A 144,179-nucleotide genomic window follows, 5' to 3' on the forward strand; every position below is an offset into this window, starting at 1 on the left:
AGGGGACATACCAGTACAGGGTGCACAGGCCCAGGGTACATACCAGTACAGGGTGCACAGGGTACATGGTATAAGGGTACAATGTGCACGTCACAGAGTACAGGGTGTATAGGTGTACATGGTTCAAAGATACAGAGTACACAGCAGTACAGGGTGTATAGGTGTACATGGTTCACAGATACAGAGTACACAGCAGTACAGGGTGCATATGTACAGGGTGCTGACACAGTGTATAGTAGGCTATTGTTATATGATCACTTGGTACATGTTTCTTTCTATCTGTATGTTGTTCATTGAGTAACTGTGAGGTACACAGTGCATGTTTCTTTCTTAGTTCACATGTCATAGGGATTTGTTATGTGTTGGTCAATGTAGACCAGCGGTTCCTTTGTATATATTTGCTACCGCTAACACCCCAACTCAGGAAAAGACCTGGTACGAACTCAAACACGTTACACAATTTCTGGTGGCAAGCGGTCGGATTGGGGTTGTTTTTACATCTGTGTTTTATGTTAGATTCAAATTGTTGAACAGGTATTTTGATACCTAGTATACAGATAGCTGTTATTTGTGATATTTGTGTGATATCCAGTTGTTTCTTTTGGTAATTAGTATTTCATTGCTTTAATATGGATATGACTCAGGAAATTAGTAGGCTGGAAGAGGAGGTGGCGCAACTCAGCCATGGATTGTCTACGAATAGGAAGGTTGATGACGAGGTTACGGTAAGGGACTCGGGTGTATCAACCATGAGGACGAACTTAGGCCCTATCAGTAGCAGTACGCCGCATATCGACATACCATTTCGAGGGTCGGTTGACAGGAAGACTTATGGAACACAAAAGGACAATGCGGTGTTATACTCTAGTCCTGGGGGAAGTGTTCATGGCGAGATGCCGAGACTCAGTCGTATGGCGGATATTGGGGATATGTACAAGGATACATCAGTACACAGTGCCTATGCACTTGGACGACCTGGACAACGAGATGGACGTGATGATCATGCCATGGATGCAAACACACGGCATACGCAGGATAATAAAATCGGTCAAACAAGGACTGATGGATTTACACAAAGCAAGTCGAATATCAAACCAGCAATGTTTGATGGTACTGGATCATGGATTGACTATATGACACATTTCGAGGCTTGTGCACAGATTAATTCATGGAACGACATGCAGAAGGGTCTGTATTTGGCTGCGTCCCTTAGAAGCCAGGCACAAACAGTACTGGGGAATCTGCAAAGTGGTGATAAACATAGTTATGCAAAACTCACAGAGGCACTGGAATCACGTTTTGCGCCATATAACCAAACAGAACTGTATCGCTCTATGCTGAGGGAACGGAGGCTAAAGACCTCGGAAACATTACCGGAGTTAGGTGAAGGGATAAAACGCTTAACACATTTAGCATACCCCACAGCAACAAGGGACATAGCGGAAATGATTTCTAGGGACCACTTGGTCGATGCCCTTGTTGACTTTGATATGAGGTTAAGGGTCCAGCAGTCCCGACCAAAGACACTTAACGAAGCTGTGGCACTTGCTGTGGAAATAGAAGCTTTTACAAGAGCTGACAAGGAACGCCGAAGTAGTAGTAAAGGGTATGCACGGCAGGCACAATGTTCTGAGAGCTATACAGAAAAGGATTTACCAGGTGAACTGGAGATATTCATGTCCTCAGTTAAACAGTCAATCTCCAACATGGAGAAGGAGATAAAAGAGCTGCGAGAATCCAAGACAAGGACAGGTGGTAATACAGGTCATAAGAAGAACACCTGGTCAAAACGCGATCCACGTGAGGGATCAAGATGCTACAAATGCGGCAAAACAGGACATTTTAAGAGAGACTGCAAGGAAAATAAAAAGTCTCCTTTACCCGTGACAAAAGGCGAACAGTCTACAACGGGAGAAAGTAACAATGCACATAGTAAGAAGACTCCTACAGTACTTCATGCACAGGGTGTATCTGAAGACAAACCAGTTATCAGCGAAAGTGGTTTATTTGTGGACGTTAGTGTTAATGGATTACGTGCAAAAATGCCGGTGGACACAGGAGCTACAGTAAGTCTCATGTCTGAAGACTTTTACAAGTCTATCTCCAGGGAGCAACAGGCAACATTGGAACCTGTGTATCAGAAGATAGTAGCAGCAAATGGAGAAAGGTTAAAAGTCAAAGGGAAAGGAAGGTTTACTTTCAAAACAGACGAGTATCACGCGGCATGCACAGTTGTAGTCGTAGATATTTCACTACAAGGGATTCTTGGATTGGACTTCCTGAAAGATAGCGGTAGTGTAGTGGATGTAGCCAAACACAAGAGATCCCAGAGGGATCTTGGCGCCCACCAAAGAATGATCAATGTCTGACAATGGAAAGAGGGATCTTTTCCCTGCTTTTCAAACTTTTTCAAACACACTACATATAAAATTTGAGACAGATCGCTATAGTACTTTCTAAGAAATAGTGGTAACAAACTTCAACAATGAAATCTAAGATGGCGGCCGGTTGCCTATCTTGTTTACCGATCAGTCCCGAAAGGCATTACGCATCAGTCCTATGCACAACTAGGGTACAAGGGGAACCTATGCATGGAATTTGAGAAAGATCCCTTCAGTACTTTCTGAGAAATAGCGATAACAAACTTTAACTATCAAAATCCAAGATGGCCGTCAGTCGGCCATCTTGTTTACCGATCGGTCCCAAAATCCAATATGCACAACTAGGATCCTAGGGGAACCTGTATATGGAATTGAGAAAGATCCCTTCAACACTTTTTGAGAAATAGCGGTAACAAACTTTAACTATCAAAATCCAAGATGGCCACCTGTCGGCCATCTTGTTCATCAATCGGTCCCAAAATGCAATATGCACAACTAGGGCCCTAGGAAAACCTATATATGAAATTTGAGAAAGATCCCTTCGGTACTTTTTGAGAAATAGCGGTAACAAACTTTAACTATCAAAATCCAAGATGGCTGCCTGTCGGCCATCTTGTTCACCGATCAGTCCCAAAATGCAATATGCACAACTAGGGTGCTAGGGGAACCTGTATATGAAATTTGAGAAAGATCCCTTCAGCACTTTTTGAGAAATAGCGGTAACAAACTTTAACTATCAAAATCCAAGATGGCCACCTGTCGGCCATCTTGTTTACCGATCGATCCCAAAATGCAATAAGCACAACTAGGGTCCTAGGGAAACCTGTATATGAGAATTGAGAAAGATCCCTTCAGCACTTTTTGAGAAATAGCGGTAACAAACTTTAACTATCAAAATCCAAGATGGCCACCTGTCGGCCATCTTGTTCATCAATCGGTCCCGAAATGCAATGTGCACAACTAGGGCCCTAGGAAAACCTATATATGAAATTTGAGAAAGATCCCTTCGGTACTTTTTGAGAAATAGCGGTAACAAACTTTAACTATCAAAATCCAAGATGGCTGCCTGTCGGCCATCTTGTTCACCGATCAGTCCCAAAATGCAATATGCACAACTAGGGTGCTAGGGGAACCTGTATATGAAATTTGAGAAAGATCCCTTCAGCACTTTTTGAGAAATAGCGGTAACAAACTTTAACTATCAAAATCCAAGATGGCCACCTGTCGGCCATCTTGTTTACCGATCGATCCCAAAATGCAATATGCACAACTAGGGTCCTAGGGGAACCTTTATATGAAATTTGAGAAAGATCCCTTCAGTACTTTTTGAGAAATAGCGGTAACAAACTTTAATTATCAAAATCCAAGATGGCCGCCTGTCGGCCATCTTGTTCACCAATCGGTCCCAAAATGCAATATGCACAACAAGGGTCCTAGGGGATCATGTATATGAAATTTGAGAAAGATCCCTTCAGCACTTTTTGAGTAATAGCGGTAACAAACTTTAACTATCAAAATCCAAGATGGCCGCCTGTCGGCCATCTTGTTCACCGATCGGTCCCAAAATGCCATATGCACAACAAGGGTCTTAGGGGAACCTACATATGAAATTTGAAAAAGATCCCTTTAGCACTTTCTGAGAAATAGCGGTAACAAGAATTGTTAACGGACGGACGGACGGACGGACGGACGGACGGACGGAAGGACGGACGGACGGACGGACGACGGACCACGGACGAAAGGCGATTTGAATAGCCCACCATCTGATGATGGTGGGCTAAAAAGTTGACCATTGTAGGCCAAGAAAAGTCACTACAGCTTGAAGGGTCACTAGGATGCTTTAGTGTGTGTATGAGTGACACAGTAAGTCTACCCCAAGGTCTGAAATATCATGTGAAGGCAAGGTCCATTGTCAAACTGACGAACTGTTACCTGAACAGGAATGCATGATAGAGTCCAGAGACAAGTTCGTAGCTTCAGGACGGGGTATTGTTGCAAAAACTCTGGCCAGGTCCGGTTCTACTGTTTCCATAAGGCTACTTAACCCTACAACGGATGCCCAACGAATATACAAACATTCATTTGTGGCAACACTTAGCCCTGTTGCGAAAGTGTTGGAACTGTTGACAAGGGAACAGGGAAGCAATGCAATGAGTTACCTAAGCACCAGGAAGATTTGTACAAAAGGACCTCGGAGAATCTCAAAGAATCAGAGAAGGAACAAGCTAGAGCTCTTTTACTGAAATATTCCTCTTTATTTGCAAGCTCAGACAAGGACCTTGGTCGGACAAATTTAATCAAACATACCATTGACACGCAGGATAGGAAACCAGTCAAACAACCACCGCGTCGTCTCCCACACCATGCTGCGGAGGAAGTAGACAGGGAGGTTGATAGCATGTTGGAGAGAGGTGTAATTTCACCTTCAACCAGTCCCTGGTCATCAGGAGTTGTCCTGGTGGAGAAAAGTGATGGTACCATGAGGTTCTGCGTGGATTACAGGTTGCTTAACAAGTTAACAGTCAAAGACGCATACCCTTTACCAAGGGTGGATGACACGCTAGATCGGTTGTCTGGCAGTAAATGGTTCTCAACCATTGACCTGTTCTCAGGCTTTTGGCAAGTGGAGATGGAGCAGGCGGACAAACCGAAAACGGCATTTGCAACACGCAAAGGACTTTACGAATTCAACGTTATGCCCTTCGGTTTATGCAACAGTCCAGCTACGTTTGAAAGACTGATGGACATGGTTCTATCTGGATTGGCCTGGGACATTTGCCTGGTGTATATTGATGATGTGGTGATCTGTGGGAGAACATTTGAAAAGGCTTTGGAGAACATGGACAGGGTATTCGCGAGAATACAAAAGGCAGGACTAAAATTAAAGGCAAAGAAGTGTCATCTATTCCAACATAGTGTACATTTCCTTGGATATGTGATATCAGGTGACGGAGTGTCTACTGACCCGGACAAGGTAAGGTCGGTCAAGGAATGGCCTATTCCAGTGGACGTCACCGAGGTCAGGTCATTTTTAGGCCTGTGTAGCTATTACAGGCGGTTCATTGAAAGGTTTTCAGTGATAGCAAGACCTCTGATACATCTCACAGAGAAAGGATTCGACTTCGCGTGGACAGAAGACTGTCAAATGGCATTTGACAGCTTAAAGGAACGACTTGCTACGGCACCAATCCTGGCACACCCAAACTTTGCAATGCCATTTATTTTGGACACAGATGCCAGTCAGTTTGGGATCGGAGCTGTATTGTCACAGACCATAGATGGCAAGGAAAAAGTCATTGCCTACGCAAGCAGGGCGCTTACCAAGGCAGAACGGAAGTACTGCGTGACACGCAAGGAGCTGTTAGCCGTCGTAGTCTTTCTGAAATACTTCAGACATTACCTGTACAAACACAAATGTGTTGTTCGGACAGATCACAGTGCACTCAGGTGGTTATTGAAAACTAAAAACCCTGAAGGACAGGTCGCAAGGTGGATACAGGTTCTAAGTTCACAGGACATAGAAATTCGCCATCGCCCTGGTAAACAACATGCAAATGCTGATGCATTGAGCCGGATTCCCTGCAGACAGTGTGGCTACCAGCCGGAAATATTGGACAAGGTAAACACTGTGAATGCTGATGGGTCAAACCATGTTAAACAGGAAGAGACTCTGGGAGATCTGCAAGACAAAGACCCTGACATCATGTTAATAAAAACATGGATTAAGGAGGGGAAGCGCCCAAGCTTTGTTAAGGTCAAGGGACAAAGCCGGGTACTCAGGTCTTTGTGGGCACAATGGGATATACTAACTATCAAAAACGGTGTTTTGTGCAGAGTCTGGAAAGAGAAAAACAATTCCTCTTATCAAGTGGTGGTACCATTGTCTAGCCAGAGGAATATCTCAGAGGATTGCCACGACAGTAAAACCTCTGGTCATTTGGGAGTAACCAAGACACTAGGTCGGATACGCCAAAACTTTTACTGGACTGGGTTGCAGCAAAATGTTCGCCAGTATGTCTCTGGGTGTCAGAAGTGCGCTTGTCGCAAGGAAAGGACAAAGAGACAGGCTCCTATGCAAACTGAGGAGACCGGATATCCGATGGAGAGGATAGCAACCGACATAATGGGCCCATTGCCAGAAACAGGAAAGGGCAACAGATATATCCTCATTGTAGCTGATTACTTCTCAAAGTGGACCGAGGCATACCCTATGCATAACATGGAATCAGCTACCGTAGCGCAGTTGATAGTGGAAGAGTTTATTGCCAGATTCGGTGTACCTGACATCTTACATTCCGACCAGGGTAGGCAATATGAGAGTACCCTCTTCCAAGAAATGTGCAATTTACTGGGTACTAGGAAAACACGCACCACAGCGTTTCATCCAAAATCAGACGGGATGGTTGAGCGATTTAACCAAACACTGCAGCAGATGTTGAGTGCATATGTCCAAGATCATCAAGAAGATTGGGACAGCCATTTGCCATATGTACTGATGGCATATCGCTCTGCTATATACGAAACCACAGGGTTCTCTCCAAACATGTTTATGTTTGGGAGGGAAGTATCCACACCCTTAAGTCTGATCTACGAGTTGCCAGAGGAAGCCAGGAAAGGTTGGAAGAGGCACAAACGCGTGCTTTCACGAAACAGTCCGTACAGAGGCAAAAGCGGTACCATGACTCAAAACTTCAGTGGGACAAGTTTGAACAGGGTGACATGGTGTATGTGTATTTTCCTATGAGGAAAGTGGGTAAATCTCCAAAGCTGATGAGCTTTTGGAAAGGACCATACACTATTGTTTCAAAGTTGTCCGAGGTCACCTACAAGGTTCGCCGTGGCGATGGAAAGATCCTGGTAGTCCATGTTGATAGGCTCAAGAGATGTAAGTCTCAGTGACTAGGGGAACCAGCTGTTGGACAAGGTTCTGTCCAAGGTAGTCAAGATACAGCTGTTGGACAAGGGTTTTGGGAAGGTGATAATGACAAGTCGGTCATGAGTGACACTGATGAAATCGAGTGTCCAGACAAGGGCCCGGGATTTGAAGTTGTTAAGGAGTGTACTAGGTCAGGGAGAAATACTAGGAAACCTGGGTGGCTTTCTGACTGTTTTCTGTAGATAAGTGGCAGAAGATTGTTAGATACCTGTACATAACCATGTATAATTCTGGAAATCAAATATATGTAACTAATTTCGCTTTCAGCGAGAATGCCAAACACCAAGGTTACAAAGAGGAAACCAGGCATGGCCTGTCCACTGTGCTTCACAAGGTTTGCAACACAGGAGGCTTGGGAAACCCATCTGATAATGTGCGGGAAAGAGACCAGGGAGAAGAAGCAGTTTGAGTGCCCACACTGTGACTTCGCCACCGCAAGACAGATCCTGTTAAACCGACATGTGGCACGGAGGCACGGTCCCTCGCCAAAGGACGACACAGGAGATGACAGTGATTGACTCCGGACGGATCCAGGTTCCTTGCCGCAGTTCACGGGTGCTGTAAGTGGAACTGATCAAAGTCAAGGGATCTTGAGATTGGAAGGTCTTTCTCGAAGCCCACGCGTCCCATGCCTGTGCCGGCTCCTAAACGCTGCAAAACCAATGAAGGGCGCGGTTTCTTGTTGAAGGAAACGTTGATTTCTCTCCTCAGTCCGGCTGTGCTAGGGGAAAAGGATACATTTTGTAGCAGTAGGGGATCGGTAGCATCGGTGTCCGCTCCAGCTGAACCTACACAGGATGGTACCGGGGGTACTGTGGATAAGTGTAAGGAAAGTCAGGGTGATCGACAAAGCATCAGTACTCAGACAACTGCTCAGCCTCGTAGAAGGACCAACAAGGTTACCACCACCAAGTTTGTGGACGGAATGCAGATTGTGTCAGAGGAAATCACCGAGTGGGGCGACTAACTGATCAAATTTAGATTGGATAAAGTGATGGTAATTGCTTTTTGATTGAAAAAAAAAGAGAAAAGAAACTTTATACCTTTGTTTATTTTTATTGTATTGGTGAAGTAACCATATGCATGAGATAAAGCTTGGAAACAGATCTTATTTTGTTGAGTTATATATTTTACCATAAAAAAAATGCGGGACGCATTTGCTTGGAGGCGTGGGTAATGTGACAGAAAAAGGTCGCCCACAGTTAAGTTATTTTGTATATATATCTGAATGGTTTATTTGAAGACCATAACCTACTTATATCAGCACTGGTTCGGTTGATCAACAGTATCAGCTTGGCTTGAGTATAATGCAATGGTGCATTCTGATTGGCAGATATCTGATTGGTTGAACTGACTATAAAGTGGAGAACCCAGCTCTCCAAGATCATTCCTGCTCCAGCTTTGCAAGTGGATACTACTATATATATAACGCTGACGCAATAACGAAGGTAAATCCAGTAATACCCCCAAGGCATACCAGGTGCTAAGAGTACTGAGGATAAGTGTACAGGGTGCACAGGCACAATGTACATGGTGTAAAGAAGTACAGGGTGCATAGGCACAGGGTACATACCAGTACAGGGTGCACAGGTACAGGGTACATGGTGTGTAAGTGTACAGGGTGCACAGACACAGGGGACATACCAGTACAGGGTGCACAGGCACAGGGTACATACCAGTACAGGGTGCACAGGGTACATGGTATAAGGTTACAAGGTGCACGTCACAGAGTACAGGGTGTATAGGTGTACATGGTTCACAGATACAGAGTACACAGCAGTACAGGGTGTATATGTACAAGGTGGTGACACAGTATATAGTAGGCTATTGTTATATGATCACTTGGTACATGTTTCTTTCTATCTGTATGTTGTTCATTGAGTAACTGTGAGGTACACAGTGCATGTTTCTTTCTTAGTTCACATGTCATAGGGATTTGTTATGTGTTGGTCAAGGTAGACCAGCGATTCCTTTGTATATATTTGCTACTGCTAACACCCCAACCCAGGAAAAGACCTGGTACGAACTCAAACACGTTACATTAGAATACACGAACACGGTTAATTCTTCCGTGGGTCAAAATCCCAAAATGCTCATTTTTTAAACTATCAAAAGATACACAATAAACAACAAAATAAAACATTGAAGGAGTTTTAGGTTACATGCTTTCGACGTATTGTAAGAGTATTGTACTGATTGTTAGAGAAGTAACAGCGGGCAGACACTTCCTCGCCGATAACGTGATCACGACTGCACCGTAATTTTGTAATATTGTAGTTTCTGTACGTGTTTTAACATTGTAAGGGTGTAGAACGTGAACGGATTGTCAATTATTGACATTGTTGTTATAATTCAATGAATGATTCCAGCTTTATTTACACAGACTGTTAATTTGTTTAGGAACATTTTTTCCGGGAATCAGTTGTTTAGTCTGTCCTGTCCGACCAGAAGTTCCCGTAAGCAGAAGTTCAAAACAAGTACGTAAATAGAGAATGTTTGTAGTCTTACAACTGGCTAAATTTCTTTATTTATTACCAAATATTACCTCATTTAAGAGGGAAGTTACCGGGGATATTATTATCGATGTATATTTGCTAAAAAAAACGTACAGAAAAAAGCAACCACTTCGGTGATGCATTAATGCATCATTCGGCCCAGGTCTGGTCATGCATTAATGCATCATTCGGCCCAGGCCCGGGTTTTTTTTAATTAAACACCATTTGTTTACTATGAGGAAGTCTAAACATTTCTGTACAACAAAATGAAGAGATTATCTTTGCTGTTCAACAATTTATTATGAAGAGTGAGCGTTTTGGCTAATTATGTAATTACTCCAAGCATATATTTACACTTGCTAGGCTTGTACACTAATGTATACGCAAATACTAGCCGATTTTGTTTACCGTAACTGCAGCAGCATGGTAACATCGAACTTTGAACTTGCGTATGAAAATGTTCAATGCAAAATAAAGGGCTACTATTTAAAACAGAAACACATGGCTTTGTTTACATTTTGCGCAACATTACGTGTATATTGTTGTTTTTCATAGAATTTTGAAAAAAAAATAAACAATACATATATGTTTTATATTTATATATTATACAAACATTTTTTAAGATAACTATTGTATAAAGTAACGGGAATAAATATCCCTACCGGGGCGAAATGCAGTGCTTTCAATTTTGTTAAAAATGATGGATGTCAAATGTAAACATTACCTCTGTGTCTGTGTTCGTCCTACAATAGAGTCTTTGATGTGGACGCGGGCGTGAGACCCTCTGACAGAGGTCAGTTATAAACATATTCTCTTGTTTATGTTCTTTGAGAATTTAACAAAACATGCACCACTAGTAATCCACGTGTTGACAGTTACATGTCACCACAAATACATTGTATCCATCGAACACAAGTGAAGTTGCTCCATCTTTCGATGGCGATGGATCTAAGCGTAGATTATATAAATCACATGGCTCCCAAGGATGTAATATCGTCAAGTCAGACAACAATCTCAAACATACTGAGCTACTTGAACACCGGTGTTTTGGGAACTTCGGCAAACTCCAGTGTGTAAGCGTGCGTCAGCTTCGACTCGCTGCACAATTAACGGTCACTGAGTTCACACATGTGGCCGAGTTATAATACTTTATATTATTACGCTATATATTAACTTTTAGCAAAGTTGAATATATATTTAAAGCATTGATTTGATTAAATAAAATTATCTCTGAAATTTACTTTGTTTGTCATGCTTATTTTAGACTAAAATATTGAACTTTTTTGTCGTCGCGGATGAATAATTCTACCTTAGGTGAAGAGTCATTATTCGCTGTTCAAATGAGTAAGCTCCTCCCACTTTTGACCGACTTTTATTGAATAATTACGTCACTTTCAAATGACGATTTTCTTGCATAAAATATAAATAAAAAGTCGGATGAGTGTAAATAAAGGGATTGGAACGCACCCCATAGAATATATTCTTAGAGGATTTGCTCCATACAAGCATGGTTAACATAACAAGAGGCCCATGGGCCTTAACGGTCATCTGACTATTACTACAATACAACATAGTCGTTTAAAGATTTTAGCCTATTTGACCCCTATGACCTTGAATGAAAATGAAGGTCATTCATTTGAACAAACTTGGTAGCCCTTCATCCCAGCATGCGACAGGCTTAATATCAGGTCTCTAGGCCTCTTAGTTATTCACAAGAAGTTGTTTAAAGGATTTTAGCCTATTTGACCCCTGTGACCTTGAATGAAAGTCAAGGTCATTTATTTGAACAAAATTGGTAGCCCTTCATACCAGCATCCTACAGGCCCAATATCAGTACCCTAGGCCTTCTGGTTCTTGAGAAGAAGTCGTTTAGAAATTTTAGCCTTTTTGACCCTTTTGACCTTGAATGAAGGTCAAGGTCATTCACTTGAACAAACTTGGTAGCCCTTCATCCCAGCATGTCACAGGCCCAATATCAGTACCCTGGGCCTTCTGGTTCTTGAGAAGAAGTTGTTTAAAGATGTTAGCCTTTTTGACCCTTTTGACCTTGAATGAAGGTCAAGGTCATTTATTTGAACAAACTTGGTAGCTCTTCATCCCAGCTACCTACAGGCCTAATATCAGGTCTCTAGGCCTCTTAGTTATTCACAAGGAGTTGTTTAAAGGATTTTAGCCTATTTGACCCCTTTTTTTACCTTGAATGAAGGTCAAGGTCATTCATTTGAACAAACTTGGTAGCCCTTCATCCAAGCATCCTACAGGCCCAATATCAGTACCCTGGTCCTTCTGGTTTTTGAGAAGAAGTTGTTTAAAGATTTTAGCCTATTTGACCCTTTTGACCTTGAATGAAGGTCAAGGTCATTTATTTGAACAAACTTGGTAGCCCTTCATCCCAGCTACCTACAGGCCTAATATCAGGTCTCTAGGCCTCTTAGTTATTCACAAGAAGTTGTTTAAAGGATTTTAGCCTATTTGACCCCTTTGACCTTGAATGAAGGTCAAGGTCATTCATTTGAACAAACTTGGTAGCCCTTTATCCCAGCATGTCTCAGGCCCAATATCAGTACCCTAGGCCTTCTGGTTATTGAGAAGAAGTTGTTTAAAGGATTTTAGCCTATTTGACCCTTGTGACCTTGAATGAAGGTCAAGGTCATTTATTTGAACAAACTTGGTAGTCCTTCATCCCAGCATCCTACAGGCCCAATATCAGTACCCTGGGCCTTCTGGTTTTTGAGAAGAAGTCGTTTAAAGATTTTAGCCTATTTGACCCCTGTGACCTTGAATGAAGGTCAAGGTCATTCATTTGAACAAACTTGGTAGTCCTTCATCCCAGCAACCTACAGGCCAAATATGAGTACCCTTGGCCTTCCAGTTATTGAGAAGAAGTCGTTTGAATGAAAAGTTTACTGACGGCGCATGACGACGGACGGTGCATGATGACAATAGGTCATCCTGACCCTTTGGGTCAGATGACCTAACAAGAGGCCCAGAGGGCCTATATCGCTCACCTGGTTTGTAATGCCAAGTAATGTTCTGAATACAGGTTCATTGTTTCTTTTCTGAAGGAATTTTAATATTAACCTCTAAATCCCCTATTGAGCCCCACCCCTCCCGCCCCAGGGGGTCAGAGCCAAAATTTATACAAGTTCTGTTCCCCTTCTTCCAAGGATGTTTATGGCCAAATTTGGTCACAATCCAAACAAAACTCTAGGACAAGAAGTGATTGATAGGATTTACCTCTATTTCCCCTATTGGGCCCCGCCCCTCCTGCCCCCGGGGGCTCAGAGCCAAAATTTATACAAGTTCTGTTTCCCTTCCCCCAAGGATGTTTGTGGTCAAATTTGGTTACATTCCATTCAGAACTCTATGACTTGTAGCGATTTAAAGGATTTACCTCTATTACACCTATTGGGCCCCGCCCCTCCTGCCCCCGGGGGATCAGAGCCTAAATTTATACAAGTTCTGTTTCTGTTCCCCTTCCCACAAAGGATGTTTGTGACCAAATTTTTGGTTACATTCCATTCAGAGCTCTTATGACAAGTAGTGATTTAAAGGATTAACCTCTATTTCCCCTATTGGGCCCCGCCCCTCCTGCCCCTCGGGGGGACCAGAGCCAAAATTTATACAAGTTCTGTTCCCCTTCCCCCAAGGATGTTTGTGGCCAAATTTGGTTACAATTCATGTAGAGCTCTAGGACAAGTAGAGATTTAAAGGATTTACCTCTATTTCCCCTATTGGGCCCCGCCCCTCCTGCCCCCAGGGGGGTCAGAGCCAAAATTTATACAAGTTCTGTTCCCCTTCCCCCAAGGATGTTTGTGGCCAAATTTGGTTACATTCCATTCAGAACTCTATGACAAGTAGCGATTTAAAGGATTTACCTCTATTACCCCTATTGGGCCCCGCCCCTCCTGCCCCCGGGGGACCAGAGCCAAAATTTATACAAGTTCTGTTCCCCTTCCCCAAAGGATGTTTGTGGCCAAATTTGGTTACATTCAATTCAGAGCTCTATGACAAGTAGCGATTTAAAGGATTTACCTCTATTACCCCTATTGGGCCCCGCCCCTCCTGCCCCCGGGGGGTCAGAGCCAAAATTTATACAAGTTCTGTTCCCCTTCCCCCAAGGATGTTTGTGGCCAAATTTGGTTACATTCCATTCAGAACTCTATGACAAGAAGCGATTTAAAGGATTTACCTCTATTTCCCCTATTGGGCCCCACCCCTCCTGCCCCCGGGGGACCAGAGCCAAAATTTATACAAGTTCTGTTCCCCTTCCCCCAAGGATGTTTGTGGCCAAATTTGGTTACATTCCATTCAGAACTCTATGACAAGTAGCGATTTAAAGGATTTACCTCTATTACCCCTATTGGGCCCCGCCCCTCCTGCCCCCGGGGGATCAGAGCCAAAATTTATACAAGTTCTGTTCCCCTTCCCCCAAGGATGTTTGTGGCCAAATTTGGTTACAATCCATGCAGAACTCTAGGACAAGTAGCGATTTAAAGGATTTACCTCTATTTCCCCTATTGGGCCCCGCCCCTCCTGCCCCCGGGGGATCAGAGCCAAAATTTATACAAGTTCTGTTCCCCTTCCCCCAAGGATGTTTGTGACTAATTTTGGTTACAATCCATGCAGAACTCTAGGACAAGTAGCGATTTAAAGGATTTACCTCTATTACCCCTATTGGGCCCCGCCCCTCCTGCCCCTGGGGGACCAGAGCCAAAATTTATACAAGTTCTGTTCCCCCTCCCCCAAGGATGTTTGTGGTCAAATTTGGTTACAATCCATGCAGAACTCTAGGACAAGTAGCGATTTATAGGATTTACCTCTATTTCCCCTATTGGGCCCCGCCCCTCCTGCCCCAGGGGGGACAGAGCCAAAATTTATACAAGTTCTGTTTCCCCTCCCCCAAGGATGTTTGTGGCCAAATTTGGTTACAATCCATGCAGAACTCTATGACTAGTAGCGATTTAAAGGAAATGTTGACGGACGGACGGACGGACGACGGACGACGGACGCCGCGCCATGACATAAGCTCACCAGCCCTTTGGGCCAGGTGAGCTAAAAACGAAATCCAATCCCTATATGAGCGTGGGTATGTATGTGTGTATATGAGGGAGTGTGTATGTTGTATGTATGTGTGTGTGTATGTATGTATTGAACAAAATAATGACATGAATACAGCATATAAAAGTTTTATAAACCTATATATGGTGAAATGGAAAAAAAACTTCCGAAAGTGCAATCAAATTGTCACAAGAAAGTCAACAACATGTTAACAAAAAGAAAAACCATATTGGAACAGTGATTTAAAGAGACTATGGCAGATAAGGTGTGATAGTGAATGCGAATGGCTCAACAAGAAAACATGTTCAAATCGTCTAAGAAAACAACTTCACGCAACATATATAAACGACAGGAAAACATTTGACCGGGCGAAAAACTATCAGATCTAAGCAAAAATACGCCCAAATATTTCTGGAACAAGAGGCCCAGAGGGCCTGTATCGCTCACCTGGTTTGTAATGCCAAGTAATGTTCTGAATACAGCTTCATTGTTTCTTTTCTGAAGGAATTTTAATATTAACCATTAAGTCCCCTATTGGGCCCCACCCCTCCTGCCCCCAGGGGGTCAGAGCCAAAGTTCTGTTCTCCTTCCCCCAAGGATTTTTATGGCCAAATTTGGTCACAATCCAAGCAAAACTCTAAGACAAGTAGCGATTTATAGGATTTACCTCTATTTCCCCTATTGGGCCCCAACCGTCCTGCCCCCGGGGGGCCAGAGCCAAAATTTATACAAGTTCTGTTCCCCTTCCCCCAAGGATGTTTGTGGCCAAATTTGGTTACATTCCATGCAGAACTCTATGACTAGTAGCGATTTAAAGGATTTACCTTTATTTCCTCTATTGGGCCCCGCCTCTCCTGCCCCCGGAAGATCAGAGCCAAAATTTATACAAGTTCTATTCCCCTTCCCCCAAGGATGTTTTGTGGCCAAATTTAGTTACATTCCATTCAGAACTCTATGACAAGAAGCGATTTAAAGGATTTACCTCTATTTCCCCTATTGGGCCCCCCCCCTCCTGCCCCCTGGGGACCAGAGCCAAAATTTATACAAATTCTGTTCCCCTTCCCCAAAGGATGTTTGTGGCCAAATTTGGTTACATTCCATTCAGAACTCTATGACAAGTAGCGATTTAAAGGATTTACCTCTATTTCCCCTATTGGGCCCCGCCCCTCCTGCCCCCGGGGGACCAGAGCCAAAATTTATACAAGTTCTGTTCCCCTTCCCCCAAGGATGTTTGTGGCCAAATTTGGTTACAATCCATGCAGAACTCTAGGACAAGTAGCGATTTAAAGGATTTACCTCTATTACCCCTATTGGGCCCCGCCCCTCCTGCCCCCGGGGAACCAGAGCCAAAATTTATACAAGTTCTGTTCCCCTTCCCCCAAGGATGTTTGTGGCCAAATTTGGTTACATTCCATTCAGAACTCTATGACTAGTAGCGATTTAAAGGATTTACCTCTATTTCCCCTATTGGGCCCCGCCCCTCCTGCCCCCTGGGGGGGTCAGAGCCAAAATTTATACAAGTTCTGTTCCCCTTCCCCCAAGGATGTTTGTGGCCAAATTTGGTTACAATCCATGCAGAACTCTAGGACAAGTAGCGATTTAAAGAATTTACCTCTTATTTCCCCTATTGGGCCCCGCAACTGTCCTGCCCCCGGGGGGGTCAGAGCCAAAATTTATACAAGTTCTGTTCTCCTACTTCCCCCAAGGATGTTTTGTGGCTAATTTGGTTACAATCCATGCAGAACTCTATGACTAGTAGCGATTTAAAGGAATTTACCTCTATTTCCCCTATTGGGCCCCCGCCCCTCCTGCCCCTGGGGGTCAGAGCCAAAATTTATACAAGTTCTATTCCCCCCTCCCCCAAGGATGTTTGTGGCCAAATTTGGTTACAATCCATGCAGAACTCTAGGAGAAGTAGCGATTTAAAGGATTTACCTCTATTTCCCCTATTGGGCCCCGCAATTGTCCTGCCCCCGGGGGGGTCAGAAAGCCAAAAGTTTATACAAGTGTCAAGTAAAGGGTTCCCCTGAATCCGAATGGCTCAACAAGAAAACATGTTATATTTTGTGGCCAAATCGTCTGGTTACAATTCATGCAGAACTCATATAAACGACAGAAAACAGTAGCGATTTAGATCTAAGGATTTTAACCTCTATTTCCCCTATTGGGCCCCCGCCCCTCCTAGCCAAGTCCCTGGGGGAGCTTCAGAGCTTTTCTGAAATTTTAATATACAAGATCCCCTATTGTCCCCACCCCTCCTTGCCCCCAGGTGGTCAGATGTTTGTTCTCAGCTCCCCCAAGGATTATGGTTTACATTCCATTCAGAACTCTATGACAAGTAGCGATTTAAAGGATTTACCTCTATTTCCCCTATTGGGCCCCGCCCCTCCTACCCCCAGAGGGTCAGAGCCAAAATTTATACAAGTTCTGTTCCCCTTCCCCCAAGGATGTTTGTGGCCAAATTTGGTTACATTCCATTCAGAACTCTATGACAAGAAGCGATTTAAAGGATTTACCTCTATTTCCCCTATTGGGCCCCGCCCCTCCTGCCCCCGGGGGACCAGAGCCAAAATTTATACAAATTCTGTTCCCCTTCCCCAAAGGATGTTTGTGGCCAAATTTGGTTTACATTCCATTCAGAGCTCTATGACAAGTAGCGATTTAAAGGATTTACCCTCTATTACCCCTATTGGGCTCCGCCCCTCCTGCCCCCGGGGGATCAGAGCCAAAATTTATACAAGCTCTGTTCCCCTTCCCCCAAGGATGTTTGTGGCTAATTCTGGTTACAATCCATCAGAACTCTATGACAAGTAGCGATTTAAAGGATTTACCTCTATTTCCCCTATTGGGCCCCGCCCCTCCTGCCCCCGGGGGACCAGAGCCAAAATTTATACAAGTTCTGTTCCCCTTCCCCAAGGATGTTTGTGGCTAATTTTGGTTACAATCCATGCAGAACTCTATGACAAGTAGCGATTTAAAGGATTTACCTCTATTTCCCCTATTGGGCCCCGCCCCTCCTGCCCGGGGGGACCAGAGCCAAAATTTATACAAGTTCTGTTCCCCCTCCCCCAAGGATGTTTGTGGTCAAATTTGGTTACAATCCATGCAGAACTCTAGGACAAGTAGCGATTTATAGGATTTACCTCTATTTCCCCTATTGGGCCCCGCCCCTCCTGCCCCCGGGGGGGACAGAGCCAAAATTTATACAAGTTCTGTTTCCCCTCCCCCAAGGATGTTTGTGGCCAAATTTGGTTACAATCCATGCAGAACTCTATGACTAGTAGCGATTTAAAAGGAAATGTTGACGGACGGACGGATGACGGACGGACGGTAGCGACAGACAGACGACGGACGACGGGACGCCGCGCCATGACATAAGTTCACCCGGCCCTTCGGGCCAGGTGAGCTAAAAAATAGGTCACTAGGAATCTCCAATAATCATCAAACAAGAGGCCCAGAGGGCCTGTATCGCTCACCTGGTTTGTAATGCCAAGTAATATTCTGGATAAAGGTTCATTGTTTATTTCTGAAGAAATTTGAATATTTACCTCTAATTCCCCTATTGGGGCCCACCATTCCTGCCCCCAGGGGGTCAGAGCCAAAATTTATACAAGCTCTGTTCCCCTTCCCCCAAGGATGTTTGTGGGCCAAATTTGGTTATAATCCATGCAGAACTCTATGGACTAGTAGCGATTTATAGGATTTACCTTTATTTCCCCTGTTGGGGCCCCGCCCCTCCTGCCCCCAGGGGTCAGAGCCAAAATTTATACAAAGTCTGTGTTCCCCTTCTCCCAAGGATGTTTGTGGCCAAATTTGGTCACAATCCATGCAGAACTCTAGGACAAGTAGCGATTTATAGGATTTACCTTTATTTTTCCCCTATTGGGCCCCGCCCCCCTCCTGCCCCTGGGGGGTCACAGCAGCCAAAATTTATACAAGTTTCTGTTCCCCTTCCCCAAAGAATGTTTGTGGCTAAATTTGGTTACAATCCATGCAGAATTCTATGACTAGTAGCGATTTATAGGATTTACCTTTATTTCCCCTATTGGGCTCCGCCCCTCCTGCCCCCAGGGGCTCAGAGCCAAAAATTTATACAAGTTCTGTTCACCTTCTCCTAAGGATGTTTTGTGGCCAAACTTGGTCACAATCCATGCAGAACTCTAGGGACAAGTAGTGATTTATAGGGATTTACCTTTATTTCCCCTATTGAGCCACGCCCAACCTACCCCCGGGGGCTCAGAGCCAAAATTTATACAAGTTCTGTTTCCCCTTCACCCAAGGATGCTTGTGGCCAAATTTGGTTTAAATTCCATGCAGGAACTCTATGACTAGTAGCGATTTATAGGATTTTACCTTTATTTCCCCTATTGGGCCCCGCCCCTCCTGCCCCCGGGGGATCAGAGCCAAAATTTATACAAGTTTCTGTTTCCCCTTCCCCCCAAGGATGTTTGTGAGGCCAAATTTGGTTACATCCATGCAGAACTCCATGAAGAAAGCAGGAACGGCGGATGCGGACGACGGACGACGGCCGCCGCGCCCTACAAAAGCTCACCAGCCCTTTGGGCCAGTGAGAGCTGAAAAACCTATATCAAATCCCTATAAGACGTGGGGGTAAAAAAAAAAAAAATAATGTATGTGTGTATAATATGGGAGTGTGTATGGTTGCCATGAATGTGTGTGGGTGTAACATTGTATTGAACAAAAATAATGACATGAATACAGCATATAAAAGTATTTATAAACCTGTAATATGGGTGAAATGGAAAAAAAAACTTCCGAGAAAGTGCAATCAAATTTGTCACCAATAAAGCTCAACAACATGGTTAACATAAAGAAAAACATATTGGAACATTGGATTTTAAGAGAGACTAAGCAGATAAGGTGGTGATAGTTGAATGCGAAAGGCTCAACAAGAAAACATGTTCAAATCGTCTAATAAAACAACTTCACCCATAGTATAAACGACCAGGAAAAACATTTGACCGGGCGAAAAACCATATCCAAAAATACGCCCAAATATTCCTGCCCAAGGGCCTGTATCGCACACCTGGGGGTAATGCTCTGAATACAGTCATTGCCTGAAGGAAATTTTATAACAAGTTCTGTTCCCCTTAGCCCCCCCAATTATAGCTGGATTCTCCTTGAAATTTTTGTGGCCAAATTTGGTTACAATCCATGCAGAACTCTAGACAAGTAGCGATTTATAAGATTTACCTCTATTTCCCCTATTGGGCCCCGCCCCCTCCTGCCCCCGGGGGTCAGAGCCAAAAATTTATACAAGTTCTGTTCCCCTTCCCCCAAGGATGTTTTGTGGCCAAATTTGGTTACAATCCATGCAGAACTCTATGACAAGTAGCGATTTAAAGGATTTACCTCTATTTCCCCTATTGGGCCCCGCCCCTCCTGCCCCCTGGGGGGTCAGAGCCAAAATTTATACAAGTTCTGTATCCCCTTCCCCCAATATGTTTGTGGCCAAATTTGGTTACAATTCCATGCAGAACTCTATGACAAGTAGCGATTTAAAGGATTTACCTCTATTTCCCCTATTGGGCCCCGCCCCTCCTGCCCCCGGGGTATCAGAGCCAAAATTTATACAAGTTTCTGTTCCCCTTCCCCCAAGGATGTTTGTGGCCAAATTTGGTTACAATCCATGCAGAACTCTAGGACAAGTAGCGATTTATAGGATTTACCTCTATTTTCCCCTATTGGGCCCCGCCCCCTCCTGCCCCTGGGGTCAGAGCCAAAATTTATACAAGTTCTGTTCCCCTTCCCCCAAGGATGTTTGTGGCCAAATTTGGTTACAATCCATGCAGAACTCTAGGACAAGTAGCGATTTAAAGGATTTACCTCTATTTTCCCCTATTGGGCCCCGCCCCTCCTGCCCCCGGGGGGTCAGAGCCAAAATTTATACAAGTTCTGTTCCCCTTCCCCCAAGGATGTTTGTGGCCAAATTTTGGTTACAATCCATTCAGAACTCTTACAAGTAGCGATTTAAAGATTTACCTCTATTTCCCCTATTGGGCCCCGCCCCTCCTGCCCCCTGGGGGACCAGAGCCAAAATTTATACAAGTTCTGTTTTCCCCTTCCCCCAAGGATGTTTGTGGCCAAATTTGGTTACAATCCATGCAGAACTCTATGACAAGTCCGATTTAAAGATTTACCTCTATTTCCCCTATTGGGCCCCGCCCCTCCTGCCCTGGGGGTCAGAGCCAAAACTTTATACAAGTTCTGTTCCCCTTCCCCCCCCAAGGATGTTTGTGGTCAAATTTGGTTACAATCCATGCAGAACTCTAGGACAAGTAGCGATTTAAAGATTTTACCTCTATTTCCCCTATTGGGCCCCCTGCCCCTCCTGCCCCCCGGGGGGATCAGAGCCAAAATTTATACAAGTTCTGTTCCCCCTTCCCCCAAGGATGTTTGTGGCCAAATTTGGTTACAATCCATGCAGAACTCTTATGACAAGTAGTGATTTAAAGGATTTTAACCTCTATTTCCCCTATTGGCCCCGCCCCTCCTGCCCCTGGGGGACCAGAGCCAAAAATTTATACAAGTTCTGTTCCCCCTTCCCCCAAGGATGTTTGTGGCCAAATTTGGTTACAATCCATGCATGAACTCTATGACTAGTAGGCGATTTATAAGGATTTACCTCTATTTCCCCTATTGGGCCCCGCCCCTCCTGCCCCCAGGGGGTCAGAGCCAAAATTTATACAAGTTCTGTTCCCCCTCCTCCCAAGGATTGTTTTGGCCAAATTTGGTTACAATCCATGCAGAACTCTAGGGACAAGTCTGATTTACCTTCTATTACCCCTATTGGGCCCCGCCACCTCCTTGCCCCCTAGGGGGTCAGAGCCAAAATTTATACAAGTTCTGTACCCCTTCCCCCAAGGATGTTTTGTGGCCAAATTTGGTTACAATTCCATGCAGAACCTCTATGACACAGTAGCGATTTAAAGGATTTACCCTCTATTTCCCCTACTATGGGCCCCGCCCCTCCTACCCCCATAGTCGGTGTCAGAGCCAAAATTTATACAAGTTCTGTTCCCCCTTCCCCCAAGGATGTTTTGTGGCCAAAATTGGTTACAATCCATGCAGAACTCTAGGACAAGTATAGCGATTTAAAAGGATTTACCTCTATTTCCCCTATTGGGCCCCGCCCCTCCGTGCCCCCGGGGGAACAGAGCCAAAAATTTTATACAAATACTGTTCCCCTTCCCCCAAGGATGTATTGTGGCGCCAAATTTGGTTTACATTTTCCATTCAGTAACTCTAAGACAAGTAGCGATTTAAAAGGATTACCTCTATTACCCCTATTGGGCCCCGCCCCTCCTGCCCCAATTGGGGATCCAGAGCCAAAATTTAATACAAATTCTTGTTACCCCTTACCCCCAAGGATGTTTGTGTGCTAAATTAGGTTACAATCCATGCAGAACATCTAGGACAAGTAAGCGATTTAAAGGATTTACCTCTTTAATTTCCCCTATTGGTGGGCCTCCGCCCCTCCTGCCCCCGGGGGGGGTACCAGAGTCCAAAATTATATACAAGTTCTGTTCGCCAAGCCGCAAGGATGTTTGTGGCTAAATTTGGTTACAATCCAATGCAGAACTCTAGGACAAGTATGCGATTTAAGGACTTTACCTCTATTACCCCTATTGGGCCCCGCCCTCTCCTGTCCCCTGGGGTGTCAGAGCCAAAATTTATACAAGTTCTATTCCCCTCCCCCCAAGGATGTTTGTGTGTCAAATTTGGTTACACATCCATGCAGAAACTCTATGACAAGTAGCGATTTAAAGGATTTACCAACTATTTCCCCTATTGGGCCCCTGCCACCTCCTGCCCATGTGGGGGATCAGAGCCAAAATTTATACAAGTTCTGTTTCCCCTTCCCCCAAGTGATGTTTGTGGCTAAATTTGGTTACATTCCATGCAAACTCTATTGACTAGTTAGCAATTTTAAAGATTTACCTCTATTATTCCCCCTATTGGGTGCCCCATGGGTCCCTCCTGCCCCCCTGTCCCGGGGGGGTCAGAGCCAAAATTTATACAAGTTCTTTTCCCCCTCCCCAAAGGATGTTTAGTGGTCAAAGTTTGGTTACAAATCCATGCAGAACTCAGGGAGGACATAGTAGCGGATTTATAAGAATTTACCTCTATTTCCCCTATTGGGCCCCCGCCCCTCCTAATGCCCCTGAGGTCAGAGCCAAAAATTTATAACAAGTTCGTGTTTCCCCCTCCCCCAAGGATGTTTGTGGCCAAATTTAGTTACAATCCATCGCAGAACTCTAGGACTAGTAGCGATTTAAAGGAAAGTAGCAATTTATACGGAATTAATTACAGAGACGGACGGACGACGGTCCCCTATGGAGCCCATAAGTTCCCCGCCCCTCCTGCCCCCGGAGGAGCCAGAGCCAAAAGTTTATACATCAAACAAGAGTCTTTCCCTTCCCCAGTATCAAGTATGGTTTGTGGCCCAGTAATTTGGATACAATTCATGCAGAACTCTATGACAAGTAGCAATTTAAAGGAAATTACCTCTCTAATCCTCCTATTGTATTGTAAGATACTAACCATGTATTCTCTATGAATACAGCATATAAAAGTTTTATAAACCTATATATGGTGAAATGGAAAAAAAACTTCCGAAAGTGCAATCAAATTGTCACAAGAAAGTCAACAACATGTTAACAAAAAGAAAAACCATATTGGAACAGTGATTTAAAGAGACTATGGCAGATAAGGTGTGATAGTGAATGCGAATGGCTCAACAAGAAAACATGTTCAAATCGTCTAAGAAAACAACTTCACGCAACATATATAAACGACAGGAAAACATTTGACCGGGCGAAAAACTATCAGATCTAAGCAAAAATACGCCCAAATATTTCTGGAACAAGAGGCCCAGAGGGCCTGTATCGCTCACTGGTTTGTAATGCCAAGTAATGCTCTGAATACAGCTTCATTGTTTCTTTTCTGAAGGAATTTTAATATTAACAATTAAGTCCCCTATTGGGCCCCACCCCTCCTGCCCCCAGGGGGTCAGAGCCAAAGTTTTGTTCTCCTTCCCCCAAGGATTTTTTATGGCCAAATTTGGTCACAATCCAAGCAAAACTCTAAGACAAGTAGCGATTTATAGGATTTACCTTTATTTCCCCTATTGGGCCCCAACCGTCCTGCTCCCGGGGGGCCAGAGCCAAAATTTATACAAGTTCTGTTCCCCTTCCCCCAAGGATGTTTGTGGCCAAATTTGGTTACATTCCATGCAGAACTCTATGACTAGTAGCGATTTAAAGGATTTACCTTTATTTCCTCTATTGGGCCCCCCCCTCCTGCCCCCGGAGGGTCAGAGCCAAAATTTATACAAGTTCTGTTCTCCTACCCCCAAGGATGTTTATGGCCAAATTTGGTTACATTCCATGCAGAACTCTATGACTAGTAGCCATTTAAAGGATTTACCTTTATTTCCTCTATTGGGCCCCGCCCTCTCCTGCCCCCGGGGGATCAGAGCCAAAATTTATACAAGTTCTGTTCCCCTTCCCCCAAGGATGTTTGTGGCCAAATTTGGTTACAATCCATGCAGATCTCTAGGACAAGTAGCGATTTATAGGATTTACCTCTATTTCCCCTATTGGGCCCCACCCCTCCTGCCCATGGAGGGTCAGAGCCAAAATTTATACAAGTTCTGTTCCCCTTCTCCCAAGGATGTTTGTGGCCAAATTTGGTTACAATCCATGCAGAACTCTATGACTAGTAGCGATTTAAAGGATTTACCTCTATTTCCCCTATTGGGCCCCGCCCCTCCTGCCCCCGGGGGGTCAGAGCCAAAATTTATACAAGTTCTGTTCCCCTTCCCCCAAGGATGTTTGTGGCCAAATTTGGTTACAATCCATGCAGAACTCTAGGACAAGTAGCGATTTAATAGGATTTACCTCTATTTCCCCTATTGGGCCCCGCCCCTCCTGCCCCCGGGGGCTCAGAGCCAAAATTTATACAAGTTCTGTTCCCCTTCCCCCAAGGATGTTTGTGGCCAAATTTGGTTACATTCCATTCAGAACTCTATGACTAGAAGAGATTTAAAGGATTTACCTCTATTTCCCCTATTCAGCCCTGCCCCCGGGGGGTCAGAGCCAAAATTTATACAAGTTCTGTTTCCCCTTCCCAAAGGATGCTTGTGGCCAAATTTGGTTACAATCCATGCAGAACTCTAGGACAAGTAGCGATTTATAGGATTTACCTCTATTTCCCCTATTGGGCCCCGCCCCTCCTGCCCCCGGGGGGGTCAAAGCCAAAATTTATGCAAGTTCTGTTCCCCCTCCCCCAAGGATGTTTGTGGCCAAATTTGGTTACAATCCATGTAGAACTCTATGACAAGTAGCGATTTAAAGGATTTACCTCTATTTCCCCTATTGGGCCCCGCCCCTCCTGCCCCCAGGGGGTCAGAGCCAAAATTTATACAAGTTCTGTTCCCCCTCCCCCAAGGATGTTTGTGGCTAATTTTGGTTACAATCCATGCAGAACTCTATGACTAGTAGCGATTTAAAGGATTTACCTCTATTTCCCCTATTGGGCCCCGCCCCTCCTGCCCCCGGGGGGTCAGAGCCAAAATTTATACAAGTTCTGTTCCCCCTTCCCTAAGGATGTTTGTGGCTAATTTTGGTTACAATCGATGCAGAACTCTATGACTAGTAGCGATTTAAAGGATTTACCTCTATTTCCCCTATTGGGCCCCGCCCCTCCTGTCCCGGGGGGGACAGAGCCAAAATTTATACAAGTTCTGTTCCCCCTCCCCCAAGGATGTTTGTGGTCAAATTTGGTTACAATCCATGCAGAACTCTAGGACAAGTAGCGATTTATAGGATTTACCTCTATTTCCCCTGTTGGGCCCCGCCCCTCCTGCCCCGGGGGGGACAGAGCCAAAATTTATACAAGTTCTGTTCCCCCTCCCCCAAGGATGTTTGTGGCCAAATTTGGTTACAATCCATGCAGAACTCTATGACTAGTAGCGATTTAAAGGAAATGTTGACGGACGGACGGATGACGGACGGACCGACGGACAGACGGACGGACGACGGACGCCGCGCCATGACATAAGTTCACCGGCCCTTCGGGCCAGGTGAGCTAAAAAAATCGGTCAACTAGGAATCTCCAATAATCATCAAACAAGAGGCCCAGAGGGCCTGTATCGCTCACCTGGTTTGTAATGCCAAGTAATATTCTGGATAAAGGTTCATTGTTAATTTTCTGAAGAAATTTGAATATTTACCTCTAATTCCCCTATTGGGCCCCACCATTCCTGCCCCCTGGGGGTCAGAGCCAAAATTTATACAAGCTCTGTTCCCCTTCCCCCAAGGATGTTTGTGGCCAAATTTGGTTATAATCCATGCAGAACTCTATGACTAGTAGCGATTTATAGGATTTACCTTTATTTCCCCTATTGGGCCCCGCCCCTCCTGCCCCCAGGGGGTCAGAGCCAAAATTTATACAAGTTCTGTTCCCCTTCTCCCAAGGATGTTTGTGGCCAAATTTGGTCACAATCCATGCAGAACTCTAGGACAAGTAGCGATTTATAGGATTTACCTTTATTTCCCCTATTGGGCCCCGCCCCTCCTGCCCCTGGGGGGTCAGAGCCAAAATTTATACAAGTTCTGTTCCCCTTCCCCAAAGAATGTTTGTGGCTAAATTTGGTTACAATCCATGCAGAATTCTATGACTAGTAGCGATTTATAGGATTTACCTTTATTTCCCCTATTGGGCTCCGCCCCTCCTGCCCCCAGGGGCTCAGAGCCAAAATTTATACAAGTTCTGTTCACCTTCTCCTAAGGATGTTTGTGGCCAAATTTGGTCACAATCCATGCAGAACTCTAGGACAAGTAGTGATTTATAGGATTTACCTTTATTTCCCCTATTGGGCCACGCCCAACCTACCCCCGGGGGCTCAGAGCCAAAATTTATACAAGTTCTGTTTCCCTTCCCCAAGCATGCTTGTGGCCAAATTTGGTTACAATCCATGCAGAACTCTATGACTAGTAGCGATTTATAGGATTTACCTTTATTTCCCCTATTGGGCCCCGCCCCTCCTGCCCCCGGGGGGTCAGAGCCAAATTTTATACAAGTTCTGTTCCCCTTCCCCAAAGAATGTTTGTGGCCAAATTTGGTTACAATCCATGAAGAACTCTATGACTAGTAGCGATTTATAGGATTTACCTTTATTTCCCCTATTGGGCCCCGCCCCTCCTGCCCCCAGGGGGTCAGAGCCAAAATTTATACAAGTTCTGTTCCCCTTCCCCCAAGGATGTTTGTGGCCAAATTTGGTTACAATCCATGCAGAACTCTATGACTAGTAGCGATTCATAGGATTTACCTTTATTTCCTATATTGGGCCCCGCCCCTCCTGCCCCCAGGGGGTCAGAGCCAAAATTTATACAAGTTCTGTTCCCCTTCTCCTAAGGATGTTTGTGGCCAAATTTGGTCACAATCCATGCAGAACTCTAGGACAAGTAGCGATTTATAGGATTTACCTTTATTTCCCCTATTGGGCCCCGCCCCTCCTGCCCCCGGGGGCTCAGAGCCAAAATTTATACAAGTTCTGTTCCCCTTCCCCCAAGGATGCTTGTGGCCAAATTTAATTACAATCCATGAAGAACTCTATGACTAGTAGCGATTTATAGGATTTACCTTTATTTCCCCTATTGGGCCCCGCCCCTCCTGCCCCCAGGGGGTCAGAGCCAAAATTTATACAAGTTCTGTTCCCCTTCTCCTAAGGATGTTTGTGGCCAAATTTGGTCACAATCCATGAAGAACTCTAGGACAAGTAGCGATTTATAGGATTTACCTTTATTTCCCCTATTAGGCCCCGCCCCTCCTGCCCCCGGGGGCTCAGAGCCAAAACTTATACAAGTTCTGTTCCCCTTCTCCTAAGGATGTTTGTGGCCAAATTTGGTCACAATCCATGCAGAACTCTAGGACAAGTAGCGATTTTTAGGATTTACCTTTATTTCCCCTATTGGGCCCCGCCCCTCCTGCCCCCGGGGGCTCAGAGCCAAAATTTATACAAGTTCTGTTCCCCTTCCCCCAAGGATGCTTGTGGCCAAATTTGGTTACAATCCATGCAGAACTCTATGACTAGTAGCGATATATAGGATTTACCTTTATTTCCCCTATTGGGCCCCGCCCCTCCTGCCCCCAGGGGCTTAGAGCCAAAATTTATACAAGTTCTGTTCCCCTTCCCCCAAGGATGTTTGTGGCCAAATTTGGTCACAATCCATGCAGAACTCCATGACTAGTAGCGATTTAAAGGAAATGTTGACGGACGGACGGACGGACGACGGACGCCGACGGACGGACGGACGACGGACGCCGCGCCATGGCATAAGCTCACCGGCCCTTCGGGCCAGGTGAGCTAAAAACTGTTTCCCACAAAGTTTTAGACGCGGACGGTAATGTCATCACGGACAATGAACAGATGAAGGATCTGTATTATTCTGTGGATTATCTTCGTCAGTCGCTGGGCCCAGTGCTGGATACAGACACTTCAGCTTTAAACAACCCTATTACTTTTAAGGAAGTTGAGGACTCCGTATACAGAGCTAAACTCAATAAGGCTGCAGAAATGGACGATATTCAAAGCGCTGTACTAAGAAATCCAGCCTGTATAGACATACTTCACAGGATAATATGTAATGCGTTCCGGTCAGGTTTAGTTCCGGACATATGTGGTGAGAGTATCATAGCTCCTATATTAAAAGCCGGGAAAGATCCAATGGACCCACTCAGCTACAGAGGAATTTCGTTCATATCTATTCCATGTAAGATAAACGCGGATAACTAAATCAGCAGTTATATGACTGGCTGGAAGTGAACAATATTCTTGTCGACGAGCAAAACGGTTTTAGGAAACACCGCAGATGTCTCGATCACCAATATGCCCTTTAAAACATACTCAATAATTGTAAAATACGGAAACAATCAACATTCGTCTTTTCGTGGATATGAAAAAGGCTTTCGATAATGTTAATAGAGATCTGTTATGGTTAAAACTAAAACATCTTGGAAAAGATGGAACATTTCTACAAGCAATCCAATCCCTTTATGTAAATAATGTTAGCAGGGTTAAGGTAAACGGAAAGCTTACAGAGCCATTCAAGGTTTTAAATGGACTTTAACAAGGCTGTAAAACCTCTCTGACACTTTTCTCTATCTTCATCAATGACTTGGCAAAGGACATAAATTTGCTTAGTTGTGGTGTTCCTATAGACGACACGGTAGTTTCAATACTTCTATATGCAGACGACATAGCCATTATAGCTTCGAATGAAACTTTAATGCAAAAGATGCTCGACAAACTGTCGGAATGGTTTAGTAAATGGAAATTATATATCAACAAAGACAAAACCAACGTAGTTCATTTTCGTAACCCCTCTTTGCCAGTAACACAATTCAAATTCAGATGCAGTGATGCCAACATTGACATTTGTTCTAAATACAAATATTTAGGTTTATGGTTCCAGGAACATCTAGATCTACATTACGCGGTACGCGAACTGTGTTAGTCTGCAAGTAGGGCCCTTTATGCCCTTTACTCAAAGTTTAGTCACGCGGGAGGTATGACACACTCGATTTATTCAAAACTTTTCAACTCTATAGTGGAACCAATAACTTACTTTGCGAGTGGACTATGGGGCATCAATTCATACAGAGAAGTAACTGTACTTCAAAACAAAGCTTGTCGATATTTCCTTGGAGCATCACAACTCTCTAGTAACTTGGCCACTAGAGGCGACATGGGCTGGACATCCACTACTACTAAACAGTCAGTTGAAGTTATGGATAGTGATAGAATGGTCAGTAAAATTCATGAATGGTCCAGATGTCTTCGTAATTCTTGGGATTCACGTGTACATGATTTAATAGTGAAGAATAACTTAATGGATGTATTTACAACACAGAACTCGGTTCCCTGAAAGATGGGGAAAATTAAAGAAAGATTATATAACACGGATGCCGATAGATGGCAAATTCAATTGTGGAACGACAAAGAAAATGTTAATAGTAATAAACTACGACTTTATAGAACATTTAAATATGAGCCAACAACAAGTGACTATGTAAAATGTGTTAAGTATAGAGAAAGGAGGGGCCTATTAGTATTATGGAATTTAAGATGTGGATCACTTTCTTTGGAAATCGAAAAGGGTCGGCATACCAGGCCGATAGTGCCAGTAAACGATAGGATTTGTAAACTTTGTTTATCAAACGAGGTTGAGGACGAAATCCACTTTTTAACACAATGTGAGTTTTATAATGATTTACGGTGGCCTCTTTTAGCTGATGCTCAGAAATATGTTGATTTTAATATTATGGATAATCTTAACCAATTTAAATACCTCATTGATAATTCTATGACACTTGAAAAATGTGGCTTGTAAGAAAGATTGGGAAACTAGAGAGAGAGTAATTAGAATTAATATAGGCTATAGTTAATCATTAAAGCTGTTTAGATGACCAGGACCACACATAGGGTCATTAGGACTCAAAGGGGTCAGGAGTGTGAGAAAGTGTCTGTTAGGTGTCTATGGACAATAGTGTGAGGATGCAAGGTTCATTTAGAATAATTCAGTGTACATGTAATCTTGGTCCTGAGACAGGACAGTAGGGTCATCAAAAGACTTGTGAAGTGAAATTTAGCCACACCTCCTAAAGATGTAATTAACCAATAGAATTTGAGAGATAGAAGGAGATCAGAGAGAACATGTTGACAGGGGGAGAAGGTGGTCAGTGAGAACAGGTCAGGGAGAAGAGAGCAGAACATCAGGTCAGAATGATAGAGTGACAGAGACAATGGATAGTAAGATATAATTCCCCAGGTAGTGGTGATGATGAAGGAAGTAAACGAATGAGTATGGAGTTGAAGTATGAGATAACACCTGAACTGTAATAATGATATACCAACAAAAAGTAGAATAAAACTACTAGAACTGGATTTACAGACTCAGTGTCTTCCTCCCCAGTACAACAAATATATAATCTCCATACAACCAAGATGACCATGATAATGCCAAGAACCGATCTGGTCATATTTGTTGGAGAATCCGGGTATCGTCAACAAGTACCACAACACACTTTTGACCAGTGTAGGAGAAATTTGAAGATCAAGATGAACACCAGTTAAAAGAAAATGTCACAGAGAAAAAGAAGGGGAAAGAAGAGCATGAGTACCTGAAATTGACCACCAAGGAGGAAGCAAACTTTCCTTAGTTTAAAAACAGCAGAGACAAAAGGTGAAGACCAGAAAAACAATACAACTTAAAAGGACTGCAAAGAAATTAAGGAAGAAACTAACATTCAAAATTGTGATCAATGTCAATGGACTAGACATCATTTTGGTAAAGAAGACCCTAACACAGAAGGATGTTAAGAAAATTATCAGGAAATATGGGACAATGGCCAAAACATGAAGTGCCCAAACTCACGAAAAGGAGGACGCAAGCTGTGACCATCAAAGCTCTACAACAGGAACTGGCAGTTCAAAATGGAGCAGACCGGAAATGTAAAAAAAAAAAAAAAATTGAACAGTATGGATATAAAAAAGGAACATTGTAAAAAAAAAAAAAAAAAAGACAAGACCCAATATAACAATGAGATGGAACCAGGTCGTCTTTGTGGTGTGTACAGGCATTTTGCGAGAAAATGTAGGTCCAGAAACTTTGTGTTATCAGTAATAGAAGGGTCACATTAAAGCCAGTTTAGAAAACCTGTAACATAGAAATCCAAAATCTAGATTGGCAAAGTGATAGAAATCAATGTAATTTACTAAATATTAGGACATCATTGTAAAAATAGTGGAGAAACAATAATTAAAGGATAGAATCAAACAAGGTCAAAACCGTCAGTCATTTCAAAAAGCAAAAGTAATTAGTCCCTAATCATGAATAAGAGTATACCACCAATTACTAAGGAAAAACTCTGCAAGGTCAAAACAAAAAGCTAGGAAAAGCTAAGCAAAAGGAGAAAAGAAAAAAAAAAGTAAAAGAAAACAAAATCCAGTTCTAGAAAAGTTTTTTGATTGTGAACAAGGTAAAAATCAAAAGAAGAAAAAGAAAGACTTATGTAAATGATTGTATTATTACAATTAGAGTGATACACAAATTAAAAGGCAATGCAGTAAGTGAATAGAGAAGGAATGTAGGTTGTACATTTATGTACAGTAAATAATACAGAACTTCTAAAGACTTCAGTCCTTTTCTTTTCTGATTGAGTATTATAAACTTATCTTTTTGGTAGATCATTTATGTTCTCTAGTCTAGTCGATAATAAATCAGGCCGCACTATTAGGAACTTTGGTATTATTATTATTACTTTTTTTTCTAGGAAAATGTAGATATGTGCTAGGAATATAGTTTATGGTCCATAAAGGAAAGATTACGGCAATGAGAGCCCCTAGAATGGTACATTAAGCATTAAAAACTGTACTTGATATGAATCTTTTTCTCAAGGAATACTGTAACCTAGAGGATAGGTTAGGTATTGGTAGTTGTCAGGTAGATAGCTACTTCTCATAAGCATACTGATATGCAATGGAAAGCTTTTTATAAGCAAAGAGAAATTAAGAGTTCATGCATGAACCAAATTGAGAAAAGATAAATTACTACAGTTATTGTCTCATGGGCAAGTTAAGTCTTGAGTATAGGAAGTTTATTCTTTCTAAAAGATACTTGTTATGTAGGAAACTACAAAAGAAGTTCGAGGAAAAACAGACCAATATTTGAAATTGGCTGGCATGTGATACCTTATTCATTAGACGATAAACATGTGCCTCCATGTTAGGAGGAAGTCAAAGAAAAATTTTCTATGACATAGTTTTTGTTTTTATCATTATAAGTCTACTTTGCTTAATTGTGTCATATGGAACCTACATATACTGCATGTGCAATATGCTAGTAGTCACAGAGATAATAAAATGGACAATTGAATAGAAGTGACTCAATAATACAAGTGTTGTGATTGTTTTTGAGAATGAACACAGAAACTGCAATGTGTATCAAGGAAATCCAGGAGTGTGAGAAAGTGTCTGTTATTTAGATGACCAGGACCACACATAGGGTCATTAGGACTCAAAGGGGTCAGGAGTGTGAGAAAGTGTCTGTTATTTAGATGACCAGGACCACACATAGGGTCATTAGGACTAAAGGCAGGGGTCAGGAGTGTGAGAAAGTGTCTGTTATTTAGATGACCAGGACCACACATAGGGTCATTAGGACTCAAGGGGTCAGGAGTGTGAGAAAGTGTCTGTTATTTAGATGACCAGGACCACACATAGGGTCATTAGGACTCAAAGGGGTCAGGAGTGTGAGAAAGTGTCTGTTATTTAGATGACCAGGACCACACATAGGGTCATTAGGACTCAAAGGGGTCAGGAGTGTGAGAAAGTGTCTGTTATTTAGATGACCAGGACCACACATAGGGTCATTAGGACAGGGGTCAGGAGTGTGAGAAAGTGTGTTGTTATTTAGATGACCAGGACCACACATAGGGTCATTAGGACTCAAAGGGGTCAGGAGTGTGAGAAAGTGTCTGTTATTTAGATGACCAGGACCACACATAGGGTCATTAGGACTCAAAGGGGTCAGGAGTGTGAGAAAGTGTCTGTTATTTTAGATGACCAGGACCACACATAGGGTCATTAGGACTCAAAGGGGTCAGGAGTGTGAGAAAGTGTCTGTTATTTAGATGACCAGGACCACACATAGGGTCATTAGGACTCAAAGGGGTCAGGAGTGTGTGAGAAAGTGTCTGTTATTTAGATGACCAGGACCACACATAGGGTCATTAGGACTCAAAGGGGTCAGGAGTGTGAGAAAGTGTCTGTTATTTAGATGACCAGGACCACACATAGGGTCATTAGGACTCAAAGGGGTCAGGAGTGTGAGAAAGTGTCTGTTATTTAGATGACCAGGACCACACATAGGGTCATTAGGACTCAAAGGGGTCAGGAGTGTGAGAAAGTGTCTGTTATTTAGATGACCAGGACCACACATAGGGTCATTAGGACTCAAAGGGGTCAGGAGTGTGAGAAAGTGTCTGTTATTTAGATGACCAGGACCACACATAGGGTCATTAGGACTCAAAGGGGTCAGGAGTGTGAGAAAGTGTCTGTTATTTAGATGACCAGGACCACACATAGGGTCATTAGGACTCAAAGGGGTCAGGAGGTGTGAGAAAGTGTCTGTTATTTAGATGACCAGGACCACACATAGGGTCATTAGGACTCAAAGGGGTCAGGAGTGTGAGAAAGTGTCTGTTATTTAGATGACCAGGACCACACATAGGGTCATTAGGACTCAAAGGGACATAGGGTCATTAGGACTCAAAGGGTCAGGAGTGTGAGAAAGTGTCTGTTATTTAGATGACCAGGACCACACATAGGGTCATTAGGACAGGGGTCAGGAGTGTGAGAAAGTGTCTGTTATTTAGATGACCAGGACCACACATAGGGTCATTAGGACTCAAAGGGGTCAGGAGTGTGAGAAAGTGTCTGTTATTTAGATGACACCAGGACCACACATAGGGTCATTAGGACTCAAAGGGGTCAGGAGTGTGAGAAAGTGTCTGTTATTTAGATGACCAGGACCACACATAGGGTCATTAGGACTCAAAGGGGTCAGGAGTGTGAGAAAGTGTCTGTTATTTAGATGACCAGGACCACACATAGGGTCATTAGGACTCAAAGGGGTCAGGAGTGTGAGAAAGTGTCTGTTATTTAGATGACCAGGACCACACATAGGGTCATTAGGACTCAAAGGGGTCAGGAGTGTGAGAAAGTGTCTGTTATTTAGATGACCAGGACCACACATAGGGTCATTAGGACTCAAAGGGGTCAGGAGTGTGAGAAAGTGTCTGTTATTTAGATGACCAGGACCACACATAGGGTCATTAGGACTCAAAGGGGTCAGGAGTGTGAGAAAGTGTCTGTTATTTAGATGACCAGGACCACACATAGGGTCATTAGGACTCAAAGGGGTCAGGAGTGTGAGAAAGTGTCTGTGAGGTGTCTATGGACAATAGTGTGAGGATGCAAGGTTCATTTAGAATAATTCAGTGTACATGTAATCTTGGTCCCGAGACAGGACAGTAGGGTCATCAAAAGACTTGTGAAGTGAAATGTAGCCACACCTCCTAAAGATGTAATTAACCAATAGAATTTGAGAATTTAGATAGATAAATTAATGACAGATATAATATGAATAGGAGAGAGATAGACAGAGATAGAAGGAGATCAGGAGAACATGTTGACAGGGGAAGAAGGTGGTCAGTGAGAACAGGTCAGGGAGAAGAGAGCAGAACATCAGGTCAGAATGACAGAGTGACAGAGACAATGGATAGTAAGATATAATTCCCCAGGTAGTGGTGATGATGAAGGAAGTAAACAAGCGAGTATGGAGTTGAAATATAAGATAACACCTGAACTGTAATAATGATATACCAACAAAAAGAAGAATAAAACTATTTTATGCCATGTGGAGGAGGAGAAGTAACTTTTTGTAAGTTTTAAATCCTGTAACATAACGTGGCTATATACTAACCATTTTTTATAGCATGGGACAGCCTTACCTTGTTATCTTTTAGCATGTAACATTTTAGACTATTCCGTTTTATGTAATTACATATATATAAATGTCTAAGTAAGCCATCATTGGCTGGACATGTCTTACATTTGATGTAGTATTACTTTTATGAAATGTTTTTACATGTAGGTTGTAAGATGTTTGACACTTTAATAAAACAATTGATTGATTGATTGATTGATTGATTTGTATGAATGTATGTAACTAAGTAAACTATACCAAGCATGTATTAATATACCTTTGTCAATACCTGTATTCATTAAGTCCTGCATGTCATAATAATAATTTATTTAGGCACATGTGAATGCAAATTGTTGGTATTTGTATACCATAAAGTTAAATGCACGAACCTATGACACATTTAAATATACTGGATTACCAGTCTGACGCTCAACCAATCGAGCTAAAGAGAAGTTCTCTCTAGCCGAGCAGTATATTGCGGCTAGTATTGACCAGGGTTACATACTCCTTCTCCAGGAATCAACTCGTCCTCGAGTTTCCAGGGGTCACAACGATGCCTTCGCAGGTATCGTGAAGTATCATTCCCGAGTCCCTACATGGGCGCCAATGTAACAGGGTGCAGGATTTACAATAAATTTATACCTGCCTCTGCCAGGGATCAAACTCGGGACCTCTGGATTACTAGTCTGACGCTCAACCTATCGAGCTAAAGAGAAGTTCTCTCTAGCCCAGCGATATATTGCCGCTAGTATTGACCAGGGTTACATATGCATAGATTAATCTATCTTGGCCAATACTTGTACTTTATAAAGATCTTACATGTCATATTTATTTTTTATTTTTACATACGAATGACAACAATGCTAGATATTTACTGTACATAAAATGTAATTTGTTTACTATAAAGATAAACACATGTACCTATGGTAATTCCAAGCATGGGATAATCTACATTAGTTAAAGTTGTATGGTCTGTGACTTGTTGTATTTTTGGCATTGAAAAAGTATTAAGAGTGTTCTACATATTTTTCTCCGCCTCTCTAAGTTTTAAACTTTTTAAATTTAACGACTTTTGTAAAGTTCGTATTCGCAAAGTTATTAAACAATTAAATTAAAATAATGATTTTTAACGTGTACGGTTAACGCTTAAAAATAGCTTGGAAGTATCCAAACTGTTCCGATCAATTCAGATCTGTACGGGTCTTGCCGATATTGACAACGTGAAAACGGTTCAGGAGGTTCTAATCAATACGGGTATCACTGATGTCGGTCACGTGATGCAACTCGTTTTTCCAATATTACCCGAAAATTTGAAATATGGCATTGACTATACATGGCATTGACTGTGGCGGTTCTTTCAAAACGTGTGATATTTCATGCAACATTTGCCGCTATGTTAATAATATTTTGGTGCTTTCATGGATCTGAACCATCATATATATTCACACATTGTATGTTTTATGAGAGTTTGTGATGGTGAAAATTACAAGAAACACAACTTTAACTGTACTCTTTAAAGGTCCTAAGTTTATTTTAAGTTTATTTTTGTTTATTTGTGATTATAATGAATACAAGTACATAAACTTGTTGTAATTTGTGTATAATAAAGTCAAATACAATGTTCCTATTGCACCTTTACTGGAATTTGTCAATATTTCTTGTATTATGTTTCGTAAGGAATGTAGAACAATACATTTATATCATATTTTTGGTTATGTAACAGAATAGCCTCACTGAATTGTCCATTTAAAAAAAATAAGAACAGCTTGAATTTTTGGTGGGAACATTCTGGTATGTAAGTACATGTTAATGTAGAAACAGTAAGACTACAATTTGCTTTGAATATATTGAAATGCACTTTATTCATCAATGTGTATATTAACAACTTATTCAGAGCTACATATATGCGTTTTGACAATTGTGTTAGTTAAAATACTTATCTAATTTGCGTGATGCAGGTGGCCCGTGAGCCTCAATGGTTATGTGCCTAATGGCACAAAACAACACAATCAGTAAGTGGCTAACAATTAAGATAATACATTAAGGAACTTCTTAGTTAAAGCTTTCCGATATACAGTTACATGATCGTAAAACATACCAAAAACAGCATGCACACACTGCACAGACATTGCGCACACATTGTCCACCCAATTGTGCCACATGGTTCACACACCATACATTGGGTTGATTAGTATCATCAAATCATTAGCTGACGGAATATCTTATCACGTAAATAGAAAATACAGTAAAGTGTCGGTTTCATTTCACATAATATATTGCTTGCTTTAAATAATTGTTGCCTAAATACATACTTGTACGATGATAAATGTTTGGAAGTGGAGAAGTACATTGTATACATAAGATCACAAAAATAAACAGTTTAGCTTCTCCCAAGTGCTGTTACTCATGGCTCTAGCCGTTCTTCAGGGTATTTCCCTGAAGAACGTCAAGAGCCGTGAAAGCGCTTGGGAGAAGCTAAACTGTTTATTGTTGAGATTTAAAAAATATTTGTTAACCATTATAAGGACATGCTACATTTTTACTTATATATATACATATACAAGTACATTATATGCAGGCATAGTATACTGTACGGACAAAAGTTTCACTGTTTGTCTACATGATGTGTTGTAAACTTTTAATAAAACCCAACTAAAACATGCATATACTCAACTAAATAATATATTGATTTCTTATTATAGAGTTGTGTGACCGCACAGTGTACATGAGCACATCGGAGAACAAAAGGCCCATGGGCCTTAACGGTCACATGAGTTCGTATATAAACAATAAAACAAGGACATATAAACACTACATATTCCCAGCAGGCTCTTCAAATCAGTCAATAATTATATCAATTTGACCTTTTGATCTTTAAAGAGTATTTGATTCTATTACATCTACAATGTCTTACATTTCCTATGAAAAGTGAGCAAATAATACTTATAAATGTGTTTTCCTTATATAAACTATAGTAATTTGACCCCCTCCCTAGAAAACCAAGAGATCCCAGAGGGATCTTGTTGCCCAGCTAAGAATGATCTACGTCTGACAATGGAAAGATGATCTTTCCTCTACTTTCCAAACTTTTACTACATATTACTATATATGAAATTTGAGAAATATCCTTTCAGTACTTTCTGAGATATATAACACTAACAAACTTCAATAATCAAAATCCAAGATGGCTACCTGTTGGCCAGAGACATGACAGATCAGTCCCAAAATGTAATATGCACAACTAGGGCCGCCCTAAGGGAACCTACATAGGAAATTTGAGAATGATCCCTTCAGTACCTTCTGAGAAATAGCGATAACAAATTTAACTATCAAAATCTAAGATGGCTGTCTGGCGGCCATCTTGTTGACCGATTTGTCCTAAAATGCAATATGCACAACTAGGGCCCTAGAGGAACCTACATATGTAATTTGAGAATCATTCCTTCAAAACTTTTTGAGAAATGGCGATAACAAACTTTAACTATCAAAATCAAAGATGCCTATCTGGCGTCCATCTTGATGACCGATCAGTCCCAAAATGCAATAACGCACAACTAGGGCCCTTTGGGAACCCACATATGAAATTTGAGAATGAACCCTTTATTACTTTTTGAGAAATAGCGGTAACAAACTTAAACTATCAAAATCCAAAAAGGCTGCCTTGTGGCTGTCTTGTTGACAGATTGGTCCCAAAATAACTATAAGCATAACAAGGGCCCTAGGGAAACCTACACATGAAATTTGAGAATGATTCCTTCAAAACTTTCTGAGAAATAGCGATAACAAGAATTGTTAACGGACGGATGGACAGAAGGACGGACGACGGACTAAAGGCGATCCCAGGGCCACAAGGGCCCTTCATGTCAGATGACTAACAAGAGGCTCATGGGCCTTAACAGTCATTTGACTACCTTAGCAACAGCTGTAAAGGAAATTAATTAAATATGGTGTCAGGTGGCCATTTCCAAATTGTGATCAACCCAAAATGTAATAATTTAAAACAACACTTTGTTGTGACTATGTCAGGATTAATTCAGTCAAGTTTCAGCTAAATTGCACAGGTAGAACTGTTCAAAAGGAGAAGTTCAAAATGAAAAAAGGTTACGGACGGCGGTCGGCCGACAGCGCACAACGAATGACGGCAGAGGTAAAATGATGACCAAACATGTAGGTCATCCTGACCCTTCTGGTTAAATGACCTAATAAATGCTTGTGCAACGTCACGTTTTCTTGAAATGACGTCATAATTTAATGAAGATTTAATGTAGCTTTAATCATCAATTAACTTTTGATAGTCCTTTGAACAACTGGTCCCAGGGCCTTAAGACCTTTCCATCTATGAACAAATTTGATTCTACCAAATCTGTGAATTTTGAACAGACCACTGGGGTGGGGCCATATAATTTACAATTTTGATTAGCCTTATGCTAAACTTAGAAGGTTTGTGCAAAATTCATTGAATTTGCTTTTGCAGGGTTTGAAAATTTACAGACATACAACGGATAACGAGGGAAAATAGGCAATTAGAATAGGTCACCTAAGAGAAAACAACTGTTTTCAAACATTTAGTGAAAACTCTGAACAATATCTGTTTTGTTGTCATCTAGATTCTTTCAATAATACACAAAGGAAAGACCTCTTTAAATCAATAGGAAATTGAAATGCACTTTCTTAATCTATAACAAGAAGCCCAGAGGGCCTGTATTACTCACCTGGTTTTTTTTTTAGTAATTATCACAAGACTCTGACAATTAGAACAAGAGGCCCAGAGGGCCTGTATCGCTCACCTGGTTTGTAATGCCAAGTAATGTTCTTAATAGTTCATTGTTTCTTTTCTGAAGGAATTTGAATATTTACCTCTAAATCCCCTATTGGGCCCTACTTTTTCTGATCCGAATTTATACGAATTCTGTTAACCCAAAGGATGTTTCTGGCCAAATTTGGGTGGTACAATCCATGCAGATCTCTAGGACAAGTAGCGATTTTTAGGATTTACCTCTATTTCCCTTATTGGGCCCCGCCCCTCCTGCCCCCGGGGGTCAGAGCCAAAATTTATAAAGTTCTGTTCCCCTTCCCCTAAGGATGTTTCTGGCCAAATTTGGTTACAATCCATGCAGAACTCTAGGACAAGTAGCGATTTATAGGATTTACCTCTATTTCCCCTTTTGGGCCCCGCCCCTCCTGCCCCCGGGGGGTCAGCCCCTTCATTTGTACAATTTTGAATCTCCTCCCTATAAGGATGCTACCATTGCATTATGGGTGCTATCCCATGCTTGGTTTCAGAGAAGAAGTCGTTTATATGGAAATAGCTAAATTGACCCCTTTTGGCCCCGCCCCTCAGGCCCCTGGGGGGTCAGCCCCATCATTTGTACAATTTTCAGTTAGTAGCCCATAAGGATGCTACCAGTCAAATTTTGTTGAAATCAGACCAGTGGTTATGGAGAAGAAGTCGATTGTTGACGGATGACGGACGCCGGACGCCGAACAATGGATGCCGGACGATGGACGATGGACGCCGGACGCTGCGGTATCCCATAAGCTTACCTCGGTCCTTCGGACCAGGTGAGTTAAAAAAAGATGTAATAAGTCCTTCAATCCAATATTGCACCTATAAAACAAGAGGCCCAGAGGGCCTGTATCGCTCACCTGGTTTTTTGTTAGTAATTATCACAAGACTCGGACAATTAGAAAAATAAGCAAAATTGACTCCCAAAGTTTAATTTTGAATCACAACCATACAATGATGCAATTGATACCATACAAATATGCTATGCAATACATAGGTTCAGAGACAAAGTAATTTATATGAAAGTAGTAGCCTAATTGACCTTTTTGACCTCGCATCTATTGCCGTCTAAGGCCCCGGGGGTCAGCCCTATCATTTGTACAATTTCAAATCCCAACCCTATAAGGATGCTACCATTGCATTATAAGCGCTCTTCCATTCTTAGTTGCAGAGAAGAAGTTGTTTATATGGAAATAGCTACATTAACCCCTTTTGACCCCACCCGTAATCCCATGTTAAGTTGCAGAGAAAAAGTCATTTATATGGAAATTGACCACTTTTCACCCCGCCCCTCAGGCCCCCGGGGGTCAGCCCTATCATTTGCACAATTTGGAATCCCCACCCTATAAGGATGCTACCATTGCATTATGGGTGTTTTACCATGCTTAGTTGTAGAGTCATTCTTATGGAAATAGCAAAATTGACCCCTTTTGACCCCGCCCCTCAGGCCCTCAAGGGGTCAGCCCCATCATTTGCACAATTTGGAATCCCACCCTATAAGGATGCTACCATTGCATTATGGGTGCTATACAACGCTTAGTTGCAGAGAAGAAGTCATTTATATGGAAAAAGCCAAATTGACCCCTTTTGACCCCGCCCCTCAAGCCCCCGGGGGGGTCAGCCCTATCATTTGCACAATTTTGAATCCCCACCCTCTAAGGATGCTATCATTGCATTATGGGTGCTATACCATGCTTAGTTGCAGAGAAGAAGTCATTCTTATGGAAATAGCCAAATTGGCCCCTTTTGACCCCGCCCCTCAGGTCCCCGGGAGGTCAGCCCCCATCATTTGTACAATTTTGAATCCCACCCTATAAGGATGCTACCATTGCATTATGGGTGCTATTCCATGCTTGTTGTTTGCAGAGAAGAAGTCGTTTATATGGAAATAGCCAAATTGACCCCTTTTGACCCCGCCCCTCAGGCCCCCCGGGGTCAGCCCCATCATTTGTACAATTTTGAATCCCCACCCTAAAACGATACTACCATTGCATTATGAGTGCTATCCCATGCTTGGTTTCAGAGAAGAAGTCGTTTATATGGAAATAGCCAAATTGACCCCTTTTGGCCCCGCCCCTCAGGTCCCCGGGGGATCAGCCCCATCATTTGTACAATTTTCAGTTAGTAGCCCATAAGGATGCTACCAGTCAAATTTTGTTGAAATCCGACCAGCGGTTATGGAGAAGAAGTCGATTGTTGACGGACGCCGGACGCCGGACGCTGCGGTATCCCATAAGCTCACCTCGGTCCTTCGGACCAGGTGAGCTAAAAAGATCTGATTACCTTTACTGAACCTGTTAAGCACAATGTTTGATCATATCATTAATGGATGGATTCATCCAATCCTTTGTCAAATCATCAAAATGATTATCAAAGTCTGTGAGCTGTGTGTAAGCACCTGATGTCAACAATGTAGCTGCAGTTTGCAGAGTATCGTCATCAACCGTTGAACTGAAGATTAAAAAAAACGAAACTTAGAATTAGTCCGATCATAGAATTATCAGTGCATTTTCAGACAACAAGAGGCCCATGGGCCTTAACAGTAATCTGACTAATATTATATGGCATAAATAAGTACATTCACTTCAACAAACTAGGTAGCTATTTATCCTAGTATGCTACAGGCCCAATATCAGTACTCAAGGCCTCTTAGTTATTCACAAGACTTTGTTTGAAGATATTAGCCTATTTGACCCCTGTGAATTTGAATGAAGGTCCTTTTGGGCCTTTTGGATCTGAAGAAGAAGTCGTTTAAAGATTTAAGCCAATTTGACCCCTGTGACTTTGAATGAAGGTCAAGGTCCTTCATTTGAACAAACTTGGTAGCCCTTCATCCCAGCATCCCGCTCCTGCAGGCTCAATAAGCCTAAGCCTTTTGGTTCTTGACCGGAAGTGGTTTAAAATACTTTAGCCTATGACCCCTGTGACCCTAAATGAAGGTCAAGGTCCTTTATTTGAACAAACTTAGTAACCTTTTATTCCAGCATGCCAAAGGCCCAGTATCAGGTCTCTAGGTCTCTTAGTTATTAATAAGAAGTTGTTAAAAGGATTTTAGCATTTTTGACCACTGTGACCTTGAATAAAGGTCAAGGTCACTCATTTGAACAAACTTGGTAGCCCTTCATCCCAGCATTCTATAGGCCAAATATCAGTACCCTGGGCCTTTCGTGTATTGAGAAGAAGTCGTTTGAATGGAAAGTTTACGGACAGCGGACGTTGCACAGTGCACAACGACGGACGGTGCATGATGTTAATAGGTCATTCTGAGAGATGACCTAAAAATGGGATCAATTTAAACTTAATGTTAAAACTGTCATCTTTCAATTGAATTAAAATCAATATTCATGGAACTTCATATATGGGATGAAAAGCAAATCTTATCATAGAAACAGGAAGATTAAATTTAAGTGATGGAAAAGCAAATTTTATCATAGAAACAGGAAGGCTAAATTTAAGGGATGGAAAACTAATTTTATAAAACAGGAAGACTAAACGTATCTGTTACAGTAAAAAGAAAGAAGGAATTGATATATTTTTTCTGAAGCAGAGCTAAAACAGTGCATCTGCAACTTGATAAAAGAGTCACTAACCTTTTTTCAATTTCCCTCCAAGATGTGTCTTTTAAGGAATATGTTTTGTATACCTCAGATACTGAATCAGGTGAGACCCTTTTATTGTCTATCTGAAAGTCATAAACAAACAGTGAAAGCAACAGGAATATGTATGGAGAAACTAATAATTAATTGGACTTTTAACAATCACCTGACATCTCCCTGTGAATTGATCATGAATAATTCATGAACATTGATAAATGTTTCTGGAACATTAAATGGCCTAATGTAAATAATACACAACATTTACATGCACATTTCATGAACTTGTTCACGAACAGATTCATGAATAATGGTTATAAAATCAATAGGTTCATGAAAAGGACAAGGTATAGTAAGGGCCAAACATGTTTGTATACATGTAATGGGTCAATCTAAATAGGTGGTCTTCTGTAAGGTATGAAACGATAACTTTCCAGGAAATTTAGCAGAAATGAGACCATGTTGCATGTTTATATTATCAATCACTAATATCATATTTAGTAACAACAAGTCACAAAAATAAAGTATGATTGCAAATAATTCACTAATAACAGTATGAAATATCAAAACAACAAGTAATGGCCATAGCAACAAAATTCATATAGCAACAGCACAAGTATGGAATGTTTCTACACAATTCAGATCAGAGTTAATTGAAAGGAAAGATTGACTTATTTCACGCTGTCATTTTTCAATTAAAGTGTATCACAAATATAGTATTTCTGTTTCATAACTAGAACACTACAATTAACAACTCAAATACCCCTTTTAAACAAGGTAAACCTCATAGTTTGCTGAAGAAACACATAACAAATGTGAAAGGAAGGGAATAAAGGTCTGCTCAAATATTTTAATCATGTAAAAAAAATTTCCATAAGAGTTGTATCTGCAACTAAACTCTGTGGAATGGTATATCTAATCTTCCATATCATGTAGCCATTTTGATTCAAATCATATTGACTTTAATTAATATATTAAGCAATGAATAATTTTATTTATTATGTCATAACAAATTGTTAATAAGTCCAAAAATGGAAAATGTGTCCACAACCTTTGATGCAGTGACCCCATGATCTTACCTTTGGTCAGTCAAAACCTTGGTGAGTTGACTTCTTGTTTAATTCTGAACAACTCTGCTTCATTATAAATGTTGTAACAAAATGTTCATGAGAAAATTTTTTTTTTTTGAAAGACCTTGACCTTTGACTTAGTAACCTTGGCCCCATGACCTTACCTTTGGACAGTCAACTCCTTGTTTAATTTCTGAACAACTTTGCATCATAATGTTATAACAAAATGTTTATCAGTTAAGAGCAACAACATTGTGATTTTTTTTAAATGTTAAAATCCAAGATGGCCGATTTTTTTTTTAATTTAATTTCAGCCTGAAAAATTACCAAGCAGATCTAGGATGGATGGGGAATCATAATGTAAAATATGGGGAAAACTCCACTCCCTTCCATCAATAATTGCAAAAGGAAACAAGAGGCCCCATGTGGCCATAACGGTCATACATGAGCTCATGGCACAAAAACAACAAAGTCACAGTATAAAGTATTGTGTTAACGATTAATATGAAACATCACAAGGAACTCCTGGGGGATCAGAATAAAATTTATACAAGTATCTGAAAAAGGTATTTAGAAGTTTTGTTTGAACAAACTTTTTCATCAAAATATGGTTGAAACCCATTCAAGCCAAATTAAGGAGGACTCTCAGTAGATTTTAAAGCCAAATTGCATTTCACTATATTGGGCTCCCCCCTCCGGCCCCCCGGGGGATACTATGAGCCAAAATTTATACAAGTTCTGTTCCTTTATAAGGATATGATTATCATTTAAATAAAGTTCCCCCTTCTGAATCAATTAAAACCACTTAGACCATTATTTTCATTAGATCAGATTTGAAACTATTTAAAACAGGAAATTTTTGATACCAGCGGCCATCTTGTAATTGGGGGGGTCAGGTTGAAAAATGTTTGCATGTTCCTGTTTTCAAAATTGTAAAATTGGGTTTTTCTTGGAAACTCTATGACTGAAAGCGATTTAAAACATGGATTTACCAGCAACCATCTTGGAATACCCAAAATCTTTACGAAAATATTTTGCATGTTGTTCGGCATCAATTAAAACCCCTACTAGACCAATTTTCATTGAAGATCGGTAGACTGAAACCTTATAAACAGTGGATGTGGTTTACCAGCGGCCATCTATTGGTGAATACCAAAAATCTTTACGAAAATGATTTGCATGTTATATTCGGCAAATTAAACACCCTTTAAGACCAATTTTCATTGAGATCGTTTGTGACTGACCTTGGAAACCTTAAAACAGGAAATGTGAGCCTCAGCTAAAATTAAGAAAATTTGCCCATTTGGGGCCCCCCACCTCGTTCCTAGTGGTTCATACCAGGACTCAGATTTATATTAATAAATCAAATTGTGTTTCCCCATTGGATGCTTTCAGACCAAATTATGGATTATAAATTCATCCAGAATTTTAGGTTGACAAGGCCATAGGATTTTAAAATGTTAAAATCCTTCGTTCACCCATTTTAGGGGCGCCCCATCCCGAATCCTGCAGGCCATGGGTCTCACCGACCCTTCGGGCTCAAAGCTTAAAATAAAGTTGATTGTCAATGATGTTTCACCCAAATATCAGGTCCAGGTCAATATCAAGGAAACAGTAAGGATTTTAAAGCAACTCAAATTCATAATTTAGCCTCACCTTGGGGGCCCCGCCCCTCAGCCCCCTAGGGGTTTCTACCAAAATTTACAGGTCAGATTAATTCAAGATTGACTCCCCAACAAATTGGTTTTAGCACTTTTCCCAGCCTATTTATCCAAATATCAGTAGTTTCATTTTATAACTAGCTTTAAGAAGTCATTAAAAAAGATTGCCCCGCACTTTGTTGGACCCCTCAGCCCCTAGTGGGTTGGACCACGCTCATTTATATTAACAAATATGATTGTCCATACCCAAATGACTGTTTACACCAAATATTGGATGAAATCCATCCCCCCCAAGGAGGATGAAGTGAGAGTAGGGTTATTAAAGCTAGTAAATTAAGAAAATTTGCCCTTTTGGGGCCCCACCATTCAGCCCTTCTATGGGTCGGACCAAGCTCATTTATATAAAATATGATTGTCCTTCATCAATAATGTTTGGTACACAAATATGGATGAAATTCCATCCAAGGATAAAGGGAGAAAGGTAGGATTTTTAAAGCTTTAAAATAAGAAAATTCGCCCTTTTGGGGCCCCGCCCCTTGACCCTAGGGGTCGTGACCTCTGCACATTTATATAAAAATGATTGTCCTTTCCTAATGAAGTTTCACAGCCAAATATGTGATGAAATCCATCCAGGGGCCCTAATAATAATTATAACTGAAAATATATCAGCAGTGATAGATAAAACAAAATATCTAGCAGAAAAATATACTGCGTTAATAAGGATTCTGCTATTCCAGCAACGCTTTTAAAGCCACTTACTACTATTTATTTCTTTTGATATTTCCATTAGCTCCGGACTGACACTATATAACCTAACCAAACAAAAAGGGAATTTATAAGATCATAATTCTCCTATAATTCCCGTTGGTGTCGGGATATGTTAAACATGTATTGTGACGTTGTTCTGAACGACGTCAAAACGTAATGACGCAATGCACATTTTTTGTGCTTGCATGCTACCTGAATGAGAAACCCCAATTGTTCTATATTATTTGCAACAGTAATTGTAGTTATGATTTTAAAATGTTGAGTATACTTGAGATGGGTCATATTCATTAAAATGCTTGAAGTGTACTGATGATTTTATGTTTATTTCCATGGACTTATATTTTTTACCACAAATGACATCAAGGGATCTTCTGACGTCAGAGGTACTTATGACGTCACAAGAGGCTCCACTGGGGGCAAGGTCAAGGCCATTGATTTGAACAAACTTGGTAGGCCTTCATCCCAGTATGCCCAATATAAGTACCATGGGCCTATTGGTTCTTGAGAAGAAGTCATTATGAGATTTTAGCCTATTTGACCCTGTGATTTTGAATAAAGGTCAATGTCATTCATCCCAGGATTTCACATGCCAAATACATGTATAAGGTCTCTAGGCCTCTTGGTTATTAAGAAGAGGTTGGTTGAAGATTTTCACCTATTTAACGTATCCGGCCCAATAAGCGCCCCTCCCCATTTTTGAGACCTTGATTTTAATTGCCCAGGCATAAATTTTGACCAAATACTGTATAGATTTGCATTAATTTCGTCTTATTAGCAATTTTTCATTTTTTTAAATGCCCTGGGTGCTTATTGGATTGATTATGCGGTAACCCCTGTGACCTTGAATAAAGGTCAAGGCCATTCATTTGAATAAACTTGGTAGCCCTTCATCCCAGCATGCTTTAAGTGAAATTTCAGGAATCTTTGCTTCCAAGGTTTTTAGAATAAGTTATTTAAACGGAAAAGTTGACACCGGACCGACAGAGGACAGACTCCGCACCACGGCATAAGTTCACTTGCTCTTCAGGCTAGGGCTGTGGATTGTCTAACATGTGGCGATCTGATCCGATCCACGATTCAGGGTTGACGATTCACAGATCGGACCACGAATCACCAGTTAGATAGAAGCAAAAGATTCAATTGAAGTAAAACTGTTTTTATTGATAAATCAATATATTATATTGATAAATGTTTGATTGATAATAAAAACCATTTTTAGCAGTTTTACATTCCTTATCATTAAGCAATATATAGAGTTACAGGGGAAGTACAGCAGGATTCAGTCACTGCAACTGTAAACAAGGGCCCAATGGGCCCGAATCGCTCACCTGCAATCTGGTAATTATACATGGTTCATACTTAACAAATAGAGTAAATAAGAATTTATATCATCACTAAGCACATTAGAGGCCTCTTTGCCTCTTGGTTATTAAAAAGAAGTCATTTAAAAATTTTAGCCTATTTGCCCCTGTAACCTTGAATGAAGGTCAAGGTCATTCTTTTGAACAAACTTGGTAGCCCTTGATCCCAGCATGCCACAGGCCTAATATCAGGTCCCTAGGCCTCTTGGTTATTAAGAAGAAGTCGTTTAAAGATTTTAGCCTTTTTGACCCCTGTGACCTTGAATGAAAGTCAAGGTCATTTATTTGAACAAACTTGGTAGCCCTCTATCCTAGCGTGCCAGAGGCCCAATATCAGGTTCCTATACCTCTTGGTTTTTAAAAAGAAGTCGTTTAAAGATTTTAGCCTATTTGAACCCTGTGACCTTGAATGAAGGTCAAGGTCATTCATTTGAACAAACTTGGTAGCCCTTGATTCAAGCATGCCTCAGGCCCAATATCAGGTCCCTAGGCTGTTTGGTTATTAAGAAGTCGTTGAAAGATTTTAGCGTATTAGACCCCTGTGACCTTGAATGAAGGTCAAGGTCATTCATTGGAACAAACTTGGTATCCCTCTATCCCAGCATGTTACATGCCAAATATCGGGTCTCTAGGCCTCTTGGTTATTTAGAAGAAGTCTGTTAAAGATTTTCACCTATTTGACCCCTGTGACCTTGAATGAAGGTCAAGGTCATTCATTTGAACAAACTTGTTAGCCCTTCATCCCAGCATGCTATAACTCAAATTTCAGGTCTCTAGATCTCCAAGTTTTGGAGAAGAAGTTGTTTGAATGGAAAAGTTGACGCAGGATGCCCGGACAGACGGACGGCTGGACGGCCGGACGACGGACGGCCGACGGACGCTGCACCATAGCATAAGCTCACTTGCCCTTCGGGCAGGTGAGCTAAAACAAGAGGCCCAGAGGGCCTGTATCGCTCACCTGGTTGGTAATGCCAAGTAATGTTCTGAATACAAGTTCATTGTTTATTTTCTGAAGGAATTTGAATATTAACCTCTAATTCCCCTATTGGGCCCAACTTTTTCTGCTCAAGGGGGTCAAAGCCAAAATTTATACGAATTCTGTTAACCCCAAGGATGTTTCTGGCCAAATATGGTTACAATCCATGCAGAACAAGTAGCGATTTTTACGATTTACCTCTATTTCCCTTATCGGGCCCCGCCCCTCCTGCCCCCAGGGGGTCAGAGCCAAAATTTATACAAGTTCTGGTCCCCTTCCTCCAAGGATGTTTCCCAGGCCAAATTTGGTTTCAATCCATGCAGAACTCTAGGACAAGTAGCGATTTATAGAATTTACCTCTATTTCCCCTATTGGGCCCCGCCCCTCCTGCGCCCCGAGGGTCAGAGCCAAAATTTATACAAGTTCTGGTCCCCTTCCCCCAAGGATGTTTCTGGCCAAATTTGGTTACAATCCATGCAGAACTCTAGGACAAGTAGCGATTTATAGGATTTACCTCTATTTCCCCTATTGGGCCCCGCCCCTCCTGCCCCCGTGGGGGTCAGAGCCAAAATTTATACAAGTTCTGTTCCCCTTCCCCCAAGGATGTTTCTGGCCAAATTTGGTTACAATCCATGCAGAACTCTAGGACAAGTAGCGATTTATAGAATTTACCTCTATTTCCCCTATTGGGCCCCCCCCCTCCTGCCCCCTTGGGGTCAGAGCCAAAATTTATACAGGTTCTGTTCCCCTTCCCCCAAGGATGTTTCTGGCCAAATTTGGTTACAATCCATGCAGAACTCTAGGACAAATAGCGATTTATAGGAATTACCTCTATTTCCCCTATTGGGCCCCGCCCCCCTCCTGCCCCCCGAGGGTCAGAGCCAAAATTTATAGTCTGGTCCCCCTTCCCCCAAGGATTGTTTCTTGGCCAAATTTGGTTACAATCCATGCAGAACTCTAGGACAAGTAGCGATTTATAGGATTTACCTCTATTTCCCCTATTGGGCCCCGCCCCTCCTGCCCCCTTGGGGTCAGAGCCAAAATTTATACAAGTTCTGTTCCCCTTCCCCCAAGGATAATTCTGGCTAAAATTTGGTTACAATCCATGCAGAACTCTAGGACAAGTAGCGATTTATAGGATTTACCTCTATTTCCCCTATTGGGCCCCGCCCCTCCTGCCCCCGGGGGGTCAGAGCCAAAATTTATACAGGTTCTGTTCCCCTTCCCCAAAGGTTGTTTCTGGCCAAATTTGGTTACAATCCATGCAGAACTCTAGGACAAGTAGCGATTTATAGGATTTACCTCTATTTCCCTATTGGACCCCGCCCCTCCTGCCCCCGGGGGGTCAGAGCCAAAATTTATACAAGTTCTGTTCCCCTTCCCCCAAGGATGTTTGTGGCCAAATTTGGTTACAATCCATGCAGAACTCTAGGACAAGTAGCGATTTATAGGATTTATCTCCATTTCCCCTATTGGGCCCCGCCCCTCCTGCCCCCGAGGGGTCAGAGCCAAAATTTATACAAGTTCTGTTCCCCTTCCCCCAAGGATGTTTGTGGCCAAATTTGGTTACAATCCATGCAGAACTCTAGGACAAATAGCGATTTATAGGATTTACCTCTATTTCCCCTATTGGGCCCCGCCCCTCCTGCCCCCGGGGGGTCAGAGCCAAAATTTATACAAGTTCTGTTCCCCTTCCCCCAAGGATGTTTGTGGCCAAATTTGATTACAATCCATGCAGAACTCTAGGACAAGTAGCGATTTATAGGATTTACCTCTATTTCCCCTATTGGGCCCCGCCCCTCCTGCCCCCGGGGGGTCAGAGCCAAAATTTATACAAGTTCTGTTCCCCTTCCCCCAAGGATGTTTGTGGCCAAATTTGGTTACAATCCATGCAGAACTCTAGGACAAGTAGCGATTTATAGGATTTACCTCTATTTCCCCTATTGGGCCCCGCCCCTCCTGCCCCCGGGGGGTCAGAGCCAAAATTTATACAAGTTCTGTTCCCCTTCCCTCAAGGATGTGCCTGGCCAAATTTGGTTACAATCCATGCAGAACTCTAGGACAAGTAGCGATTTATAGAATTTACCTCTATTTCCCCTATTGGGCCCCGCCCCTCCTGCCCCCGGGGGGTCAGAGCCAAAATTTATACAAGTTCTGTTCTCCTTCCCCCAAGGATGTTTGTGGCCAAATTTGGTTACAATCCATCCAGAACTCTATGACTAGTAGCAATTTAAAGGAAATCTTGACGGACGGATGGACGGACGGACGGACGCCGGACGCCGCGCCATGACATAAGCTCACCGGCCCTTCGGGCCAGGTGAGCTAAAAATCAAATCATTTGAATTTTGAAATGACGCATCTCAAAAATACTACTGCACATCAATTATGGCATGAATCAAAAGTCAAACCATCTGTGAACTGGTACACTGTATATAAATTATCATGGTAAGGCATAAATCACCATATCAAAACATTTTCACTGTTATTTTTTTTTGGGTCAAATACAGAAAAACATTGAGATTAAGAAAACAAGAGGCCCAGAGGGCCTGTATCGCTCACCTGGTTTGTAATGCCAAGTAATGTTCTGAATACAGGTTCATTGTTTCTTTTCTGAAGGAATTTGAATATTTACCTCTAAATTCCCTATTGGGCCCCACCCCTCCTGCCCCCAGGGGGTCAGAGCCAAAATTTATACAAGTTCTGTTCCCCTTCCCCCAAGGATGTTTGTGGCCAAATTTGGTTACAATCCATGTAGAACTCTAGGACAAGTAGCGATTTATAGGATTTACCTCTATTTCCCCTATTGGGCCCCGCCCCTCCTGCCCCCGGGGGGTCAGAGCCGAAATTTATACAAGTTCTGTTCCCCTTCCCCCAAGGATGTTTGTGGCCAAATTTGGTTACAATCCATGCAGAACTCTAGGACAAGTAGCGATTTATAGGATTTACCTCTATTTCCCCTATTGGGCCCCGCCCCTCCTGCCCCCGGGGGGTCAGAGCCAAAATTTATACAAGTTCTGTTCCCCTTCCCCCAAGGATGTTTGTGGCCAAATTTGGTTACAATCCATGCAGAACTCTAGGACAAGTAGCGATTTATAGGATTTACCTCTATTTCCCCTATTGGGCCCCGCCCCTCCTGCCCCTGGGGGGTCAGAGCCAAAAATTTATACAAGTTCTGTTTTCCCCTTCCCCCAAGGATGTTTGCTGGCCAAATTTGGTTACAATCCATGCAGAACTCTAGGACAAGTAGCGATTTATAGGATTTACCTCTATTTCCCCTATTGGGCCCCGCCCCTCCTGCCCCCGTGGGGGTCAGAGCCAAAATTTATACAAGTTCTGTTCCCCTTCCCCCAAGGATGTTTCTGGCCAAATTTGGTTACAATCCATGCAGAACTCTAGGACAAGTAGCGATTTATAGGATTTACCTCTATTTCCCCTATTGGGCCCCGCCCCTCCTGCCCCCGGGGGGTCAGAGCCAAAATTTATACAAGTTCTGTTCCCCTTCCCCCAAGGATGTTTGTGGCCAAATTTGTTTACAATCCATGCAGAACTCTAGGACAAGTAGCGATTCATAGAATTTACCTCTATTTCCCCTATTGGGCCCCGCCCCTCCTGCCCCCGGGGGGTCAGAGCCAAAATTTATACAAGTTCTGTTCCCCTTCCCCCAAGGATGTTTCTGGCCAAATTTGGTTACAATCCATGCAAAACTCTAGGACAAGTAGCGATTTATAGGATTTACCTCTATTTCCCCTATTGGGCCCCGCCCCTCCTGCCCCCCGAGGGTCAGAGCCAAAATTTATACAAGTCTGGTCCCCTTCCCCCAAGGATGTTTCTGGCCAAATTTGGTTACAATCCATGCAGAACTCTAGGACAAGTAGCGATTTATAGGATTTACCTCTATTTCCCCTATTGGGCCCCGCCCCTCCTGCCCCCTTGGGGTCAGAGCCAAAATTTATACAAGTTCTGTTCCCCTTCCCCCAAGGATGTTTCTGGCCAAATTTGGTTACAATCCATGCAGAAACTCTAGGACAAGTAGCGATTTATAGGATTTACCTCTATTTCCCCTATTGGGCCCCGCCCCTCCTGCCCCCGGGGGGTCAGAGCCAAAATTTATACAAGTTCTGTTCCCCTTCCCCAAAGGTTGTTTCTGGCCAAATTTGGTTACAATCCATGCAGAACTCTAGGACAAGTAGCGATTTATAGGATTTACCTCTATTTTTCCCTATTGGGCCCTGCCCCTCCTGCCCCCAAGGGGTCAGAGCCAAAATTTATACAAGTTCTGTTCCCCTTCCCCCAAGGATGTGCCTGGCCAAATTTGGTTACAATCCATGCAGAACTCTAGGACAAGTAGCGATTTATAGGATTTACCTCCATTTCCCCTATTGGGCCCCGCCCCTCCTGCCCCCGAGGGGTCAGAGCCAAAATTTATACAAGTTCTGTTCCCCTTCCCCCAAGGATGTTTCTGGCCAAATTTGGTTACAATCCATGCAGAACTCTAGGACAAATAGCGATTTATAGGATTTACCTCTATTTCCCCTATTGGGCCCTGCCCCTCCTGCCCCCGAGGGGTCAGAGCCAAAATTTATACAAGTTCTGTTTCCCCTTCCCCCAAGGATGTTTCTGGCCAAATTTGGTTACAATCCATGCAGAACTCTAGGACAAGTAGCGATTTATAGGATTTACCTCTATTTCCCCTATTGGGCCCCGCCCCTCCTGCCCCCCGAGGGTCAGAGCCAAAATTTATACAAGTCTGGTCCCCTTCCCCCAAGGATGTTTCTGGCCAAATTTGGTTACAATCCATGCAGAACTCTAGGACAAGTAGCGATTTATAGGATTTACCTCTATTTCCCCTATTGGGCCCCGCCCCTCCTGCCCCCGAGGGGTCAGAGCCAAAATTTATACAAGTTCTGTTCCCCTTCCCCCAAGGATGTGCCTGGCCAAATTTGGTTACAATCCATGCAGAACTCTAGGACAAGTAGCGATTTATAGGATTTACCTCCATTTCCCCTATTGGCCCCCGCCCCTCCTGCCCCCGAGGGGTCAGAGCCAAAATTTATACCAGTTCTGTTCCCCTTCCCCCAAGGATGTTTCTGGCCAAATTTGGTTACAATCCATGCAGAACTCTAGGACAAATAGCGATTTATAGGATTTACCTCTATTTCCCCTATTGGGCCCCACCCCTCCTGCCCCCGAGGGGTCAGAGCCAAAGTTTATACAAGTTCTGTTCCCCTTCCCCCAAGGATGTTTCTGGCCAAATTTGGTTACAATCCATGCAGAACTCTAGGACAAGTAGCGATTTATAGAATTTACCTCTATTTCCCCTATTGGGCCCCCGCCCCTCCTGCCCCCGGGGGGTCAGAGCCAAAATTTATACAAGTTCTGTTCTCCTTCCCCCAAGGAATTTTGTGGCCAAATTTGGTTACAATCCATCCAGAACTCTATGACTAGTAGCAATTTAAAGGAAATGTTGACGGACGGACGGACGGACGACGGACGACGGACGCCGGACGCCGCGCCATGACATAAGCTCACCGGCCCTTCAGGCCAGGTGAGCTAAAAATCAAATCATTTGAATTTTGAAATGACGCATCTCAAAAATACTACTGCACATCAATTATGGCATGAATCAAAAGTCAAACCATCTGTGAACTGGTACACTGTATATAAATTATCATGGTAAGGCATAAATCACCATATCAAAACATTTTCACTGTTATTTTTTTTTGGGTCAAATACAGAAAAACATTGAGATTAAGAAAACAAGAGGCCCAGAGGGCCTGTATCGCTCACCTGGTTTGTAATGCCAAGTAATGTTCTGAATACAGGTTCATTGTTTCTTTTCTGAAGGAATTTGAATATTTACCTCTAAATTCCCTATTGGGCCCCACCCCTCCTGCCCCTAGGGGGTCAGAGCCAAAATTTATACAAGTTCTGTTCCCCTTCCCCAAAGGATGTTTGTGGCCAAATTTGGTTACAATCCATGTAGAACTCTAGGACAAGTAGCGATTTATAGGATTTACCTCTATTTCCCCTATTGGGCCCCGGCCCTCCTGCCCCGGGGGGGTCAGAGCCGAAATTTATACAAGTTCTGTTCCCCTTCACCAAAGGATGTTTGTGGCCAAATTTGGTTACAATCCATGCAGAACTCTAGGACAAGTAGCGATTTATAGGATTTACCTCTATTTCCCCTATTGGACCCCGCCCCTCCTGCCCCCGGGGGGTCAGAGCCAAAACTGTTCCCCTTCCCCAAAGGTTGTTTGTGGCCAAATTTGGTTACAATCCATGCAGAACTCTAGGACAAGTAGCGATTTATAGGATTTACCTCTATTTCCCTATTGGGCCCCGCCCCTCCTGCCCCCGGGGGGTCAGAGCCAAAATTTATACCAGTTCTGTTCCCCTTCCCCCAAGGATGTTTGTGGCCAAATTTGGTTACAATCCATGCAGAACTCTAGGACAAATAGCGATTTATAGGATTTACCTCTATTTCCCCTATTGGGCCCCGCCCCTCCTGCCCCCGGGGGGTCAGAGCCAAAATTTATACAAGTTCTGTTCCCCTTCCCCCAAGGATGTTTCTGGCCAAATTTGGTTACAATCCATGCAGAACTCTAGGACAAGTAGCGATTTATAGAATTTACCTCTATTTCCCCTATTGGGCCCCGCCCCTCCTGCCCCCGGGGGGTCAGAGCCAAAATTTATACAAGTTCTGTTCCCCTTCCCCCAAGGATGTTTGTGGCCAAATTTGGTTACAATCCATGCAGAACTCTATGACTAGTAGCAATTTAAAGGAAATGTTGACGGACGGACCGGACGCCAGACGCCGCGCCATTACATAAGCTCACCGGCCCTTCGGGCCAGGTGAGCTAAAAATCAAATCATTTGAATTTTGAAATGACGCATCTCAAAAATACTACTGCACACCAATTATGGCATGAATCAAAAGTCAAACCATCTGTGAACTGGTACACTGTATATAAATTATCATGGTAAGGCATAAATCACCATATCAAAACATTTTCAGTTATTTTTTTTTTTGGGTCAAATACAGAAAAACATTGAGATTAAGAAAACAAGAGGCCCAGAGGGCCTGTATCGCTCACCTGGTTTGTAATGCCAAGTAATGTTCTGAATACAGGTTCATTGTTTCTTTTCTGAAGGAATTTGAATATTTACCTCTTATTTCCCTATTGGGCCCCACCCCTCCTGCCCCCGGGGGGTCAGAGCCAAAATTTATACAAGTTCTGTTCCCCTTCCCCCAAGGATGTTTGTGGCCAAATTTGGTTACAATCCATGCAGAACTCTAGGACAAGTAGCGATTTATAGGATTTACCTCTATTTCCCCTATTGGACCCCGCCCCTCCTGCCCCCGGGGGGTCAGAGCCAAAATTTATACAAGTTCTGTTCCCCTTCCCCCATGGATTTTTGTGGCCAAATTTGGTTACAATCCATGCTGAACTCTAGGACAAGTAGCGATTTATAGGATTTACCTCTATTTCCCCTATTGGACCCCGCCCCTCCTGCCCCCGTGGGGTCAGAGCCAAAATTTATACAAGTTCTGTTCCCCTTCCCCCAAGGATGTTTGTGGCCAACTTTGGTTACAATCCATGCTGAACTCTAGGACAAGTAGCGATTTATAGGATTTACCTCTATTTCCCCTATTGGGCCCCGCTCCTCCTGCCCCAGGGGGGTCAGAGCCAAAATTTATACAAGTTCTGTTCCCCTTCACCCAAGGATGTTTATGGCCAAATTTAGTCACAATCCATGCGGAACTCTATGACTAGTAGCGATTTAAATTAAATGTTGACGGACGGACGACGGACGCCGCGCCATGACATAAGCTCACCGGCCCTTTGGGCCAGGTGAGCTAAAAATGTTTAAATCTGTAAGAGTAGTTACAATATAATTTGGTTTTAGGCCTATAAATTTTATTTTTAATCAGGTTATTTATGATTTTGACTCATAATTAGCCTAGTTACTTTCGTTTTTCACATTGGGTTCACATTTACAGTACTCAGTAGCCTAATACAATATATTCGTATTTTTACATATTTCCGACCCGTAATGAAAACGAAATCAATTATAATCTTTTACATCTCTAGAATTCAATAGTTATGTTTTATCATTATTATTATTATTAAGGATTATAATCTTTTACATCTCTAGAAATCAACAAAATTGCATCGAAGCGTGGATACGAAAATAACATGTTGCTAGCTTTACTTCAAGCAGCTCTTGTGTACTTCCGGTCTACTTCAAAGTGAAAACATCGATGATATTCAGATTTTATTGTACATTCCTTCACATTTTTGAGCTATGACAGCATTAAAGAAGGTATTGTTTTTAGCTCACCTAGCCCGAAGGGCCGGTGAGCTTATGCCATGGCGCGGCGTCCGTCGTCCGTCCGTCCGTCCGTTTGTCTGTCCGTCAACATTTCCTTTAAATCGCTACTAGTCATAGAGTTCAGCATGGATTGTGACCAAATTTGGCCACAAACTTCCTTGGGGGATGGGGAACAGAACTTGTATAAATTTTGGCTCTGAGCCCCTGGGGGCAGGAGGGGCGGGGCCCAATAGGGGAAATAAAGGTAAATCCTATAAATCGCTACTAGTCATAGAGTTCTGCATGGATTGTAACCAAATTTGGCCACAAGCATCCTTGGGGGAAGGGGAACAGAACTTGTATAAATTTTGGCTCTGAGCCCCCGGGGGCAGGAGGGGCGGGGCCCAATAGGGGAAATAAAGGTAAATCCTATAAATCGCTACTTGTCCTAGAGTTCTGCATGGATTGTGACCAAATTTGGCCACAAACATCCTTAGGAGAAGGGGAACAGAACTTGTATAAATTTTGGCTCTGACCCCCTGGGGGCAGGAGGGGCGGGGCCCAATATAGGAAATAAAGGTAAATCCTTACTAGTCATAGAGTTCTTCATGGATTGTAACCAAATTTGGCCACAAACATTCTTTGGGGAAGGGGAACAGAACTTGTATAAAATTTGGCTCTGACCCCCCGGGGGCAGGAGGGGCGGGGCCCAATAGGGGAAATAAAGGTAAATCCTATAAATCGCTACTTGTCCTAGAGTTCTGCATGGATTGTGACCAAATTTGGCCACAAACATCCTTAGGAGAAGGTGAACAGAACTTGTATAAATTTTGGCTCTGACCCCCCGGGGGCAGGAGGGGCGGGGCCCAATAGGGGAAATAAAGGTAAATCCTATAAATCGCTACTAGTCATAGAGTTCTGCATGGATTATAACCAAATTTGGCCACAAACATCCTTGGGGGAAGGGGAACAGAGCTTGTATAAATTTTGGCTCTGACCCCCAGGGGGCAGGAATGGTGGGGCCCAATAGGGGAATTAGAGGTAAATATTCAAATTTCTTCAGAAAATAAACAATGAACCTGTATCCAGAATATTACTTGGCATTACAAACCAGGTGAGCGATACAGGCCCTCTGGGCCTCTTGTTTGCTTTTGAAAGATCGCAATCCACAAATATCAGGAGTAACGAATATTCGTATCCGATCTTTCTCAATAATTCATGAATACTCGAGTACTCGGATACTCGTTACAGCCCTACTTCAGGCAAAAGTGAAGGGGTCAGTTGAATCTTTAAACTTTGATTTTTGTTATAGATGATATTGCTTTTGAGTTATTTTTGTAAATGACAGGTTGCAAAATTAATATACTTTCAATAATTAAATTCAATATAAATATTGAAAAATAATTTTTAAAAAAATGCCAAAAAAATAGTGATCGCATGGCAATTGGATCCTTTCACCTCTGAAAATCTGAAAATGGATATTTCATTAACAAGAGATCCCAGAGGGATCTTAGCACCCACCAAAGATTGATCTATGCCTGACAATTGACAGATCGATCTTTTCTCTACTTTTCAAACTTCAAGTATCAAAACGCAATATGTGCAACTAGATCTTATGGTGAACCTACATATATAATTTGAGAACGATCCCTTCAGTGTTTTTTGAGAAATAGCAATAACAAACTTTAACTATCAAAATCCAAGATGGCTGCCTGGTGGCCATCTTGTTGACCAATCGGTTCCAAAACGCAATATGCACAACTAGGGCCCTTGGTGAGCTAAAAATTAAAGAAAAAAAATAATTTGATCGCTCCCTCTTCTTTTATCAGTTAACAAAGAACAACTGATTTATTTGGTGTGACCTTATGATAAATTATTATGAATTTGTATTAAGTGGGTTAACATTTGTACAACAAATGATTCAAATACAAGTGAGACTTTGGACAGGGATATGCCTGTACAATTGTTTTATTGAAAATTGTTCATCCCCTGTGGGTGGAATACCTGTGTATGTGCATAATTGGAGTACATGTCTTGAGACACAGCAGTGATAGATTATCGAAACATATCTAAAGGTCAAGATTAATCACAGGTCTGAAACCAACACAAAGACCAGGGACAATAATCTAGTTTATTGATGTTATTTAATTATGTTTACCGAAAGTACATCATAAATGATATTACATAATACATTAATAGTATTCTTCTGAATCTCCCTACAATGCTGCATGTAATTACGGGATCTATACACTATTCTAGTAACTATAAACTACAGGTATAAGGATATATATCAATTAAGTAAGAAACAATTAACATTAAAATATTGGGGATGGTAGCTAAGGGTTGACCAAAAATTATCATTCTATAACTAGCAAGCCATTATGAATAAACGCCTGTTTGCCATGCACGCCTGCTGCTATAGTGATCCTGTTGTCTTAAGATTGACCCTGAGTCCAAAACTGCACTTAGTACAACAGGATTTAATTGGTCAGTGTAGTGAATGACCACAACATTGATAGGCTCTTTACCACTGTCACTCAAGTGTCATACCCCCCTCAACATACAAAACACAGATCAAAAATGTTTCCTGTGGTCAGTCCTTGCGGATATACATTCTGTTGCAAGAGACGAGATTCCTGGTCAAGTTTCTGTTCAGTATGAGGGCGAGTTGTTCAGTATGAGGGCGAGTTGTTCAGTATGAGGGCGAGTTGTTCAGTATGAGGGCGAGTTGTTCAGTATGAGGGCGAGTTGTTCAGTATGAGGGCGAGTTGTTCAGTATGAGGGCGAGTTGAACTGGAGTGACATAGACTTTCCGGTGCCTTTGTCCCATATTTCAAAGTTTGAAAGGCAAAATGACATTCCCATCAATGTGTCAATGTGGTAATAACCATCGTCTCAAAGTGCAAAGGCCCCTGATACAATCTCCCTTCCCTGCCATCCCCTAGGGAGCCAGGGGGTATCTCCCTTCCCTGCCATCCCCTAGGGAGCCAGGGGGTAGAAATAAAGTGGGTGGTACACACACCACACTGATAGCTTATGTTATAAAATATAACATATTAAAACATTAATACTTTCATTCACAAATTAGTTTTGGCATGATTTGGGTTTGAAACAACACAAAAAGTACCCAGTGGACTCGGAAATCATTATGTTCTTTACTAAATGGGTAATAAATACAAGAATATTGAATGCAATTTGCAGGGGATTTCAATTACGTTCTGGTTTTTGTATTATACAAGTTTGTATTAAGTGGGTTGGACTGTACTTGTACCAAATATTTTTAACACTTACCATAAATATATAGGGTTCTTGGCAATTCTCACTTATTTTTTTCCCCATAACTCTTGCAATACAATTCAATCTGTGGAAGAAAAAATCATGATCACTTATAATGTACTGTTGTGTGATTGCAAAACAGCGTGAGAACACCGCACAGACATTGTCCGCCAAACTGTGCAATGTGCGATACAAACTTATCGCACACCGCACATTTAGGTTGATTAATTTTACGAAAAACTTTAACTGGACATGGAATGTCTTATCGTAATTAAAACGAGAAAATAGAGAACCCATTAAATTGCCCCGTTATTAATTCTTGTTTTATTTCACAGAACGTATTGCTTGTATTAGTAATTGTTGTTTAACTACATAGTACATGTACAGTACGGTGATAAATGTATATATAAACATACATAAATGTAAGCAAACTGTTTTGCACAGACAAACATTTGTCTACATTTTGTAAACTTTGAATAAATCCCAACAAAAATGTGCTTATATCCAACTAGAATAGTTTAAGAGATGTTTTAAGTTCACGAACAGTGTACACACATTTAATACAAGTACATGACTTTGTGTAGCTACAGTTGAGTGTAAGCTAACCTTTACACCTAGTGCACTTGTAGTACACTACGTTAAACTTGTAGTGGACTTCATTTAAGCTACAGATAAACTAGTAGTGCACTACACCCAGATAGACGATCGAGACCAACACTCCCATACAGGTAATGGGCAGTACCCAAGGATACCTGTGATTTTCAGAAGGATACCTGTGATTTTCAGCTACAGTATCTGAACTGTTTAATGTTCCCAGCTTTACGCAAACGCAAAGCAAAAAATTCACCAGTTATAGCTAACGCTGACGATTAACAAGGAAGTACTGTTATTATAATCACCGACACATTCTCAACTTCTGAAATGCAAACAAAGGTTAAGAAAACAGAGTATGTTCAGGATTAAAAATGATGTAATTTTCCAATAAAATATTACATTGATAATATTCATTTATATATAGTATTTAAAGTGAATAGTCAGGCAAAGAAAACCAGTCTAAATGGATTCATTGGCCTTCCAAAAGTTCTCATATATTAATACAACGGTCAAGTTCTGCTTACGTTTCCAGTTCTGACCATTGATATAAAGAAAAGTTGAAAGCATTGAAAGCGAGGCTGCGTAGAGATGTAACCACGGACATAGTCAGCCGGGAGGAGGTTAATAGGATTCCTATACTTTAAATTAATTTCTACGTAGGAAGACAGATTTTGACGAGAAAGTTTATTTTTCTATTCTATAAGAAATTATACTGGATACATTCACACCATTTTTACCGACTTAAGCCATCCTTGCCCGACTGTTCACTTTAAACATTTGTAGGCTTCGATACTTAAGTTTATTGGAAAAAGGAGACCACCGGTCTCCCTAAAGAAAGAAAATGAGGGCCCTGGCAAATTCATCGGGGCCAAAAATCCAGATACCGAACTAATATGAATCTGATTGGTTATTTTGTCTCAAAGAACATATTGTTCAAACAAAAGGTTTTTCCTAACAAACAAATGAAAAAATGAAACATCTATTACAGCAAAATCCTACAAATTGTATACACAGTCAAAAAATCAGTGGCCCAGTGGGCCCTCTGCAACACAAAATCAGGGGGCCCTCCAAGATTTTTAGGGGCCTCAGGTCCCCGGTCCAACATTAGTGTTGATGGGCATTGGCTGATTTGCCTATGAAAACTATATAGACACGATGAAGTCAAAGAAGACTGTACTTGATGCGAAATTTCCACTTTACACGTACGTTTACAAATTACGTGTACAACTGTATGCATTAATGGTATTATTCTAAAGTGTCATATTTATCCGATATATTAAGAAATAACAATCAAATTGTTAACAGTTTATTGAAATATTTATAATTACCATCACAATGTCATAATTTTAGTGAAGTGAGTATGCATATACCTGTACCTTAAATAGTACCATGGTATTGAATAACTGAATAAAAGATTTTCACGCATACACATTTGAAATGCAGTTTAATCAAATTTCTGTCAGTTTTGCTTGATTTTTATTATTGATAATTCAAAACTAACCATTGTAATAAGATACATTTCATAGTGTTTCCTGTATCAATCACAAATTTGCATACATGTACATGTATGTATATACAGTATATGTGTACACAAGAGGCCCATGGGCCTTAACGGTCATCTGAGTTAGAATATACAATGAAACAAATAAAAGAAATATAAACACTATATGCTGGGCCTTGAAGTTGGTCAGTGATTTATAAATTTGACTTTTTAGACTATGAAGAGCATTTGCTTCCACCAAACCTGTAAATTTAGAAGTATTTTTTGAAATTTTAATCATTTTGACCTTGTTTGGTCCTGCCCCTCTGGTCCCCCAGGAGGTCATCGCGGACTGATATTGATGTTAAAATGCTATATCTTAGGCTAATAATTCTAATCAAGTTTGACTAATTTTCTATGAAAATTGGGCAAATAATGTTCACAAATATGATTTTCCTATATAAACTTAAGTAAACTTGACCCCCTCCCCATGGGGTAAAATGAGTCCCCAAGGTCATATAATTCACAATTTTTCTAAAACACCTTTCCATCTATTAATATTTGATTCTCCTATTTCCAGAATTTAAGAAGATTTTTGGAGTTTTAGCCTATTTAACCCTTTTTTAGCCCTGCCCCTCTGCACCCAGGGGATCGGCCAGGACCAATATGGATATATTATAATGCTATCTCAAGCTTATAATTCTAACCAAGTTTGACTCACTTCCTATGAAAATTGAGCAAAAAATGGTCATTAATGTATTTTCCTAAATAAACTATAGTAAACTTGACCCCCTCCCCAAGGGGAAACATGAGACCCCAGGGTCATATAATTTACAATTTTTATAAAACACACTTTAAAGTGAACAGTCGGGCAAGGATGGCTAAATTCGGTAAAAATGGTGTGAATGTATCCAGTATAATTTCTTAAGAAATGGAAAAATAAAATCTCTCGTCAAAATCTGTCTGTGTACGAAGAAATTTATTTAAAGTATGGAAATTCTAAAACATCCTCCCGGCTCACTATGTCCGTGGTTACATTTCCACGCAGCCTCGCTTTCAATGCTTTCAATTTTTCTTTACTTTAATGGTCAGAACTGGGAAACTAAGCAGAACTTGGCCGTCGTATTAATATGTGAGAACTTTTGGAAGGCTAATGAATGCATTTAGACTGGTTTTCTTTGCCCAACTATTCACTTTAAGACCTTTTCATCTATAAAGTGTATTTGATTCTACCATTTCCAGAACTTTAGAAGAATATTTTTTAAGTTTTAGCCTATCTGACGTTTTTTGGCCCTGCCCCTCTGACCCCAGGGGGTCTGCCTGGACCAATATGGATATGATGTTAAAATGCTATCTCAGGCTAATAATTTTAACCAAGTTTGACTCGTTTTTGATGAAAATTGAGCAAAAAATGCTCATAAATGTGTTTTCCCTATATAAACTATAGTAAACTTGACCCCCTCCCCAAGGAGAAACGTGAGAACCCAGGGTCATATAATTCACAATTTTTGTAAAGGACCTTAAGACCTTTCTATCTATGAAAAGTATTTGATTCTACCATTTCCTGAATTTCAGAAGAAGATTTTTGAAGTTTTAGCCTATTTGTCCCCTTTTGACCCCATCCCTAAGGCCCCTGGGGGTCAGTCATAGAAAATTTGTTAATAGGATTAAATGGTCATCTCATACTGATAATTCTGACAACATTTGACTCATTTCCTATATCAAATGACCACAAAATGCTCAAAAATGTGTTTTCCCAATATAAACTATAGTAAACTTAACCTCCTCCCCAGGGGGAAACTCGAGACCCCAGGGTCATATAATTCACAACTTTTGAAAAAGGACCTTAAGACCTTTCTATCTATGAAGAGTATTTGATTCTAACACATCTGTGAGTAGAGAAGAAGATTTTTGAAATTTTACTCAATTTTATCCCTTTTGGCCCCTCCCGCAGCCCCCTGGGGGGTGGGGACCGTATAATTCACAATTTTGATTGGCCTTATGCCTTAGAAGGTTTGTGCAAAATTTCATTGAAGTTTGGAGAAGAAGTCGAAAATGTAAATTGTTTACGGACATACGACGCACGACGAAGGACAAAAGGCGATTAGAATAGGTCACTTGAGACTTCGTCTCAGGTGACCTAATAAAAACTCATTGCTTACAATCGACTACGCATCAATTTTCAGCATACAGATCATGTGTATGGCGACAAGGGAAATAACTCCCACAGAATTTTTTTCTCTTCCATATATGGTAATTCAGTCGACCTGAATTTATAGCCCTGGGTTACTTACTCAGAATCAGAGTAGTTTTCATTAGCCTGGTAATAGCCTGCTATCATATATCCAGCACTTTTACAATAACCATCAATCTGAAAACAGAAAATCAGTAATTAGTATGGAGCAGCTTCTCTTGAATGTGGTAATTATGTTTTTTCATGATATTTCATAAATACAACTAGAAATTGTCATTGCAAAATTTGACCGGCTTTCAATAATCACCAACAAGGAATTATGGTCAACTAGGTAATTCATATTTAAGGTGCTCCACAGCTGACAGAGCTAACAGGGTTCTCGTTAAAGCGGGTTGCCGGCAAAAACAACTGTCTATTTCCTTGTTTAAAACCGGCTATTTTTGTCAGTATATATCGGCAAATAACATAACTGACAAGTGAGTGTCTACATTGTACAGACTAATCAACCAGACAGCTTGATAAATCATCTCCGGTCTTTTCCTGTTCTATTTTTTCAATCGCAATTTACACATCAAACATCAAGATCACCAGTGCCTTTGAATTGCTCACCAACAACACTACTAACAAACACAGATTGACACAGAACAGATAGGGTCAGATAGGTACGGAGCCCGCGAAGGGACACGGAAATATATTTATTAATCCGTGCACACGGTTTGTCAATCCGTTCGTACAGTTTATCAATCCGTGCACTGTCGGTTTATGAATCTGTCCATACGGTTTGTCAATCCGTTCGCACGGATTACTAATCCGTGCACACGGTTTATCAATCCGTGCACACGGTTTTTTGAATCTGTCGTGCCAATCCGTCCGCACGGTTTACAAATCCGTCTATAATTAGACTAGATCTATGCAGTAGGATTACTAACTTCACTGGACATGGGTTCAATTCCATTCTAAGGGTTAACACGGAGCTTGTATTAGGGATTACACGGTCATATAAGGTAAGGACATGCTACTTTCTCTTATCTAACCTTTTTGGTCAATTCTTTGAATTATTTTGTTTGGGAGAAAAGCTTTATTCTACTTCTGACTTCCTGGTGATATAATAACAAGGGCCCAATGGGCCCGAATCGCTCACCTGTAATCTGGTAATTATACATGGTTCATACTTAACAAATAGAGTAAATAAGAATTTATATCATCCCTAAGCACATTAGAGGCCTCTTTGCCTCTTGGTTATTAAAAAGAAGTCTTTTACTTTTTTTAGCCTTTTTGACCCCTCTGACCTTGAATGAAAGTCAAGGTCATTCATTAGAACAAGCTTGGTAGTCCTTCATCCCAGCATGTTACATGCCAAATATCGGGTCTCTAGGCCTCTTGGTTATGAAGCAGAAGTCTTAACAAGATATTTCAGCCTATTTGATCCCTGTGACCTTGAATGAAGGTAAAGGTCATTTATTTGAACAAACTTGGTAGCACTCTATCCCAGTATGTCACATGCCTAATATCAGGTTCCTAAGCCTCTTGGTTATTAAAAAGAAGTCGTTTAAAGATTTTAGCTTATTTGACTCCTGTGACCTTGAATGAAGGTCAAGGTCATTCATTTGAACAAACTTGGTAGCCCTTGATTCCAGCATGCCACAGGCCCAATATCAGGTCCCTAGGCTGTTTGGTTATTAAGAAGAAGTCATTTAAAGATTTTTGCCTTTTTGACCCCTGTGACCTTGAATGAAGATCAAGGTCATTCATTTGAACAAACTTGGTAGCCCTCTATCCCAGTATGTCACAGGCCTAATATCAGGTTCCTAGGCCTCTTGGTTATTAAAAAGAAGTCGTTTAAAGATTTAAGCCTATTGGACCCCTGTGACCTTGAATGAAAGTCAAGGTCATTCATTTGAACAAACTTTGTAGCCTTTGATCCCAGCATGCCACAGGCCCAATTTCAGGTCTCTAGGCCTCTTGGTTATTAAGAAGAAGCTGTTTAAAGATTTTCACCACTTTGACCCCTGTGACCTTGAATGAAGGTCAAGGTCATTTATTTGAACAAACTTGGTAGTCGTTTAACCAAGCATGCCACGTGCCCAATATCAGGTCTCTACCCCACTTGGTTATTAAGGAGAAGTCGTTTAAAGATTTTAGCCTATTTGACCCCTGTAACCTTGAATGAAGGTCAAGGTCATTCTTTTGAACAAACTTTGTAGCCCTTGATCCCAGCATGCCACAGGCCCAATATCACGTCCCTAGGCCTCTTGGTTATTAAGAAGTTGTTTAAAGATTTTAGCCTATTTGACCCCTGTGACCTTGAATGAAAGTCAAGGTCATTCATTTTTGAACAAACTTTGTAGCACTTCATCCCAGCATGTTACTTGCCAAATATCGGGTCTTTAGGCTTCATCCCAGCATGTTACTTGCCAAATATCGGGTCTTTAGGCTTTTTGGTTATGAAGCAGAAGTCTTAACAAGATATTTTAGCCTATTTGATCCCTGTGACCTTGAATGAAGGTCAAGGTCATTCATTTGAACAAACTTGGTAGCACTCTATCCCTGTATGTCACAGGCCTAATATCAGGTTCCTAGGCCTCTTGGTTATTAAAAAGAAGTTGTTTAAAGACTTTAGTCTATTTGACTCCTGTGACCTTGAATGAAGGTCAAGGTCATTCATTTGAACAAACTTGGTAGCCTTTGATCCCAGCATGCCTCAGGCCCAATATCAGGTCCCTAGGCTGTTTGGTTATTAAGAAGAAGTCGTTTAAAGATTTTAGCGTATTTGACCCCTGTGACCTTGAATGAAGGTCAAGGTCATTCATTGGAACAAACTTGGTAGCCCTTCATCCCAGCATGTTACATGCCAAATATCGGGTCTCTAGGCCTCTTGGTTATGAAGCAGAAGTCTTAACAAGATATTTCAGCCTATTTGACCCCTGTGACCTTGAATGAAGGTCAAGGTCATTCATTTGAACAAACTTGGTAGCCCTTCATCCCAGCATGTCACAGGCCCAATTTCAGGTCTCTAGGCCTCTTGGTTATTTAAAAGAAGTCTGTTAAAGATTTTCACCTATTTGACCCCTGTGACCTTGAATGAAGGTAAAGGTCATTCATTTGAACAAACTTGGTAGCCCTTCATCCCAGCATGCTATAACTCAAATTTAAGGACTCTAGGTCTCCAAGTTTTGGAGAAGAAGTTGTTTAAATGGAAAAGTTGACGCCGGACGACGGACGGACGACGGACGCTGCACCATAGCATAAGCTCACTTGCCCTTCGGGCAGGTGAGCTAAAAATGATGTGAGAAAACATACCAGGTGTACAATTGTCACGCTTTTCTTCGAGTTTAAACGACTTTTTTTCATTAAATCACTGCTTATAAAATGCTGAATATAGACAATATTGTTAGAAGATAATGGCTTATAATCAAATCCAGATTTTGGGATCCACAAAATGTGGTATTACAGTGTATGGTCTGTAGTTTATGCAAAATATTGTATTTTTTCTGTTACAGTTATGGATGACGGATGTATATGTATGCCATCGGACAAGCGATATTTCGTCAAATATATCCATAGAATCGTATGATAACTTCAGTTTTGATGTGGAATATGCACATCGGGATAAATCCTTTAAATCCTTTTAGCAACCCACAGTTTCTGCAAGCTTAAAATACCCCTATAGATATTATCCACGGTGATACAACGGGCTTAATAAACTGTTAAGTACAGTGCAGATAATTGTCAGAGATAATTAATGATCTTAGTTCCCGACCAATGAAGGGACTTATTTCACTGATAAACTTAAGATAATTGAAATGCGACGTATTTAAATTTAAACCAATCCTGAAATTTTGTGTAAATAAAAGTGAATATAAGACATGCATCGTTTTAAATAGATCGAACAATGTCTTAAAATGTGACGTGACAGTCGGGGAAATCTGTACAATGGCCGACAGCGGCCGTCACCTTGTACACGCATATTAGAACAAGAGGCCCTGAGGGCCTGTATCGCTCACCTGGTTTATAATGCAAAGTAATGTTCTGAATACATGTTTCTTTTCTGAAGAAATTTGAATATTTACCTCTAATTCTTCTATTGGGCCCCATCCCTCCTGCTCCAAGGGGGTCAGAGCCAAAATTTATACAAGTTCTGTTCCCCTTCCTCCAAGCATGTTTGTGGCCAAATATGGTTACAATTCATGCAGAACTTTAGGACAAGTAGCGATTTATAGGATTTACCTCTATTCTCCTTTTGGGTCCCGCCCCTCCTGCCCCCGGGGGGTCAGAGCCAAAATTTATACAAGTTCTGTTCCCCTTCACCCAAGGATGTTTATGGCCAAATTTGGTTAAAATCCATGCAGAACACTATGGCTAGTAGCGATTTAAAGGAAATGTTGACGGACGGACGGACGGACGGACGGACGGACGGACGGACGGACGGACGGACGCCGTGCCATGGCATAAGCTCACCGGCCCTTCGGGCCAGGTGAGCTAAAAATGTGTACCTGAAAAATGTGTACCATGACACCTCGTACACGCGAATTAGAACAAGAGGCCTATGGGCCTTAACGGTCACCTGAGTTAGAATATATAATGAAACAAATAATAAAACAAATGAAAGACATAAAAACACTATATGCTCTATTGCTGGGCCTTGCAGTTGGTCAGTGATTTATAAATTTGACCTTTTTCGACTATGAAGAGTATTTGCTTCCATCAAACCTGTGAACTTAGAGGTATTTTTTGAAATTTTAATCAATTTGACCCTGTTTGGTCCTGCCCCTCTGGTCCCCCAGGGGGTCATAAAGGACGGATATGGATGTTAAAATGCTATATCTTAGGCTAATAATTCTAATCAAGTTTGACTAATTTCCTACGAAAATTGGGCAAATAATGTTCACAAATATGTTTTTCCTATATAAACTAAAGTAAACTTGACCCCTCCCCAGGGGGTAACGTAAGACCCCAAGGTCATATAATTCACAGTTTTTATAAAACACCTGAAGACCTTTCCATCTATAATTATTTAATTCTACTATATCCAGAATTTTAGAAGATGTTTGAAGTTTAAGCCTATTTGACTCTTTTTTAGCCCCGCCCCTCTACCCCCAGGGGGTCGGCCAGGACCAATGTGGATATGATATTAAAATGCTATCTCAGGCTAATAATTCTAACCAAGTTTGACTCATTTCCTATGAAAATTCAGCAAAAAATTCTCATTAATGTGTTTTTCCTATATAAACTATAGTAAACTTGACCCCCTCCCCAAGGGGAAACAGGAGATCCCAGGGTCATATAATTTACAATTTTTATAAACAAACTTTAAGACCTTTTTATCTATAAAGTGTATTTGATTATACCATTTCCAGAATTTTAAAAGAATATTTTTGAAGTTTTAGCCTATTTGGACCTTTTTTGGCCCCGCCCCTCTGCCCCCAGGGGGTCGGCCTGGACCAATATGGATAAGATATTAAAATGCTATCTCAGGCTAATAATTCTAACCAAGTTTGACTCGTTTCAAATGAAAATTGAGCAAAAAATGCTCATAAATGTGTTTTCCCTATATAAACTATAGTAAACTTGACCCCCTCCCCAGGGGGAAATGGCATGAGACCCCAGGGTCATATAATTCACAATTTTTGTAAAGGACCTTAAGACCTTTCTATTTATGAAAAGTATTTGTTTCTACCATTTCCAGAATTTCAGAAGAAGATTTTTGAAGTTTTAGCCTATTTGACCCCTTTTTTAGCCCCGCCCCTCGGCCCCCAGGGGGTCGGCCAGAACCAATGTGGATATGATATTAAAATGCTATCTCAGGCTAATAATTTTAACCAAGTTTGACTCGTTTCCAATGAAATTGAGCAAAAAATGCTCATAAATGTGTTTTCCCTATATAAACTATAGTAAAATTGACCCCCTCCCCAGGGGGAAACGTGAGACCCCAGGGTCATATAATTCACAATTTTTGTAAAGGACCTTAAGACCTTTCTATTTATGAAAAGTATTTGATTCTACCATTTCCAGAATTTCAGAAGAAGATTTTTGAAGTTTGAGCCTATTTGACCCCTTTTGACCCCGCCCCTAAGGCCCCTAAGGGTTAGTCATAGAAAATTTGTTAATAGGATTAAATGGCCATCTCATACTGATAATTCTGACAACATTTGACTCATTTCCTATTACAAATGACCAAATAATGCGCAAAAAAGTGTTTTCTCAATATAAAGTATAGTAAACTTAACCCCCTCCCCAGGGGGAAACTAGAGACCCCAGGGTCATATAATTCACAATTTTTGTAAAGGACCTTAAGACCTTTCTATCTATGAAGAGTATTTGATTCTACCACATCTGTGAGTAGAGAAGAAGATTTTTGAAATTTTACTCAATTTTATCCCTTTTGGCCCCTCCCACAGCCCCCTGGGGGGTGGGGACCATATAATTCACAATTTTGATTGGCCTTATGCCTTAGAAGGTTTGTGCAAAATTTCATTGAAATTGCTTCAGCAGTTTTGGAGAAGAAGTCGAAAATGTAAATTGTTTACGGACATACGACGCACGACGACGGACAAAAGGCGATTAGAATAGGTGACCTAAAAATGTGTACATGGAAAATGTGTACCGTGACAAATCATATATACACATTTTTTCTATAAACTATAAACTACTATATACACTTTTCCTAAATGTGTGTTTGTGAAATATAAGCTTTTAAATAAAAGTGTTTATCAATATGGATCATTCTAAACCTGATCTCCACATACTAACACAATGAAGGATAAACTTGGATATATTTTTTTTATGTTATGGAGATATAACACAAAAATCTGAGCGTACTATAAATAAACCACGAAGCCGTTTATGATATATCTCCATTAAATAAAGATATATATTCAAATTAATCCTTATAATTCAATCTACTGAGTATAATCTATGTAGAATTCCAAATTCATTTTGGGACTCTTTTTTTCCATGAAATCATTACACCATTGTCTCAATTAGAAGCAACGTTAAAAACGGCGACGTCATTTTTTTACCTTTATGGGCTGAGAAAGTAAATTGTTAAGCCAATGGAAATGCTTATTACAAACAAAATTGATTTATTGAACGATAACTTAATGTTCGAGTTTCCATAAAAGTAATAAGTGCCAAACAAAATAATGCATAACGTGACAGTTACAAAAGATTACCATTATATCTCGATTCCTACATATCATGTATATTTATAAAACTAGGTTATAGAAAAATGTGTACATAGATTTGTCACAGTACACATTTTTCATGTACACATTTTTCCAATTCGCGTGTACGAGGTGTCACGGTTCACATTTTTCAGGTAAACTTTTTTCTAATTTGCGTGTACGAGGTGACAGCCGCTGTCGGCCATCGGAGGGTACACATTTTTCAAATACACATTTTTCTAACATGCGTGTACGAGGTGACTGCCGCTGTCGGCCATCGTAAAACTGAGTACATGTACATGTACCTTCGATATATGAGTAGTGTCTTATTATGCCATAGGCATCGAAAAGCAAGTTTCGAACTGGCAATTTATATAATTAGGGGCAGCATGCCAGCTGATGCCTGATTCACAGGGATATGAGAATTAGTTACACTTAATATAACCATGGACACACCAGAGTGCCCACAGTCCATTTTAGATGTTTTAGGGGCTAGATTAAAAAATATAGATAAAAATCATACTCTATAGTTTGGTATCAGTGTCATAGTACATTTTTTTTTGTAACGCGGGCGACCTTGCAATTGCTTGTCGGGACATTACTCGGTTGTCTGACCGATTGGGGGCCCTACGCTTTATGTTGTCATTATTCAAGAATGCTAGATATGTAATATCAATACCTATAATTCATTCTTAAGTTGGCGTAGCTATCATATTATTTCTAAACGCGTGCACAATAGAGGAGCCTAAGAATTAGTTAAAGGAGAGTGGCCAAGTGGTTCAGATGTCCTGACATATTACCACAAACCTCTGGATCGCGAGTTCAAAACTTTCTTCCCTATGTATACTGTATACAGTACAAAGAGGTATGATTTTTACCGATTTTAATCTAGACCCTTAAAACATATAATATACATTGACATCTAAATGGTCTGTTACAAGTGTCTAAATTCTGTATAAAATAGTTTTGACAAAAATCCATGTGTAACAAAACTTTTGGAGGGCAGTGTATGTCCAATATCACGAGTTTAAGTACATATGGACTATCAAGTCCCTGTGGTCAAGGATTACGTCCTTATAGAGAACAACCAACTAAATTTTACATAGACCATAGTGTAAAAGTTTTGATAAAGTTTTGTACTGTATTATTAAAACAAAGGAATATTAGTCCATGATAACTGCAGATTAGCTATTGAGTTCTATAATTAAAGTCTAGGTTCTCACATAACACTAGATAGAACAAGAGGCCCAGAGGGCCTGTATCGCTCACCTGGTTTTTTGTTAGTAATTATCACAAGACTCTGACAATTAGAAAAATAAGCAAAATTGACCCCCAAAGTCTAATTTTGAATCACAACCATACAATGATGCTATTGATACCATACAAATATGCTATCCAATACATAGGTACAGAGACAAAGTAATTTATATGAAAGTAGTAGCCTAATTGACCTTTTTGACCTCGCATCTATTGCCGTCTAAGGCCCCAGGGGTCAGCCCTATCATTTGTACAATTTCAAATCCCAACCCTATAAGGAGTGCTACCATTGCATTACAAGTGCTCTTCCATTCTTAGTTGCAGAGAAGAAGTCGTTTATATGGAAATAGCTAAATTAACCCCTTTTGACCCCACCCTTCAGGCCCCCAGAGGGTCAGCCCCATCATTTGCAAAATTTTGAATCCAAACCCTATAAGGATGTAACCATTGCATTATGAGCGCAATCCCATGTTAAGTTGCAGAGAAAAAGTCATTTATATGGAAATTGACCACTTTTGACCCCGCCCCTCAGGCCCCCGGGGGTCAGCCCTATCATTTGCTCAATTTGGAATTCCCAGCCTACAAGGATGCTACCATTGCATTATGGGTGCTATACCATGCTTAGTTGCAGAGAAGAAGTCAATTAGATGGAAATAGCCAAATTGACCCCTTTTGACCCCGCCCCTCAGGCCCCCGGGGGGTCAGCCCTATCATTTGCACAATCTTGAATCCCCACCCTATAAGGATGCTACCATTGCATTATGGGTGCAATACCATACTTAGTTTCAGAGAAGAAGTTGTTTATATGGAAATAGCCAAATTGGCCCCTTTTGACCCCGCCCCTCAGGCCCCCAGGGGGTCAGCCCCATTATTTGTACAATTTTGAATCCCCACCCTATAAGGATGATATCATTGCATTATGGGTGCTATCCCATGCTTGGTTTCAGAGAAGAAGTCGTTTATATGGAAATAGCCAAATTGACCCCTTTTGACCCCGCCCCTCAGCCCCCCCGGGAGTCAGCCCCATCATTTGTACAATTTTGAATCCCCACCCTATAACGATACTACAATTGCATTATGAGGGCTATCTCATGCTTAGTTTCAGAGAAGAAGTCGTTTATATGGAAATAGCCAAATTGACCCCTTTTGGCCCCGCCCCTCAGGCCCCCGGGGGGGTCAGCCCCATCATTTGTACAATTTTCAGTTAGTAGCCCATAAGGATGCTACCAGTCAAATTTTATTGAAATCCGACCAGCAGTTATGGAGAAGAAGTCGATTGTTGACGGACGCCGGACGCCGGACGCCGGACGCCGAACGCTGCGGTATCCCATAAGCTCACCTCGGTCCTTTGGACCAGGTGAGCTAAAAAAACATCATAATTTCTACAAGATAACTTATCAATCTTTACTCATCCTCGATAACCCAGGGGTTAATATGACTGTTTTTATATCGACCATGGATATAACGTCAATGATAGCAACCCATGGAGTATCGATGATGATCGCCCCTCACTGAGCATCCTTTTTTTTGCGCTGAACCATGCAAGTAAATTGAGGTTCTTGGAATTCTCAAAATCTTACATTTTCTCCCTTTAAATGTTTTTGCATATTACAGCAATAATGACCATATAATAATGTAGAAAGCAATGTCATTTACAACGGCTATCTAACCAAAACCTAATCTGACGCCTACGCTAAGGTGATTCCACAAAACAAGGTATGTGTACCTAAATACTCAATGGTGTTTTACCAAATTCTGTAAAAACATTGCTGCACACAACGATGTGTATGGTACATGTATATATTAAGAATCAAAGTACTGAAAGTACTAAATGGCTCGGTCTCGAGGATAGGAGGAATATATTTCTAAGGTCAATACTACTGTAGTTTTGTACAATAAGAAATAAATTTGGCTGGTGTTCCTTCCAGTTTGGACTTTTGAGGATTCCTTGGACACCAAGGTGTAAAATAAGAGACACATACTAAAATCTTGGAAGCCCATTCTACTATTTCCTATGATGTTATATGTCAAATGATTTAATAACACCTTTAGCATTTTCCTTGTTAATTTGATGTTAATGAAAATATCCATTCTTAATGACTATTGTCATCAAGTTCCTGGGACCACAGTATCAGTTAACAAGTATTGTTTTGCAGCAGAGAAAGACAAGAGGCAAACTATTCTATGTCAAAATGTCTTAAAGACTTATCAATATCACCATGTGATTTTTGAATAAATTGGTCAATTGGTCTACTTTTAAAAAGTTTTGTAATTATTCTTTCGTAAAACAGCAAGTTGATTAATATACATTGTATCCGAACTTCAATTCAAATCGGATAACTTGTTAGCTCACCATAGACCATGAAATTGTTTGTACACTTTCTTATCTTCAGGATTGTTTTACAAAATTACAAATGAATTTTTCTACAATTTTTATTTTCAAATCCCCATACCTCTGATGAGTATAATAAAACTGTCATCACAAGTGAATCAAATATTTTCAGTTTAAGATTAACAGGAAGAGATACATTCCTTTATTTCTCATAAATAGCAAACACCGATTTAATTGTTTGTTCAGCAGGTTTTTCCCCTTTCTTTAAAAACGCTACCATTAACATTATTTTCTGTACCTAGATATGTAAACAATTCTTATAAATCTAATTCTGTATTCCATAACATCAACTGGTGTTGTTGTACCGATTTACGTCTTGAGAATATCACAATTTTTATTTTTCTGATATTAAGTTCTAATTTCCATGTTATGCAATATTGTTAAAATTCATGTAACATTTGTTGTAGACCATCAGGTATTTCTGATATCATAACAGTGTTATTGGCAAATAATATGATAAAAAGTTTGGGATATATCCCAATATCATATACCGTAAAAAACTGGTATAATTTGCGCAGGTACTTTTTAGGGCTGAAAATACTTAAAAAATCTACTATCAGTATATTTAGCGCATCAAAAAAATGGGGAAAAATAATGTCCAGGGAGTCCCAAAACCGATGTATGAAGGTGTGACAATTTCAATGCAAAGTATTCCCCATAAATGCTGGTCCGCCGTACTCCGTGCACATGTCAATGTTTTAAGATATTACACATGAATAGTAATCAGGAATATTTGAAAAGAGTAGAATATATTTACTTAAATTGTCACAATAAGTAATCAGTGCGTTTGAGATCATTAACAATCAACAGCAACCAGCAAGCGGATACGTAGTTTAGCTTGCAACAATCACAGTGAGCATAATTTGTCAAGATTTGTAAGACAAAATATTTTTTTCCACCAGGTAAGATTCTAAGTCATAAAGGTAGATTGAAAATAGGAAGGGAGATAAAATAACCAGATAAATATTTGTAGCGGTATCAGACTGGGTTGATTATCGGTGATCAGGTAGCTCAGTCGGAAGAGCTACATTTTCTTCTCTCCTGTTACAGAATTGGCACCCAACTAAATAACGGCTGTGCTGTTTGAAAGGGTCTCGTATGTATTCAAAAAAGGAGGGAGGAGGGTAGCAGGACTGGATAGCAAATTCGATTTACATGTACTTATAACAGGTCGTTTACTTCATACTTACAAATTGAAAATAATCAATAATCTCGAAGGCATCAATTAAAAAGCACATTAAACGTTTTGTAAGATACATGTTTATATGTCTCCATTGTATTATCCATTAATTAAACTGTAGATTTCCTTACCTCATGTTGCCGCCGTGCCCTCTATAATCAATTGACTCGAAGGTAGTCGATGGTTCAATGTTCAATGTACACGTCACGGTTTGATAATATATCAAATAGACAAACCATGTGCATGGATTAGTAAACCGTGCGAACGGATCGATAAACCGTGCGGACTGATCGACAAACCGTGCGGACAGATTCACAAACCGTGTGCACGGATTGATAAACCGTGCAAACGGATTCACAAACTGTGCGAACGGATTGACAAACCGTGTGCACGGATTGGTAAATCGTGCAAACGGATTCACAAACAGTGCAAACGGATTGACAAACTATGTGCACGGATTAGTAAACAGTCGGACGGAGTGTCAAACTGTGTGTACGAATTGGTAAACCATGCGAACGGATTAAAAAACCGTGTGCACGGATTAGTGATCCGTGCTAACGGATTGACAAGCAAACCGTGTGCACGGATTAGTAATCCGTGCACAGATTCACAAACCGTGTGCACGGATTAGTAATCCATGCGAACGGATTGACAAACCGTGTGCACGGATTAGTAAACAATGTGCACAGATTAGTAATCCGTGCGAACGGATTCACAAACCGTGCGGATGGATTGGCAAACCGTGTGCACGGATTAGTAAACCGTGTGCACGGATTAGTAAACCGTGTGCACGGATTCACAAACTGTGTGCACGGATTAGTAATCCGTGCGAACGGATTGACAAACTGTGTGCATGGATTAGTAAACCGTGTGAATGGATTGACAAATCTTTCTCCCACCATTGGGCATTCACTGATTTCTGAGTCTGTCAACCCCTAGAGTATGACAGATTGTGCGCTCTAACCTTTTAAACATAAAGACAATTATGTGAAGTCATGACTTCTTGCGGTGTGACTGTGACGTGCATTGTCGATGATGTCATCAATATTGATGTGCAGACAAAGGACCCATGTTCATGTCGCGATAACAAATGCTATTATCTTTTCTTTTTCTTTTGTATATGAGAGAAAAAGAATCATTCCCTACCTATGAGGGTGTGACAACAAAATCACAACCCTTGGGGAAATTCCTGAAATATAGTAATATATAGCTATAATAGCTATTTATAGCTAGGGCTGGATCAATATATCGATATACCGATATGTATCGGTTGTATCGGTTGTCAAAAGAGTATCGTATATCGATACGCAAACATGCTGTATATCGCTGTATCGTTTTAACAACCCAACCTACTTTTTTCATTATAGAAAGAGGAAATTCAAACAAAATTTATTCTAAAATATCATTCAAGTAAGAGCATTTCAGTCAAAAGGAAGTGTTTAAAGCATCTGTGATGGATTAGAAATGTTGTTTCATGACTAAGAATACAATTGACAGAAATTGATCAACACAGATGGTGAACCAAATCAAATGTTTGGTAGGTTTTTGCCAGGTATAGAATGTTTTATCAAAATTGTCTTTTATTGTCACAATATTCAAAACACAATGGTCAACTAAATTTGAAAAAAACAGGTCCAGTATATCGTCAATAAGTATCGTGTATTGTTTCAGTGTATTGTCAATACGTATCGTATCGTTTTAGACCTTCCAATACCCAGCCCTATTTATAGCTACAGGGTATGATACCATATTCGACCCAATAAGCGCCCATGTCCCTATAAGCGCCCCTCCCCATTTTCGAGACCTTGATTTTAATTGCCCAGGCATAAATTTTGACAAAAAAATGTATAGATTTGCATTAATTTTGTCTTAATAGCACTTTTTTCAATTTTTTAAACGCCCTGGGCGCTTATTGGGTCGAATACGGTAGCTATTTAGAGCTATACAAAACTAGCGAAAAACAATATTTCTGGAAATAAAAATGCTTTCGCTCAAAACCCACTCCTGGTCTCATGAAACTGGAACAGAATGTGTATCAGGATCATTTGAACACTTAATGCAACCACTTTTCGTTCGAAACAATAGAGCAATTATCAACTTAATTAGCTTAACTATACCTGATAAAAACTGCTTTCAACATGTTTGAATAATTGTTATAAACAAGCACTGCAAGTTTCAGGAATCGGTTTTGAGCTGAACCATTTTTTTCTTCAAAAATGTTGTTTACCATTAGTTTTGTAAAGGCTTAGCTATAAATAGCTATTATAAGAGCACAGCTCTTCTCAGCCCTTCGGGCCATGAGCGAAGCTCTGTAAAGGTATAACATGCATGTGTGTGCACGGAATGGCAGCCATGCGTTGCCGTGGTCCTGAAACTAAAACTACCGTTTGAACAATAAAGAAATATTTGAATTTAAGTGAACATAACCGTCGCTTACCTGGAAATATTCTTATTTGAATGCGTATGATAGAATTGAAATTGAAGTAGTTTCTGAATTTTTCGTCGTCTTTCATAAGGCGAACCGTAAATAGAAATAAACCTAATTGGATTCTAGCTAAATTTAGCTTATTGCGAGATTCTTACCTGGTTCAAAACCAAGCAAAGAATTTTTATGTAAAAGAACAACCAATTGAGTGTCACTAACACCATAATTTATTTTCTCGCAACAGGTAAATTGTGAACATCACTGTAATCAGGAACCGTCAGCATTTTCCGTACATGGTGATGTCACACAGTACGTCATGAAGCGACATCAAATGATATGCCATCGATTCCTGCGTGTATATTTGCAACACCCTTGTTTCAGTGAGGCGACTCAAATGAAAGTTGTTAACACGGAAAATAACTTAGTCTTATTACGATCATTTAGCAATATACACTAATGATCAGTTAGTAAATGTGACGATACATTGTAACTAATCTATATCAGCAAAGCTAACACATACAGCTGCAAACTAGGACTACGCTTTTTAAAAATCTACATGTTCCTGTATAGTATGAGGATGAAAGATAAGTTAGCATATTTGACTATAGCCTATATTTCATGCATGTGTGACTAATTTTTTTTTCCTTTATAGTGTACCTGATATTCGTTTTTCAGTGACCGATTTTAAATTTGGTTTGAACATAGAAATATTTATAGATTTCAAAGAGAAACTAATTGTATACCTAAGGTAGTTTTCCGTAGCTTATTTTTATAGATGATTTATGCTATATGATTTTATAAGTTACGGCAGTGAAATTATGATTTAAGAACATATTGACGTTTTTGTTACACTGCAAGTTATCGTCTATTATCAGAAACATATATAAGCATATATGTTTCTGCAATTAAAGTGAACAGTCGGGCAAGGATGGCTAAATTCGGTAAAAATGTTGTGAATGTATCCAGTATGATTTCTTATGAAATGGAAAAATAAAATCTCTCGTCAAAATCTGTCTGTGTACGAAGAAATTAATTTAAAGTATGGAAATTCTAAAACGTCCTCCCGGCTCACTATGTCCGTAATTACATTTCCACGCAGCCTCGCTTTCAATGCTTTCAACTTTTTTTTACTTTAATGGTCAGAACTGGGAAACTAAGCAGAACTTGGCCGTCGTATTAATATGTGAGAACTTTTGGAAGGCTAATGAAGGCATTTAGACTGGTTTTCTTTGCCTGACTATTCACTTTAAACAAAAACTAAATAACGGAAGAATATTTCAAACATATTCAAACATATTCAAATATAGAACAAATGCACGTACCTTTCTACAATATTTGTACATTATATTGTACGCAAACTACGTACACATTTTAGATGAAAAAGATATTTTATATAGATCTATTCCAAAAGAAACAATGCCAGATTTATCCATGTAAACTTTTTATTCGGGTCTATACAGTAAACAATATGAAGATATACAGTATCAGTATTACCATATAATATGTATAGAACTTCTTTACTAATTACATGAGCTGCGCTCTTACAAGGCTTTGCCTCAATTCATATTAGCTATATATCGCTATAATAAGGGCACAGCCCTTCGTGCCCGAAGGCACAAAGAGCGGAGCACTTCTAAGGTAACGCATACATCAAAATAATAAGAAAAAACACAAACTTCAAAATTCAATCCTACACACGGACAGCTTCAGTTTACGGCCGCCATTTTTTTAATCCAATGTAAACAAGAGATCCCAGAGGGATCTTGGCGCCCACCAAAGAATGATCTACGTCTGACAATAGAAAGAGGGATCTTTTCTCTGCTTTCAAACTTTTACTACATATGAAATTTGAGAAAGATCTTTTCAGTACTTTCTGAGATATATAGCACTAACAAACTTCAATTATCAAAATCCAAGATGGCTACCTGCAGTTGGCCATCTTGTTGACCGATCGGTCCCAAAATGCAATATGCAGGTCCTAGGAGAACCTACATATAAAATTTGAGACTGATCACTTCAGTACTTTCTAAGCGTTAACAAACTTCAATTATCAAAATTCAAAATGGTGGCCTGTCGGCCATCTTGTTGACCGATCGGTCCCAAAATGTGACATGCACAACTAGGGACCTAAGGGAACCTGCACATGAAATTTGAGACATATCCCTTCAGTACTTTCTGAGAAATAGCGGTAACAAACTTTACCTATCAAAATCCAAGATGGCGGCCTTGCAGCCATCTTGTTGACCGATCCGTCCCAAAATGCAATATGCACAATTAGGGCCCTAGGGAAACCTACATGTGAAATTTGAGAGAGATCCCTTCAGTACTTTCTGAGAAATAGCGGTAACAAACTTTACCTATCAAAATCCAAGATGGCGGCCTTGCGGCCATCTTGTTGACCGATCCGTCCCAAAATGCAATATGCACAACTAGGGCCCTAGGGAAACCTACATGTGAAATTTGAGAGAGATCCCTTCAGTACTTTCTGAGAAATAGCGGTAACAATCTTTAAATATTAAAATCCAAGATGGCGGCCTGGCGGCCATCTTGTTGACCGATCCGTCCCAAAATGCAATATGCACAACTAGGGCCCTAGGGAAACCTACATGTGAAATTTGAGATAGATCCCTTCAGTACTTTCTGATAAATAGCGGTAACAAACTTTACCTACCAAAATCCAAGATGGCGGCCTGGCGGCCATCTTGTTTACCGATCCGTCCCAAAATGCAATATGCACAACTAGGGCCCTAGGGGAACCTACATGTGAAATTTGAGAGAGATCCCTTCAGTACTTTCCGAGAAATAGCGGTAACAAACTTTAACTATCAAAATCCAAGATGGCGGCCTGGCGGCCATCTTGTTATCCGATCGGTCCTAAAATGCAATATGCACAACTAGGGCCCTAGGGGAACCTACATATGAAATTTGAGAAAGATCCTTTCAGCCCTTTCTGAGAAATAGCGGTAACAAGAAATGTTAACGGACGGAAGGACGGACGGACGGAAGGACGGACCACGGACAAAAAGTGATTTGAATAGCCCACCATCTGATGATGGTGGGCTAAAAATCCCATCAGGGTGAATGTGATGCTTGAAGTCAGCTTATAATATCATCAAACGATTCAAACGCTTTTAAGATCCGACTAACGTAATCTTCATCAGGTAAAAGCTCAGTGCTGTTGCTCTTTATTTGCAAGTGTTCAAGTGATAGACTTCCTTCCAATATCATCACCTGACCAAAAACAGCACATCTGTTACAGAAATGAAAAAAAAATTCCTTCTCAAATGGGGGTTTTGGGACAAAGATAGAGTGTGAATATAAGGGGGGAAAAACCAGAAAATTTGGCTCCGTTATTTCCATAAATTGAACTTTTTAACATTGCATAATTAATGCTAACTGAAACATTAGACGGCGCCCTTTAAGGCCTTGCCTTCAGTCATATTAGCAATAAATATACATGTGCCCAACCTGCTTAGTTTTGGACAGATCATGGTTATGAAATTCTAGTTTCATACATACTACAATTGGAATGAATATTGATAAAATACATCTATATATATCAAAGAATATATGTACAAAAATTGTTTTAATATAGACTGCTGTTATAGAGAAAAATGAAAATAACCAAAGCAGGGCGTGGGTCTGCAGCCCGGGATACAAGATTTAGCTACCATCCCCTCCCGTACCAAATCATCGTACCAAGAATTATGTTTATTACCGATTTCTCGACAATAAAACAAGCTCAATTATAATTTTGGTATGGTTAGATTTGAAATTCAATTTTACACCAATGTGTCAAATATCAGCACACCTTTTTTGGGTGATCAGGTGGTGTAGTGGTTAAGCCGCTCACCTTTCACCTCGCTGGCCGGGGTTCAATTCCCGGCACAGACGTGAAAAGGTTAGGGGTCACCCGATCACATGGGTTTTCTCCAAGCACTCCGGTTTCCTCCCACACTAAGACCCCTCGCGCGCATACATCTGGGCCATCAAGAGTGATTTGCATAAGTTGTATAACTTGTTTCATAATCGATGTAAAAGAAATAAAGTTTATTTGTTATAAGGCCTTGCCTTCAGTCATATTAGCGATAAATAAACATGTGCTCAAACTACTATGTATATGTAAAATATTTATATTTCAAATCCTTACATCGTGCATATTTTTAAAATCTTGTTGTATTTACGTTCTATATTAATATAATCCAGCGAACGTTTGTTTTGTTATCGTTGGCTCCATTTTGTAATCCAGGATATTCCTTTTGGGAATCCCTTTCGGTTGGAGCGACGATTCTAATTGGCTGATATTTTTGGATCAAGTTATTTTTCCATGTTTACCTGTAGTCATCTTACCTGGAATATTTTGACACTTCGCACGTGCATTTGGATGCATATCATTAAATTACTCTATAAAACTAGGTGTTTGGGCTCGATCTATATGACAGTCTAGCAGAAGCTTTCGCATAGCTGGCTGACTCGTCTCTCTCTACTCTAGCAGGTTAATACTATATGTGTAGGACATTAGTTAAATTTCGGCCCTATACATCCCAATCTGATTTAAATACAGATCCTTATTATCACTACGTTGGATAAGAGGATCTGAGAACATCGCATTAGGGGTCCCGTCATGATGACCTTTTGAAATGGCCAATCAAATTGGCACTGCCAGAATCTTGACTGGGGACGAAATAGTTTGAAAAAACTGTCCAAATTATTTTCTTGTATGTAGTCATCTCGCCCGAAGTGCACAACAAAGCTAATTGTATATGTATACTGGGGCGAAAAGACGTTTTCAATTGATGTTGTAACTTGTAGAAACTGCATTTGCTCTCAAGTACACGTGGTATAAAGGTCATCTGGACGTGACCCCTTATGGGATATTGTCAGATCCTCATATCCAACGTAGTGATAATAAGGATCTGTATTTTAATCAGATTGTATATGTCCAAATTGTCAGTATGTTATAGATTAGTACTATTGGGGACTGGGTGGTCTTCTCCCACGGTAGGCATATGTTAACTTTTGTAGTCAGGGTATTTTTATGTTACAGGGTCGGGCCGGGTGGTTGTTATGCACAGTGCACGTATAGGGGAAATGACCCAAATTTCGATCAGCCTAGACTTGCAGTAGCCCCCATGCACACATAGTTTGTAGTCATCAAACTTTGGATAACATTAATTCATTTAGACACTTGTCAGTATCCGTTATCATATTGGTTTCAAGCCCTGTGGTGCACTGACAATTAATCATTTCCCCTAATGTAGGTCTGTTCAGTCTACATTAGTAGGGATTTCGTCAGCCCTTCAGTTGTACATATTCTTTGATTCGTTCATTCATGTACTTCATATTAATAAACGTTACCTACTGTGTTGTCGTTTCATTAATCTGTAGCCAGCATTCGTATTCGAGACAGAACCACAGAGTCAGCGAACCTAAAAATCACTATACGAGGTCTATACGTTTGGGCTGAACACCCAAAACTTTTACATATAAGTTACTGTATGTAGAGTAGACCAATACATGTTTCTGGTTTTGGACATAATGAACTTATTGAATGTTAAGGATCAAAGCTCCTTATTCTTGGACATTGAAACTCATAAATCTTGGAACACTATGCTCCTAATATTTGACAGATCATGAAATTGCAATCATGGGCCATTTTCGATTATGTGGTTTGACTGGTTGGACCTAGTTGTTCGTTTATTAATTAAAGTGTAAAAAAAAAAATTAAAGTGTACACGGAATGGAAAATAATATTTAGATATGTTATTCTGTTTGATCTCCTGACAAGAATGTTGAAAACTGCATCAAAATCGGCCGCTTCAGTACCGAGATACAGCCCTCCGAAGTGCTTGATTTTTACCTGTATATCGACTGCTAATCAGGGAATCGGCCGCTCACGCTGATTTGAGGAATAACCGGATGTGACGTCACGAGGACAACGGCAGTCAGGTGTTTGGTAGAGGGGTTATAGCAAAAAGGGGGACATATATGTATTCCTGAAATGGGGTTACCAGAATTTTACAAATATATATACAGTATACAGTTATGTTGACCATTTAATTATATATATAATAGGAAATATTACAACTGAAATCAGGCTAAATACATTTGTAGATAAGCGGAAACATGTATACGTTATTTATGTTTCTGGTACATTTAACTAGAGATCTTATCTCTGTTTTAACAACTTTCTAAATTATCAAACCTCGGGAATATTCCATTTTCATAATGTGATCTAAAAAGGGACGAATTAGAAAAATGATAGTTATATAATTATTCATTTGAATATGTTTCTGTATAAATAAAAATTCTCTCTAGGCCTATGGATTTCAACAGAAATATATGTATGTATGTTTCTGATTTCAAGAACCAACATAACGAAAAGAAAATCTTTTAAATGTATTTCATAGTTCAATACACGTAGATATCATAGACATAAATTAGGAGGGGAGTAAAAAATGGATATCCGAAATCTACTATCAGAAATATCAAAATTCTGACATTGAGCATTATATTTGCATTGCTCTTTCTCGACATGCCATTTGTAGATAATTTTGTAGTTTTTGTTATAAAAATACATTTACGTGTAACCAGAACATATAAACAAGACAAATGTATAATGAGTCTTTCTGAAATATATACTGTACATCTAGTAATTGATACACTTGTTATATGTTATGTTAGAACGGTATATTTTACTATAAACCAGGGATTTTTAAGTGTAAACAAATATTACATTATACAACAATTGCATAATGGTCCATCGCTAACTTACCTGTGATCTTACTTTTGACACCTGACGCGAGCTAATCAACAAAGCGTGACAGGTCACTAAACATCTTTCTTACGTAATCTGGTTAGCCCCCTCATTAGTCTCGGTTGACCACGCGGTTTAGTTACTGCAGTATACAGGTATAGAGATTAATGCAGCACGACATTGGCTATTTGGAATGACAGTTCTGTTTTTGTTCTGTATTTGATACCTGCTTCTTGGATTAGACTTGTCACTTAGACATCTTCAGTCTCATTGTTTTCGTCTGACCCGTGCATGATTTATTTTTCAATTAAAGACACTAATGAATGAACTTGAGCGAAATATCAACAAGTCATCGAGTGTACTCTATTATATGTAAGCTGAATATATTTCGTCAAAAAACAAATAGATCGATTTCAGATGTAGATGCATTTACATATATGCAAAAAATTCTGTTTGGAATCATAACTTAATCGTATGGGCAGGTTTTATAAAAAAAAAAGTCAGAAATCTGTTAAGCGGGTTTGACCAGTAGACATTCAAAGACCCGAGTCGGGCTTTGGATAACATAATCAAGAATCCTTGATATAATATTCACATATATGTGGTTCCAACCACTAGGGCTGAAATCACAGGGGGCCAACTCAATGAAAATGGATGTTGTCATACATTTTTTGTATTTGGAGGATGGACTGATGAGTATATATGACAGTCATATGATTTTTTTTTCGAAAAATACGAGATTTGAAAAATTATTAAAAAATCGGGATATTTACTATAAAACAGAAAAGGGACGACAGTCGCCATATTGAATTTTTTACCCCCACCTCGATTAAAGTTAATTTTTTCACAATAGTATACCTTTTTTCCTAGAGTCATAATCACGCATCAGTCCTCCGATAATCCATAATCACACACAAACCATGCAAAAGCATATAAACGATGTCTATATAGTCAAACGCAATATTTTAATCCAAAATTACCGGCGCTGTCTGACTTGTGACATCGAAAGCAACGTCCTAGTGAAGAGCGATTAGAGTGACTTCCCCTGCAGTGTAATTCAATGGGTTTAGTCAGAGGTATTCCGATACATTTTAATATTCAAATTTTCCGCGAAAACAAACGTATCGGAATATCTCTGATTAAACCCATTGAATTACACTGCAGGGGAAGTCACTCTAATCGCTCTTCACTAGGACGTTGCTTTCGATGTCACAAGTCAGACAGCGCCGGTAATTTTGGATTAAAATATTGCGTTTGACTATATAGACATCGTTTATATGCTTTTGCATGGTTTGTGTGTGATTATGGATTATCGGAGGACTGATGCGTGATTATGACTCTAGGAAAAAAGGTATACTATTGTGAAAAAATTAACTTTAATCGAGGTGGGGGTAAAAAATCCAATATGGCGACTGTCGTCCCTTTCTCTGTTTTATAGTAAATATCCCGATTTTTTAATAATTTTTCAAATCTCGTATTTTTCGAAAAAAAAATTACATGACTGTCATATATACTCATCAGTCCATCCTCCAAATACAAAAAATGTATGACAACATCCATTTTCATTGAGTTGGCCCCCTGTGGCTGAAATGATTCATCGCGATACACATTGAATCGCGATATTTGTATGTCGATACGATTTTACGATACAGCCTTGCCGTTTCGGTTCGATACAATGCAATCTTTAGACTCACACTTAAAGCAATAAATCTTAGCCATATCAATATAATCAGACACTGGGATCACAACCAAAAGAGGTGTAAACACTCCCTGACCATCTCCCCACCTGTTTTGATTAACAGCCTGAGCCTATTAAGCCTGGTAGTGAGCTAGTGTCACTACTCAAGTGTGTCTGTTACAGAAGTCGACCAGCTGGTCGCGGCGGATTTGGAAACAATCTACCAATATTTAAAGCCCTTACAATAAATGGAATGACTACAGCTAGTAAGAATCACATCAATAGCAAACACTTTTCACATTTGTTAATGGTTTACTCACGTTTTCAGTGTTAAATAGGCCTACATTGGCTGATGGAAGTCATACAATTTGCAATCGTAATGGCCGCCATTTTGGTATTTGGTAATTGTAACAAAGGAGTCGGATAGGTATAACAAATTCGGATTTAAATTAAATTTTATTAATGTTATATGGCCTACTACTCAAATGTCAATAAATTTTACTAGTATAAAAACAATTTGTATTGAAATTTTATGAACACAGATTTTTTTTTTCTCTTAAACATAATTAAATGTAATAATTTAATTAGTAGGTCAAAATTTTTTTTATTAGTAATTTAATTAGTAGGTCAAAAGATTTTTTATCAGTATTTTAGGTATATAGCTAGTTGTTTTGAGAACAAGCTCACAATAAAATGATAATTATTTATAGTTTTGAATCCTGTTCAATTAATTTAAAGAGATATTTGAATATACTAATTAAATCTCTGATTTAAATAAGTATATTATTGCTTTAGAATTATTTCAAGTAGACATATGAACTTAGTATTATTATTTTTTGTTACAGTTAGATGGCTACATATACTTATACACATGATCAAGTAATCAATTTTTTTTTTACCTTTTTTGTAATAATTGGAAAAATTTATGTTTGTTTACATCAAACATAAAAAATGTCTCTTTTAGGTATGATTTATTAATGCTTTAGTTGTACATTTTAAAATCCAGATGTAAAAAAACTGTTGAAAACGCAAGATGGCACAAAACAGAAGTATCGTATCGAAAATAATCGAATCGATAGGCATGTATCGTGATACGTATCGTATCGGAGTACTGGTGTATCGTTGCAGCCCTACCAACCACCGCAGATATACAACGTACGTGGATTATTATGAACATTTTATTGTGTAAAACTATGCAGTAATTGCGTAGAGATGTTCATTTATCTAAGACAGGTACATCAATATACATGTATGCATGGCATAAATCCCTGTTTTCAAGCGTTTTTCAAACTCATATATGTGATTAAGGATAATATTAAATAGGTATTGGACATGAACACAGGTATTTGTGTCTTCAAAATTGATATTTACAAACAGATAGTTTATATTAGATGGCAGACACCAAAAATCGCCTCTCTATCTTATGCGAGTGGAATAGGTCCCGTTGTCCTCGTGACGTCACAGGTCAGGGGTCCCGAAACAGGGTCGATGGCTTGGGGCTTCAGGTGTGTTTTAGAGAAAAGTCGCATTATCTCTATTACCGTAATCGCTATGAAACACGTACTTTCTCCATTCTAAATTTTATCCAAAGACGCATTTATCAAGCCTTATATACCAAACCATTCCGTGTACACTTTAAGACGGACCTGGAAATTTTATGTTGTTTTCAGACGAGCCTTGACAAAGCCCTCACAGGCCTGTATCAAAAACTGCAGGTCCGCAAGGATTTATACTTAAAATAGTGACTTTAGCCAACGGTCGAACCGGTTGTTCCGAATAAACGAAAACGGCCCTGGTTTCACACATATAACCAGGTCGGGGAGAAGTCCTGATTTGGCTATTATAGCCAAATACGGCTATAATAGCCAAATATAGCTATATAAACCAGTGTTCAATCTACGATTATTTTTCGTGGGTCCTTTTCAATGGTTTTTGTAAAAACAATGGGTCCCACAGTGTTATAGATACCCATTCCCAGAAATTTCATGGGTCCTTTTAAAATTCTGTGAGTCCAGGACTCGGGATGCGCATGTAGATTGATCACTGATAAACAGTGGCAAAACGCATTGATTCTTCAAGAAGAGGTATATGTTGCAAAAAGCGAGAGTTTTTGGCGCTATGTACGTTATCCTTGTCCTAAGTTGATACGATAACAAGGTTAAAATGAAAAACTCACCTGTGCATTTGTCTGTAAAATCATCGTTTTTCTAGCAGGAAATTGCAATTGTTGTCTGCATTTGCTTATTAACCAATTTCTAATCCATCTGAAGGTCACAATAACTTGCACATGTTCTCCCACATTTGTGCCAATCGAGTCAGAGTCGCTTCAACCGGAACGGGATTTATAGGACTTTTTTTCCCTTTTTGACCGGCGGCCGAAAATGTCAATGGGCCGACTTGGGTATGGTCCGAGTTCTCCTTCAGTTAGAGTTAATCCCCTTTGTTCATTCTGTTATCATGGCGATAAAAACCAGGGATTTTACACAAATTGCACAGGTGAGGTAAACAGACTACAATTTTCCTTTTTACGGTAAAACTTGGTTTTACCAGTATTGGGATCGCAATTCCGGAACTAGCTTTTTCCCCCCCCCCGGCTGGTGTCGTGAAGAATAAACTGAATAACCACACATTTGTGGTATATGTAGTTGTAATTTGCACCCAGATACAATATAAACTAGTTTAGAATCATTCTGTAAACTTATTTCAGTAGCATCAATATCATTTTGAGTGGATTGCGAAGAAAATAAGAAAATATAGTGAACGGCATTTCATTATTAAGTTAATAATATTCGCCACATAAATAACAGATACAAGTGGTGTCGTGGTAAGTCCTGTGCGTTCTATGCGGACGGCCCGGGTTCAACCCTTATCGTCGGCAGATTATTTATATATTTTTTTTATTTCATATTTTTATTTGTTGTTAATTCACCATTCTTGAAAATAATCTTTTATTTTGTCTTTTTATTTATTTTTGTTTTATTTTATTTTCCAAAAGTTTTTACACTAAATTACGAACATCCCACTATTACGGCCACTTATTTTCAGTTCCGATTTTTTTTTCTCTTCAGAAATACAATCACACCGCTATTCCGTTTTACGACCAATTTTCATAGTCCCAACGACCACTAAATTAACACTAATTGACCCTTTGATTATGACCACAGGCACATATGACTTCACACCTCGCTGTGCCTCACCTTCCCGCACGCAGCAACCCGTGGACAACTACCCGCAGGTACATCAGTCAGTCTTTTGTTTCCGTCGACCTAATTATCAGATTATCTACCTGTACTAGGAGAGTGTTAATCGCCATCATTTGCATACTTGTGACTGGCAGTTGACGTGATCGAAACCACAAGTAATGCAACGTTCTTTCGATAGCCCTGGTGGCGAGATCGAACGATTTAGGCAGTTCTTTCTCATACGTGTAACGCCAATGGAATTAAAATTCTTTAATGTATGAGATATCTTGATCTTATTTCAGATATTTATGAAGTACCGTACGTCAATCATCTCATTTCAATAGATGTGTCATCTATTTTGTTGCGGTAAACAATTGGTGTTTTGCATTAGTTAAAAGTACGCTTGACTATTGCACAGTAGTCTTTCAAACACTTTACCGATTGTGATCGTAAGTTATTATATTTGACCAATCATTGCACATGGCGGGATAATTAAAATCGATTTACGTAAATATTAATGATAATTTACACAGATCAATACCAATTTTAAAACACATAGATTCTCATTTACCTCAGGTGATACTATGTGATGATTAAACCAGAGACATAGATAATTTAATAACTATCTAAATCTCTGATTAAACTAACGATATGTATTTGAATTATAATCAAAACATAATAGAAAATAATGTCTAGAAAAGTATTTTCATTTAGATTGTCAACAATTACTTCAGTGAAATTCAGTTTAAGATTTAAATAAGCACACACCATTAACTTTATTTAATGAAAAAATATGTCTATGCTCTAGAAATAAATGGTATAGTCATTATATGTCCCTAATTTATCAAACTTTAAAAAATATTTGTAAATATTGGTTTTGATTAGATACGCATGCATTAAAATATGATATGATTAAGATTCTAATGGCCGACAAAACTAATTGATCAAATATATAGTAATTTGCAAATTTATCTTAACCAAAATATATCAAACTGGTTTTTTCCCCACACGTACATGTACATACTCAGCATACTATGTTATGTTTCTTATGTTTTTTTTTTATATATAAATGTAATGTATATGTCATGTCAAGTTTATGTTGATGTCCCATGTATTTGTAAATGTGTTAAATGCAAAAAAAGGAACATAAAATAAAAAAAATATATATATAATATACATTTATATATACATGTATATTGCATTTTTCATAAAATTTCAATTTTGAAACAAAAAATACAGTACATATATTATGTACCGGTCAGCTAGGATACAGAGTTTCTGTTCTTGATCGTCATGATCATAGAAGAAACCTGGTCCACCTCAGAATTAAGACCACCTCGCTATTAAGACCACTTTTACTGAGACCACTGGGTGATTTTAATAGATAGGTTTTAATGTAAATACTGTTATACATATTCTCAACACATGTTATATAATGTTTCTGACGTCCCTTGCTCATACACATTTTCATTTACAGCGGTTCGGAGCGGTAGGGAGCTGGGTTTTCGAGAAAAATATTTCAAAGATTAAAGGATAGATAACCACCCCATATATACATCTCTTCGCATCTGTAGCAGTGTGCAGCCAAACGTGAAGGTGTGATACATTGATCATGACCACATCAAAACAATAAGCAGTGATCTAGAGTTGGCTGTTCTATTGTTTAGAGGATTAAGTGTCATTTTATAACGAAATCTTATCGTTTGGTTGTTTATGCAAATTAAATGACAAAATTCGGAGGTGATTATTTAAAATATAACTGAAATTGTAATACATGTACGTACTATTCTGTACTAGGCAAAGGTACTTATATAATTTGTAACACAATGTTTTTTTCAGAGTAGATTATCATGTCAAAGTAAAACTGCTGAGTGAATCTGCTATAATATATATTGAAACCACTGAAGCTTATAATTTTCGTTACTGTAAAGGAAATTTTAGAAATATCAACCCATTCCAAATGATTCGACTGAACTAATTAAGTCTTCCCATCTTCTCCTCCCGGTAGGAGTATGTTATTTTTTCATTACATTGTACAGATCAATATGAAATATTTAATGTAAGTAGGAAACAAATTTGACATATTTCAGAGTCAGCCTAATTCAGGTATTCTCTGATAGCAGATAATAAAACCGTGATATTCCACAAAATTAGTACTAATCTGATAGATTTGTATCAATTCATCAAAACAGTAAAAAGTAAGCGTGTCACTATCCTTCATTAAATCATATACCAAAATTATGTTTTTCTTGAACCAAGCCTTATAAGAACAGTTTTTTCTACCAATATTCATATTTCAAAGTAAATTATCATGTTCAAGCCTTACGAAAACAGTTATGGAACCAATAGTCAAATTTCAAAGTAAATTTATCATGTCAAAGTAAAGTTTCTGAGTGAATTTGCGATCCGAATTTTGGACCTATCCTTGCTCCAATTTTTGCTGAACAACTTTCCATAATGTTTAATACTAAAAAGTAAGAAGATATTTACAAATTGTAGTTAGAAAAGGACACTGATGACAATATCTGTCATTTAGGTAACTCGTGCCGTTACCGTTTGTTAGAATATATGTTGTAATGTACTACAAACTTGATAGACATAGAGAAAAATATTAACATGTTTTGACAAAAAACATCCTTCGTGCCATTTACATGTCGTTTAGTTAATTAACTCAGGTTATTTAGTTTTATAGTTAATATATATACATTCATGTACTTGAAACTTGATAAAGCATATACCGGTAAACAGCTGATAGCTGACAGAGATTTTTTTTCTCTCTTTCCCACTCTTTCCCCTCTTTCTCCCTGATATGTTGCCAAAGTAGTATTAGTGAAGTTATGAAGCATGAGAGTCAACCTTTTAATGACAATATACGTTAGTTTTATATGTTACACGGTCTGACAACCATTAATTTTTGTAGTTATAGATAGTATGGTGTTCTTAAACTTGCTAGATACATTTTTGTTAAAAAGGAAATCCTTGATGTCATTCATATTAGTCATTAAAGGCCAAATACGTGTACGTTATTGCTTAAACATTATATGAGATTTTTTATATAATATAACCAGTAAGTTTTTTCTTGATATCTGAGGAATGCCTGTTTAGTTTTTAACAAAAACAAAATCAATTTAATTTGACATTACAAGTCACCATAATGCTGAAACTTTTCTTTATATAAACTTGACAACATAAATACTTCCTCTTTGATTGAAGGTTCTGCACTGAAATGCATTATGTGTATTTAGAATAACTAGACCTGTACAAAATGTGAGAAAATAAATCAATGTGATAAATTATTACGACCAAATAAAAACAATTATTTGTATTAGTTTTTCAGCCTTAGTTTAAGTCCTTTTTTTGGTTGGATCGTTTTCCAATTTGCAGTTATACTGATAATATAACCATTGACTTATCAATCTTTTTAAACACTCGAATCAACTCCTATCATCCAGAAGTTTTACCGCAGCAGTACTTTCAGTACTTTGATTGTAATAACTAAGAACATAGATCATATTCCAATTTACTGTAAAACTCGCTTTTTGTTTTAAATACATTTTTCGGCAGATTCCATGTGTTTTGCCACTGTTTATATAGCTATATTTGGCTATTATAGCCGTATTTGGCTATTATAGCCAAATCAGGACTTCTCCCCGACCTGATAACGTTAACTTTACCTGCAGAAGTGCTGCTTCCAACATTGGTGATAGGCCGAGAGTGAGATGAAATAACGGTATACAGTCTATGAAGCCTAATTGTCTATGACCTTTAGACTGAGAACTTTCTGCAATTAGTACACCATTGACAGAGCAGTGTGGATATTTTGCAGCATGTAAAAGCAATTTACAATAAGCTTGCGTGCTAACTGTGACGTCCGCCATTTTTCATCGGAAAGATGTGAATGGTTAAAAGAGTTTCCGGTTGTATGAAAAGATTTTGCTTAAATTATATAAGAAAAATGTATTCCACAAAAATCGATTTCTATATTAGATATGTATATTGAAAAGTGGACACTAATAGTATACGCGTATTTGATACATTAACTAAACTATATATATTGTTATAAATACTTGATTATACTGTGCGCAGGAGGCAGAGGTAGCTCTGGAAGGCCATACCCTTAATTCCTACCGGTGGGGTAGGGCCTGGAACACGTACGATAATTGCGGCCCACAATCTCCGTAACCAACATGGCGGACGCAAGTAAGAGACATGTATAGGGATTCTCGATAAAAGAAACGTGTTTTTCCATTTGTTATAATCGGTGTCATATGGGATACCTGGCGCTGACACATGATTTCTCCAATCATCTATTCGGATACAGTACAATGTGTTATTGTTAGCTTGGTTCCATGTTGTGATAGAATGGTGTGAAATTTAATGATGGATTTTGTAACGGCTCCCTGAAGGCAATGCTTGTCGGTTTTTATACATTTGACAGTTACCAGTAGGCCAATGGCATGTTCGTAAAGTTAACTTATATGGACGACATAGTGAAACTGGTGGACATATATTTTCTTCATCACCTATTTCACCAGTGCAGTGCGTTAATTTAGCATGTCATGTCGGATATATATGTAGGCATATCAGATGAAAAATCAAAATCCACTAATACCAATAAAAACTCTCCAGACAAATGCAATAATGTACTCACATGTTCAATATAAGGTCATTTTTCATTGGTCAATCATATAACATGAATAATTAAGGTCATCCAATCGTACCTCAATTTCAAAATGTGTTATGAAAGGGAGATAATCCAATTTCAACACTACCATCATTGCCAACTACAATTAGCAAAGGGAGACAAACCTTACAGAATTTCTTCTACCAAATTAGTTATAGTCTATTTCGAATAACTACTTTTATAAACTTACACATCTGTTGTTTTCCCATAAAATGTACAAGTATAATTGTTCTTACCATTATTTCAAAGTATTCTTTTGTTTTCCACTTCAGGAGGAAGGCATTTAAGAATAATTCTTATCTGAAAACAAAATGCATATATTGATATGTATTTATATACAAATATTTTTCATTACTAGTAGTCAGTGCTGGGTTTGGAACAATAGATGTAGTTCAGGAAGATTATAAAATACATATTTATATATACACATTTATACACTGTCCATGTCAACACAACAAATATATACATATTTATACTTCAACATAAGAAATCAACTGTTTGTATTATTGGTAATTATGGACCAATTAAAATAGGGAAAAATTCACACCATCAATTTTTAATGTTCCTTCGTTGATGTCTGCTTTAACTTCTTCCTCTGTCAACAGCACATCTTCATCAGAGTCTGATGGACAGTTTACAGCTGGTGACCTCCAGTATCGTATCTGTAATATAAGTAGTATAATAAGTAATTCTGTTCTTATCAGTTGGATCACACAATCAAAATAAATGTTGCCATGGAGACACATGTACATTGCCATTTCAATGATTAGTTTTTACTTATCATATAGTGGTAAAAACTTTAATTTATCAAAGTATGTACCATTTGTTTTCCCTATGTACACCACTACTATTTTTGGCCCTTTTGTAATTACAAAGAACCAATAACTATTCTGCATTAAAATACATTATGAGTAATAGTTACAAAAAACAAACAATACTAATTTTTAATTTACATATATAATTTCATATTATGTGGGGAGCAACATATGGAGGGAAAGCATGCACTAGGTGTAGTGAACATGTGTATCCATCCACCATATGACTTACAAATACAAGAGTGAAAGTAATCATGCATGTTGTAATAATTTAGTCAATGCACAGTTAAAATGAGAGTTTGGGATCCTTTCCTCTTCATCACTAGAAGTCAGTGCTGGGTTTAGAGTGGATTGTGGGATTCATGCTCTTCTAACCTTGAAGAATTTATTCTCATATGCCATTACTCTTCCTGTCCATATAGTGTCATCACCATTTTCATCTGTCCAAGTGTGGCTGATGGTCTTTCCCAAGAGGTGATCTGCATAGTTGTTGTCACAGAGTCTTCTTTTACCGCTTTTCAAAATGGTGGTCATATTTTCAATAAGTTGAGATTCACCAAATATTTTTCCTTTTGCACTAAATTGGAACAAAAGCTTTTGGCTAGGCTCCACCTCAAAGATTTTTTTGAACATTATTAACTGTTTCTTTAGAATGGCAACCTTTTCCTTTTTCGATGAGATATCCTTCAGGCCTTCTTTGATTTTTTGTTCTGAGTCCCATATACCATAATGTTGAACATCTTCAATGAACTGTTTTTTGTCTTTTTCTTCTTTCTTTCGCTTCTTGACTAAACTCTCTTTTCTGTCTTCAATAATATTAAGTTGTTTCTTTCCTTAATTGGTCTTTACGTTCTTTTCCTTCCTTCTGTAATGGACGCTTGTTCCTGCGGGCCTCCAGCATTACTTTCTTTCTGTTTTCATTTGGAAGGTCTTCTAGCCACTGTGCTGTGTGATTGTTTGTGTACATGATTGTGCTTTCCATGCTTACAGTTGATATGTTTGGTGCAGATTTCAATTTGCTATCAAGTTTTCCCATGAGTCTCTCAACTGTAATGTTGTTTGGAGGACATGTCGAGCTAGTGTGTAACATTGTTTGTGATGGAGTGTTGAATTTGCCTTTGCCTAAAAAGTCTGAAAATAGATGTTTTGATTTGGTGTGTAGTGTGGTATTTAGGCGTGTGAATATGTTACATAAATGTGGAGATATATCTGTACAAAATAAACTGCGTGAAATTTGATCTTATAGAGGTGGTGCTGGAAACAGGACGGATGTTATTGTGGAAAAATAATTGTGGATTGCTGGCTCCTTCCTTGAAAATTTCTACCATTCGATAATAAACAGGTGTCATTTCCAGGGCATTTTTAATTTCATTGCCAGCTTTAATCCAATATGGTTCTGTTATGAGTTTGGATATAATACCAAGACACTGGCAAATGTTCATGATATTAGAATCTGTAAGGCAATTTAAAATGAAATGTTGTGTCATGTTTAGTGTGGTTTTACAATTTACAAAATATTCACGTAGGTATGGAGATAGAAAAAATGTTGCGGCTGCATTGTGAAATAATATGTTGAATCTGTTTCCTCTGAAATTTTTAACAGGTATTGGTATATTCTTTTCTTTCAGATATAATGAAACAAGGAGCGGATCGCCTGAACCATCTTTGAAAAATAGTTTTGATACACAGCGCAGAAAATTTGTGGTGACTGATTCCATTTTCCCACCTCCAAACGAGCTCTTTATTCCCAAATCTTTTTCGATATTCTTAATTTCTTTTTCGCAAGTATCTGAAAACTGTAAAAGTGGGTGAACTGCGCATTTAAATTCATTTCTTTCGTGGTCGGTTCCAAATTCCTGATTGATCAGATGATTCACTTTGGTTTCTGTGGCGCTGCGATCAGTCATGAAGTTTTTGATTTTGGGCTCAATTGGGTGGTGCACTCCATCTGTGATGTCGTCACACATCTGTTTGCAACTGTTAAAAAAAGTCTCCCCTTTCCCATCTGCAACTTCTTTTAATCCAAGAGTCACTGTTTTGTTTTCTGATGTAAGCTCTACACCATAAAAATGGCGCCCCTTTTTTGTTGTCGCATCCCTATGCATTGTGACGTTATCTGTTTGTTGCAAGTGTTGTGATAAATGTTGTCTGTTTACATGTGCCATCTCTGTTGTGAATTCTGTTGCTAGGGATTGACTTGGCAGGTCTTTCTCGGTAATGTCGATTCCAACTAAATTCAAAACTGATGCAATTAACGTTGCTATATGTTTCATTCCCACATTACAATTACGAAATTTAAAATACAGAGCTCTGATCTTTTCATTGTAAGGTCTTCCTTTTGTGTTGTCTCTTACGATAAAATGTGGTTGATCTAAAGGTATGCCGTTGTTGTTGCTGCTGCTGCTGCTGTTGTTGTTTGGATCCTGAAGTAGTTCATGTTCATTTTGTAATAAGTGGATTTCTGTTTTTAGTTGTTTCATCAATTCATCATTACCTGTACCTGGTATATTGCACTGGGTTCCTTGTTGGTGTGTTGGTACTGGTGTTGCTTTCTGTCTTTCTTTTGCCTTCAATTTCTGGATGGAAGCTTGTTGTCTTTTTATTTTAAGGCGTAAAGAAGGGATATTTGCACTGTGTATTTTTTGTTTTAGTCTCGTAAGTTGCATATGGACGTGTGTTAAAACTCTTTGTAGAGATAGGATTTTCTTTTGCATGGTGTCGTTGTTTTCTTTTGGTTGTGAAGAGATGGCTCTCAATGGAGGAAATACAAAATGTTTCTGTTCATATGTGTGAAGCTTGTCACAGTTTCTAGCATTTTTAAGGCGTTGAATCTCCTTTGCAACTATTTTTGCTTTGTTAGAGACACTGCAACTATTCAGTTGCTCAGGCTGATGACCAGACAATTCACACAGCAATTTATGGATTGTTTTTCTTCTTCCTGAAGATTTTTGGACAACTTCCTGAACAATTTTATGAGTGAGTTGCTTGATATTTAGTGCCATTATTAATTTAATACATTACCTGTTACAACACTGAAACGTAAAACAAATAAGAACACTTTGAAAGAGAATTTAGCTTACCCATCCATGCTTTGTAATTGTGAATGACATCCCATTTCTTTTTAAATGCATCAGCTTGTTCAATGGCTTTTGTATTGTCACATGCAGCCAAATAATCATTACTCTCAAAAATCTTGAAATTAAATATTTATGCAGAAATCTGTAACAACACTTACAATATTCTATTATTATATTATTATAAGAAATCAATGTGAGTTTTTACACATAACACTCGCACAAAAAACCTTAACCTTGTCATTTCTGACGCACATAAACAGTTTCATACAGATTCAAGAAGAAGCATTTGAACTTTCAGATGACAGGGTTGTAGACATGTCTGAAAATGTTGGGCTTTTATTGGTGGAATCACTATCTGGAAGTAAATTATGTGAATCTGTATTCCCAAATGTCCCATCATGACTAGCATGAACAACACAAACTTTACAACCACAGACGATGTCTAATGTCGAACAACTGAGAGTATGTAAAAGATTCATGTCTCTGGACACAAACACATTAACCTTGTGTATATAACTGAACATAATTGCATCACGTGTATTTGAAAAATAATATGGTGAATTTGCATCCACAATTTGTGTAATGGTTTGGTGATTATGTGTCATTGTATCTGAAACAAAAAATTATAAACATTTCAAAATTTAAATTACATTCTGATTTGGGCAATTTAATACAAAACAGAACTTTATTTTCTGAAATATAAGAATGGGGATCAACACCTTCATAATGTTGTATTGTTATACTCACCAAAGAGCAACAGGAAATGCACTAGGAGAATAATATGATTGACAGGATGGCAGCTAGACTGTATATATGTCTGTTGTTATCTGTAAATAATAAATAAAAGCAACAAAGCTAATTAGCAATTGATCACATGGTATTGAAATGACCATAATATGCAGATATACTTATGAGTACATGTGGTTCCAATGCAGTTTAGTTAAATAAGTTCTTGTTTCTGAAACAACAATTTCTTAACATTTCAAAAATTAAATTTTGATTTGGACAATGGAATACAGAATGGAACTTTTTTTGTGAAATATAGGAATGAAGTTCAACACCTTCGTTATGTTGTATTGTTATACTACCAAAGAGCAACAGGAATGCACTAGGAGAATAATGTGATGACAGGATGGCAGCTAGACTGTATATATGTCTTTTGTTATCTGTAAATAAAAATAAAAGCAACAAAGCTAATTAGCAATTGATCACATGTATTGAAATGACATAATATGCAGATATACTTATGAGTACATGTGGTTCCAATGCAGTTTAGTTAAATAAGTTCTTGTTTCTGAAACAACAATTTCTTAACATTTCAAAAATTAAATTTTGATTTGGACAATGGAAAACAGAATGGAACTTTATTTTCTGAAATATAAGAATGAACTTCAACACCTTCATTATGTTGTATTGTCATACTCACCAAAGAGCAACAGGCAATGCACTAGGAGAATATTATGATTGGCAAGATGGCAGCTAGACTATAAAGATGTCTGTTGTTATCTGTAAATAATAAATAAAAGCAACAACACTAATTAGCAATTGATCATATGGAATTCAAATGACTACAATATGCAGATATACTTATGAGTAGTTCCAATGTAGTTTACATAAATACTTTCTTGTATTCGAAACAACAATTTCTTAACATTTCAAAAATTAAATTTTGATTTGGACAATGGAAAACAGAATGGAACTTTATTTTCTGAAATATAAGAATGAACTTCAACACCTTCATTATGTTGTATTGTTATACTCACCAAAGAGCAACAGGCATTGCACTAGGAGAATAATATGATTGGCAAGATGGCAGCTAGACTATATATATGTCTGTTGTTATCTGTAACAAAATAAAACGACAACACTAATTAACAATTTATCATAATGATGGTATTGAAATAACAATAATATGCAGATACAATTTTGTGTAGTTATTCATGGCATTTACCAATTTTACAGCAATGTTGAACAGCAGAGTTATGACATTTAAATAATAACAATAATAAATAACAAGACTAATTTATTTATAGAGGGTAGCTCAGTTACTTAAATAACTATTATTCCTTAAGGCCTTTACCTTTTCTACAAAATCACAATTCAAAAATCACAATATACATACATTATACTTACAAGTTTAAACTAACATTCATATTTAACTTACATTTGAAGTACCAAAATCGGGGGGAAAGATTATTGGTCAGGAAGCAGTCACTTCACAAGGATTTGTCATATCATTTCTACAAAACATAACAACAACTAAAACAATGCAAATAAGAAATGATTTAACATGATTTTATATGATTTAATTAAAAGAAATAAGAAGAAATAAACATTGCTACATGTACATGTTATATAATGGAATTATGGATAGGAAAACGTACAGTCACTTCATTTAAGACTTGTATGTATGTGGCTAGTACAAATCAGTTGAATGATATGAATAGTAAAATACATGTGCAACTGAACCCAAATGTTAACAAACTTTTTGGAAATAAACTATAGTGATAAGGGAAATAACTCGTACATGTGACATGGAATAATTATAAAATATGCTGTCGGTTTTGAACAGTCTAATAAATAATTGTGAAAAATTCTGTAATATATACCCATATTGTAAAGTTTAGTTTTCACACTAGACTTTTTATGACTTCGTATTTAAATATTAACAGGCCGGTAAAAAGTTGCCGTGAGTTTCAAATGAACATTCTTGACGTGAAAATAATAAAGATTTACTTATTGTTTGCGGAAAGAACTGCAACCGAACTCGACCTAAATACAAACCTGAATACCTAAGCTTGACAATATCCAAGTTGGATTATGATGTCACAATTGTAATATTGTTTCAAAAGGAATTTTGTTCCTGCACTACTTGCATGGTTGATACGCAATACGTGTCATGGAGGAAATCGACAGGTCCGGAAGTGTTGAGGTTATCTCCCTTGTAACATAATTAAGCGTCAGCTGATATGCCTAATATATGTGCAATATATACATTATTTATATCGCTCTATGTGTTTTGTTTACTTTTGACAGTTACCAGTATGGCATGTTCGGAACGTTAACAATTATGACAGAGTCAAGTTATGCAAATCATTTCTTATAAGTGTATAATGATACTATTAGAGGTTCTGGTGGTTCTATCCATGAGGGTACTTGGTTCAATTCCAAGGGAACCTAGCTGTTGTCATTATACACATTACAATTACATTAATGTATCACCCTTTCCCTTATATATAAAATTCAGATCTATAATATGCCATGCTGGTAACCATTTCATTTTCTTATATGTACTTCTGATTATGTAGTGCTTAAGCAAAAGACAACACATTGATTTTGGGAAAATGTCATAGGTAATTTATTATCAACATCTACGGGTACATGTATGTGTACGTACATGTAGAAACATGTATCACCAGGGGTTATTTTAGTTCTATCAATGAGTGTACTTGGTAATTTTGATCATTTTTGTGTAAAATAACAGTCAAGAGATACATTGCACAGGCTAATAATTTGTAGCGGGATTGGACTGAGTTGATCAACGGTGACCAGGTAGCTCATGATCAGTCCGTAGAGCACTTGGCTAGTGTTTGGAGGGTCCCGGGTTCGAATCCCGGTGTGGCATTTTCTCCTCTCCTGTTACAAATTTATGCTAAAGATTTACTATAAGAAAGTTGTGAATTACATTTAATTCAGGATTATTTTGAAATACATGTTGACATACAATGTTATCACGTGTCAGCTGACCATGATAATGAGTGAAGTTACACATACAGTATACAGAGTAATTTATCTAAATCAAATGTCACTGTGATCAGCATACAAATGTATAAAGCTGGAATAGCCAGGATTATTCAAGTGAATCAATACCATACAATTATGCTGGAATAGAGAGGGATCCGGATTAAATGGTGGCCTGTTTTGACAAGTTATACACAATCTTCCATACCCAAAACGTATTTATGACATTATAGAACCTATATTTTTGTTGCAGGCATTTGACCATAGCTATTGCAAAGCTACTGAAAGATGTGCAAGTTTTCAACATCTGAATCTGCATACCTATGCTGTTAATGCAAAGAAATGTACTCCAAAGAAACTGAAGCAGCGTCCAAGGCCGATAATGAGCCCCACTGGATATACACCAAATTCAAAAGTGTTAAGGGTATTGATTTATTGATACTTTGAGAGACAGGTTTAGAGACTCTTTTCCAGATAGTGTTTCAAATTTAAAAAAGAAAAAAGATTGCATTACAGAGGTGTTTTGTATTGCTCCTTAAAATATATGTATTCATATTATTCTTCTGTCAGTCTATAGAATTTCCATACAGTTAATTTTGGAGTTAAGTTCTCCATGATCTGTTTATATAACCAACAGATTGATTCAACATCAAGCATTATAGACTACAAATGTGTGGAACCATATTGAAGACAAAGAGTTGAATATCTTTCAAGTTCTCAATTTATTATGACAAAACATCAAAGATTTCAATATTACTAAACAAAACTATGTGGTCATCACTAAATGTGTTGAAAAACATAAAAATGATGAGCGTTTATGCTTTAAGCAGCATCATCATGACAATGAGATCATCAGAAAATTTTTAAATACTTAAATATTCAGTTTCAACAAACAACTTCCACACTCTGAAATATGCTATATTATAGACATTATGATTATACCAAAACCAACATCATGACAATGCAATGAGATCATCAGGAAATCTTTAAAAAATATTAAATTATTGGTTTAAATTTCATTCAAACAATCACCTGTTACACAAAACTGTGAAATTTACAAAGAATATCTACAACTCAAATATGTCATACAGGAACACATCTTATTTGGACAAAAAACTTCCACACTCTGAAAAATGCCATATTAATATGTATTAAAGACATCATAATTATGCCTAAAACAATATCACGACAATGATATCAACATGAAAATCTTTAAATTTTTTAAATAATCAGTTTGAATTTCATTCGAACAAACAAGTACGAGATCATCATGAAAATCTTTAAATATTTTTAAATAATCAGTTTAAATTTCATTCAAACAAACAAGTTCGAGAACAATATGAAAATCTTTAAATATTCTTAAATAATAAATTAAAATTTCATTCAAACAAACAACTACCACACACAACTCTTCACAAAATAAATCAAATATCTTAAGTATTTCCACAACCCACACTGTATGTCATACAGCATCGTTACTGACAATGTTCATCAGGAAATCTTTCTTGACACATTTAACGTACAACTGTAACAAAAAACTCTCCAAGAGTCTCATCTTTGTAACTCCCATAACAGGTGTTAACTATCACAGATCAAAAAAGAATCGCATATGATTCATTCAAACAAACAACTATAGCTAACACACACAACTCTTGAAATAAATCAAATATCTTAAGGGTTTTCCACAACCCACACTGTATGTCATACAGCATCGTTACTCACAATGTTCATCAGGAAATCTTTCTTGACACATTTAACGTACAACTGTAACGAAAAACTCTCCAAGAGTCTCATCTTTGTAACTCCCACAACAGGTGTTAACTATCACAGATCAAAAAAGAATCTCATATGAAATTCTTAATCAATTGGAGTCAATGTACATATCACATGATAATTTGATGATATAATGACAAGTTTTCCAAGAACTTTTGTATCGATTGTAATACAAAACATCACACAAAGTTACCTAGCTATAGGTCATTCTAACAAGACCATGTACACTGCACACTACAAGCACATTTCAACCGAAGCACGTTTGCGTTGAATGGCCTGCCAGGTGAATTCTTTCGAAGGATCTAGTTTTTTCATGGGGGAATTGAATTGTTCAAAACCTTGAAACTGTTGGTATAGCGATAGCTTGACAGCCGATGGGTGCCGAGAATGGACTCTGTCATAATTGTTAACGTTCCGAACATGCCATACTGGTAACTGTCAAAAGTAAACAAAACACATAGAGCGATATAAATAATGTATATATTGCACATATATATCCGACATGACATGCTAAATTAACGCACTGCACTGGTGAAATAGGTGATGAAGAAAATATATGTCCACCAGTTTCACTATGTCGTCCATATAAGTTAACTTTACGAACATGCCATTGGCCTACTGGTAACTGTCAAATGTATAAAACGACAGCATGCTTCAGAGCGTTACAAATCCATCATAAATTACCATTATCACACACATGACATGCTAAAATAACACATTGTACTGTTAGAATAGATGATGGAGAAAACATGTGCACGCCAGTTTCCCTATGTCACCGATATAACACATGGAAAACACGTTTCTTTATCGTATCCCTATACCTGTCTACTGCCGTCCGCCATGTTGTTTACGGTGATGTGGGCCGCCATTATCGGACGTGTACCAGGCCCTAACCCACCGCTAGGAATTATGGGTAGGGCCTCCAGGCTATCTACTCTCCGCCAGGCTGCGCTCCGCTCACTAGGGACCGGTAGCGGGTAACCATGATGATTTTTTTGATTGGTCAATCTACATATCCGGTTCGCCTGCATCACATTTTTTTAGGCGTGGGAAACCCCTTTACGCACGAAGCGACGGATCTTAACGTAAAGAATAAATAATTTATTTGAACGATATATAAACAAAAGTAAATAAGATCTTAAGTTTTGAAATCATTTCGTGCTAACAGAGTTTAGAGTGTTCATAGGAACGACGTTAATGACGTTATTTTCTCTTAACGGAAGTAGCCGTCTCCATGATGACATATCAAGCGCAGAAATGATGCGCACTACTCTGGAGTTGGAATTCCCACTCAAGAGGCTCTGGAGTTGGAATTCCCACTCAAGGTAGCAGTGTACAGTAGATTTGAAAAAAATCAGCAAAATTAAGTGCAGGCTTTATGTACACACAGCTTTTTAACCTTAAATGACATCTATATCAAAGTATATATATTTGTAATCTACACAACATTTGCAATTGTTATGCAGAGTTCATTTTTGGACAAGTCTGCTTTTTGTGGTATTGTGAGCCTGTAAAAACCATGGTAACCAAATTTGTTTTTTTGAAAAAATGCAAAAAATTGGGATTTTCAACCCAAAATTACACCCCCTCTAGGAGAATTTTTTTTCTTGAACACAGTTTAAAACCAAGCATCACTGCCGTGATAGCGGAACTGAGCCTATTTCGACATAGGTATATCATTAAACTTTTGAGCAATCTTACCTAGTACCCCGGCTATCAATTTCTGCTGCTACAGTATTGAGTTTTTCCATCTTAGACGCACATTCGGATATCCTCTAAACCATTAATCTCGAACCCATTTTGGGGAATTTCTTTATGCAAATGTGAAGCTTCCATATAATTCTCTAGATTGAATTCACCAATTTTAGGACATATACATTTTTTAATTTTTTATGCATATAATAAAACAGGGGCTTTCTGCTTAATAAAAATCTCACCCATGGCCATTCGGTCTTACTGTACACTGCTACCCAAGATGGCTACCCGCTACCGGTCCTCAGTGAAGCGTACGCAAGGGAGGTAACTGAGGCGGGAACCAGTCTAGGGCTAAACCATGTAGCCCGCCCCGAGCCCGAGCTTTGGTTATTTTCGTTTTTCTACACAACGACAGCACATATTAAAACGATTTTTGACACAACATTTCTTTGTGTTATGTTTTATCTTTCTATGTAAGTTATATATCATGAAATTAATTTGAATTTCATAAATCGACCTTTATCACTTTTCAAGGGGCTAAACCATGTAGCCCGCAATGGAGCGTGACATTTTACGATTTTTCCAAATTATTAAAATATTATGCCTTTTTGACAATAATTGTCGTAACCCAAACACCAAGTAAACCTAGCTGGTCATTCAAACATATATATCCAATTATTTTATAACAAATTCTGCCTTTTTTGTAACTGCGTTGACAAGTACCTGTCTCGCCGATCTCTCTGTTTACCCGAGCCGAGCCCGAGCTAAGGGCAGACAACTCTCCGACCCGAGCTTTTTTCACGTAAAATGCACACGTTATTACATGTAGCCCGCAATGGAGCGTGACATTTTACGATTTTCTCAAATTATTTTAAATTTATGCTTTTTTGAGAAGAATTGTTTTAATCCAAACAACAAGCAAACATAGCTAGTCTGATAAGTATAAAATTCAACATTAATATCAAATTATTTCATAACGAACTCTGCTTTTTGTAACCTCGTTGACCTGTCTCGCCGATCTCACTGTTTACCCGAGCCGAGTCCGAGCTAAGGGTAGACAACTCTCCGTTCCCGAGCTTTTTATAGTACATGTAGAACATTTAGCCATTCTTCAAGTAAGAATGTTTCCGAGCTCTGCGACGGTGACGCAGTTCTACACAGAGTCAATATAATAAAGTGTTTTCGATTCAACTTCATCTTTGCAAATTTAATTAAAAAATCCATAGATGCGGTCTCATACAATTTTTGTCGAATTTTAACTCTTCATAACCTTTAACACCATTGAAACGAAACTCTACTAAATTAGCGATTGCAAAAACCCCACAGTTGACCCCGTTTGTCTGTTGCTGTACATAAGGTAAAATTGCCTGTAACATTGCCAGAGCATAACCCGTATCCTGCCTGCATACCATTAATATTAGAAAATTGTTTCTTTAAAATGTCCTGAACATAACACATTGTATTTCCACAAAGTTTCTTATCCATTAAAATATTATTCTTTTCCTTAAAACTAATTGTACTTTTACCATTATTCATCCGAAAATCAGCAATTTAACACGTTTATGTATAGCCTTCAGCTGGTATGTACCTACTCCTATCAGAAACATATATACATATGTTTCTGCGCCCATTAATACCCTTTTTATCTCATTGCTATAGTAATTTTGAAGATAATAAAAATGACAAAACTGACTATTTAACGGAATCACTTTCCAAGTATTTAAAGATTTGATCAAACTATTCGTACCTTCAACTATATTATTTGTAATACCCTTGTACTTGTTACTTATACCTAATTCAACTAGTACCCACCAACCTATATACATTATGTATTTCACTATATCTCCCTTGATATTAGAATTGGAATAATCTACAAATGGTTCACTCCACTTCTCAGAGACCTTATCTGACATAGTTTTAAAAAATCGCTTTCACTATCAAACCTCAATATAACATTACATTGAAATTACAAATAAACAATATCATGAATAACTGATGTTTATTTCATGCAAAGTTAATTATCTAATTATTTTTCATTTGAATTTAGTCAACTTTTGTACTTAATGTCATTTAATTAAAATTCAAATATTAATATAACATATAAACCGCTATTACATTAATTAAATTATACAATATTGTAATAATAACGTGTGCATTTTACATATACAGTCATTAAAAAAGCTTGGGTCGGAGAGTTGTCTGCCCTTAGCTCGGGCTCGGCTCGGGTAAACAGTGAGATCGGCGAGACAGGTCAACGAGGTTACAAAAAAGCAGAATTCGTTATGAAATAATCTGATATTGATGTTGAAATTGATACCTTGATGACCAGCTATGTTTACCTGTTGTTTGGATTAAAACAATTCTTCACAAAAAAGCATAGGTTTAAAAATAATTTGGGAAAATCGTAAAATGTCACGCTCCATTGCGGGCTACATGGTTTAGCCCCTTGAAAAGTGATAAAGGTCGATTTATGAAATTCACTTTAATTGCATGAAATATGAATTATATGTATAGACTCCTTCTTTGTCTATGTTGACAGGCAGAGGGACCTCCAGTTTATAGGCATTTTCCCTTGGCTAACTACTTCTAAGTATATTCTTTTAAACATGATATTTTTGCATCAACACAAAGTTTAAACATTATATCATGGCTTGATCTGATCAGTTTTCCCAATTGATGTTATTTAATATGATTTTTGAAAGTATTAAAATGAGCAAGTTTTACCTGGTTTTTCGAAAATCAGGCATTCAAAACCGGAAGTGCATTTTGTTTTATTATATACGTTAAAATATAATATTTTTCTTTCCAAAATCGTACTCACACCATCTGAAAATTACTTAACTTTTATAACATATTAAAGTTATTCTGCTGTATTTAACTATTAAAGAGTTTATCTAAAAGCCCCTAGGGACATACAGAGGTACATCTGCCTATCGTAAAAATGGCGAAGTTGCCAATCTCTATGTATATATGTTTCTGGTATATATATACTGTACAGTACATGACCGTTTATTGAATGGTCATGTGTATATAAAAATACATTATGTTACATTATTTAATCAAAGTAATAGCATTTTATACTTAAACGATTAAAAACGATTCAGTTTCGTCCGTTGATTCGTCGTTCCGGCTAAATCTTGTATCCCGTGCCGTGCCCGCGCAGGGGACCCGAGCCGAGGTTCGGTTATTTTCACTTTTCTTCTTAACGACAGCATCATTAAAATAATATTTTACACAATTAATCTTTGCGTTAATATTTGTTTTTCCCTGTGGGATAACGCTTAAAGATTGAAACCGACTTCAGCATCAGCAGCAGAGATCCATCATACAGGTGAGGACCATTGGGTAGTGTCAGTTCAAGGGGAAGATGGTAGTGAGGTATATATACTTGATAGCTTGATATAGGTATAACTAGGCAGAGGGGTCATTTGTCAGCATCATTAGAAAACAGTTAACATCTACTTATGGGAAGAATAGGAAAATGCTACAGGCAATTTTACCAAGTGTGCAACAACAGACAAACGGGGTTGGCTGTGGAGTTTTTGCAATAGCTAATTTAGTAGAGATTTATTTCAATGACTTTAACGGTAATGACGATTTGGAATTCGATATAGTTTGTATGAAATAGCATCTAGTTTCTTGCATTTTGAATGGGTTTTTTTTTCTAAATCCAATAAATGATAAATACATATTTGGAACAGTTCAATAGGAAATTAAAAATATATAATAATTAAATTAGTATATATATTTTTTTGTAATTCTTAATAAATCATTTATGCATATAAATAAAACAAGAAATAAAGTAAATAGTTTGTAATAAACATGTATCTTTAAGTATATTGTTATTATGGTGGATAATTATCTCGCCAAAATTATCACGATGAGTCGACTTATCATGATAATTCAGTCGACTTACCATGATAATTAAATCGACTTGTCGTGTTAATTATGTGAACTTATCATGATAATTAAGGCGACTTTTTTGTTTTTGGTATTGTAAGTAGACATATCGTGATCTTACTAAAGCGTCATAAATAACGCCCCAAAATTGTAAAAAATGAAAAATTCTTCTAAAAGTAGGCTTTATCATCATCAAATTGAAAAAAAAAATGAATTTCAACCCAATATTGTAAAAAAAAAAATGAACAATTCGTCTAAAAGTAGGCTTTAACATCATCAAATTGTAAAAAACATATATGATTTTCAACCAAAAATTGTAAAGAGTAAAAAATTCGTCTAAGTAAGCACTAGCATTATAAAAATTAGATTTTTTTTTGTGATTTTCAACAAAAAATTGTAAACAATAAAAATTTGTCTTAAAGTAGGCTTTAGCATCATAAAAATTGTAAAAAAAGTGACGATATTCAACCTTAAATAAATTTAAATACGAAAAAATGTGAAAATTGTAAATGACCTCTGAAAGTAGCCTTTAGCATAAAAAAATGTTAATTTTTTCAGTTTTTCAACCCAAAATTGTAAAAACTGAAAAATTCGTTTTAAATGTAGGCTTTTGTATCAAAAAAAATGTAAAAAATGAAGAATTCGTCTAAAAGTAGGCTTTACAGTATTGAAGCGTGTAACGTTCTCTCGAAACGAGCACGAAACGCAAAACGGAAACGAAATGTTAAACGAAAACGAACGAAAACGCAAACGAAAAACGAATAGCGTAAAATGAAAAACGCGTTTCGACAGGCGCTAAACGCAAAACGAAAAACGTAAACGAAGTGAGGCCTGAACGCAATCATAAATGTCGATCGGGACTCCGGTAGCTTAGTGATCCGGATTCTGAGAGCGATATCTATTTTACACTCGCAATTTTTATTTAGTACGTGTTATCATCATAGAAATATATCTTGTCTTAGAAAATATGTAATTGTAATATATATATACACAAGGATTTATAAACGTCATTGAATAAGTATGTGATTACGTATAGATATTCAAGCATTAAATACTTTTTTACAGTGGACCCTCGATAATCCGGACACCTTGGTTCCCAGCCTAAACCGTCCGGATTACGAGTTTTCCAGACTGCCGAATTTCGTGTTCTTAGTCAATTAAATTGTCACGTACGAGTTACTCCCCTTGACCTTGTAATCGATGATAGGCTTTTATGTAACATACGTATAATTAATACTTTGTTTGTTATGTTTTATAGGTATTCTTATATCATTACGTTAAGAATAATAAATAAACGCATTTCTTTTTCAAAATACGAAACATAAAGCCATCGTTAATTGTGTACTATGTATGCATATAACTACGTATCCCATTCTTGATCTCTCAATTATATAAGCGGCAAATTTGTAATAACGTAAGGAACACCTGACGAAACCGCGGGGCGTAACGATTTACCCAAAACTACCCAAAACTTCCCCAAAACTACCCAAAATATTTATATAGCTTCTCGTAAGTTAGTAACATTTGCTGAGTCTGGAATATTAAGATTTTATGACGTAGTTGATAATCAAAGAAACCAAACCGGAACGTACTAGTTTGTAATAGCGGTTACCTCCCTTTAATTCGAGATACCAATACGTGACCAGGGTACAACTTGCCGCCGATCAGTAGCTTCTTCTGTTAATTATGACGTTATGATATTCACATCAAATGATGAACGTCATAATCACCGGATGGTGGGACTTATCAACGTTAATGTACTTTACCCATGTTATATTCAAAGAGTAGTAACTATGCTACTGTGATAGAACGGGTTTCTGTCATTGTTGCATTTATTTCTACAGTATGTATATTTGTTATTGCACTCTTCTAAGTCTTCACTTCAGTGATCTGTTTATTTATCTTTGACCCAAATTCAGGGGAACACCGTGAGAACAGGTCTTATCTAGGGTTAGCTGCGATGACGTAGCTCTGAACGACGGACGGAAGATTTCTGACAGATGGTCGTCGTCAGAGCTACGATTCCGTCCCATTGCCCGTAGTGTTGCAAAACATCCAGCGGTGAAAATGTTGCATTTCATGTGTGTCATGTAATTTTTTTAATTAAATTCAACAATATCAAACATTTTTAACGTAAAATGATTATTTATTTACCCACCTCCATGTCTAAAATATGTTTTGAAGCACTTTTGAATGGCTCGCATCTCCGACACGGCTCTCTTGGCCGCCATGATGCTTCTCGTTAGAAAGTCTCGCGCTCCAAATATGGCACCTAGTACCATATATGGAATGACCTACAAATTTTCACTACGAAAGAAATAATGTTACCAAGTTTTTAACATGAACTTTAAAAATTCTTTTTTGCTTAATTCTTAATAATACTTACATTTGTTCAGTTTCACCATATTTATTCTTAGTTTGTTGGCTTTTTAAAACTTTAAAACATATTTTAGATTTCTACCTGTTGGGTGTTTCATTTCGTCACGGTTTCCGGTAAATCAAACATGGCGGCGTATTTGAATAGAATTATACATGTGTTGTGTTTGCCTTGGATTTTACCACTAATAGTTGATGAAAGATTATAATCGAAAGGTTTGTGAATTGAATATTGATCATAGTTGTCAGAACAATACAGTTACATAAGGATAATACCCGAAAAATATATTTTTATCAGTCTCAAAGTGCCCGATGTGGATCACATCGGGGCTTGCAACACTAGCGGCAATGGGATGGAATTCATACCCTGCCGGGAACGGAGTGGAGGCAGGGTATGATTATTCGTTCTAATCTAGGGTGTGTTTGCTGTTTAGCAGTCACATTCATCAACCTAGTTGTTCTCATGATCACCCCGATGATGACCGCTGGCCGGACTACACGTGTGGTACACGTGGGAGGTGTTTATCAGTCAGTTGAGCCTAGCTGCGATGACGTAGCTCTGAACGACGGACGGAAGATTTCTGACAGATGGTCGTCGTCAGAGCTACGATTCCGTCCCATTGCCCGTAGTGTTGCAAAACATCCAGCGGTGAAAATGTTGCATTTCATGTGTGTCATGTAATTTTTTAATTAAATTCAACAATATCAAACATTTTTAACGTAAAATGATTATTTATTTACCCACCTCCATGTCTAAATTATGTTTTGAAGCACTTTTGAATGGCTCGCATCTCCGACACGGCTCACTTGGCCGCCATGATGCTTCTCGTTAGAAAGTCTCGCGCTCCAAATATGGCACCTTGTACCATATATGGAATGACCTACAAATTTTCACTACGAAAGAAATAATGTTACAAAGTTTTTAACATGAACTTTAAAAATTCTTTTTTGCTTAATTCTTAATAATACTTACATTTGTTCAGTTTCACCATATTTATTCTTAGTTTGTTGGCTTTTTAAAACTTTTAAACATATTTTAGATTAGAACGAATAATCATACCCTGCCTCCACTCCGTTCCCGGCAGGGTATGAATTCCATCCCATTTCCGCTAGTGTTGCAAGCCCCGATGTGATCCACATCGGGCACTTTGAGACTGATAAAAATATATTTTTCGGGTATTATCCTTATGTAACTGTATTGTTCTGACAACTATAATCAATATTCAATTCACAAACCTTTCGATTATAATCTTTCATCAACTATTAGTGGTAAAATCCAAGGCAAACACAACACATGTATAATTCTATTCAAATACGCCGCCATGTTTGATTTACCGGAAACCGTGACGAAATGAAACACCCAACAGGTAGAAATCTAAAATTAGCTGCGATGACGTAGCTCTGAACGACGGACGGAAGATTTCTGACAGATGGTCGTCGTCAGAGCTACGATTCCGTCCCATTGCCCGTAGTGTTGCAAAACATCCAGCGGTGAAAATGTTGCATTTCATGTGTGTCATGTAATTTTTTTAATTAAATTCAACAATATCAAACATTTTTAACGTAAAATGATTATTTATTTACCCACCTCCATGTCTAAAATATGTTTTGAAGCACTTTTGAATGGCTCGCATCTCCGACACGGCTCACTTGGCCGCCATGATGCTTCTCGTTAGAAAGTCTCGCGCTCCAAATATGGCACCTAGTACCATATATGGAATGACCTACAAATTTTCACTACGAAAGAAATAATGTTACCAAGTTTTTAACATGAACTTTAAAAATTCTTTTTTGCTTAATTCTTAATAATACTTACATTTGTTCAGTTTCACCATATTTATTCTTAGTTTGTTGGCTTTTTAAAACTTTTAAACATATTTTAGATTTCTACCTGTTGGGTGTTTCATTTCGTCACGGTTTCCGGTAAATCAAACATGGCGGCGTATTTGAATAGAATTATACATGTGTTGTGTTTGCCTTGGATTTTACCACTAATAGTTGATGAAAGATTATAATCGAAAGGTTTGTGAATTGAATATTGATCATAGTTGTCAGAACAATACAGTTACATAAGGATAATACCCGAAAAATATATTTTTATCAGTCTCAAAGTGCCCGATGTGGATCACATCGGGGCTTGCAACACTAGCGGCAATGGGATGGAATTCATACCCTGCCGGGAACGGAGTGGAGGCAGGGTATGATTATTCGTTCTAAGTTGAGCCTTGTCTATATTTAAGCGGAAGTTATATTTAGTGTGTAGGTGGGTTGTTGTAGCAACGGTTTAACCTAAATATGGTGCTCTGTCCGGACTTTGACCAATCAGTGGTCACTTTGGGGTACTGGGTTGATGTGTCGTTATAAAAGGGGTTGCTTCTAAGGAAGCTTTGGTCTTGACTAGGGAGAATGGGTTAGGGACAGAACCACGCCGTGCACTGTCAACAGTAGGCTGGCTACCAGTCTCTAGAATATTAAACAAATCACTAAAAATTGGCTTGATTATTTTTGTCTCTACTACATGCCTGATTCCTAAGTTTTAAACTAGGGGGAGATAATCTAGTAAAGAACTCTGCTGAGAAAGTCTTATCAGCAACTTAGGGTCTGGTAGCCAGTCTATGTCAACAGTGCAACACTTGCGGGGTCTCTGAACTACCATTTGGGTTTATACTTAGAGCTACATGACTAACAATGGTTTGTGTCGTTCTAGGGGATTGTCAGGGGCTTAGGGCTTAGACATCCATAGGAAACCTAGTTCGCACAGTGTAGTAGGGGATCGTCAGGGGCTTAGGGCTTAGACATCCATAGGAAACCTATTTACACAGTTAGTTATGTCTCATAGAGTTAGAAACATTTGGTAGGTCGGTTGTCTCCCGTTAGGTGTTGTTGGACTGTGTTTGGGAACACCTGGTCTTGTTGTTCTGTAGCTATATAATTAGGGTTTCGCTTCATATAGGATAATTATATACTTGTTTCTCTTACTGTAAGTTGTCTACATCAGGCACTATTGTATATATATTCTTTGTCAATTCTGTATTACTTGTCTTTATATAATAAATAGTTGTTTGTACCTGTATTTACCTAGTTGAGTTATTGGATTAGTATCTGTGCTTCCGCTACATCCTAGGGATCGAACCTGTTGTTATACAGGCCTGTAACCTGTGGAGGAAACGGGATCCGGAGAGGATTTGTGACGACTGTGGACTCTGTTGTATACTAAAAATACTATACGATCACGATTTGGGACTTAAACACATAACGGGAGCTACAGTCGGATCGCCAATCCGGGTCTCTTGGAAAACCCTCCCTATTACAGAATGGTGCTGTGACCAGGATGTAGTTGTGTAAGTACTGATAACATTATCCAATTTCTCAAAACTTGTGATTAACTATATAACTTATTTGTTTTTGTAACATTAATTTACCAAGCGTTTATATAGTATGATTTAAACTTTATTTATGACGTTGTAGGTACTTTATCTCTAGAATATTCAAGACCTCTAGTGAAAGACAGTCTACTAGTGTTAAATTATATAAAGGCCTACACTGTTTTAAGTTTAATTTGGATATTGTTGCAATTGGATGGCATATGGTTTAGGGAACAATTGTTATCATGGAGAAGGGTTTCATGCATGATCAGGATAGTAATAATGAGGTATCGGGACTGGTAACCAGTTCATATGTACCTCTTGTACCTCCTAGCAGGGTTAGTAGAAAAGAGAGACACCCTGACACATTCGATGGTCAAAGCTGTGATTGGCAGGATTATAACGTTCATTTTGAACAGGTTGCTGCCTGGAACGGGTGGACAGACATAGAAAAGGCCCAACAGTTAAGTATAAGTTTAAAGGGAACAGCCCAGAAATTATTGAGTAACCTTACTGTTGTGCAGTTGTCAGATTATCAGTGGATAAAACAATGTCTCACCCAAAGGTTCAATCCTAAAGAAAGGGATGTAGCTCATAGATTTACTTTTAGGGAGCGTAAACAGGGGAAGGACGAAACTGCGTCTGATTTCGGATATGATTTAAAAAGAACTGCCGCCCTAGCCTACCCTAAAATCCCATACCATTACCTGGAATGTCAGGTGGTAGATCAGTTCGTTAACGGCCTACATAACTTTGAAATGCGAAAGAAAGTGACTTTCGGTCATCCTAGCACTTTGGATGAGGCTATTTCCTCTGCAGTCGAATATGAGGCTGTAACACCAAGAAACATGTAGAGTCTGAGCCGGTATGTTCTATACATACAAATAGTACTGTAGAACAAGTTCTTATATTTAACCAAATAAGTAACTTACTTGATAAGTAAATGTCCAGTATGAAGGGTAAGGATAAGAAGTTAAAAACCCACGTTAAGAATTACAATAAAGTACAAAAAGGTACCTGTTTATTTTGCAAACAGGAAGGACATTATGTCCGAGAATGTAAAAGGTTACAAAACCTACAGAAACTAGAAGATAGAATTAGTCAGTTGGAAAAACTAACTAGGGCTGGGATCAGGGCCGAGACATCAGCCTGTCAGAATACATTAAATACTATAGGTATTTCTAAGTCAGAGTTGGGGATTTTGGAGAAAACTGAAAGGAAACTAGAAAGGGATGGAAACGTATCGGGCCAGGTTCCATTAGGCTTACAAAATGTACGTTCGGGCATAGGTTGTCTGAATGCAGAGGTGCAAGTACAACAGGTAACATGCGGAATGCTGATAGATACTGGGTCCCCGGTTTCTGTTCTATCCTTTGACGAGTTTACAAAGTTGGGGCTAGGTGTAGAGTCGCTACAGAGATTTGATACAAATCTCATCACAGCCGACGGGAACCAACTCGAAGTAAAGGGATGTATTCCTTTAGTGTTTAAAATGGGACAATCTGTGTTCATACAGAACTTTGTTGTTTCAAAAGTTAAGAATTTGTCTGGGATACTGGGAATGGATTTCTTGTCAGCACATTGTAGTTCCATTTAATTAGAAAATGCCATTTTAGAGACAAATAAGGGGGATGTACAGCTAAGCAGACAAAATTTTGAGTGTAATAAACTAATTCTCTCTGTTATGAGTATAGAACAGCAGGTTGAATCTAACAAGAGAGAAAATAAAACAGAGCCTGTAACTACAAGGGTAGTAGGTCAACAATCTACTATGGTAGATGACGAAATAACGTTTGAACTTCAGGTCGGCAATACTGAGAACATTGCTAATGATAAACGGGACAATGAGTTAGTAGAGAACTCTAGGGATGTTCAAGTATTAAACAAGGATGAAAATGAAGCTAGCCTAGCACACAAAGGCGTTACCTTGGTAAAGGGTATGGTTGTCATGGTAGCTATAGGGTTCATTTTGTTAGCTTTACTTGGAATGATTAGGTCAACTAACTTAAGCCCCATTTGTCCTGAAGATACTGCTAGTAATGTAACCCTATAGAGGTATGCAGGCTGGTAGCCTTGCTTAAGCCCCAATGATATTATTGGTGATAGATGATTGTAACCCTATAGAGATAGACAGGCTAGTAGCCCTGCTTAAGTCCCCATGAATATCATTAATAGATATGATATTTGAATATTCCCGCTAGGTAAACAGGAAGTGGGGTACCTGTTGAACCTTGACAGAAGTTGTCATGTTAGCCGTGTATAATTGTGGATCGCGGGGCTGAGTTAAATTATAGTGTATTTTATATAAGAGTACAAGTATTAGTTGTTTAATAACAACCATGTATATATTTATTAGGCTGTGTTTAATTTCATAGTGCATTATTGTGGTGTATATAATGTTGCTTATACCTAGTACTGATGTGTAGTATGTTTAAAGGTCAGTAACGCGGGATTGTTTACTCATGTTTGCAGCCAGAGTTAGGTTGTTGTTTTAAGGCATGGCCAAACTAGGTGACCGAAATATCAGTAAATTGTTACGGCACCTACTTAGTAGCGACTATGTGGGATGTTCTGGAAAGCATGACAGGACATCGCACGGTCTATGCACGTGTTAAACTAGGTGACCAATTTATTAGTTAATTGTTACCAAATAGGTATGGGTATGGTAGGGACTACGTGGAATGTTCTGGAAGGAATGATAGGACATCACGTAGTCCACACACCTGTTTAACTGCGCAGTATAGTTTGTGCAAAATGTGCATATTACAGGCGGTTCTGTCCAGCCTCAACCAAGTCCAGTCAGAAAATCAAAACATTTCTATTTTGTTAAGCCTGCATCAGGCGCCGGTAAGGCTGTATTCTGAATTAAAATTAGTAAATTTTGACAGTTTATGATGAGCTGGGTAACCTTTGGGGCAAGCATTGTCCCAACGGCACGTGTACCAGTCACGTACCCAATCATTATAAATAGAGGGCCGCAATAGGCCCCAGTCAGACTGAAGACTGAAACTAGACTGAAACCAGACGGAGACGGAAACTAGACTGAAATTAGACGGACATCAGACGGGAATAAGACTGAGACTGGGTACTTCCGCCTCACATACACCTACGTCACCGCCTCCTCTAGGGCCACCTTTGAGAGAGAGAGAAAGTGAGAACTCTTGTCTACACTTTGAATAAAAGCCGTCAACAAGCTTCTACCCTACTCCTTGTAGACAACAGAAACATGTACAAATGTATTGGTTTATGATAAATTGACATTTTTATCCGATTATGTGTCAAAGAAAGATTTGTTTTCCAGCACCAATATTCAGAATTTGTTAGAATAGCGGCAAAATACTTAATTTTTAACAAGTTTCGTCAGGATAAGCTTATGTGCATTTTTATTCCGTGTTAACCCTTAATATTAGGACTTTTCCTTCGAATTCCAATTCGATCAATTCGACCAATTCGATCAGAAAAATTAAGTATTCTGCCGTAAAATTAAGTATTTTTCTGTCCGCTGTCGCCGCCGTGACGGCCGACTAACAAACCATCAGAGGCTATCAGTTACAAGTACCCACCTTTGTTTACATGCACGGCTATCTAATGCTACAAAGTCGGGGTCAAACTTTTCCGATGCGACAGTGAAATTTTCGTCGGTTATATTAATACTTTCAGCGCGAAGATTAACAGATTTTCTGACTGACGTTGGTAATTATCGAGCGGACGCGCCGAGCCGTGACGGCCGAGTACACACGGCTTGCACAGGTAAACATTAGGTTCGTGGAACGGGCCAAGCTATCCGATTGTAGACTACCCCTGTTTACGTCATGCATGCACTAAAACTACTTTATTTTTCTCTAATTCTTGCTACCTGGCGAAACATGCATTTTCAACCTTTTTTCGGGGGAGTTCCGATACGAGCGGTAAAATATGAATTACTGTTTGTACTGATGTGAATTGTGTTGATACTAAATGCTGTTCGAGGTTCTCGTTTCAGATATCGTAAGACCAGAGAAACAGATCGAAGAAAATACCAGGATGACGTTATGATGCAAAACTTATCAGCTGAAGAGGATTAATCTTGAAATAAATGAAATTATACGACATAAGTTCACGTGTTAATTTTTACCAATTTCCAATTTGTAAAGCTTGTCTACACACCTTGTATACATGGCTTCGATCTGCGATTGAAGACGATTCTGTAGTTCTAGATCATTGATATTCAATTAATATAGTATACAAATGTACCTGAGGTTCTCGTTACAGATATCATAGTGTAAGACAAGAGAAGATCGAAGGAAATACCAACCTGACGTCATCACTTGTGTTAACTGTTGAAAAGCTGAAGAGGACAATAAAATTGATCGTGTTGATTTTTTTTACATCCCTGAAAAACTTTGATATATTTTCCCTATAAATGGCGTTTTGTAACACCAATCACAGAGTTCCTTTGATGTGGTAACCTTCAACCTCTCACCGATCTGTCGACACCCGAATGCCAATCCCACTCGAAACTTCCAACGATTAACAATGGATTTCATCAGACCCATATCACGCTTGCGCGTCATTGCGTAAAGAAATCAATCTGATCATCAAATCCATTACAACATCTGTCAGTCTGGTTTAGACTATGTTCCTAATTTGATCAGTAATTAAAATAGTGATACCTCTGCAAACTTTGCATTTTACTACTGCTTATCCATACATCAAATTACAGATAACATATATACAGGTATTATCTATAAGTATCATATTTTAATATTAATGAATTAAGTGTATATCTTAATCAGTGCCGTCTATGAACAATACCTTTTAGAAAACAATTAGGGGCGTAATTAAATGCTCGACATATCATTGAGTAATAATACATAGATTTTTTTTTTCTACATACGGTTGAGTTATGGTGATTTTTATGAACGTATTAATCAGTTTCAATTTCTAAAAATATCGAAGAAATGTCTGCATTCTCGACTCACTCATGTCACACAAACGCCACCGCCCCATGTATACAGACCGCACACCCCTCCCCGTCATGAAATAACTATCCACCCAGCGTGAACCATGACGACCTTTCTGTTCCTGTCAATTTTATCAGTACCTGGTCATCACGTGTGCTGCCACGCGTAAACTTTAATATGGTGTGTTTTATTTAAAGTTACTAAATCATTAGATTTACATAGATTTCTTGGGGTTTTTGACTTCCTTCAAACGTTCTTATACCTGAAATTAGAAAGTTTTCAAAATTACAACATTTAATTTGAACTATTGGCAATGTTTATCAACGTTAAAATATCGCCAAACACAACAAGAAATTGTATCTGTCGGCATTGAATGTTTACAACGGAAAGAACCGAGTGCATCATTGAGTTCGGAATCGAGGTCGCTGAAAATCTCATCCGGCTAATGGATATAGATGTAATAACACCACTAAGAGGCAACTTATATTTTATCGGTTACATTGGCCTGATTAAGCGTAATAGCCGATACAAAGAAACGTAATGTGGGGGGGGGGGGGGGTGCAAAGGTCCTCAATATTTGGACCCCCCTCCTCGCCCCGCACCCGCAGGAGGAGATTGATTCTTTAATTCAACACACAACCATATATACTTTATAAACTTTTTTGATATATCGTTGAGTAGAATCCTTGTACACATTTATAGACAGTGGCGTCGATAAACGGAAACTAATGAATACGCAAATTGCCATGCTAGCGCCAAAGGTGCGATATTTTGGTGTTGGGGGGGGGGGGCGACAATCTCCTACGAGAAAAAAAATATTACGATTTAGAATTTTACGATGCATTTGATGAATGTGGGAGCGCCTGATGGCGCGAGATTTGGGTGTTTGAGGAGGTCCGAGGGTCTCCCCCGGGTAAAAATATTAGATTTAGAATGGCTGTGATGAGTTTTACGATATATTTTAATGATTTTAAAGCGTTCTTAACATAATACTTTTTTTTTATTTAAATTTACCTGCATTAAGAATTGGTAATTGTGAATGCCGTCATATCTATGCAACTCGATCTGAACATACTGGCTTCACACCATCGGTACATTGTTGTTTAACACAAAATAATAATTAATTAATTGTTTTGCTAAGTCATATAAACAGATGAATCTTTTAAGAGACATTTTTTTAAATAGTACGTAGAACCCCCTGATTGACATTTTAAGTCTAGTTCACGAAAATGTGCAGGAGGACCCTTTTTTCTTTCAAATGTGCAATTTTAGAACATTTCAGTCGGCGAAAACAAGAAATGTATGCCCTCGTCCATGCCCCCCCCCCCCCTGACCCCCTCCAACCCCGCCCCCACCTCCCACACCCGCTTCCTACGCCCCTGTATCTACATTGCCAAATAAAACAGCATAGTTCTATGAAGCTTTAGAGTATTTGATGGAAATATGACAAGAAGTGAGAGGTATTTTCACACGTTAATTATGTATATATTATACATAAATACAGGTGTACATGTACATTATTAAGCAAACATATATGTACATAGGTCTACAATGTATATGTAAGGTATATTTTTGCTTTGAATACATAAAAGTACACATAAAATTTATATATATAGTTAGGCTGATTTTTTTTAAGTAAATCGGGTGTAAAAAAGTTATATAACTAGTGACATATAGGGGAATGTCCATTAGACGGATAGAGACTATAACTAGGTATATATAGGGAATGCCCATTAGACGGATAGACACTATAACTAAGGATATATAGGGAATTTCCATTAGACGGATATATATTATAGCTAGGGCTATATAAGGAAAGTCCATTAGACGGACAAAGACTATAACTAGAGATATATAGGGAATGCCCATTAGACGGATAGACATTATAACTAAGGATATACAATGTATATGGAATGTCAAATATTGATATAATGATAAAAGAAATACACGTACTTACTTAGTCCGCTAAACATGCCTATAATATTAGTTTTTCGTCATTTTTTCCTTATTATAAAGTCTATATATTAGGCCATTTTTTAAAAGCCTAATAATATTGGCAGGTTTAGCGGAATAGTACATAATATCATGACAAATGAAAATAAAATAATGGTAGAAGCAAGTATAAAACCATATAATATAATGAAAACCCTTCTTTATGGCTACAAAAACCTGTACAGTATAGGATTATTTACACTTAGAAACTCTTCACAAAACTTTTGCATACGTTTCAACGTTTATTAGATTAACACAGTAATCAGGAACCTGTAGTCGATAAATTTGTGTTTTCAGTCGATAGTAGATATGTCCATTAGACAGATGAAATTTCCTTCGATCGGATGTTTGGAATGTTCACGCGTCGCGCATGCACATAGGGGTTGTTTACACTCGCCGAAAGATAATAATATGAAATAGTGACTAGGTCGGTCCTATTTATTTTCAGTTTTTCTCCATTTTGAACAAAATTGTTATACAAACTTTTAAATACTGTTATTAACACAAAGTACACAACTTTTACAATTAATTTTAGTCCTATAACTCTTTTTATCTTTTATTACATGATTTTTAAGCGATTTAGTCCCTTTAAGTGACTGCGGACCAAATCGAGTTACCAACAGAATTTAACAACTTTTCATTTCAAAATACAAGTCAACGTATTATGAGATATTTTATATAAAGACTAAATGGTAATATTTCAAAATGAAAAAAAAAGTTTCACGTTCTAATATACGACTTTTCAGGACACGCACGTCTTTGTTTATCTACTACACTAAACCCAGATATATGCACGATTTTAACAGATTAAAGTGAATAGTCGGGCAAAGGAAACCAGTCTAAATGCGTTCTTTGGCCTTCCAAAAGTCATTGTATACCATAATGGTGGTCAAGTTCTGCTTACGGTGTCCAGTTTTGACCATTGAAATTTTGGGGAAGCCCCGTGTAAAATTTAGCACAGTTCTAAATTTAAATTCGCCAAACTCTTTGAAAACGAGGCTGCGTGGAAATGTCAACATGGACATGTGGTTTCTCAGTCGTGTCGGTTTCGTTTCGTGTGATAAACCACTAATTGCGGTATGCAAATTGTTGTTTTGAGATGATACATTTGATGCAAATGAAGTATTCTTACATTAATGACAATGCTTTGTAATCATTTTTCGATAAAAGCATCTTGTACATGGAAATCGACACAAATATTCGGCCGATGCAGAGATGGGGCCCCGGCAAGGGGCAATTATTGCAGCATCGCATTCGTCGTATTTTACATCAACCGAATCATGAAGGTTAAATACAAATAATCGTAACATAATTTCCCATTTAAAACCACACGAAAACGTTCCACAGAACGTCCATGCATGTAGCTGTCAAAGATGTGAAAATAAATTAGCTCATACATAGATATTTTACAAGTACAATATATGTGTTCAATTATTCGTGTAGTTTTTTGCAGAGATTTAATTAAATTATCTATGTCTCTGGTTGTTTTTTTTTTTTTTTTGTAAACAATATTTGAGTTCTGGAGAGAGATGACATGAATGTCCAGCTGGAAGGAAAGAAACTTTTATGATGTATATGTATCGTACAATGTATATATGTAAACGTACATTCCATGTAGCTGCTATAGAATTACAACTAGGAAATTCTCTCAAACATTGATAATATTTAATTCTTTACATTCATGTAGGCCTATGCTGTGAGAATTAACACATCATATATATTTCCAGAAAACATATATATAGGCCTACATGTATGTTACTTTCCTTTTCTGTTGTATCCTGTTCTTTTTTGTGCTCTGGAGAAAAAGATGATTGAGTTGAAGAAAAGTAATTAATTAAGAGAAATGTGTACCACAGTACTTTGTCTGTAGCCGAGGGGTTCTATACTGTTTTAATAGTCCAGTAATTAATAATTAAATTGAAAATTTCAAAATTAAGATGAAATTGTAAATTCCATTTTTGAATGAAGTGGTTCCCCTCCTTTGAGAGTACACAGTGTGTATACCCTTTTTGGTTTTTAGGAATAATACCTGAATAGGAACCTGAAATAACATGACAATCAATCAGGTATGTGTGTGTTGGGGGGTGGGGGGCTAAAAGACAGAAGAATCATGAGGTTGGGAAGTTGTAACTTGAGTGGGGGGTTGAAATATAGAATAGCTACAGATAACTGGAAGTGGAAGGGTGCTTTATCATTGATCTGGTCATTGCATATTTGGGGTTTACATGGCTTTTTTTTGGTTATTTAGTCTCATTGATTTTGGAGCAACTTGAATCCATATGGTACTGTATATCTTTCTTTTTTCCATGTGTAGCTATTTCTTCTGTATTTCACCCTTCGCCCAAGTCACAACTTCCCAATAGGTACCACTTTTTTGTTTAGAACTCAAATCAAAGACAGATGTACATAGTACTACATACTACATTTTAGTCTATGTGTTTGTAATCACTGTTACTACAGTATTAATACATAAATGGTCTATGTACAAGTTATACATAGACAATAAATGTGAAATTTGGTTCAGACAAAAAGATTTTTAACATTTCAGATAACTTGCTAGTTTTATGGTTTTATTTATATGTTGAGTCTACTCTCTTGTAAAGTAGAATTTAGAAATCCTAAGACAATGGTATCTATATTGCTATATGTAAAAAAATCCTTATATTTTAAAAGTAATTGAAAAGCTATCTCACAAGCCCTGACAAACAAATGGGCAGGCATATGGATGCAAGAATTATAATCACTGGATCTAGAGGACTAATATAAACAAATATTTCTACAAAGTTAAACAATGAAAAAGTATTGCATCATAATTTTATTTAATGATTACAGTTGAAAGGAACATTTAATAAATTAATACTGTTTAAATGTTCTGTTCATGATCTTCTAGGTCCATAATGGCATATTGGAAAGGTTTACTTTCAAGAGCACTCAAATCAACATTCTTCAGTCTTCATATGATGCTAATTGTATGTATATGTATACATACACTTGTATACAGGTCCAAGGGATGAACTTTATGTATTCATGTCACTATGCATGCATGGTGCCTGAAAAAAAGAACCAACAATTTTTTTATATCTGTTGAATGTGACAAAAATTGAAATGATCAATTTCAAATATATATAAATGAATAAATGTAGGTTCATTTTACAGGTTTTTTTTTTTATTTTAGAGAAAACATTTTATAAGTTGTGAATGTTTCACTGATGCATTTGATAGAATCAAATATTGTTTCAAAAAAGATACAAAATTCATTATCTAAAGTTCCAACAAAAATTTAGAATAATTATAAATGATACATGGCTGCAGTACATTTCAACTCTGTAAAGTTTGTCATATACACATGTACAAACACTATTTATTATTATGACCAGAAATAATACTGTATGTGTCCTCCAAATATATCTAAAGAACAAGCTAAAACCTACATGTACATATGTATATTGTGTATATCAGAACATATATACAATACAATTTTACCAATTAACCTACAATGTAAATCCTATATACAATGTATGTGTATAACACTACCAGAACATGTACAGAACAAAAATTTACAAATTAAAAATCTATAAATATATACATCAGAACTGTATGAATTGACCGGTAGCATAATATTATAGATTAATTGAAACAAATCTTAGCTTGATAATGCACTAGCGGTTACATTCTAACTGTACATGCATTACAACGGTACATTTTATAAATATACAGGGCATTCATTACCCCTAAAGAGGCCCCACTAAAGAACCGCTATTTACCCCAGGGTTACGTTTTACGCGATTGGGGAACAGGTATGAAACATGTGACCATATGTGACCACTCATTTATGAAAAAATACTGCTAGGGACTATTTACATAATGATCAAAATACGAAGACTCACTCACTATCAGCTGAGCAGGGAGTACCGGGTAGTAGGCCTAGGTACGTACAGTTAGCGGTCCGGAGCCGCGTGCTCGTTTGAACTGTTCTCTTCACTATAACAAGTTGTATTAACACTGTCCATGCGTTGTAATGTTTACCGAGTCAGTTGTTGGGATTGTCGCTGCTCCATTGCCTTTCCTTTCGCATTTTAGGTGAGTCAGTTGGTTGTTTTTGCGGGAAACATTTTGGTTCAAAACTACGGTAGCCATGTTTTGTTTACTACGGAGAGTGGTGGGTGGTGTTGCGCATGCGTTAAGGTTGAACTGCACTCATAGCCGGTCGGGAGGACTTTTAGGATTCCCATAGATATTATTATTTTCTTCCCATGTACAGCGATTTTGACGGAAAGTTTTATTTTTCTAATTCATAAGAAATTATACCGGATATATTAATACCATTTTTAACGATTTTACAGTCACTTGCCCGACTATTCGCTTTAAAATATAATATTTTTCTTTCCAAAATCGTACTCACACCATCTGAAAATTACTTAACTTTTATAACATATTAAAGTTATTCTGCTGTATTTAACTATTAAAGAGTTTATCTAAAAGCCCCTAGGGACATACAGAGGTACATCTGCCTATCGTAAAAATGGCGAAGTTGCCAATCTCTATGTATATATGTTTCTGGTATATATATACTGTACAGTACATGACCGTTTATTGAATGGTCATGTGTATATAAAAATACATTATGTTACATTATTTAATCAAAGTAATAGCATTTTATACTTAAACGATTAAAAACGATTCAGTTTCGTCCGTTGATTCGTCGTTCCGGCTAAATCTTGTATCCCGTGCCGTGCCCGCGCAGGGGACCCGAGCCGAGGTTCGGTTATTTTCACTTTTCTTCTTAACGACAGCATCATTAAAATAATATTTTACACAATTAATCTTTGCGTTAATATTTGTTTTTCCCTGTGGGATAACGCTTAAAGATTGAAACCGACTTCAGCATCAGCAGCAGAGATCCATCATACAGGTGAGGACCATTGGGTAGTGTCAGTTCAAGGGGAAGATGGTAGTGAGGTATATATACTTGATAGCTTGATATAGGTTATAACTAGGCAGAGGGGTCATTTGTCAGCATCATTAGAAAACAGTTAACATCTACTTATGGGGAAGAATAGGAAAATGCTACAGGCAATTTTACCAAGTGTGCAACAAACAGACAAACGGGGTTGGCTGTGGAGTTTTTGCAATAGCTAATTTAGTAGAGATTTATTTCAATGACTTTAACGGTAATGACGATTTGGAATTCGATATAGTTTGTATGAAATAGCATCTAGTTTCTTGCATTTTGAATGGGTTTTTTTTCTAAATCCAACTAAATGATAAATACATATTTGGAACAGTTCAATAGGAAATTAAAAATATATAATAATTAAATTAGTATATATATTTTTTGTAATTCTTAATAAATCATTTATGCATATAAATAAAACAAGAAATAAAGTAAATAGTTTGTAATAAACATGTATCTTTAAGTATATTGTTATTATGGTGGATAATTATCTCGCCAAAATTATCACGATGAGTCGACTTATCATGATAATTCAGTCGACTTACCATGATAATTAAATCGACTTGTCGTGTTAATTATGTGAACTTATCATGATAATTAAGGCGACTTTTTTGTTTTTGGTATTGTAAGTAGACATATCGTGATCTTACTAAAGCGTCATAAATAACGCCCCAAAATTGTAAAAAATGAAAAATTCTTCTAAAAGTAGGCTTTATCATCATCAAATTGAAAAAAAAAATGAATTTCAACCCAATATTGTAAAAAAAAAAAATGAACAATTCGTCTAAAAGTAGGCTTTAACATCATCAAATTGTAAAAAACATATATGATTTTCAACCAAAAATTGTAAAGAGTAAAAAATTCGTCTAAGTAAGCACTAGCATTATAAAAATTAGATTTTTTTTTGTGATTTTCAACAAAAAATTGTAAACAATAAAAATTTGTCTTAAAGTAGGCTTTAGCATCATAAAAATTGTAAAAAAAGTGACGATATTCAACCTTAAATAAATTTAAATACGAAAAAAATGTGAAAATTGTAAATGACCTCTGAAAGTAGCCTTTAGCATAAAAAAATGTTAATTTTTTCAGTTTTTCAACCCAAAATTGTAAAAACTGAAAAATTCGTTTAAATGTAGGCTTTTGTATAAAAAAAAATGTAAAAAATGAAGAATTCGTCTAAAAGTAGGCTTTACAGTATTGAAGCGTGTAACGTTCTCTCGAAACGAGCACGAAACGCAAAACGGAAACGAAATGTTAAACGAAAACGAACGAAAACGCAAACGAAAAACGAATAGCGTAAAATGAAAAACGCGTTTCGACAGGCGCTAAACGCAAAACGAAAAACGTAAACGAAGTGAGGCCTGAACGCAATCATAAATGTCGATCGGGACTCCGGTAGCTTAGTGATCCGGATTCTGAGAGCGATATCTATTTTACACTCGCAATTTTTATTTAGTACGTGTTATCATCATAGAAATATATCTTGTCTTAGAAAATATGTAATTGTAAATATATTATACACAAGGATTTATTAAACGTCATTGAATAAGTATGTGAATTACTTATAGATATTCATGCATTAAATACTTTTTTACAGTGGACCCTCGATAAATCCGGACACTTGGTTCCCAGCCTAAACCGTCCCGGATTACGAGTTTTCCAGGACTGCCGAATTTCGTGTTCTTAGTCCAATTAAATTGTCACGTACGAGTTACTACTCCCCTTGACCTTGTAATCGCTTGATAGGCTTTTATGTAACATAACGTTATAATTAATACTTTGTTTGTTATGTTTTATAGGTATTCTTATATCATTACGTTAAGAATAATAAATAAACGCAATTTCTTTTTCAAAATACGAAAACATAAAGCCATCGTTAATTGTGTACTATGTATGCATATAAAACTACGTATCCCATTCTTGATCTCTCAATTATATAAGCGGCAAATTTGTAATAACGTAAGGAATCACACCTGACGAAACCGCGGGGCGTAACGATTTACCCAAAACTACCCAAAACTTCCCCAAAACTACCCAAAATATTTATATAGCTTCTCGTAAGTTAGTAACATTTGCTGAGTCTGGAATATTAAGATTTTATGACGTAGTTGATAATCAAAGAAACCAAACCGGAACGTACTAGTTTGTAATAGCGGTTACCTCCCTTTAATTCGAGATACCAAATACGTGACCAGGGTACAACTTGCCGCCGATCAGTAGCTTCTTCTGTTAATTATGACGTTATGATATTCACATCAAATGATGAACGTCATAATCACCGGATGGTGGGACTTATCAACGTTAATGTACTTTACCCATGTTATATTCAAAGAGTAGTAACTATGCTACTGTGATAGAACGGGTTTCTGTCATTGTTGCATTTATTTCTACAGTATGTATATTTGTTATTGCACTCTTCTAAGTCTTCACTTCAGTGATCTGTTTATTTATCTTTGACCCAAATTCAGGGGAACACCGTGAGAACAGGTCTTATCTAGGGTTAGCTGCGATGACGTAGCTCTGAACGACGGACGGAAGATTTCTGACAGATGGTCGTCGTCAGAGCTACGATTCCGTCCCATTGCCCGTAGTGTTGCAAACATCCAGCGGTGAAAATGTTGCATTTCATGTGTGTCATGTAATTTTTTTAATTAAATTCAACAATATCAAACATTTTTAACGTAAAATGATTATTTATTTACCCACCTCCATGTCTAAAATATGTTTTGAAGCACTTTTGAATGGCTCGCATCTCCGACACGGCTCTCTTGGCCGCCATGATGCTTCTCGTTAGAAAGTCTCGCGCTCCAAATATGGCACCTAGTACCATATATGGAATGACCTACAAATTTTCACTACGAAAGAAATAATGTTACCAAGTTTTTAACATGAACTTTAAAAATTCTTTTTTGCTTAATTCTTAATAATACTTACATTTGTTCAGTTTCACCATATTTATTCTTAGTTTGTTGGCTTTTTAAAACTTTAAAACATATTTTAGATTTCTACCTGTTGGGTGTTTCATTTCGTCACGGTTTCCGGTAAATCAAACATGGCGGCGTATTTGAATAGAATTATACATGTGTTGTGTTTGCCTTGGATTTTACCACTAATAGTTGATGAAAGATTATAATCGAAAGGTTTGTGAATTGAATATTGATCATAGTTGTCAGAACAATACAGTTACATAAGGATAATACCCGAAAAATATATTTTTATCAGTCTCAAAGTGCCACGATGTGGATCACATCGGGGCTTGCAACACTAGCGGCAATGGGATGGAATTCATACCCTGCACGGGAACGGAGTGAGGCAGGGTAGTTGATTATTCGTTCTAATCTAGGGTGTGTTTGCTGTTTAGCAGTCACATTCATCAACCTAGTTGTTCTCATGATCACCCCGATGATGACCGCTGGCCGGACTACACGTGTGGTACACACGTGGGAGGTGTTTATCAGTCAGTTGAGCCTAGCTGCGATGACGTAGCTCTGAACGACGGACGGAAGATTTCTGACAGTTGGTCGTCGTCAGAGCTACGATTCCGTCCCATTTGCCCGTAGTGTTGCAAAACATCCAGCGGTGAAAATGTTGCATTTCATGTGGTGTCATGTATTTTTTTAATTAAATTCAACACAATATCAAACATTTTTAACGTAAAATGATTTATTTATTTACCCACCTCCATGTCTAAATTATGTTTTGAAGCACTTTTGAATGGCTCGCATCTCCGACACGGCTCACTTGGCCGCCATGATGCTTCTCGTTAGAAAGTCTCGCGCTCCAAATATGGCACCTTGTACCATATATGGAATGACCTACAAATTTTCACTACGAAAGAAATAATGTTACAAAGTTTTTAACATGAACTTTAAAAATTCTTTTTTGCTTAATTCTTAATAATACTTACATTTGTTCAGTTTCACCATATTTATTCTTAGTTTGTTGGCTTTTTAAAACTTTTAAACATATTTTAGATTAGAACGAATAATCATACCCTGCCTCCACTCCGTTCCCGGCAGGGTATGAATTCCATCCCTTTCTCCCATTTCCGCTAGTGTTGCAAGCCCCGATGTTGATCCACATCGGGCACTTTGAGACTGATATAAAATATATTTTTCGGGTATTATCCTTATGTAACTGTATTGTTCTGACAACTATAATCAATATTCAATTCACAAACCTTTCGATTATAATCTTTCCATCAACTATTAGTGGTTAAAATCCAAGGCAAACACAACACATGTATAATTCTAATCAAATACGCCCCGCCATGTTTGATTTACCGGAAACCGTGACGAAATGAAATACACCCAACAGGTAGAAATCTAAAATTAGCTGCGATGACGTAGCTGCTGAACGACGGACGGAAGATTTCTGACAGATGGTCGTCGTCAGAGCTACGATTCCGTCCCATTGACCCGTAGTGTGTTGCAAAACATCCAGCGGTGTGAAAATGTTGCATTTCATGTGTGTCATGTAATTTTTTTAATTAAATTCAACAATATCAAACATTTTTAACGTAAAATGATTATTTATTTACCCACCACCTCCATGTCTAAAATATGTTTTGAAGCACTTTTGAATGGCTCGCATCTCCGACACGGCTCACTTGGCCGCCATGATGCTTCTCGTTAGAAAGTCTCGCGCTCCAAATATGGCACCTAGTACCATATATGGAATGACCTACAAATTTTCACTACGAAAGAAATAATGTTACCAAGTTTTTAACATGAACTTTAAAAATTCTTTTTTGCTTAATTCTTAATAATACTTACATTTGTTCAGTTTCACCATATTTATTCTTAGTTTGTTGGCTTTTTAAAACTTTTAAACATATTTTAGATTTTCTACCTGTTGGGTGTTTCATTTCGTCACGTTTCCGGTAAATCAAACATGGCGGCGTATTTGAATCGAATTATACATGTGTTGTGTTTGCCCTGGATTTTACCACTAATAGTTGATGAAAGATTATAATCGAATAGGTTTTGTGAATTGAATATTGATCATAGTTGTCAGTAACAATTACAGTGACATAAGGATAATACCGGAAAAATATATTTTTATCAGTCTCAAAGTGCCCGATGTGGATCACCATCGGGGGCTTGCAACACTAGCGGCAATGGGATGGAATTCATACCCTGCCGGGAACGGTGTGGAGGCAGGGTTAAGATTATTCGTTCTAAGTTGAGCCTTGTCTATAATTTATGCGGAAGTATATATTTAGTGTGTTGGTGGGTTGTTTGTAGCAACGGTTTAACCTAAATATGGTGCTCTGTCCGGACTTTGACCAATCAGTGGTCACTTTGGGTACTGGGTTGATGTGTCCGTTATAAAAGGGGTTGCTTCTAAGGAAGCTTTGGTCTTGACTAGGGAGAATGGGTTAGGGACAGAACCACGCCGATTGCACTGTCAACAGTAGGCTGGCTACCAGTCTCTAGAATATTAAACAAATCACTAAAAATTGGCTTGATTATTTTTGTCTCTACTACATGCCTGATTCCTAAGGTTTTAAACTAGGGGGAGATAATCTAGTAAAGAACTCTGCTGAGAAAGTCTTATCAGCAACTTAGGGTCTGGTAGCCAGTCTATGTCAACAGTGCAACACTTGCGGGGTCTCTGAACTACCATTTGGGTTTATACTTAGAGCTACATGACTACACAATGGTTTGTGTCGTTTCTAGGGGATTGTCAGGGGCTTAGGGCTTAGACATCCATAGGAAACCTAGTTCGCACAGTGTAGTAGGGGATCGTCAGGGGCTTAGGGCTTAGACATCCATAGGAAACCTATTTACACAGTTAGTTATGTCTCATAGAGTTAGAAACATTTGGTAGGTCGGTTGTCTCCCGTTAGGTGTTGTTGGACTGTGTTTGGGAACACCTGGTCTTGTTGTTCTGTAGCTATATAATTAGGGTTTCGCTTCATATACGTAGGCGAACTAGGTTACCTATGGATGTCAAAGCCCTAAGCCCTGACAAACCCCTAACCTCGACACCAAAGATTGTTGACCATTTACTTTCTCCTCGGATTCAGAGAAATTTGCCCGTTTTTGCTACTGTTGACATAAACTGGCTCCAGACGAAGTTTTCTGAAAGGATGCTTTCATGATAGGAGTGTCATTTTTAGATTATCAAATGATTTTCGGGATGAATAGTTGTCTCCTTTCCAAAAATATCAAGCCAATTTTTAGTGAATTGTTTAAAATTTTAGGACTGGTCATTCTTTTGCATATACTGTTATGCACGGCAGGTTTGTCCCATATTGTCGTCATTCTCCCCATAGTAAATGACCAAAGCTTTTTTGGGTTTGCTTGAAGCAAATGTCGAAGTTTATTGATAAAGTAATTTACAGTTCCCCAGAAGTGACCACTATTGGTCCAAAGTCCGTGAATCTTGCAGCCAATTTTAGGTTAAACTTGTTTTGCCCCATTTTGACAACAACCACCTACACACTAAATATAACTTCCGCGTAAATTAGACAAGGCTCAACTTAGAACGATAATCATACCTGCTAGAACAATCCACTCCGTTCCGGCAGGGTTATGAATTCCATCCCATTGCCGCTAGTGTTGCATAGCCCGAATGATCCACATCGGGCACTTTGAGACTGATAAAAATATATTTTTCGGGTATAATCCTTACGGTAAACTGTATTGTTCTGACAACTATGATCAATATTCAATTCACCAAACCTTTCGATTATAATCTTTCATCAACTATTAGTGGTAAAATCCAAGGCAAACACAACAACATGTATAATTCTATTCAAATACGCCGCCATGTTTGATTTTTACCGGAAACCGTGACGAAATGAAACACCCTACAGGTAGAAATCTAAAATATGTTTTTAAAAAAGTTTTAAAAAAGCCAACAAACTAAGAATGAAATATGGTGAAACTGAACAAATGTAAGTATTATTAAGAATTAAGCAAAAAAGAATTTTTAAAGTTCATGTTTAAAAACTTGGTAACATTATTTCTTTCGTAGTTGAAAATTTTGTAGGTCATATTCCATATATGGTACTAGGTGCCATATTTGGAGCGCGAGACTTTCTAACGAGAAGCATCATGGCGCCAAGTGAGCCGTGTCGGAGATGCGAGCCATTCAAAAGTGCTTCAAAACATATTTAGACATGGAGGTGGGTAAATAAATAATCATTTTACGTTTAAATATGTTTGATATTGTTGAATTTAATTAAAATTACATTACATGACACAATGTAAATGCAACATTTTCACCACCGCTGGATTGTTTTGCAACACTACGGGCAATGGGACGGAATCGTAGCTCTGACGACGACCATCCTGTCAGAAATCTTCCGTCCGTCGTTCAGAGCTACGTCCATCGCAGCTAAATTTTAGATTTCTAACCTGTTTGGGTGTTTCATTTCGTCACGGTTTCCGGTAAATCAAACATGGCGCGTATTTGAATAGAATTATACATGTGTTGTGTGTTGCCTTGGATTTTACCACTAATAGTTGATGAAAGATTATAATCGAAAGGTTTGTTGAATTGAATATTGATTATAGTTGTCAGAACAATACAGTTACATAAGGATAATACCCGAAAAATAATTTTTTATCAGTCTCAAAGTGCCCGATGTGGGATCACAATTTTTCTACGGGGCTTGCAACACTAGCGGAAATGGGATGGAATTCATACCCTGCCGGGAACGGAGTGGAGGCAGGGTATGATTATTCGTTCTAATCTAAAATATGTTTAAAAGTTTTAAAAAGCCAACAAACTAAGAATAAATATGGTGAAAACTGAACAAATGTAAGTATTATTAAGAATTAAGCAAAAAAGAATTTTTAAAGTTCATGTTAAAAAACTTTGTAACATTATTTCTTTCGTATGTGAAAATTTGTAGGTCATTCCATATATGGTACAAGGTGCCATATTTGGAGCGCGAGACTTTCTAACGAGAAGCATCATGGCGGCCAAGTGAGCCGTGTCGGAGATGCGAGCCATTCAAAAGTGCTTCAAAACATAATTTAGACATGGAGGTGGGTAAATAAATAATCATTTTATGTTAAAAAATGTTTGATATTGTTGAATTTAATTAAAAAAATTACATGACACACATGAAATGCAACATTTTCACCGCTGGATGTTTTGCAACACTACGGGCAATGGGACGGAATCGTAGCTCTGACGACGACCATCTGTCAGAAATCTTCCGTCCGTCGTTCAGAGCTACGTCATCGCAGCTAGGCTCAACTGACTGATAAACACCTCCCACGTGTACCACACGTGTAGTCCGGCCAGCGGTCATCATCGGGGTGATCATGAGAACAACTAGGTTGATGAATGTGACTGCTAAACAGCAAACACACCCTAGATTAGAACGAATAATCATACCCTGCCTCCACTCCGTTCCCGGCAGGGTATGAATTCCATCCCATTGCCGCTAGTGTTGCAAGCCCCGATGTGATCCACATCGGGCACTTTGAGACTGATAAAAATATATTTTTCGGGTATTATCCTTATGTAACTGTATTGTTCTGACAACTATGATCAATATTCAATTCACAAACCTTTCGATTATAATCTTTCATCAACTATTAGTGGTAAAATCCAAGGCAAAACACAACACATGTATAATTCTATTCAAATACGCCCGCCATGTTTGATTTACCGGAAACCGTGACGAAATGAAACACCCAACAGGTAGAAATCTAAAATATGTTTTAAAGTTTTAAAAAGCCAACAAACTAAGAATAAATATGGTGAAACTGAACAAATGTAAGTATTATTAAGAATTAAGCAAAAAAGAATTTTTAAAGTTCATGTTAAAAACTTGGTAACATTATTTCTTTCGTAGTGAAAATTTGTAGGTCATTCCATATATGGTACTAGGTGCCATATTTGGAGCGCGAGACTTTCTAACGAGAAGCATCATGGCGGCCAAGAGAGCCGTGTCGGAGATGCGAGCCATTCAAAAGTGCTTCAAAACATATTTTAGACATGGAGGTGGGTAAATAAATAATCATTTTACGTTAAAAATGTTTGATATTGTTGAATTTAATTAAAAAAATTACATGACACACATGAAATGCAACATTTTCACCGCTGGATGTTTTGCAACACTACGGGCAATGGGACGGAATCGTAGCTCTGACGACGACCATCTGTCAGAAATCTTCCGTCCGTCGTTCAGAGCTACGTCATCGCAGCTAACCCTAGATAAGACCTGTTCTCACGGTGTTCCCCTGAATTTGGGTCAAAGATAAATAAACAGATCACTGAAGTGAAGACTTAGAAGAGTGCAATAACAAATTATACATACTGTAGAAATAAATGCAACAATGACAGAAAACCCGTTCTATCACAGTAGCATAGTTTACTACTCTTTGAATATAACATGGGTAAAGTACATTAACGTTGATAAGTCCCACCATCCGGTGATTATGACGTTCATCATTTGATGTGAATATCATAACGTCATAATTAACAGAAGAAGCTACTGATCGGCGGCAAGTTGTACCCTGGTCACGTATTGGTATCTCGAATTAAAGGGAGGTAACCGCTATTACAAACTAGTACGTTCCGGTTTGGTTTCTTTGATTATCAACTACGTCATAAAATCTTAATATTCCAGACTCAGCAAATGTTACTAACTTACGAGAAGCTATATAAATATTTTGGGTAGTTTTGGGGAAGTTTTGGGTAGTTTTGGGTAAATCGTTACGCCCCGCGGTTTCGTCAGGTGTTCCTTACGTTATTACAAATTTGCCGCTTATATAATTGAGAGATCAAGAATGGGATACGTAGTTATATGCATACATAGTACACAATTAACGATGGCTTTATGTTTCGTATTTTGAAAAAGAAATGCGTTTATTTATTATTCTTAACGTAATGATATAAGAATACCTATAAAACATAACAAACAAAGTATTAATTATACGTATGTTACATAAAAGCCTATCATCGATTACAAGGTCAAGGGGAGTAACTCGTACGTGACAATTTAATTGACTAAGAACACGAAATTCGGCAGTCTGGAAAACTCGTAATCCGGACGGTTTAGGCTGGGAACCAAGGTGTCCGGATTATCGAGGGTCCACTGTAAAAAAGTATTTAATGCTTGAATATCTATACGTAATCACATACTTATTCAATGACGTTTATAAATCCTTGTGTATATATATATTACAATTACATATTTTCTAAGACAAGATATATTTCTATGATGATAACACGTACTAAATAAAAATTGCGAGTGTAAAATAGATATCGCTCTCAGAATCCGGATCACTAAGCTACCGGAGTCCCGATCGACATTTATGATTGCGTTCAGGCCTCACTTCGTTTACGTTTTTCGTTTTGCGTTTAGCGCCTGTCGAAACGCGTTTTTCATTTTACGCTATTCGTTTTTCGTTTGCGTTTTCGTTCGTTTTCGTTTAACATTTCGTTTCCGTTTTGCGTTTCGTGCTCGTTTCGAGAGAACGTTACACGCTTCAATACTGTAAAGCCTACTTTTAGACGAATTCTTCATTTTTTACATTTTTTTTTATACAAAAGCCTACATTTAAACGAATTTTTCAGTTTTTACAATTTTGGGTTGAAAAACTGAAAAAATTAACATTTTTTTATGCTAAAGGCTACTTTCAGAGGTCATTTACAATTTTCACATTTTTTCGTATTTAAATTTATTTAAGGTTGAATATCGTCACTTTTTTTACAATTTTTATGATGCTAAAGCCTACTTTAAGACAAATTTTTATTGTTTACAATTTTTTGTTGAAAATCACAAAAAAAAATCTAATTTTTATAATGCTAGTGCTTACTTAGACGAATTTTTTACTCTTTACAATTTTTGGTTGAAAATCATATATGTTTTTTACAATTTGATGATGTTAAAGCCTACTTTTAGACGAATTGTTCATTTTTTTTTTTACAATATTGGGTTGAAATTCATTTTTTTTTTCAATTTGATGATGATAAAGCCTACTTTTAGAAGAATTTTTCATTTTTTACAATTTTGGGGCGTTATTTATGACGCTTTAGTAAGATCACGATATGTCTACTTACAATACCAAAAACAAAAAAGTCGCCTTAATTATCATGATAAGTTCACATAATTAACACGACAAGTCGATTTAATTATCATGGTAAGTCGACTGAATTATCATGATAAGTCGACTCATCGTGATAATTTTGGCGAGATAATTATCCACCATAATAACAATATACTTAAAGATACATGTTTATTACAAACTATTTACTTTATTTCTTGTTTTATTTATATGCATAAATGATTTATTAAGAATTACAAAAAAATATATATACTAATTTAATTATTATATATTTTTAATTTCCTATTGAACTGTTCCAAATATGTATTTATCATTTATTGGATTTAGAAAAAAAAACCCATTCAAAATGCAAGAAACTAGATGCTATTTCATACAAACTATATCGAATTCCAAATCGTCATTACCGTTAAAGTCATTGAAATAAATCTCTACTAAATTAGCTATTGCAAAAACTCCACAGCCAACCCCGTTTGTCTGTTGTTGCACACTTGGTAAAATTGCCTGTAGCATTTTCCTATTCTTCCCATAAGTAGATGTTAACTGTTTTCTAATGATGCTGACAAATGACCCCCTCTGCCTAGTTATACCTATATCAAGCTATCAAGTATATATACCTCACTACCATCTTCCCCTTGAACTGACACTACCCAATGGTCCTCACCTGTATGATGGATCTCTGCTGCTGATGCTGAAGTCGGTTTCAATCTTTAAGCGTTATCCCACAGGGAAAAAACAAATATTAACGCAAAGATTAATTGTGTAAAAATATTATTTTAATGATGCTGTCGTTAAGAAGAAAAGTGAAAATAACCGAACCTCGGCTCGGGTCCCCTGCGCGGGCACGGCACGGGATACAAGATTTAGCCGGAACGACGAATCAACGGACGAAACTGAATCGTTTTTAATCGTTTAAGTATAAAATGCTATTACTTTAGATTAAATAATGTAACATAATGTATTTTTTATATACACATGACCATTCAATAAACGGTCATGTACTGTACAGTATATATATACCAGAAACATATATACATAGAGATTGGGCAACTTCGCCATTTTTACGATAGGCAGATGTACCTCTGTAATGTCCCTAGGGGCTTTTAGATAAACTCTTTAATAGTTAAATACAGCAGAATAACTTAATATGTTATAAAAGTTAAGTAATTTTCAGATGGTGTGAGTACGATTTTGGAAAGAAAAATATTATATTTTAAAGCGAATAGTCGGGCAAGTGACTGTAAAATCGTTAAAAATGGTATTAATATATCCGGTATAATTTCTTATGAATTAGAAAAATAAAACTTTCCGTCAAAATCGCTGTACATGGGAAGAAAATAATAATATCTATGGGAATCCTAAAAGTCCTCCCGACCGGCTATGAGTGCAGTTCAACCTTAACGCATGCGCAACACCCACCACTCTCCGTAGTAAACAAAACATGGCTACCGTAGTTTTGAACCAAAATGTTTCCGCAAAAACAACCAACTGACTCACCTAAAATGCGAAAGGAAAGGCAATGGAGCAGCGACAATCCCAACAACTGACTCGGTAAACATTACAACGCATGGACAGTGTTAATACAACTTGTTATAGTGAAGAGAACAGTTCAAACGAGCACGCGGCTCCGGACCGCTAACTGTACGTACCTAGGCCTACTACCCGGTACTCCCTGCTCAGCTGATAGTGAGTGAGTCTTCGTATTTTGATCATTATGTAAATAGTCCCTAGCAGTATTTTTTCATAAATGAGTGGTCACATATGGTCACATGTTTCATACCTGTTCCCCAATCGCGTAAAACGTAACCCTGGGGTAAATAGCGGTTCTTTAGTGGGGCCTCTTTAGGGGTAATGAATGCCCTGTATATTTATAAAATGTACCGTTGTAATGCATGTACAGTTAGAATGTAACCGCTAGTGCATTATCAAGCTAAGATTTGTTTCAATTAATCTATAATATTATGCTACCGGTCAATTCATACAGTTCTGATGTATATATTTATAGATTTTTAATTTGTAAATTTTTGTTCTGTACATGTTCTGGTAGTGTTATACACATACATTGTATATAGGATTTACATTGTAGGTTAATTGGTAAAATTGTATTGTATATATGTTTCTGATATACACATATACATATGTACATGTAGGTTTTAGCTTGTTCTTTAGATATATTTGGAGGACACATACAGTATTATTTCTGGTCATAATAATAAATAGTGTTTTGTACATGTGTATATGACAAACTTTACAGAGTTGAAATGTACTGCAGCCATGTATCATTTATAATTATTCTAAATTTTTGTTGGAACTTTAGATAATGAATTTTGTATCTTTTTTGAAACAATATTTGATTCTATCAAATGCATCAGTGAAACATTCACAACTTATAAAATGTTTTCTCTAAAAAAAAAAAAAAAACCTGTAAAATGAACCTACATTTATTCATTTATATATATATTTGAAATTGATCATTTCAATTTTTGTCACATTCAACAGATATAAAAAAATTGTTGGTTCTTTTTTTCAGGCACCATGCATGCATAGTGACATGAATACATAAAGTTCATCCCTTGGACCTGTATACAAGTGTATGTATACATATACATACAATTAGCATCATATGAAGACTGAAGAATGTTGATTTGAGTGCTCTTGAAAGTAAACCTTTCCAATATGCCATTATGGACCTAGAAGATCATGAACAGAACATTTAAACAGTATTAATTTATTAAATGTTCCTTTCAACTGTAATCATTAAATAAAAATTATGATGCAATACTTTTTCATTGTTTAACTTTGTAGAAATATTTGTTTATATTAGTCCTCTAGATCCAGTGATTATAATTCTTGCATCCATATGCCTGCCCATTTGTTTGTCAGGGCTTGTGAGATAGCTTTTCAATTACTTTTAAAATATAAGGATTTTTTTACATATAGCAATATAGATACCATTGTCTTAGGATTTCTAAATTCTACTTTACAAGAGAGTAGACTCAACACATATAAATAAAACCATAAAACTAGCAAGTTATCTGAAATGTTAAAAATCTTTTTGTCTGAACCAAATTTCACATTTATTGTCTATGTATAACTTGTACATAGACCATTTATGTATTAATACTGTAGTAACAGTGATTACAAACACATAGACTAAAATGTAGTATGTAGTACTATGTACATCTGTCTTTGATTTGAGTTCTAAACAAAAAAAGTGGTACCTATTGGGAAGTTGTGACTTGGGCGAAGGGTGAAATACAGAAGAAATAGCTACACATGGAAAAAAGAAAGATATACAGTACCATATGGATTCAAGTTGCTCCAAAATCAATGAGACTAAATAACCAAAAAAAAAAGCCATGTAAACCCCAAATATGCAATGACCAGATCAATGATAAAGCACCCTTCCACTTCCAGTTATCTGTAGCTATTCTTCTATATTTCAACCCCCCACTCAAGTTACAACTTCCCAACCTCATGATTCTTTCTGTCTTTTAGCCCCCCACCCTCCCCCAACACACACATACCTGATTGATTGTCATGTTATTTCAGGTTTCCTATTCAGGTATTATTCCTAAAAACCAAAAGGGTATACACACTGTGTACTCTCAAAGGAGGGGAACCACTTCATTCAAAAATGGAATTTACAATTTCATCTTAATTTTGAAATTTTCAATTTAATTATTAATTACTGGACTATTAAAACAGTATAGAACCCCTCGGCTACAGACAAAGTACTGTGGTACACATTTCTCTTAATTAATTACTTTTCTTCAACTCAATCATCTTTTTTCTCCAGAGCACAAAAAAGAACAGGATACAACAGAAAAGGAAAGTAACATACATGTAGGCCTATATATATGTTTTCTGGAAATATATATGATGTGTTAATTCTCAACAGCATAGGCCTACATGAATGTAAAGAATTAAATATTATCAATGTTTTGAGAGAATTTCCTAGTTGTAATTCTATAGCAGCTACATGGAATGTACGTTTTACATATATACATTGTACGATACATATACATCATAAAAGTTTCTTTCCTTCCAGCTGGACATTCATGTCATCTCTCTCCAGAACTCAAATATTGTTTACAAAAAAAAAAAAAAAAAAAAAAAAACAACCAGAGACATAGATAATTTAATTAAAATCTCTGCAAAAAACTACACGAATAATTGAACACATATATATTGTAACTTGTAAAAAATATCTATGTATGAGCTAATTTTATTTTCACATCTTTGACAGCTACATGCATGGACGTTTCTGTGG

At 38.4% G+C, this 144,179-nt stretch overlaps 2 protein-coding genes, 1 long non-coding RNA gene and 1 pseudogene across 3 annotated transcripts; all 4 read right to left on the reverse strand.

Annotated features, from left to right (window-relative positions):
- Positions 1–42,154: 42,154 nt before the first annotated feature.
- Positions 42,155–95,437, reverse strand: LOC138314120 (ER membrane protein complex subunit 8-like). Its single transcript, XM_069254298.1, has 5 exons — positions 95,230–95,437; positions 65,622–65,698; positions 61,269–61,338; positions 43,826–43,917; positions 42,155–42,686 (listed from the first exon to the last, which is right to left on the reverse strand). The coding sequence occupies exons 1-5, from the start codon at positions 95,431–95,433 to the stop codon at positions 42,533–42,535; spliced, it is 597 nt and encodes a 198-aa protein (XP_069110399.1). The 5' UTR covers positions 95,434–95,437; the 3' UTR covers positions 42,155–42,532.
- A 1,012-nt stretch (positions 95,438–96,449) lies between these two features.
- On the reverse strand, positions 96,450–100,959 carry LOC138316852 (uncharacterized). Its single transcript, XR_011207666.1, has 3 exons — positions 100,879–100,959; positions 96,787–96,901; positions 96,450–96,539 (listed from the first exon to the last, which is right to left on the reverse strand). It is a non-coding gene; the product is annotated as an uncharacterized lncRNA (long non-coding RNA).
- On the reverse strand, positions 97,415–98,144 carry LOC138312592 (uncharacterized; annotated as a pseudogene).
- LOC138312597 (uncharacterized) lies at positions 98,242–100,056 on the reverse strand. The gene has a single exon (XM_069253406.1). It carries the CDS (start codon positions 100,054–100,056, stop codon positions 98,242–98,244), a length of 1,815 nt encoding a protein of 604 aa, XP_069109507.1.
- Positions 100,960–144,179: the final 43,220 nt, after the last annotated feature.

The sequence above is a fragment of the Argopecten irradians genome, chromosome 2 (genome assembly GCF_041381155.1).
Source record: "Argopecten irradians isolate NY chromosome 2, Ai_NY, whole genome shotgun sequence".
In the NCBI taxonomy this organism is placed as follows: Eukaryota; Metazoa; Mollusca; class Bivalvia; order Pectinida; family Pectinidae; genus Argopecten; species Argopecten irradians.

Coding starts and splice junctions, on each gene's coding strand:
- LOC138314120 (XM_069254298.1), bottom strand. CDS start 95,433: ATGGCGGACGTCACAGTTAGCACGCAAGCTTATTGTAAATTGCTTTTA. Junction 61,339..65,621: donor GAAAACTACTCTGATTCTGA/GTAAGTAACCCA, acceptor TTTCTTCCACAG/ATTGAATTGTATTGCAAGAG. Junction 43,918..61,268: donor AAGAACCCTATATATTTATG/GTAAGTGTTAAA, acceptor TATGACTTTCAG/ATAGACAATAAAAGGGTCTC.
- LOC138312597 (XM_069253406.1), bottom strand. CDS start 100,056: ATGGCACTAAATATCAAGCAACTCACTCATAAAATTGTTCAGGAAGTT.